Source organism: Pseudophryne corroboree, unplaced genomic scaffold (genome assembly GCF_028390025.1).
Source record: "Pseudophryne corroboree isolate aPseCor3 unplaced genomic scaffold, aPseCor3.hap2 scaffold_1087, whole genome shotgun sequence".
Lineage (NCBI taxonomy): Eukaryota > Metazoa > Chordata > Amphibia > Anura > Myobatrachidae > Pseudophryne > Pseudophryne corroboree.
In genome coordinates, this window is record NW_026967713.1 from 64,763 (window position 1) to 191,430 (window position 126,668).

A 126,668-nucleotide genomic window follows, 5' to 3' on the forward strand; every position below is an offset into this window, starting at 1 on the left:
CTCTTCTGGTGACAATGTAGTTTGTTTTTGTCAATTACCATTTTAATAATCGGGTAAAGAAAATTAAGTGGATTTTTGAAAGAAAACAATACTGTCAATATACTATTAAAACAAATTAAAATGGTAAAAGTTATTGTACTTTAAGTAAAAATAAAAGAGCAAAAATATCAATCCCAGTTTTGGATTACTTTAATTAACAAAAAAAATGCATATAGCAGAGGATAGTTTCAATCTGCCTACCTCTGGGTTATGGACCCAGCATGCTTCCATTACAGTACTCTGCTGCACATGTAAGTGCAAGAGGTCCTGAAGCACTCACTTATCATGGGAAAGTACCAATGTGTTTCTTCATTGGTTGATGGAAGAAACATCTTACAAAAACTCTCCACATTATTGACTTTTTAAAATGTTTCTAGGAATCGTTCTAGATGAATGCTTATTAGCCTTTGTCAGTATGTACTTTTGCTAAGTGTAGCTGTGGCGCAATCAGTTAGTGTGTAAGGCTATTAACCAAAAGGTTGGTTGTTTAATCCCACCCAGGGATTTAATTGACCTTGTTATCAGATTTTGGTGATCTTTAAGTAGACAAGTCAAAATTTCAAACCCCCTGTTATGGTGTAGGGTACCTGGCCTTCTCTGATGTAATCAGAGTTAGATTTGATTCAGTGATTTTATAAAAACAGCTAGGAAGCACAATTTGGCAGTGGGTTGCAGAGAAAAAGAAATATGCTGGCAGAAAAATCCAATTGAGTGATTAAACAGCTCTTCATTTTCTGGCTTTATTTTTATGCTAACTAATTTGTTCTCTGAAAAGTGTCCACAAAGCCAAGTATCTGATTAACATATTTGTAGGGATGGTTTTTCACCTATTACTAAATTAAACTTGCTTCATTGGAAAGGCAGCAAGATGTATCCTCATTTCAATATCTACTGAAATAATACAGGTTGACACCAGGAAACATTAACGCCACTGCATCCTTGCTGCTTTCTCATGTGGAAGTCTGTTTAATGTGAAAACAAGGTGATATCTAATTAGCACACAGGTAAGGAATTAAGAAAATCTTTATTTAAGGGTGAAGATGTTTCTCACAAAATCGTTGCCCCAATGCATCATTGAAATTCAAGCTGGAAAGATGATTTTAATATATCACTTGTACATTTTGTATTGCTCTTATGGTGACAATGTAGTTTGTTTTTGTCAATTACCATTTTAATAATAGGGTAAAGAAAATTAAGTGGATTTTTGAAAGAAAACAATACTGTCAATATACTATTAAAACAAATTAAAATGGTAAAAGTTATTGTACTTTAAGTAAAAATAAAAGCTAAAATATCAATCCCAGTTTTGGATTACTTTAATGAACAAAAAAAAAATTCATATAGCAAAGGATAGTTTCAATCTGCCTACCTCTGGGTTATGGGCCCAGCATGCTTCCATTGCAGTACTCTGCTGCACATGTAAGTGCAAGAGATCCTGAAGCACTCACTCATCATGCGAAAGTACTAATGTGTTTCTTCATTGGTTGCTGGAAGAAACATCTTACAAAAACTCTCCAGATTATTGACTTTTTAAAGTTTTTCTAGGAAACGTTCTAGATGAATGCTTATTAGTCTTTGTCAGTATGTGCTTTTTGCAAAGTGTCTCTGTGGCGCAATCGGTTAGTGTGTTCAGCTATTTAACAAAAGGTTGGTGGTTCAATCCCACCCAGGGACGTAATTGACCTTGTGATCACATTTTGGTGATATTTAAGTAGACAAGTCAAAATTGCAAACCCCCTCTTATGGTATAGGGTACCTGGCCTTCTCTGATGTAATCAGAGTTAGATTTGATTAAGTGATTTTATAAAAAAAAACAGCTAGGAAGCACAATTTAGCAGTGGGTTGCAGAGAAAAAGAAAAATGCTGGCAGAAAAATCCAATTGAGTGATTAAACAGCTCTTCATTTTCTGGCTTTATTTTTATGATTACAAATTTGTTCTCTGAAAAGTGTCCACAAAGCCAAGTATCTGATTAACATCTTTGTAGGGATGGTTTTTCACCTATTACTAAATTAAACTTGCTTCATTGGAAAGGCAGCAAGATGCATCCTCATTTCAATATCTACGGAAATAATACAGGTTGACACCAGGAAACATTAACGCCACTGCATCTTTGCTGTTTTCTCATGTGGAAGTCTGTTTAATGTGAAAACAAGGTGATATCTAATTAGCACACAGGTAAGGAATTAAGAAAATCTTTATTTAAGGGTGAAGATGTTTCTCACAAAATCGTTGCCCCAATGCATCATTGAAATTCAAGCTGGAAAGATGATTTTAATATATCACTTGTACATTTTGTATTGCTCTTCTGGTGACAATGTAGTTTGTTTTTGTCAATTACCATTTTAATAATCGGGTAAAGAAAATTAATTGGATTTTTGAAAGAAAACAATACTGTCAATATACTATTAAAACAAATTAAAATGGTAAAAGTTATTGTACTTTAAGTAAAAATAAAAGAGCAAAAATATCAATCCCAGTTTTGGATTACTTTAATTAACAAAAAAAAATGCATATAGCAGAGGATAGTTTCAATATGCCTACCTCTGGGTTATGGACCCAGCATGCTTCCATTACAGTACTCTGCTGCACATGTAAGTGCAAAAGATCCTGAAGCACTCACTCATCATGGGAAAGTACCAATGTGTTTCTTCATTGGTTGATGGAAGAAACATCTTACAAAAACTCTCCACATTATTGACTTTTTAAAATGTTTCTAGGAATCGTTCTAGATGAATGCTTATTAGCCTTTGTCAGTATGTACTTTTGCAAAGTGTCGCTGTGGCGCAATCAGTTAGTGTGTAAGGCTATTAACCAAAAGGTTGGTGGTTCAATCCCACCCAGGGACTTAATTGACCTTGTTATCAGATTTTGGTGATCTTTAAGTAGACAAGTCAAAATTTCAAACCCCCTGTTATGGTGTAGGGTACCTGGCCTTCTCTGATGTAATCAGAGTTAGATTTGATTCAGTGATTTTATAAAAACAGCTAGGAAGCACAATTTAGCAGTGGGTTGCAGAGAAAAAGAAATATGCTGGCAGAAAAATCCAATTGAGTGATTAAACAGCTCTTCATTTTCTGGCTTTATTTTTATGCTAACAAATTTGTGCTCTGAAAAGTGTCCACAAAGCCAAGTATCTGATTAACACCTTTGTAGGGATGGTTTTTCACCTATTATTAAATTAAACTTGCTTCATTGGAAAGGCAGCAAGTGATGTCATCCAAGCATTGGGTCAAAGTTGGCTTCAAACCTCGTCTGCTTATGAAAAGAGAAAAGGGGTATGCAGGGCATGGCGGCCTTTTGCGGTGCTTGGATGACCCCTAGTTCGCATTAAATAATGCAGTCGAGTTTCCCACATTTGGGGAAATCACAGAGGTCAGCATACCCAGAATGCAATGAATGAACCGCACCCTGGGAGAACAGTCTTCATGACCATGGTATCTCCTATGCAAAATAAGTATGATTTGGGATAGGGCTGGGGAGGGCCGCTGCTCAGGCACATCTCTGTCAAGTAAAGGAGATTCAACTGAGGCAGCACAAGGGAACTCTCATCTGGGGACAACAACTGCAGGGAGAACACATATTTTCAGATGAACATGGGAGGGCAGAAGGCTGCCTAATACTGAAGCACCCCCAAACAACAAACCAAATGCAACAACTAGTGCAAGCATTCCTGGGGGAAGGCCTGCAGCAGATGGATTTGCATATGGCGATGTCATCCAAGCAGTGGGTCAAAGTTGGCTTCAACCCTCGTCTGCATATGAAAAGAGAAAAGGGGTGTGCAGGGCATGGCGGCCTTTTGCGGCACTTGGATGACCCCTAGTTCGCATTAAACACCTCCACCCTCCGTCGGTGTGGGGCTCATGTTGGCTATGCCCCAGCCCCTGAAGGATTCAAGCTGATTTCTTGCAGCAGCTGGGCACTGTAACAGCTCCAGAGCTGCTCTGTAAGGCAAGTAAAAGGGTGTGGGCCCTGCAGCACTACCTGTAGTTCGCATTGTGCGAGACCCCTAGTTCGCATTAAACACCCCCACCCTCCTTCGGTGTGGGGCTCATGTTGGCCATGCCCCAGCCCCTGAAGCATTCACGCTGATTTCTTGCAGCAGCTGGGCACTGTAACAGCTCAAGAGCTGCTCTGTAAGGCAAGTAAAAGGGTGTGGGCCCTGCAGCACTACCTGTAGTTTGCATTGTGCATTGGAAGGCACAAAGTAAGCAGACGGGAGGAGAAGTCAGGATAGTGCACAAGGGTATAGACGGGAGGGGCTCAAGAAAAAAGAAGTGGAAACAGACAGCAAACTAGGCCTCCAATGCACAATGCAAACTACAGGTACTGCTGCAGGGCCCACACCCTTTTACTTGCCTTACAGAGCAGCTCTGGAGCTGTTTAATCACTCAATTGGATTTTTCTGCCAGCATAATTTTTCTCTTACGTCCTAGAGGATGCTGGGGACTCCGTAAGGACCATGGGGGATAGACGGGCTCCGCAGGAGACATGGGCACTTTAAGAAAGACTTTAGATCTGGGTGTGCACTGGCTCATTCTGTCCAGTGCGTCAACAGTGCAGATTTCTTCTTGTTTTTTCTCCCAAATTCTATAACAATGACAGTAAATGTTGTTTCTTTTCAAACAGAACTTTCTTGACCATGCTTCTTTCTTGAAAGATCTGGGAGCACATGGAAAACAGTACAAACCATGCAGTATCACAAGAGCCTTTATTTGATCTTTCATGAAGATAGAGCAGAATTGAGGACACGTCAACAATTTCTGCCGAAGGTGGTTCATCTTTCCACATGGTGCCTTTGGCCACTGACACCTTCGTTGAGTCAAAGTCTCTGGCTGTGGTCAGAACTTTGAAAATTTATGTCACCAGAACGGTTCAGATTAGGAAAACAGAGGCTCTGTTTGTCCTGTATGCTCCCAACAGGATTGGGTGTCCTGCTTCCATGTAGACCATTATGCGCTGGATCTGTGGTAAGATTCAGCATGCTCATTCCACGGCAGGATTGCCGTTACTGAATTAGGTGAAGACACATTCTACTAGAAAGGTGGGTTCATCCTGGGCAGCTGGTCTGGGAGTCTCGGCATTGCAACTTTGCCGAGCAGCTATTTAGTAAACACTTTTGCTAAGTTTTAAAAGTTTTAGAGTAAAGGAGATTCAACTGAGGCAGAACAAGGGAACTCCCATCTGGGGACAACAACTGCAGTGAGAACACATATTTTCAGATGAATATGGGAGGGCAGAAGGCTGCCTAATACTGAAGCACCCCCAAACGACAAACCAAATGCAACAACTAGTACAAGCATTCCTGGGGGAAGGTCTGCAGAAGACGGATTTGCATACAGTGATGTCATCCAAGCAGTGGGCCAAAGTTGGCTGGAACCCTCATCTGCATATGAAAAGAGAAAAGGGGTATGCAGGGCATGGCGGCCTTTTGCGGCGCTTGGATGACCCTTAGTTCGCATTAAACACCCCCACCCTCCTTCGGTGTGGGGCTCATGTTGGCCATGCCCCAGCCCCTGAAGCATTCAAGCTGATTTCTTGCAGCAGCTTGGCACTGTAACAGCTCCAGAGCTGCTCTGTAAGGCAAGTAAAAGGGTGTGGGCCCTGCAGCACTACCTGTAGTTTGCATTGTGCATTGGAAGGCACAAAGTAAGCAGACAGGAGGAGAAGTCAGGATAGTCCACAAGGGTATAGAAGGGAGGGGCTCAAGAAAAAAGAAGTGGAAACAGACAGCAAACTAGGCTGGAAAGAGACCTGAGACAAAGAGATCTGAATTATATGAGAGCCGACCAGGGGAAACACAAATTATGCAGTCAAGTTTCCCACATTTGGGGAAATCGCAGGGGCAGCACACCCAGGTGAGATACTATAATCAGGACGGTGCTTCTCCCAGGGCAAAGCTCACCCATTGCACTCTGGGTGTGCTGCTCCTACGATTTCCCCAAATGTGGGACACTTGACTGCATAATTTGTGTTTCCTCTGGTCGGCTCTCGTATAATTCAGATCTCTTTGTCTCAGGTCTCTCTCCAGCCTAGTTTGCTGTCTGTTTCCACTTCTTTTTTCTTGAGCCCCTCTCTTCTATACCCTTGTGCACTATCCTGACTTCTCCTCCCGTCTGCTTACTTTGTGCCTTCCAATGCACAATGCAAACTACAGGTAGTGCTGCAGGGCCCACACCCTTTTACTTGCCTTACAGAGCAGCTCTGGAGCTGTTACAGTGCCCAGCTGCTGCAAGAAATCAGCTTGAATGCTTCATGGGATGGGGCATGGCCAACATGAGCCCCACACCAAAGGAGGGTGGGGGTGTTTAATGCGATCTAGGGGTCATCCAAGCACCGCAAAAGGCTGCCATGCCCTGCACGCCCCTTTTCTCTTTTCATATGCAGATGAGAGTTGAAGCCAACTTTGACCCACTGCTTGGATAACATCACCATATGCAAATCCATCTGCTGCAGGCCTTCCCCCAGGAATGCTTGCACTAGTTGTTGCATTTGGTTTGTTGTTTGGGGGTGCTTCAGTATTAGGCAGCCTTCTGCCCTCCCATGTTCATCTGAAAATATGTGTTCTCCCTGCAGTTGTTGTCCCCAGATGAGAGTTCCCTTGTGCTGCCTCAGTTGAATCTCCTTTACTTGACAGAGATGTGCCTGAGCAGCGGCCCTCCCCAGCCCTATCCCAAATCATACTTATTTTGCATAGGAGACACCATGGTCATGAAAATTGTTCACCCAGGGTGAGGTTCATTCATTGCATTCTGGGTATGCTGACCCCTGTGATTTCCCCAAATGTGGGAAACTCGCCTGCATTATTTGTGGTAGTGGGGGACTGTGTTTGTGTTTTCCGCTGGTCAGCTCTGGTAAAAGTCAGATTTCTTTGTCTCAGATCTTCCTCTAGCCTTGTTCTTCTTTCGAGAGTTCCATTGTGCTGCCTCAGTTGGATCTCCTTCACTTGACAGGGGGGTGCCCGAGCAGCGACCCTCCCCAGCTCTAGCCCAACTCCTACTTACCTGCCAGGTGAGATACTATGATCTTGAAGGTGCTTCTCCCAGGGCAAGGCTCACCCATTGCACTCTGGGTGTGCTGCCCCTGCGATTTCCCCAAATGTGGGAAACTTGACTGCATAATTTGTGTTTCCCCTGGTCGACTCTCGTATAATTCAGATCTCTTTGTCTCAGGTCTCTCTCCAGCCTAGTTTGCTGTCTGTTTCCACTTCTCTTTTCTTGAGCCGCTCCCTTCTATGCCCTTGCGCACTATCCTGACTTCTCCCGTCTGCTTACTTTGTGCCTTCCAACGCACAATGCGAACTACAGGTAGTGCTGCAGGGCCCACACCCTTTTATTTGCCTTACAGAGCAGCTCTGGAGCTGTTACAGTGCCCAGCTGCTGCAAGAAATCAGCTTGAATGCTTCAGGGGCTGGGGCATAGCCAACATGAGCCCCACACCGAAGGAGGGTGGAGGTGTTTAATGCGAACTAGGGGTCATCCAAGCGCCGCAAAATGCCGCCATGCCCTGCATAACCCTTTTCTCTTTTCATATGCAGATGAGGGTTCCAGCCAACTTTGGCCCACTGCTTGGATGACATCACCGTATGCAAATTCGTCTCCTGCAGACCTTCCCCCAGGAATGCTTGTACTAGTTATTGCATATGGTTTGATATTTGATGGTGCTTCAGTATTAGGCAGCCTTCCGCCCTCCCATGTTCATCTGAAAAGATGTGGTCTCCCTGCAGTTGTTGTCCCCAGACGAGAGTTCCCTTGTGCCTCCTCAGTTGAATCTCCTTAACTTGACGGGGGAGGGGCTTGCCCGAGCAGCCACCCTCCCCAGCCCTATCCCAACTCATACTTATTTTGCATATGAGATCTCTATATCATGAAGATTGTTCTCACAGGGTGAGGTTCATCCATTATATTTTAAAATAGGAAGGTTCAAATTACATATTTGAATTGCATCTATGTGCTGGATTCAAATGTCCCCCCCCCCCTTCCTTTCTCAATTGTGCCCGTCAGCAGCTATTCTAAGGTTGCTGCCAATGGGTGTGACACATTAATTTCTTCTGTGGGGTACACTGGACTCCACAAGGATTCACATTGGGGTGTAGAGTAGGATCTTGATCTGAGGCACCAACCGGCTCAAAGCTTTTGACTGTTCCCAAGATGCTCAGCGCATTCTCCTCTATAACCCCGCTTCCATGAACAGGGAGCTCAGTTTGTAGTTGGTGCCTTCAGTAGCAGGCCACTTAACAGGGGCCTGCCTCAGGCAGCCTATTCTTAGCTATTAATTTTGACAAGAAAAGAAGAACTTGTTTTATGAGAATCTACAAGGGCTAGGTCTAATAGACATCTTTACTGCAGCTTCATCACTCCCAGCGGCGCTGTATACTCCCGTGCCCTGGTTGCTGGATCACTGCAGCGGAGGCTCCGGTTTCTTCCTAAGGTCAGTCACACACACACTGCCCTTCCGGATCACGAGGCCGCTGATGAAGGGGAGCGTGGCCGTAGGGGGTGGACCGTGTGCGCACTGGCGTGGACACTGATTACTGGGCAGCCGCTCCACAAGCCACCAGGTACAGTTAAGGAGCACAGGTCTGGGGGTTTTTCTCCCATATTAAACCAATTTTGTACTGCCCGCAGCGCATTGTGATAGGTAATAGGGCCTGATTCAGGTTGGGTTGCAATCACAATAAGCGATCCAACTGCAAAAATTGCTAAGAGCATACGCATGTGCCTGCATTTTCTGCGGCACCCCGCAGAGAATGCGATCGCCTCTGCCTGTCAATCGGGGCAGGGGGGGAGAGGGGGGTCAGCAACACTCCATTTCCAAGTCAGGGATGGAGCGGTGCGGGGGCAAGGCTTCAAAATGGGGTCTGCAACGGAGGAGACACAGGGGGCGTGGTCACAGCGGCTGTATGACATCACATTCAGCCGCTGTGATCACAAAAATGGTGGCGGCTTCCTGCGCGCACATACAGTCTGCACCAGCAGAAGGCTACACCATTTTTTATGATCACGCTGAACTGCAGTGCGACTGCAATTACAGCATGGTCAAGAAGGGAGGCGTCATGCTGGGTGGCCATGTCCTGTCACTGTGCAGGAGCCAGCACCGCTCACACACTAGTCCCCGGGTGCAGCCCCCAACCCCCGGGACACCCGGAGCAACAAAATGTAGATTCAGGCCACCAGGCCACGCCCCTACCTATGAAACCATGCCTCCTTTTTACCATTGCGCTGCTTATCTGCGCGCACTGCATTACAATCTCCTTCGCCACCTCTCTGGGTGTCACCAGTGATAGTGACAGCTCTGCCATGCTTGTAGCAGCTGGTCCTAAGATCTACGCCTCAAGCCCTGAGTGTTTGCCCTTGTGACTTGTTGATCATCATAGCGAAGCAGATGCTTACAGAAAACTGCAGGGGCTTAGATTGAAAATAAAAAAAATGATGGGTATAAGGTAGAGAGGAGCGGGTTCGGTTCTCCGAGAACCGAATTCCCCACGAACTCCACGTGGTTTACACTGGTCCGAGGCAGGCTCGGTTGTTCCCGCCTGACTCGGAAAACCTGAACAAGGGAAAATGTCATCATCCCGCTGTCGGATTCTCGCGAGATTCGGATTTCATATAAAGAGCTGCGCGTTGCCGCCATTTTTACTCGTGCATTGAAGAGAGAGTGGAGAGGACGTGGCTATGTTCTCTCAGTGGAAATCTCAATATCAGTGCTCAGTATCAGTGGTTACTTATTGCTGCTCAGTAATACTAGTAGTGTGTCTCTCCTGCTCAGTGTCAGTTCTCAGTAGTATCCTCATCAGTGCTCAGTATCACTGCTCATTGTCTTGTGCTGCATTGTGGTGCTCAGCATACTACAGTACATTACTAATAGTCCAGTGCTGCATCTTGCTGCTCAGTGTCAGTTCTAGTATCCTCATCAGTGCTCACTATCACTGCTCATTACATTGTGGTGTTCTGTATACTACAGTAACATAGTAATATAGTAACATATAGTAATATAGTTTTTGAGGTTGAAAAGAGGCAAATTGCCCATCGTGTTCAACCTGTTTTAAGTTGTGATGATTCTACATACTTGCTGAATAATGTTTTATGACTAGTTAACTACTACAACTCATGTTACCCCCGGATTAACCATGTTGATATTTTAAGTATTATAACCTTGGATAGCTTTTTCATTCAGAAATGTATCCATTCCTTTTTTAAATCCAATTACAGAGTCCACCATTACCACCTTCCCTGGCAGGGAATTCCACATCCTGATTGCCCTAACAGTGAAGATCATAGTATCTCACCTGGCAGGTAAGTAGGAGTTGGGCTAGAGCTGTGGAGGATTGCTGCTTGGATACCCCCTGTCAAGTGAAGGAGATCCAACTGAGGCAGCACAAGGGAACTCTCGAAAGAAGAACAAGGCTAGAGGAAGATCTGAGACAAAGAAATCTGACTTTTACCAGAGCTGACCAGAGGAAAGCACAAACACAGTCCCCCACTACCACAAATAATGCAGTCGAGTTTCCCACATTTGGGGAAATCACAGGGGTCAGCATACCCAGAATGCAATGAATGAACCTCACCCTGGGAGAACAATCTTCATGACCATGGTATCTCCTATGCAAAATAAGTATGATTTGGGATAGGGCTGGGGAGGGCCGCTGCTCAGGCACATCTCTGTCAAGTAAAGGAGATTCAACTGAGGCAGCACAAGGGAACTCTCATCTGGGGACAACAACTGCAGGGAGAACACATATTTTCAGATGAACATGGGAGGGCAGAAGGCTGCCTAAAACTGAAGCACCCCCAAACAACAAACCAAATGCAACTACTAGTGCAAGCATTCCTGGGGGAAGGCCTGCAGCAGATGGATTTGCATATGGTGATGTCATCCAAGCAGTGGGTCAAAGTTGGCTTCAACCCTCGTCTGCATATGAAAAGAAAAAAGGGGTGTGCAGGGCATGGCGGTCTTTTGCGGCGCTTGGATGACCCCTAGTTCGCATTAAACACCTCCACCCTCCTTCGGTGTGGGGCTCATGTTGGCTATGCCCCAGCCCCTGAAGCATTCAAGCTGATTTCTTGCAGCAGCTGGGCACTGTAACAGCTCCAGAGCTGCTCTGTAAAGCAAGTAAAAGGGTGTGGGCCCTGCAGCACTACCTGTAGTTTGCATTGTGCGTTGGAAGGCACAAAGTAAGCAGACGGGAGAAGTCAGGATAGTGCACAAGGGTATAGATGGAGGGGCTCAAGAAAAAAGAAGTGGAAACAGACAGCAAACTAGGCTGGAGAGAGACCTGAGACAAAGAAATCTGAATTATATGAGAGCCGACCAGGGGAAACACAAATTATGCAGTCAAGTTTCCCACATTTGGGGAAATCGCAGGGGCAGCACACCCAGAGTGCAATGGGTGAGCCTTGCCCTGGGAGAAGCATCTTCATGATCATAGTATCTCACCTGGCAGGTAAGTAGGAGTTGGGCTAGAGCTGGGGAGGGTCGCTGCTCGGGCACCCCCCTGTCAAGTGAAGGAGATCCAACTGAGGCAGCACAAGGGAACTCTCGAAAGAAGAACAAGGCTAGAGGAAGATCTGAGACAAAGAAATCTGACTTTTACCCGAGCTGACCAGAGGAAAGCACAAACACAGTCCCCCACTACCACAAATAATGCAGTTGAGTTTCCCACATTTGGGGAAATCACAGGGGTCAGCATACCCAGAATGCAATGAATGAACCTAACCCTGGGAGAACAATCTTCATGACCATGGTATCTCCTATGCAAAATAAGTATGATTTGGGATAGGGCTGGGGAGGGCCGCTGCTCAGGCACATCTCTCTCAAGTAAAGGAGATTCAACTGAGGCAGCACAAGGGAACTCTCATCTGGGGACAACAACTGCAGGGAGAACGCATATTTTCAGATGAACATGGGAGGGCAGAAGGCTGCCTAATACTGAAGCACCCCCAAACAACAAACCAAATGCAACAACTAGTGCAAGCATTCCTGGGGGAAGGCCTGCAGCAGATGGATTTGAATATGGTGATGTCATCCAAGCAGTGGGTCAAAGTTGGCTTCAACCCTCGTCTGCATATGAAAAGAATAAAGGGGTGTGCAGGGCATGGCGGCCTTTTGCGGTGCTTGGATGACCCCTAGTTCGCATTAAACACCTCCACCCTCCTTCGGTGTGGGGCTCATGTTGGCTATGCCCCAGCCCCTGAAGCATTCAAGCTGATTTCTTGCAGCAGCTGGGCACTGTAACAGCTCCAGAGCTGCTCTGTAAAGCAAGTAAAAGGGTATGGGCCCTGCAGCACTACCTGTAGTTTGCATTGTGCGTTGGAAGGCACAAAGTAAGCAGACGGGAGAAGTCAGGATAGTGCACAAGGGTATAGAAGGGAGGGGCTCAAGAAAAAAGAAGTGGAAACAGACAGCAAACTAGGCTGGAGAGAGACCTGAGACAAAGAGATCTGAATTATACGAGAGCCGACGAGGGGAAACACAAATTATGCAAAGGTACAATACAGCTTTTCCTTGCCGATATCTCTCTTTTGCAAAGAGATAGGCATTGGAAAATGCAATGAATGAACCTCACCCTGGGCTTTAAAATTTTCATTCTAGTGTCTTTCGTTTGGGAGAAAAATGCAAAGGTACAATACAGCTTTTCCTTGCCGATGTTGAATCTCCTTTACTTGACAGAGATGTGCCTGAGCAGCGGCCCTCCCCAGCCCTATCCCAAATCATACTTATTTTGCATAGGCGATACCATGGTCATGAAGATTTTTCTCCCAGGGTGAGGTTCATGCATTGCATTCTGGGTATGCTGACCCCTGTGATTTCCCCAAATGTGGGAAACTCGACTGCATTATTTGTGGTAGTGGGGGACTGTGTTTGTGCTTTCCTCTGGTCAGCTCTGGAAAAAGTCAGATTTCTTTGTCTCAGATCTTCCTCTAGCCTTGTTCTTCTTTCGAGAGTTCCCTTGTGCTGCCTCAGTTGGATCTCTTTCACTTGACAGGGGGGTGCCCGAACAGCGACCCTCCCCAGCTCTAGCCCAACTCCTACTTACCTGCCAGGTGAGATACTATGATCATGAAGGTGCTTCTCCCAGGGCAAGGCTCACCCATTGCACTCTGGGTGTGCTGCCCCTGCGATTTCCCCAAATGTGGGAAACTTGACTGCATAATTTGTGTTTCCCCTGGTCGGCTCTCGTATAATTCAGATCTCTTTGTCTCAGGTCTCTCTCCAGCCTAGTTTGCTGTCTGTTTCCACTTCTCTTTTCTTCAGCCGCTCCCTTCTATACCCTTGTGCACTATCCTGACTTCTCCTCCCGTCTGCTTCCTTTGTGCCTTCCAATGCACAATGCAAACTACAGGTAGTGCTGCAGGGCCCACACCCTTTTACTTGCCTTACAGAGCAGCTCTGGAGCTGTTACAGTGCCCAGCTGCTGCAAGAAATCAGCTTGAATGCTTCAGGGGATGGGGCATGGCCAACATGAGCCCCACACCAAAGGAGGGTGGAGGTGTTTAATGCGAACTAGGGGTCATCCAAGCACCGCAAAAGGCCGCCATGCCCTGCACGCCCCTTTTCTCTTTTCATATGCAGATGAGGGTTGAAGCCAACTTTGACCCACTGCTTGGATGACATCACCGTATGCAAATCCGTCTTCTGCAGAACTTCCCCCAGGAATGCTTGCACTAGTTGTTGCATTTGGTTTGTTGTTTGGGGGTGCTTCAGTATTAGGCAGCCTTCTGCCCTCCCATGTTCATCTGAAAATATGTGTTCTCCCTGCAGTTGTTGTCCCCAGATGAGAGTTCCCTTGTGCTGCCTCAGTTGAATCTCCTTTACTTGACAGAGATGTGCATGAGCAGCGGCCCTCCCCAGCCCTATTCCAAATCATACTTATTTTGCATAGGAGATACCATGGTCATGAAGATTGTTCTCCCAGGGTGAGGTTCATTCATTGCATTCTGGGTATGCTGACCCCTGTGATTTTCCCAAATGTGGGAAACTCGACTGCATTATTTGTGGTAGTGGGGGACTGTGTTTGTGCTTTCCTCTGGTCAGCTCTGGTAAAAGTCAGATTTCTTTGTCTCAGATCTTCCTCTAGCCTTGTTCTTCTTTCGAGAGTTCCCTGGTGCTGCCTCAGTTGGATCTCCTTCACTTCACAGGGGGGAACCCGAGCAGCGACCCTCCCCAGCTCTAGCCCAACTCCTACTTACCTGCCAGGTGAGATACTATGATCATGAAGGTGCTTCTCCCAGGGCAAGGCTCAACCATTGCACTCTGGGTGTGCTGCTCCTGCGATTTCCCCAAATGTGGGAAACTTGACTGCATAATTTGTGTTTCCCCTCGTCGGCTCTCGTATAATTCAGATCTCTTTGTCTCAGGTCTCTCTCCAGCCTAGTTTGCTGTCTGTTTCCACTTCTCTTTTCTTCAGCCGCTCCCTTCTATACCCTTGTGCACTATCCTGACTTCTCCTCCCCTCTGCTTACTTTGTGCCTTCCAATGCACAATGCACACTACAGGTAGTGCTGCAGGGCCCACACCCTTTTACTTGCCTTACAGAGCAGCTCTGGAGCTGTTACAGTGCCCAGCTGCTGCAAGAAATCAGCTTGAATGCTTCAGGGGCTGGGGCATAGCCAACATGAGCCCCACACCAAAGGAGTGTTGAGGTGTTTAATGCAAACTAGGGGTCAGCCAAGCGCCGCAAAAGGCCACCATGCCCTGCACGCCCCTTTTCTCTTTTCATATGCAGACGAGGGTTGAAGCCAACTTTGACCCACTGCTTGGATGACATCACCATATGCAAATCCATCTGCGGCAGGCCTTCCCCCAGGAATGCTTGCACTAGTTGTTGCATTTGGTTTGTTGTTTGGGGGTGCTTCAGTATTAGGCAGCCTTCTGCCCTCCCATGTTCATCTGAAAATATATGTTCTCCCTGCAGTTGTTGTCCCAAGATGAGAGTTCCCTTGTGCTGCCTCAGTTGAATCTCCTTTACTTGACAGAGATGTGCATGAGCAGCGGCCCTCCCCAGCCCTATTCCAAATCATACTTATTTTGCATAGGAGATACCATGGTCATGAAGATTTTTCTCCCAGGGTGAGGTTCATTCATTGCATTTTGGGTATGCTGACCCCTGTGATTTCCCCAAATGTGGGAAACTTGACTGCATTATTTGTGGTAGTGGGAGACTGTGTTTGTGCTTTCCTCTGGTCAGCTCTGGTAAAAGTCACATTTCTTTGTCTCAGATTTTCCTTTAGCCTTGTTCTTCTTTCGAGAGTTCCCTTGTGCTGCCTCAGTTGGATCTCCTTCACTTGACAGGGGGGTACCCGAGCAGCGACCCTCCCCAGCTCTAGCCCAACTCCTACTTACCTGCCAGGTGAGATACTATGATCATGAAGGTGCTTCTCCCAGGGCAAGGCTCACCCATTGTACTCTGGGTGTGCTGCTCCTGCGATTTCCCCAAATGTGGGAAACTTGACTGTATAATTTGTGTTTCCCCTGGTCGGCTCTCGTATAATTCAGATCTCTTTGTCTCAGGTCTCTCTCCAGCCTAGTTTGCTGTCTGTTTCCACTTCTCTTTTCTTGAGCCGCTCCCTTCTATGCCCTTGCGCACTATCCTGACTTCTCCTCCTGTCTGCTTACTTTGTGCCTTCCAACGCACAATGCGAACTACAGGTAGTGCTGCAGGGCCCACACCCTTTTACTTGCCTTACAGAGCAGCTCTGGAGCTGTTACAGTGCCCAGCTGCTGCAAGAAATCAGCTTGAATGCTTCAGGGGCTGGGGCATAGCCAACATGAGCCCCACACCGAAGGAGGGTGGAGGTGTTTAATGCAAACTAGGGGTCAGACAAGCGCCGCAAAAGGCCACCATGCCCTGCACGCCCCTTTTCTGTTTTCATATGCAGACGAGGGTTGAAGCCAACTTTGACCCCCTGCTTGGATGACATCACCATATGCAAATCCGTCTTCTGCAGAACTTCCCCCAGGAATGCTTGCACTAGTTGTTGCATTTGGTTTGTTGTTTGGGGGTGCTTCAGTATTAGGCAGCCTTCTGCCCTCCCATGTTCATCTGAAAATATGTGTTCTCCCTGCAGTTGTTGTCCCCAGATGAGAGTTCCCTTGTGCTGCCTCAGTTGAATCTCCTTAACTTGACATAGATGTGCCTGAGCAGCGGCCCTCCCCAGCTCTATCCCAAATCATACTTATTTTGCATAGGAGATACCATGGTCATGAAGATTATTCTCCCAGGGTGAGGTTCATTCATTGCATTCTGGGTATGCTGACCCCTGTGATTTCCCCAAATGTGGGAAACTCGACTGCATAATTTGTGTTTCCCCTGGTCGGCTCTCGTATAATTCAGATCTCTTTGTCTCAGGTCTCTCTCCAGCCTAGTTTGCTGTCTGTTTCCACTTCTCTTTTCTTCAGCCGCTCCCTTCTATACCCTTGTGCACTATCCTGACTTCTCCTCCCGTCTGCTTACTTTGTGCCTTCCAATGCACAATGCAAACTACAGGTAGTGCTGCAGGGCCCACACCCTTTTACTTTCCTTACAGAGCAGCTCTGGAGCTGTTACAGTGCCCAGCTGCTGCAAGAAATCTGCTTGAATGCTTCAGGGGATGGGACATGGCCAACATGAGCCCCACACCAAAGGAGGGTGGAGCAGAAGGCTGACTAATACTGAAGCACCCCCAAACAACAAACCAAATGCAACAACTAGTGCAAGCATTCCTGGGGGAAGGCCTGCCGCAGATGGATTTGCATATGGTGATGTCATCCAAGCAGTGGGTCAAAGTTGGCTTCAACCCTCGTCTGCATATGAAAACAGAAAAGGGGCGTGCAGTGCATGGTGGCCTTTTGCGGCGCTTGACCGACCCCTAGTTTGCATTAAACACCTCCACCCTCCTTCGGTGTGGGGCTCATGTTGGCTATGCCCCAGCCCCTGAAGCATTCAAGCTGATTTCTTGCAGCAGCTGGGCACTGTAACAGCTCCAGAGCTGCTCTGTAAGGCAAGTAAAAGGGTGTGGGCCCTGCAGCACTACCTGTAGTTTGCATTGTGCATTGGAAGGCACAAAGTAAGCAGACGGGAGGAGAAGTCAGGATAGTGCACAAGGGTATAGAAGGGAGCGGCTGAAGAAAAGAGAAGTGGAAACAGACAGCAAACTAGGCTGGAGAGAGACCTGAGACAAAGAGATCTGAATTATACGAGAGCCGACCAGGGGAAACACAAATTATGCAGTCAAGTTTCCCACATTTGGGGAAATCGCAGGAGCAGCACACCCAGAGTACAATGGGTGAGCCTTGCCCTGGGAGAAGCACCTTCATGATCATAGTATCTCACCTGGCAGGTAAGTAGGAGTTGGGCTAGAGCTGGGGAGGGTCGCTGCTCGGGTACCCCCCTGTAAAGTGAAGGAGATCCAACTGAGGCAGCACAAGGGAACTCTCGAAAGAAGAACAAGGCTAAAGGAAAATCTGAGACAAAGAAATCTGACTTTTACCAGAGCTGACCAGAGGAAAGCACAAACACAGTCTCCCACTACCACAAATAATGCAGTCAAGTTTCCCACATTTGGGGAAATCACAGGGGTCAGCATACCCAAAATGCAATGAATGAACCTCACCCTGGGAGAAAAATCTTCATGACCATGGTATCTCCTATGCAAAATAAGTATGATTTGGAATAGGGCTGGGGAGGGCCGCTGCTCATGCACATCTCTGTCAAGTAAAGGAGATTCAACTGAGGCAGCAAAAGGGAACTCTCATCTGGGGACAACAACTGCAGGGAGAACATATATTTTCAGATGAACATGGGAGGGCAGAAGGCTGCCTAATACTGAAGCACCCCCAAACAACAAACCAAATGCAACAACTAGTGCAAGCATTCCTGGGGGAAGGCCTGCCGCAGATGGATTTGCATATGGTGATGTCATCCAAGCAGTGGGTCAAAGTTGGCTTCAACCCTCGTCTGCATATGAAAACAGAAAAGGGGCGTGCAGTGCATGGTGGCCTTTTGCGGCGCTTGACCGACCCCTAGTTTGCATTAAACACCTCCACCCTCCTTCGGTGTGGGGCTCATGTTGGCTATGCCCCAGCCCCTGAAGCATTCAAGCTGATTTCTTGCAGCAGCTGGGCACTGTAACAGCTCCAGAGCTGCTCTGTAAGGCAAGTAAAAGGGTGTGGGCCCTGCAGCACTACCTGTAGTTCGCATTGTGCGTTGGAAGGCACAAAGTAAGCAGACAGGAGGAGAAGTCAGGATAGTGCGCAAGGGCATAGAAGGTAGCGGCTCAAGAAAAGAGAAGTGGAAACAGACAGCAAACTAGGCTGGAGAGAGACCTGAGACAAAGAGATCTGAATTATACGAGAGCCGACCAGGGGAAACACAAATTATGCAGTCAAGTTTCCCACATTTGCGGAAATCGCAGGAGCAGCACACCCAGAGTGCAATGGGTGAGCCTTGCCCTGGGAGAAGCACCTTCATGATCATAGTATCTCACCTGGCAGGTAAGTAGGAGTTGGGCTAGAGCTGGGGAGGGTCGCTGCTCGGGTACCCCCCTGTAAAGTGAAGGAGATCCAACTGAGGCAGCACAAGGGAACTCTCGAAAGAAGAACAAGGCTAAAGGAAAATCTGAGACAAAGAAATCTGACTTTTACCAGAGCTGACCAGAGGAAAGCACAAACACAGTCCCCCACTACCACAAATAATGCAGTTGAGTTTCCCACATTTGGGGAAATCACAGGGGTCAGCATACCCAAAATGCAATGAATGAACCTCACCCTGGGAGAACAATCTTCATGACCATGGTATCTCCTATGCAAAATAAGTATGATTTGGAATAGGGCTGGGGAGGGCCGCTGCTCATGCACATCTCTGTCAAGTAAAGGAGATTCAACTGAGGCAGCACAAGGGAACTCTCATCTGGGGACAACAACTGCAGGGAGAACACATATTTTCAGATGAACATGGGAGGGCAGAAGGCTGCCTAATACTGAAGCACCCCCAAACAACAAACCAAATGCAACAACTAGTGCAAGCATTCCTGGGGGAAGTTCTGCAGAAGACGGATTTGCATACGGTGATGTCATCCAAGCAGTGGGTCAAAGTTGGCTTCAACCCTCATCTGCATATGAAAAGAGAAAAGGGGCGTGCAGGGCATGGCGGCCTTTTGCGGTGCTTGGATGACCCCTAGTTCGCATTAAACACCTCCACCCTCCTTTGGTGTGGGGCTCATGTTGGCCATGCCCCATCCCCTGAAGCATTCAAGCAGATTTCTTGCAGCAGCTGGGCACTGTAACAGCTCCAGAGCTGCTCTGTAAGGCAAGTAAAAGGGTGTGGGCCCTGCAGCACTACCTGTAGTTTGCATTGTGCATTGGAAGGCACAAAGTAAGCAGACGGGAGGAGAAGTCAGGATAGTGCACAAGGGTATAGAAGGGAGCGGCTGAAGAAAAGAGAAGTGGAAACAGACAGCAAACTAGGCTGGAGAGAGACCTGAGACAAAGAGATCTGAATTATACGAGAGCCGACCAGGGGAAACACAAATTATGCAGTCAAGTTTCCCACATTTGGGGAAATCGCAGGGGCAGCACACCCAGAGTGCAATGGGTGAGCCTTGCCCTGGGAGAAGCACCTTCATGATCATAGTATCTCACCTGGCAGGTAAGTAGGAGTTGGGCTAGAGCTGGGGAGGGTCTCTGCTCGGGCACCCCCCTGTCAAGTGAAGGAGATCCAACTGAGGCAGCACAAGGGAACTCTCAAAAGAAGAACAAGGCTCTGAAACAAAGAAATCTGACTTTTACCAGAGCTGACCAGAGGAAAACACAAACACAGTCCCCCACTACCACAAATAAAGCAGTCGAGTTTCCCACATTTGGGGAAATCACAGGGGTCAGCATACCCAGAATGCAATGAATGAACCTCACCCTGGGAGAAAAATCTTCATGACCATGGTATCTCCTATGCAAAATAAGTATGATTTGGAATAGGGCTGGGGAGGGCCGCTGCTCATGCACATCTCTGTCAAGTAAAGGAGATTCAACTGAGGCAGCACAAGGGAACTCTCATCTTGGGACAACAACTGCAGGGAGAACATATATTTTCAGATGAACATGGGAGGGCAGAAGGCTGCCTAATACTGAAGCACCCCCAAACAACAAACCAAATGCAACAACTAGTGCAAGCATTCCTGGGGGAAGGCCTGCCGCAGATGGATTTGCATATGGTGATGTCATCCAAGCAGTGGGTCAAAGTTGGCTTCAACCCTCGTCTGCATATGAAAAGAGAAAAGGGGCGTGCAGGGCATGGTGGCCTTTTGCGGCGCTTGGCTGACCCCTAGTTTGCATTAAACACCTCCACCCTCCTTTGGTGTGGGGCTCATGTTGGCTATGCCCCAGCCCCTGAAGCATTCAAGCTGATTTCTTGCAGCAGCTGTGCACTGTAACAGCTCCAGAGCTGCTCTGTAAGGCAAGTAAAAGGGTGTGGGCCCTGCAGCACTACCTGTAGTTCGCATTGTGCGTTGGAAGGCACAAAGTAAGCAGACAGGAGGAGAAGTCAGGATAGTGCGCAAGGGCATAGTAGGGAGCGGCTCAAGAAAAGAGAAGTGGAAACAGACAGCAAACTAGGCTGGAGAGAGACCTGAGACAAAGAGATCTGAATTATACGAGAGCCGACCAGGGGAAACACAAATTATACAGTCAAGTTTCCCACATTTGGGGAAATCGCAGGAGCAGCACACCCAGAGTGCAATGGGTGAGCCTTGCCCTGGGAGAAGCACCTTCATGATCATAGTATCTCACCTGGCAGGTAAGTAGGAGTTGGGCTAGAGCTGGGGAGGGTCGCTGCTCGGGTACCCCCCTGTAAAGTGAAGGAGATCCAACTAAGGCAGCACAAGGGAACTCTCGAAAGAAGAACAAGGCTAGAGGAAAATCTGAGACAAAGAAATCTGACTTTTACCAGAGCTGACCAGAGGAAAGCACAAACACAGTCCCCCACTACCACAAATAATGCAGTTGAGTTTCCCACATTTGGGGAAATCACAGAGGTCAGCATACCCAAAATGCAATGAATGAACCTCACCCTGGGAGAAAAATCTTCATGACCATGGTATCTCCTATGCAAAATAAGTATGATTTGGAATAGGGATGAGGAGGGCCGCAGCTCATGCACATCTCTGTCAAGTAAAGGAGATTTAACTGAGGCAGCACAAGGGAACTCTCATCTGGGGACAACAACTGCAGGGAGAACATATATTTTCAGATGAACATGGGAGGGCAGAAGGCTGCCTAATACTGAAGCACCCCCAAACAACAAACCAAATGCAACAACTAGTGCAAGCATTCCTGGGGGAAGGCCTGCCGCAGATGGATTTGCATATGGTGATGTCATCCAAGCAGTGGGTCAAAGTTGGCTTCAACCCTCGTCTGCATATGAAAAGAGAAAAGGGGCGTGCAGGGCATGGTGGCCTTTTGCAGCGCTTGGCTGACCCCTAGTTTGCATTAAACACCTCCACCCTCCTTTGGTGTGGGGCTCATGTTGGCTATGCCCCAGCCCCTGAAGCATTCAAGCTGATTTCTTGCAGCAGCTGGGCACTGTAACAGCTCCAGAGCTGCTCTGTAAGGCAAGTAAAAGGGTGTGGGCCCTGCAGCACTACCTGTAGTTCGCATTGTGCGTTGGAAGGCACAAAGTAAGCAGACAGGAGGAGAAGTCAGGATAGTGCACAAGGGCATAGAAGGTAGCGGCTCAAGAAAAGAGAAGTGGAAACAGACAGCAAACTAGGCTGGAGAGAGACCTGAGACAAAGAGATCTGAATTATACGAGAGCCGACCAGGGGAAACACAAATTATGCAGTCAAGTTTCCCACATTTGCGGAAATCGCAGGAGCAGCACACCCAGAGTGCAATGGGTGAGCCTTGCCCTGGGAGAAGCACCTTCATGATCATAGTATCTCACCTGGCAGGTAAGTAGGAGTTGGGCTAGAGCCGGGGAGGGTCGCTGCTCGGGTACCCCCCTGTAAAGTGAAGGAGATCCAACTGAGGCAGCACAAGGGAACTCTCGAAAGAAGAACAAGGCAAGAGGAAAATCTGAGACAAAGAAATCTGACTTTTACCAGAGCTGACCAGAGGAAAGCACAAACACAGTCCCCCACTACCACAAATAATGCAGTTGAGTTTCCCACATTTGGGGAAATCACAGGGGTCAGCATACCCAGAATGCAATGAATGAACCTAACCCTGGGAGAACAATCTTCATGACCATGGTATTTCCTATGCAAAATAAGTATGATTTGGGATATAGCTGGGGAGGGCCGCTGCTCAGGCACATCTCTGTCAAGTTAAGGAGATTCAACTGAGGCAGCACAAGGGAACTCTCATCTTGGGACAACAACTGCAGGGAGAACACATATTTTCAGATGAACATGGGAGGGCAGAAGGCTGCCTAATACTGAAGCACCCCCAAACAACAAACCAAATGCAACAACTAGTGCAAGCATTCCTGGGGGAAGGCCTGCCGCAGATGGATTTGCATATGGTGATGTCATCCAAGCAGTGGGTCAAAGTTGGCTTCAACCCTCGTCTGCATATGAAAACAGAAAAGGGGCGTGCAGGGCATGGTGGCCTTTTGCGGCGCTTGTCTGACCCCTAGTTTGCATTAAACACCTCCACCCTCCTTCGGTGTGGGGCTCATGTTGGCTATGCCCCAGCCCCTGAAGCATTCAAGCTGATTTCTTGCAGCAGCTTGGCACTGTAACAGCTCCAGAGCTGCTCTGTAAGGCAAGTAAAAGGGTGTGGGCCCTGCAGCACTACCTGTAGTTTGCATTGTGCATTGGAAGGCACAAAGTAAGCAGACGGGAGGAGAAGTCAGGATAGTGCACAAGGGTATAGAAGGGAGCGGCTGAAGAAAAAAGAAGTGGAAACAGACAGCAAACTAGGCTGGAGAGAGACCTGAGACAAAGAGATCTGAATTATACGAGAGCCGACGAGGGGAAACACAAATTATGCAGTCAAGTTTCCCACATTTGGGGAAATCGCAGGAGCAGCACACCCAGAGTGCAATGGGTGAGCCTTGCCCTGGGAGAAGCACCTTCATGATCATAGTATCTCACCTGGCAGGTAAGTAGGAGTTGGGCTAGAGCTGGGGAGGGTCGCTGCTCGGGTACCCCCCTGTAAAGTGAAGGAGATCCAACTAAGGCAGCACAAGGGAACTCTCGAAAGAAGAACAAGGCTAGAGGAAAATCTGAGACAAAGAAATCTGACTTTTACCAGAGCTGACCAGAGGAAAGCACAAACACAGTCCCCCACTACCACAAATAATGCAGTTGAGTTTCCCACATTTGGGGAAATCACAGAGGTCAGCATACCCAAAATGCAATGAATGAACCTCACCCTGGGAGAAAAATCTTCATGACCATGGTATCTCCTATGCAAAATAAGTATGATTTGGAATAGGGATGAGGAGGGCCGCAGCTCATGCACATCTCTGTCAAGTAAAGGAGATTTAACTGAGGCAGCACAAGGGAACTCTCATCTGGGGACAACAACTGCAGGGAGAACATATATTTTCAGATGAACATGGGAGGGCAGAAGGCTGCCTAATACTGAAGCACCCCCAAACAACAAACCAAATGCAACAACTAGTGCAAGCATTCCTGGGGGAAGGCCTGCCGCAGATGGATTTGCATATGGAGATGTCATCCAAGCAGTGGGTCAAAGTTGGCTTCAACCCTCGTCTGCATATGAAAAGAGAAAAGGGGCGTGCAGGGCATGGTGGCCTTTTGCAGCGCTTGGCTGACCCCTAGTTTGCATTAAACACCTCCACCCTCCTTTGGTGTGGGGCTCATGTTGGCTATGCCCCAGCCCCTGAAGCATTCAAGCTGATTTCTTGCAGCAGCTGGGCACTGTAACAGCTCCAGAGCTGCTCTGTAAGGCAAGTAAAAGGGTGTGGGCCCTGCAGCACTACCTGTAGTTCGCATTGTGCGTTGGAAGGCACAAAGTAAGCAGACAGGAGGAGAAGTCAGGATAGTGCACAAGGGCATAGAAGGTAGCGGCTCAAGAAAAGAGAAGTGGAAACAGACAGCAAACTAGGCTGGAGAGAGACCTGAGACAAAGAGATCTGAATTATACGAGAGCCGACCAGGGGAAACACAAATTATGCAGTCAAGTTTCCCACATTTGCGGAAATCGCAGGAGCAGCACACCCAGAGTGCAATGGGTGAGCCTTGCCCTGGGAGAAGCACCTTCATGATCATAGTATCTCACCTGGCAGGTAAGTAGGAGTTGGGCTAGAGCCGGGGAGGGTCGCTGCTCGGGTACCCCCCTGTAAAGTGAAGGAGATCCAACTGAGGCAGCACAAGGGAACTCTCGAAAGAAGAACAAGGCAAGAGGAAAATCTGAGACAAAGAAATCTGACTTTTACCAGAGCTGACCAGAGGAAAGCACAAACACAGTCCCCCACTACCACAAATAATGCAGTTGAGTTTCCCACATTTGGGGAAATCACAGGGGTCAGCATACCCAGAATGCAATGAATGAACCTAACCCTGGGAGAACAATCTTCATGACCATGGTATTTCCTATGCAAAATAAGTATGATTTGGGATATAGCTGGGGAGGGCCGCTGCTCAGGCACATCTCTGTCAAGTTAAGGAGATTCAACTGAGGCAGCACAAGGGAACTCTCATCTTGGGACAACAACTGCAGGGAGAACACATATTTTCAGATGAACATGGGAGGGCAGAAGGCTGCCTAATACTGAAGCACCCCCAAACAACAAACCAAATGCAACAACTAGTGCAAGCATTCCTGGGGGAAGGCCTGCCGCAGATGGATTTGCATATGGTGATGTCATCCAAGCAGTGGGTCAAAGTTGGCTTCAACCCTCGTCTGCATATGAAAACAGAAAAGGGGCGTGCAGGGCATGGTGGCCTTTTGCGGCGCTTGTCTGACCCCTAGTTTGCATTAAACACCTCCACCCTCCTTCGGTGTGGGGCTCATGTTGGCTATGCCCCAGCCCCTGAAGCATTCAAGCTGATTTCTTGCAGCAGCTTGGCACTGTAACAGCTCCAGAGCTGCTCTGTAAGGCAAGTAAAAGGGTGTGGGCCCTGCAGCACTACCTGTAGTTTGCATTGTGCATTGGAAGGCACAAAGTAAGCAGACGGGAGGAGAAGTCAGGATAGTGCACAAGGGTATAGAAGGGAGCGGCTGAAGAAAAGAGAAGTGGAAACAGACAGCAAACTAGGCTGGAGAGAGACCTGAGACAAAGAGATCTGAATTATACGAGAGCCGACCAGGGGAAACACAAATTATGCAGTCAAGTTTCCCACATTTGGGGAAATCGCAGGAGCAGCACACCCAGAGTACAATGGGTGAGCCTTGCCCAGGGAGAAGCACCTTCATGATCATAGTATCTCACCTGGCAGGTAAGTAGGAGTTGGGCTAGAGCTGGGGAGGGTCGCTGCTCGGGTACCCCCCTGTAAAGTGAAGGAGATCCAACTGAGGCAGCACAAGGGAACTCTCGAAAGAAGAACAAGGCTAAAGGAAAATCTGAGACAAAGAAATCTGACTTTTATCAGAGCTGACCAGAGGAAAGCACAAACACAGTCTCCCACTACCACAAATAATGCAGTCAAGTTTCCCACATTTGGGGAAATCACAGGGGTCAGCATACCCAAAATGCAATGAATGAACCTCACCCTGGGAGAAAAATCTTCATGACCATGGTATCTCCTATGCAAAATAAGTATGATTTGGAATAGGGCTGGGGAGGGCCGCTGCTCATGCACATCTCTGTCAAGTAAAGGAGATTCAACTGAGGCAGCACAAGGGAACTCTCATCTTGGGACAACAACTGCAGGGAGAACATATATTTTCAGATGAACATGGGAGGGCAGAAGGCTGCCTAATACTGAAGCACCCCCAAACAACAAACCAAATGCAACAACTAGTGCAAGCATTCCCTGGGGGAAAGCCTGCCGCAGATGGATTTGCATATGGTGATGTCATCCAAGCAGTGGGTCAAAGTTGGCTTCAACCCTCGTCTGCATATGAAAAGAGAAAAGGGGCGTGCAGGGCATGGTGGCCTTTTGCGGCGCTTGGCTGACCCCTAGTTTGCATTAAACACCTCCACCCTCCTTTGGTGTGGGGCTCATGTTGGCTATGCCCCAGCCCCTGAAGCATTCAAGCTGATTTCTTGCAGCAGCTGGGCACTGTAACAGCTCCAGAGCTGCTCTGTAAGGCAAGTAAAAGGGTGTGGGCCCTGCAGCACTACCTGTAGTTCGCATTGTGCGTTGGAAGGCACAAAGTAAGCAGACAGGAGGAGAAGTCAGGATAGTGCGCAAGGGCATAGAAGGGAGCGGCTCAAGAAAAGAGAAGTGGAAACAGACAGCAAACTAGGCTGGAGAGAGACCTGAGACAAAGAGATCTGAATTATACGAGAGCCGACCAGGGGAAACACAAATTATACAGTCAAGTTTCCCACATTTGGGGAAATCGCAGGAGCAGCACACCCAGAGTGCAATGGGTGAGCCTTGCCCTGGGAGAAGCACCTTCATGATCATAGTATCTCACCTGGCAGGTAAGTAGGAGTTGGGCTAGAGCTGGGGAGGGTCGCTGCTCGGGTACCCCCCTGTAAAGTGAAGGAGATCCAACTAAGGCAGCACAAGGGAACTCTCGAAAAAAGAACAAGGCTAGAGGAAAATCTGAGACAAAGAAATCTGACTTTTACCAGAGCTGACCAGAGGAAAGCACAAACACAGTCCCCCACTACCACAAATAATGCAGTTGAGTTTCCCACATTTGGGGAAATCACAGAGGTCAGCATACCCAGAATGCAATGAATGAACCTCACCCTGGGAGAAAAATCTTCATGACCATGGTATCTCCTATGCAAAATAAGTATGATTTGGAATAGGGATGGGGAGGGCCGCTGCTCATGCACATCTCTGTCAAGTAAAGGAGATTTAACTGAGGCAGCACAAGGGAACTCTCATCTGGGGACAACAACTGCAGGGAGAACACATATTTTCAGATGAACATGGGAGGGCAGAAGGCTGCCTAATACTGAAGCACCCCCAAACAACAAACCAAATGCAACAACTAGTGCAAGCATTCCTGGGGGAAGTTCTGCAGAAGACGGATTTGCATACGGTGATGTCATCCAAGCAGTGGGTCAAAGTTGGCTTCAACCCTCATCTGCATATGAAAAGAGAAAAGGGGCGTGCAGGGCATGGCGGCCTTTTGCGGTGCTTGGATGACCCCTAGTTCGCATTAAACACCTCCACCCTCCTTTGGTGTGGGGCTCATGTTGGCCATGCCCCATCCCCTGAAGCATTCAAGCTGATTTCTTGCAGCAGCTGGGCACTGTAACAGCTCCAGAGCTGCTCTGTAAGGCAAGTAAAAGGGTGTGGGCATTGCAGCACTACCTGTAGTTTGCATTGTGCATTGGAAGGCACAAAGTAAGCAGACGGGAGGAGAAGTCAGGATAGTGCACAAGGGTATCGAAGGGAGCGGCTGAAGAAAAGAGAAGTGGAAACAGACAGCAAACTAGGCTGGAGAGAGACCTGAGACAAAGAGATCTGAATTATACGAGAGCCGACCAGGGGAAACACAAATTATGCAGTCAAGTTTCCCACATTTGTGGAAATCGCAGGGGCAGCACACCCAGAGTGCAATGGGTGAGCCTTGCCCTGGGAGAAGCACCTTCATGATCATAGTATCTCACCTGGCAGGTGAGTAGGAGTTGGGCTAGAGCTGGGGAGGGTCGCTGTTCGGGCACCCCCCTGTCAAGTGAAAGAGATCCAACTGAGGCAGCACAAGGGAACTCTCGAAAGAAGAACAAGGCTAGAGGAAGATCTGAGACAAAGAAATCTGACTTTTTCCAGAGCTGACCAGAGGAAAGCACAAACACAGTCCCCCACTACCACAAATAATGCAGTCGAGTTTCCCACATTTGGGGAAATCACAGGGGTCAGCATACCCAGAATGCAATGAATGAACCTCACCTTGGGAGAACAATCTTCATGACCATGGTATCGCCTATGCAAAATAAGTATGATTTGGGATAGGGCTGGGGAGGGCCGCTGCTCAGGCACATCTCTGTCAAGTAAAGGAGATTCAACTGAGGCAGCACAAGGGAACTCTCATCTGGGGACAACAACTGCAGGGAGAACACATATTTTCAGATGAACATGTGAGGGCAGAAGGCTGCCTAATACTGAAGCACCCCCAAACAACAAACCAAATGCAACAACTAGTGCAAGCATTCCTGGGGGAAGGCCTGCAGCAGATGGATTTGCATATGGTGATGTCATCCAAGCAGTGGGTCAAAGTTGGCTTCAACCCTCGTCTGCATATGAAAAGAGAAAAGGGGCGTGCAGGGCATGGCGGCCTTTTGCAGCGCTTGGATGACCCCTAGTTCGCATTACACACCTCCACCCTCCTTCGGTGTGGGGCTCATGTTGGCTATGCCCCAGCCCCTGAAGCATTCAAGCTGATTTCTTGCAGCAGCTGGGCACTGTAACTGCTCCAGAGCTACTCTGTAAGGCAAGTAAAAGGGTGTGGGCCCTGCAGCACTACCTGTAGTTCGCATTGTGCGTTGGAAGGCACGAAGTAAGCAGACGGGAGAAGTCAGGATAGTAGTGCGCAAGGGCATAGAAGGGAGTGGCTCAAGAAAAGAGAAGTGGAAACAGACAGCAAACTAGGCTGGAGAGAGACCTGAGACAAAGAGATCTGAATTATACGAGAGCCGACGAGGGGAAACACAAATTATGCAGTCAAGTTTCCCACATTTGGGGAAATCGCAGGAGCAGCACACCCAGAGTGCAATGGTTGAGACTTGCCCTGGGAGAAGCACCTTCATGATCATAGTATCTCACCTGGCAGGCAAGTAGGAGTTGGGCTAGAGCTGGGGAGGGTCGCTGCTCGGGTTCCCCCCTGTGAAGTGAAGGAGATCCAACTGAGGCAGCACCAGGGAACTCTCGAAAGAAGAACAAGGCTAGAGGAAGATCTGAGACAAAGAAATCTGACTTTTACCAGAGCTGACCAGAGGAAAGCACAAACACAGTCTCCCACTACCACAAATAATGCAGTCAAGTTTCCCACATTTGGGGAAATCACAGGGGTCAGCATACCCAAAATGCAATGAATGAACCTCACCCTGGGAGAAAAATCTTCATGACCATGGTATCTCCTATGCAAAATAAGTATGATTTGGAATAGGGCTGGGGAGGGCCGCTGCTCATGCACATCTCTGTCAAGTAAAGGAGATTCAACTGAGGCAGCACAAGGGAACTCTCATCTTGGGACAACAACTGCAGGGAGAACATATATTTTCAGATGAACATGGGAGGGCAGAAGACTGCCTAATACTGAAGCACCCCCAAACAACAAACCAAATGCAACAACTAGTGCAAGCATTCCTGGGGGAAGGCCTGCCGCAGATGGATTTGCATATGGTGATGTCATCCAAGCAGTGGGTCAAAGTTGGCTTCAACCCTCGTCTGCATATGAAAAGAGAAAAGGGGCGTGCAGGGCATGGTGGCCTTTTGCGGCGCTTGGCTGACCCCTAGTTTGCATTAAACACCTCCACCCTCCTTTGGTGTGGGGCTCATGTTGGCTATGCCCCAGCCCCTGAAGCATTCAAGCTGATTTCTTGCAGCAGCTGGGCACTGTAACAGCTCCAGAGCTGCTCTGTAAGGCAAGTAAAAGGGTGTGGGCCCTGCAGCACTACCTGTAGTTCGCATTGTGCGTTGGAAGGCACAAAGTAAGCAGACAGGAGGAGAAGTCAGGATAGTGCGCAAGGGCATAGAAGGGAGCGGCTCAAGAAAAGAGAAGTGGAAACAGACAGCAAACTAGGCTGGAGAGAGACCTGAGACAAAGAGTTCTGAATTATACGAGAGCCGACCAGGGGAAACACAAATTATACAGTCAAGTTTCCCACATTTGGGGAAATCGCAGGAGCAGCACACCCAGAGTGCAATGGGTGAGCCTTGCCCTGGGAGAAGCACCTTCATGATCATAGTATCTCACCTGGCAGGTAAGTAGGAGTTGGGCTAGAGCTGGGGAGGGTCGCTGCTCGGGTACCCCCCTGTAAAGTGAAGGAGATCCAACTAAGGCAGCACAAGGGAACTCTCGAAAGAAGAACAAGGCTAGAGGAAAATCTGAGACAAAGAAATCTGACTTTTACCAGAGCTGACCAGAGGAAAGCACAAACACAGTCCCCCACTACCACAAATAATGCAGTTGAGTTTCCCACATTTGGGGAAATCACAGGGGTCAGCATACCCAAAATGCAATGAATGAACCTCACCCTGGGAGAAAAATCTTCATGACCATGGTATCTCCTATGCAAAATAAGTATGATTTGGAATAGGGCTGGGGAGGGCCGCTGCTCATGCACATCTCTGTCAAGTAAAGGAGATTTAACTGAGGCAGCACAAGGGAACTCTCATCTGGGGACAACAACTGCAGGGAGAACACATATTTTCAGATGAACATGTGAGGGCAGAAGGCTGCCTAATACTGAAGCACCCCCAAACAACAAACCAAATGCAACAACTAGTGCAAGCATTCCTGGGGGAAGGCCTGCAGCAGATGGATTTGCATATGGTGATGTCATCCAAGCAGTGGGTCAAAGTTGGCTTCAACCCTCGTCTGCATATGAAAAGAGAAAAGGGGCGTGCAGGGCATGGCGGCCTTTTGCAGCGCTTGGATGACCCCTAGTTTGCATTACACACCTCCTCCCTCCTTCGGTGTGGGGCTCATGTTGGCTATGCCCCAGCCCCTGAAGCATTCAAGCTGATTTCTTGCAGCAGCTGGGCTCTGTAACTGCTCCAGAGCTACTCTGTAAGGCAAGTAAAAGGGTGTGGGCCCTGCAGCACTACCTGTAGTTCGCATTGTGCGTTGGAAGGCACGAAGTAAGCAGACGGGAGAAGTCAGGATAGTGCGCAAGGGCATAGAAGGGAGCGGCTCAAGAAAAGAGAAGTGGAAACAGACAGCAAACTAGGCTGGAGAGAGACCTGAGACAAAGAGATCTGAATTATACGAGAGCCGACGAGGGGAAACACAAATTATGCAGTCAAGTTTCCCACATTTGGGGAAATCGCAGGAGCAGCACACCCAGAGTGCAATGGTTGAGCCTTGCCCTGGGAGAAGCACCTTCATGATCATAGTATCTCACCTGGCAGGTAAGTAGGAGTTGGGCTAGAGCTGGGGAGGGTCGCTGCTCGGGTTCCCCCCTGTGAAGTGAAGGAGATCCAACTGAAGCAGCACCAGGGAACTCTCGAAAGAAGAACAAGGCTAGAGGAAGATCTGAGACAAAGAAATCTGACTTTTACCAGAGCTGACCAGAGGAAAGCACAAACACAGTCCCCCGCTACCACAAATAATGCAGTCGAGTTTCCCACATTTGGGAAAATCACAGGGGTCAGCATACCCAGAATGCAATGAATGAACCTCACCCTGGGAGAACAATCTTCATGACCATGGTATCTCCTATGCAAAATAAGTATGATTTGGGATAGGGCTGGTGAGGGCCGCTGCTCAGGCACATCTCTGTCAAGTAAAGGAGATTCAACTGAGGCAGCACAAGGGAACTCTCATCTGGGGACAACAACTGCAGGGAGACCACATCTTTTCAGATGAACATGGGAGGGCGGAAGGCTGCCTAATACTGAAGCACCATCAAATATCAAACCATGGCCCTCATTCCGAGTTGATCGCTCGCAAGGCGATTTTAGCAGAGTTACACACGCTAAGCCGCCGCCTACTGGGAGTGAATCTTAGCTTCTTAAAATTGCGACCGATGTATTCGCAATATTGCGATTACAAACTACTTAGCAGTTTCAGAGTAGCTTCAGACTTACTCGGCATCTGCGATCAGTTCAGTGCTTGTCGTTCCTGGTTTGACGTCACAAACACTCCCAGCGTTCGCCCAGACACTCCCCCGTTTCTCCGGCCACTCCTGCGTTTTTTCCGGAAACGGTAGCGTTTTTTCCCACACGCCCATAAAACGGCCTGTTTCCGCCCAGTAACACCCATTTCCTGTCAATCACATTACGATCGCCGGAGCGAAGAAAAAGCCGTGAGTAAAAATACTTTCTTCATTGTAAAATTACTTGGCGCAGTCGCAGTGCGAATATTGCGCATGCGTACTAAGCAGAATTTCACTGCGATGCGATGAAATTTACAGAGCGAATGACTCGGAATGAGGGCCCATATGCAACAACTAGTACAAGCACTCCTGGGGGAAGGTCTGCAGCAGACGGATTTGCATACGGTGATGTTATCCAAGCAGTGGGCCAAAGTTGACTGGAACCCTCATCTGCATATGAAAAGAGAAAAGGGGCATGCAGGGCATGGCGGCCTTTTGCAGTGCTTGGATGACCCCTAGTTCGCATTAAACACCCCCACCCTCCTTTGGTGTGGGGCTCATGTTGGCCATGCCCCATCCCCTGATGCATTCAAGCTGATTTCTTGCAGCAGCTGGGCACTGTAACAGCTCCAGAGCTGTTCTGTAAGGCAAGTAAAAGGGTGTGGGCCCTGCAGCACCACCTGTTGTTCGCATTGTGCGTTGGAAGGCACAAATTAAGCAGACGGGAGGAGAAGTCAGGATAGTGCGCAAGGGCATTCTTTTCTCTTAGTCCGGGGGCAAGGCTTCAAAATGGGGTCTGCAACGGAGGAGACACAGGGGGCGTGGTCACAGCAGCTTTTCTCTACAGTCTGCACCAGCAGGAGCCTACAACATTTTTTATGATCACGCTGAACTGCAGTGCGACTGCAATTACAGCATGGTCAAGAAGGGAGGCGTCATGCTGGGTGGCCATGCCCTGTCACTGTGCAGGAGCCAGCACCGCTCACACACTAGTCCCCGGGTGCAGCCCCCAACCCCCGGGACACCCGGAGCAACAAAATGTAGATTCAGGCCACCAGGCCACGCCCCTACCTATGAAACCATGCCTCCTTTTTACCATTGCGCTGTTTATCTGCGCGCACTGCATTACAATCTCCCTCGCCACCTCTCTGGGTGTCACCAGTGATAGTGACACCTCTGCCATGCTTGTAGCAGCTGGTCCAAAGATCTATGCCTCAAGCCCTGAGTGTTTGCCCTTGTGACTTGTTGATCATCATAGCGAAGCAGATGCTTACAGAAAACTGCAGGGGCTTAGATTGAAAATAAAAAAAATTGATGGGTATAAGGTAGAGAGGAGCGGGTTCGGTTCTCCGAGAACCGAATTCCCCACGAACTCCACGTGGTTTACACTGGTCCGAGGCAGGCTCGGTTGTTCCCGCCTGACTCGGAAAACCTGAACAAGGGAAAATGTCATCATCCCGCTGTCGGATTCTCGCGAGATTTGGATATTATATAAAGAGCTGCGCGTTGCTGCCATTTTTACTCGTGCATTGAAGAGAGAGCGGAGAGGACGTGGCTATGTTCTCTCAGTGGAAATCTCAATATCAGTGCTCAGTATCAGTGGTTACTTATTGCTGCTCAGTAATACTAGTAGTGTGTCTCTCTTGCTCAGTGTCAGTTCTCAGTAGTATCCTCATCAGTGCTCAGTATCACTGCTCATTGTCTTGTGCTGCATTGTGGTGCTCAGCATACTACAGTACATTACTAATAGTCCAGTGCTGCATCTTGCTGCTCAGTGTCAGTTCTAGTATCCTCATCAGTGCTCACTATCACTGCTCATTACATTGTGGTGTTCTGTATACTACAGTAACATAGTAATATAGTAACATATAGTAACATAGTTTTTGAGGTTGAATAGAGGCAAATTGCCCATCGTGTTCAACCTGTTTTAAGTTGTGATGATTCTACATACTTGCTGAATAATGTTTTATGACTAGTTAGCTACTATAACTCATGTTACCCCCGGATTAACCATGTTGATATTTTAAGTATTATAACCTTGGATAGCTTTTTCATTCAGAAATGTATCCATTCCTTTTTTAAATCCAATTACAGAGTCCGCCATTACCACCTTCCCTGGCAGGGAATTCCACATCCTGATTGCCCTAACAGTGAAGATCATAGTATCTCACCTGGCAGGTAAGTAGGAGTTGGGCTAGAGCTGTGGAGGATTGCTGCTTGGGCACCCCCTGTCAAGTGAAGGAGATCCAACTGAGGCAGCACAAGGGAACTCTCGAAAGAAGAACAAGGCTAGAGGAAGATCTGAGACAAAGAAATCTGACTTTTACCAGAGCTGACCAGAGGAAAGCACAAACACAGTCCCCCACTACCACAAATAATGCAGTCGAGTTTCCCACATTTGGGGAAATCACAGGGGTCAGCATACCCAGAGTGCAATGAATGAACCTCACCCTGGGAGAACAATCTTCATGACCATGGTATCTCCTATGCAAAATAAGTATGATTTGGGATAGGGCTGGGGAGGGCCGCTGCTCAGGCACATCTCTGTCAAGTAAAGGAGATTCAACTGAGGCAGCACAAGGGAACTCTCATCTGGGGACAACAACTGCAGGGAGAACACATATTTTCAGATGAACATGGGAGGGCAGAAGGCTGCCTAATACTGAAGCACCCCCAAACAACAAACCAAATGCAACTACTAGTGCAAGCATTCCTGGGGGAAGGCCGGCAGCAGACAGATTTGCATATGGTGATGTCATCCAAGCAGTGGGTCAAAGTTGGCTTCAACCCTCGTCTGCATATGAAAATAAAAAAGGGGTGTGCAGGGCATGGCGGCCTTTTGCGGCGCTTGGATGACCCCTAGTTCGCATTAAACACCTCCACCCTCCTTCGGTGTGGGGCTCATGTTGGCTATGCCCCAGCCCCTGAAGCATTCAAGCTGATTTCTTGCAGCAGCTGGGCACTGTAACAGCTCCAGAGCTGCTCTGTAAAGCAAGTAAAAGGGTGTGGGCCCTGCAGCACTACCTGTAGTTTGCATTGTGCGTTGGAAGGCACAAAGTAAGCAGACGGGGAAGTCAGGATAGTGCACAAGGGCATAGAAGGGAGCGGCTCAAGAAAAGAGAAGTGGAAACAGACAGCAAACTAGGCTGGAGAGAGACCTGAGACAAAGAGATCTGAATTATACGAGAGCCGACCAGAGGAAACACAAATTATGTAATCAAGTGTCCCACATTTGGGGAAATCGTAGGAGCAGCACACCCAGAGTGCATTGGGTGAGCCTTGCCCTGGGAGAAGCACCTTCCTGATCATAGTATCTCACCTGGCAGGTAAGTAGGAGTTGGGCTAGAGCTGGGGAGGGTCGCTGTACGGGCACCCCCCTGTCAAGTGAAGGAGATCCAACTGAGGCAGCACAAGGAAACTCTCGAAAAAAGAACAAGGCTAGATGAAGATCTGAGACATAGAAATCTGACTTTTACCAGAGCTGACCAGAGGAAAGCACAAACACAGTCCCCCACTACAACAAATAATGCAGTCGAGTTTCCCACATTTGGGGAAATCACAGGGGTCAGCATACCCAGAATGCAATGAATGAACCTCACCCTGGGAGAACAATCTTCATGATAATGGTATCTCCTATGCAAAATAAGTATGATTTGGGATAGGGCTGGGGAGGGCCGCTGCTCAGGCACATCTCTGTCAAGTAAAGGAGATTCAACTGAGGCAGCACAAGGGAACTCTCATCTGGGGACAACAACTGCAGGGAGAACACATATTTTCAGATGAAAATGGGAGAGCAGAAGGCTGCCTAATACTGAAGCACCCCCAAACAACAAACCAAATGCAACAACTAGTACAAGCATTCCTGGGAAAAGGTCTGCAGAAGACGGATTTGCATACGGTGATGTCATCCAAGCAGTGGGCCAAAGTTGGCTGGAACCCTCATCTGCATATGAAAAGAGTAAAGGGGTATGCAGGGCATGGCGGCCTTTTGCGGTGCTTGGATGACCCTTAGTTTGCATTAAACACCTCCACCCTCCGTCGGTGTGGGGCTCATGTTGGCTATGCCCCAGCCCCTGAAGCATTCAAGCTGATTTCTTGCAGCAGCTGGGCACTGTAACAGCTCCAGAGCTGCTCTGTAAGGCAAGTAAAAGGGTTTGGGCCCTGCAGCACTACCTGTAGTTTGCATTGGGCATTGGAAGGCACAAAGTAAGCAGACAGGAGGAGATGTCAGGATAGTCCACAAGGGTATAGAAGGGAGGGGCTCAAGAAAAAAGAAGTGGAAACAGACAGCAAACTAGGCTGGAGAGAGACCTGAGACAAAGAGATCTGAATTATATGAGAGCCGACCAGGGGAAACACAAATTATGCAGTCAAGTTTCCCACATTTGGGGAAATCGCAGGGGCAGCACACCCAGAGTGCATTGGGTGAGCCTTGCCCTATGAGAAGCACCTACATGATCATAGTATCTCACCTGGCAGGTGAGTAGGAGTTGGGCTAGAGCTGGGGAGGGTCGCTGCTCGGGCACCCCCCTGTCAAGTGAAGGAGATCCAACTGAGGCAGCACAAGGGAACTCTCGAAAGAAGAACAAGGCTAGAGGAAGATCTGAGACAAAGAAATCTGACTTTTACTAGAGCTGACCAGAGGAAAGCACAAACACAGTCCCCCACTACCACAAATAATGCAGTTGAGTTTCCCACATTTGGGGAAATCACAGGGGTCAGCATACCCAGAATGCAATGAATGAACCTAACCCTGGGAGAACAATCTTCATGACCATGGTATCTCCTATGCAAAATAAGTATGATTTGGGATAGGGCTGGGGAGGGCCGCTGCTCAGGCACATCTCTGTCAAGTAAAGGAGATTCAACTGAGGCAGCACAAGGGAACTCTCATCTGGGGACAACAACTGCAGGGAGAACACATATTTTCAGATGAACATGGGAGGGCAGAAGGCTGCCTAATACTGACGCACCCCCAAACAACAAACCAAATGCAACAACTAGTAAAAGCATTCCTGGGAGAAGGTCTGCAGAAGACGGATTTGCATACGGTGATGTCATCCAAGCAGTGGGCCAAAGTTGGCTGGAACCCTCATCTGCATATGAAAAGAGAAAAGGGTTATGCAGGGCATGGCGGCCTTTTGCGGCGCTTGGATGACCCCTAGTTCGCATTAAACACCTCCATTCTCCTTCGGTGTGGGGCTCATGTTGGCTATGCCCCAGCCCCTGAAGTATTCAAGCTGATTTCTTGCAGCAGCTGGGCACTGTAACAGCTCCAGAGCTGCTCTGTAAGGCAAGTAAAAGGGTGTGGGCCCTGCAGCACTACCTGTAGTTCGCATTGTGCGTTGGAAGGCACAAAGTAAGCAGACGGGAGAAGTCAGGATAGTGCGCAAGGGCATAGAAGGGAGCGGCTCAAGAAAAGAGAAGTGGAAACAGGCAGCAAACTAGGCTGGAGAGAGACCTGAGACAAAGAGATCTAAATTATACGAGAGCCGACCAGGGGAAACACAAATTATGCAGTCAAGTGTCCCACATTTGGGGAAATCGCAGGAGCAGCACACCCAGAGTGCAATGGGTGAGCCTTGCCCTTGGAGAAGCACCTTCATGATCATAGTATCTCACCTGGCAGGTAAGTAGGAGTTGGGCTAGAGCTGGGGAGGGTTGCTGCTCGGGTACCCCCCTGTCAAGTGAAGGAGATCCAACTGAGGCAGCACAAGGGAACTCTCGAAAGAAGAACAAGGCTAGAGGAAAATCTGAGACAAAGAAATCTGACTTTTACTAGAGCTGACCAGAGGAAAGCACAAACACAGTCCCCCACTACCACAAATAATGCAGTCGAGTTTCCCACATTTGGGGAAATCACAGGGGTCAGCATACCCAAAATGCAATGAATGAACCTCACCCTCGGAGAACAATCTTCATGACCATGGTATCTCCTATGCAAAATAAGTATGATTTGGGATAGGGCTGGGGAGGGCCGCTGCTCAGGCACATCTCTGTCAAGTAAAGGAGATTCAACTGAGGCAGCACAAGGGAACTCCCATCTGGGGACAACAACTGCAGGGAGAACACATATTTTCAGATGAACATGGGAGGGCAGAAGGCTGCCTAATACTGAAGCACCCCCAAACAACAAACCAAATGCAACAACTAGTACAAGCATTCCTGGGGGAAGTTCTGCAGAAGACGGATTTGCATACGGTGATATCATCCAAGCAGTGGGCCAAAGTTGGCTGGAACCCTCATCTGCATATGAAAAGAGAAAAGGGGTATGCAGGGCATGGCGGCCTTTTGCGGCGCTTAGATGACCCTTAGTTCGCATTAAACACCCCCACCCTCCTTCGGTGTGGGGCTCATGTTGGCTATGCCCCAGCCCCTGAAGCATTCAAGCTGATTTCTTGCAGCAGCTGGGCACTGTAACAGCTCCAGAGCTGCTCTGTACGGCAAGTAAAAGGGTGTGGGCCCTGCAGCATTGTGCATTGGAAGGCACTGAAGAATAGAGAAGAGGAAACAGACAGCAAACTAGGCTGGAGAGAGACCTGAGACAAAGAGATCTGAATTATACGAGAGCCGACCAGGGGAAACACAAATTATGCAGTCAAGTTTCCCACATTTGGGGAAATCGCAGGAGCAGCACACCCAGAGTGCAATGGGTGAGCCTTGCCCTGGGAGAAGCACCTACGTGACATTTTCATTCTAGTGTCTTTCGTTTGGGAGAAAAATGCAAAGGTACAATACAGCTTTTCCTTGCCGATATCTCTCTTTTGCAAAGAGATAGGCATTGGAAATTTCAGGGCTATAACGTGTAGATGAAGCACTAACAGGAGGCTTTAAAATGTTCATTCTAGTGTCTTTCGTTTGGGAGAAAAATGCAAAAGTACAATGCAGCTTTTCCTTGCCGATATCTCTCTTTTGCAAAGAGATAGGCATTGGAAAATGCAGGGCTATAACGTGTAGATGAAGCACTAACAGGAGGCTTTAAAATTTTCATTCTAGTGTCTTTCGTTTGGGAGAAAAATGCAAAAGTACAATACACTTTTCCTTGCCGATATCTCTCTTTTGCAAAGAGATAGGCATTGGAAAATTCTGGGCTATAACGTCTAGATGAAGCACTAATAGGAGGCTTTAAAATTTTCATTCTAGTGTCCTTCGTTTGGGAGAAAAATGCAAAGGTACAATACAGCTTTTCCTTGCCGATATCTCTCTTTTGCAAAGAGATAGGCATTGGAAAATTCAGGGCTATAACGTGTAGATGAAGCACTAACAGGAGGCTTTAAAATTTTAATTCTAGTGTCTTTCGTTTGGGAGAAAAATGCAAAGGTACAATACAGCTTTTCCTTGCCGATATCTCTCTTTTGCAAAGAGCTAGGCATTGGAAAATTCAGGGCTATAACGTGTAGATGAAGCACTAACAGGAGGCTTTAAAATTTTCATTCTAGTGTCTTTCGTTTGGGAGAAAAATGCAAAGGTACAATACAGCATTTCCTTGCCGATATCTCTCTTTTGCAAAGAGATAGGCATTGGAAAATTCAGGGCTATAACGTGTAGATGAAGCACTAACAGGAGGCTTTAAAATTTTCATTCTAGTGTCTTTCGTTTGGGAGAAAAATGCAAAAGTACAATGCAGCTTTTCCTTGCCGATATCTCTCTTTTGCAAAGAGATAGGCATTGGAAAATGCAGGGCTATAACGTGTAGATGAAGCACTAACAGGAGGCTTTAAAATTTTCATTCTAGAGTCTTTCGTTTGGGAGAAAAATGCAAAAGTACAATGCAGCTTTTCCTTGCCGATATCTCTCTTTTGCAAAGAGATAGGCATTGGAAAATTCAGGGCTATAACGTGTAGATGAAGCACTAACAGGAGGCTTTAAAATTTTCATTCTAGTGTCTTTCGTTTGGGAGAAAAATGCAAAGGTACAATACAGCATTTCCTTGCCGATATCTCTCTTTTGCAAAGAGATAGGCAATGGAAAATTCAGGGCTATTACGTGTAGATGAAGCACTAACAGGAGGCTTTAAAATTTTCATTCTAGTGTCTTTCGTTTGGGAGAAAAATGCAAAAGTACAATGCAGCTTTTCCTTGCCGATATCTCTCTTTTGCAAAGAGATAGGCATTGGAAAATGTAGGGCTATAACGTGTAGATGAAGCACTAACAGGAGGCTTTAAAATTTTCATTCTAGTGTCTTTCGTTTGGGAGAAAAATGCAAAGGTACAATACAGCTTTTCCTTGCCGATATCTCTCTTTTGCAAAGAGATAGGCATTGGAAAATTCAGGGCTATAACGTGTAGATGAAGCACTAACAGGAGGCTTTAAAATTTTCATTCTAGTGTCTTTCGTTTGGGAGAAAAATGCAAAGGTACAATACAGCTTTTCCTTGCCGATATCTCTCTTTTGCAAAGAGGCATTGGAAAATTCAGGGCTATAACGTGTAGATGAAGCACTAACAGGAGGCTTTAAAATTTTCATTCTAGTGTCTTTCGTTTGCTAGAAATATGCAAAAGTACAATGCAGCTTTTCCTTGCCGATATCTCTCTTTTGCAAAGAGATAGGCATTGGAAAATGCAGGGCTATAACGTGTAGATGAAGCACTAACAGGAGGCTTTAACATTTTCATTCTAGTGTCTTTCGTTTGGGAGAAAAATGCAAAGGTACAATACAGCATTTCCTTGCCGATATCTCTCTTTTGCAAAGAGATAGGCATTGGAAAATTCAGGGCTATTACGTGTAGATGAAGCACTAACAGGAGGCTTTAAAATTTTCATTCTAGTGTCCTTCGTTTGGGAGAAAAATGCAAAGGTACAATACAGCTTTTCCTTGCCGATATCTCTCTTTTGCAAAGAGATAGGCATTGGAAAATTCAGGGCTATAACGTGTAGATGAAGCACTAACAGGAGGCTTTAAAATTTTCATTCTAGTGTCTTTCGTTTGGGAGAAAAATGCAAAGGTACAATACAGCTTTTCCTTGCCGATATCTCTCTTTTGCAAAGAGCTAGGCATTGGAAAATTCAGGGCTATAACGTGTAGATGAAGCACTAACAGTAGGCTTTAAAATTTTCATTCTAGTGTCTTTCGTTTGGGAGAAAAATGCAAAGGTACAATACAGCTTTTCCTTGCCGATATCTCTCTTTTGCAAAGAGATAGGCATTGGAAAATTCAGGGCTATAACGTGTAGATGAAGCACTAACAGGAGGCTTTAAAATTTTCATTCTAGTGTCTTTCGTTTGGGAGAAAAATGCAAAAGTACAATGCAGCTTTTCCTTGCCGATATCTCTCTTTTGCAAAGAGATAGGCATTGGAAAATGCAGGGCTATAACGTGTAGATGAAGCACTAACAGGAGGCTTTAAAATTTTCATTCTAGTGTCTTTCGTTTGGGAGAAAAATGCAAAAGTACAATACACTTTTCCTTGCCGATATCTCTCTTTTGCAAAGAGATAGGCATTGGAAAATTCAGGGCTATAACGTGTAGATGAAGCACTAACAGGAGGCTTTAAAATTTTCATTCTAGTGTCCTTCGTTTGGGAGAAAAATGCAAAGGTACAATACAGCTTTTCCTTGCCGATATCTCTCTTTTGCAAAGAGCTAGGCATTGGAAAATTCAGGGCTATAACGTGTAGATGAAGCACTAACAGTAGGCTTTAACATTTTCATTCTAGTGTCTTTCGTTTGGGAGAAAAATGCAAAGGTACAATACAGCTTTTCCTTGCCGATATCTCTCTTTTGCAAAGAGATAGGCATTGGAAATTTCAGGGCTATAACGTGTAGATGAAGCACTAACAGGAGGCTTTAAAATTTTCATTCTAGTGTCTTTCGTTTGGGAGAAAAATGCAAAAGTACAATGCAGCTTTTCCTTGCCGATATCTCTCTTTTGCAAAGAGATAGGCATTGGAAAATGCAGGGCTATAACGTGTAGATGAAGCACTATCAGGAGGCTTTAAAATTTTCATTCTAGTGTCTTTCGTTTGGGAGAAAAATGCAAAAGTACAATACACTTTTCCTTGCCGATATCTCTCTTTTGCAAAGAGATAGGCATTGGAAAATTCAGGGCTATAACGTGTAGATGAAGCACTAATAGGAGGCTTTAAAATTTTCATTCTAGTGTCCTTCGTTTGGGAGAAAAATGCAAAGGTACAATACAGCTTTTCCTTGCCGATATCTCTCTTTTGCAAAGAGATAGGCATTGAAAAATTCAGGGCTATAACGTGTAGATGAAGCACTAACAGGAGGCTTTAAAATTTTCATTCTAGTGTCTTTCGTTTGGGAGAAAAATGCAAAGGTACAATACAGCTTTTCCTTGCCGATATCTCTCTTTTGCAAAGAGCTAGGCATTGGAAAATTCAGGGCTATAACGTGTAGATGAAGCACTAACAGGAGGCTTTAAAATTTTCATTCTAGTGTCTTTCGTTTGGGAGAAAAATGCAAAGGTACAATACAGCATTTCCTTGCCGATATCTCTCTTTTGCAAAGAGATAGGCATTGGAAAATTCAGGGCTATAACGTGTAGATGAAGCACTAACAGGAGGCTTTAAAATTTTCATTCTAGTGTCTTTCGTTTGGGAGAAAAATGCAAAGGTACAATACAGTTTTTCCTTGCCGATATCTCTCTTTTGCAAAGAGCTAGGCATTGGAAAATTCAGGGCTATACCGTGTAGATGAAGCACTAACAGGAGGCTTTTAAATCTTCATTCTAGTGTCCTTCGTTTGGGAGAAAAATGCAAAAGTACAATACACTTTTCCTTGCCGATATCTCTCTTTTGCAAGGAGATAGGCATTGGAAAATTCAGGGCTATAACGTGTAGATGAAGCACTAATAGGAGGCTTTAAAATTTTCATTCTAGTGTCCTTCGTTTGGGAGAAAAATGCAAAGGTACAATACAGCTTTTCCTTGCCGATATCTCTCTTTTGCAAAGAGATAGGCATTGGAAAATTCAGGGCTATAACGTGTAGATGAAGCACTAACAGGAGGCTTTAAAATTTTCATTCTAGTGTCTTTCGTTTGGGAGAAAAATGCAAAGGTACAATACAGCTTTTCCTTGCCGATATCTCTCTTTTGCATAGAGCTAGGCATTGGAAAATTCAGGGCTATAACGTGTAGATGAAGCACTAACAGTAGGCTTTAAAATTTTCATTCTAGTGTCTTTCGTTTGGGAGAAAAATGCAAAGGTACAATACAGTTTTTCCTTGCCGATATCTCTCTTTTGCAAAGAGATAGGCATTGGAAAATTCAGGGCTATAACGTGTAGATGAAGCACTAATAGGAGGCTTTAAAATTTTCATTCTAGTGTCCTTCGTTTGGGAGAAAAATGCAAAGGTACAATACAGCTTTTCCTTGCCGATATCTCTCTTTTGCAAAGAGCTAGGCATTGGAAAATTCAGGGCTATAACGTGTAGATGAAGCACTAACAGGAGGCTTTAAAATTTTCATTCTAGTGTCTTTCGTTTGGGAGAAAAATGCAAAGGTACAATACAGCTTTTCCTTGCCGATATCTCTCTTTTGCAAAGAGCTAGGCATTGGAAAATTCAGGGCTATAACGTGTAGATGAAGCACTAACAGTAGGCTTTAACATTTTCATTCTAGTGTCTTTCGTTTGGGAGAAAAATGCAAAGGTACAATACAGCTTTTCCTTGCCGATATCTCTCTTTTGCAAAGAGATAGGCATTGGAAAATTCAGGGCTATAACGTGTAGATGAAGCACTAACAGGAGGCTTTAAAATTTTCATTCTAGTGTCCTTCGTTTGGGAGAAAAATGCAAAGGTACAATACAGCTTTTCCTTGCCGATATCTCTCTTTTGCAAAGAGATAGGCATTGGAAAATTCAGGGCTATAACGTGTAGATGAAGCACTAACAGGAGGCTTTAAAATTTTCATTCTAGTGTCTTTCGTTTGGGAGAAAAATGCAAAGGTACAATACAGCTTTTCCTTGCCGATATCTCTCTTTTGCAAAGAGCTAGGCATTGGAAAATTCAGGGCTATAACGTGTAGATGAAGCACTAACAGGAGGATTTAAAATTTTCATTCTAGTGTCTTTCGTTTGGGAGAAAAATGCAAAGGTACAATACAGCTTTTCCTTGCCGATATCTCTCTTTTGCAAAGAGATAGGCATTGGAAAATTCAGGGCTATAACGTGTAGATGCAGCACTAACAGGAGGCTTTAAAATTTTCATTCTAGTGTCTTTCGTTTGGGAGAAAAATGCAAAAGTACAATGCAGCTTTTCCTTGCCGATATCTCTCTTTTGCAAAGAGATAGGCATTGGAAAATGCAGGGCTATAACGTGTAGATGAAGCACTAACAGGAGGCTTTAAAATTTTCATTCTAGTGTCTTTCGTTTGGGAGAAAAATGCAAAAGTACAATGCAGCTTTTCCTTGCCGATATCTCTCTTTTGCAAAGAGATAGGCATTGGAAAATGTAGGGCTATAACGTGTAGATGAAGCACTAACAGGAGGCTTTAAAATTTTCATTCTAGTGTCTTTCGTTTGGGAGAAAAATGCAAAGGTACAATACAGCATTTCCTTGCCGATATCTCTCTTTTGCAAAGAGATAGGCATTGGAAAATTCAGGGCTATTACGTGTAGATGAAGCACTAACAGGAGGCTTTAAAATTTTCATTCTAGTGTCTTTCGTTTGGGAGAAAAATGCAAAAGTACAATGCAGCTTTTCCTTGCCTATATCTCTCTTTTGCAAAGAGATAGGCATTGGAAAATGCAGGGCTATAATGTGTAGATGAAGCACTAACAGCAGGCTTTAAAATTTTCATTCTAGTGTCTTTCGTTTGGGAGAAAAATGCAAAGGTACAATACATCATTTCCTTGCCGATATCTCTCTTTTGCAAAGAGATAGGCATTGGAAAATTCAGGGCTATAACGTGTAGATGAAGCACTAACAGGAGGCTTTAAAATTTTCATTCTAGTGTCTTTCGTTTGGGAGAAAAATGCAAAAGTACAATGCAGCTTTTCCTTGCCGATATCTCTCTTTTGCAAAGAGATAGGCATTGGAAAATGCAGGGCTATAACGTGTAGATGAAGCACTAACAGAAGGCTTTAAAATTTTCATTCTAGTGTCTTTCGTTTGGGAGAAAAATGCAAAGGTACAATACAGCATTTCCTTGCCGATATCTCTCTTTTGCAAAGAGATAGGCATTGGAAAATTCAGGGCTATAACGTGTAGATGAAGCACTAACAGGAGGCTTTAAAATTTTCATTCTAGTGTCTTTCGTTTGGGAGAAAAATGCAAAGGTACAATACAGTTTTTCCTTGCCGATATCTCTCTTTTGCAAAGAGATAGGCATTGGAAAATTCAGGGCTATAACGTGTAGATGAAGCACTAATAGGAGGCTTTAAAATTTTCATTCTATTGTCCTTCGTTTGGGAGAAAAATGCAAAGGTACAATACAGCTTTTCCTTGCCGATATCTCTCTTTTGCAAAGAGATAGGCATTGGAAAATTCAGGGCTATAACGTGTAGATGAAGCACTAACAGGAGGCTTTAAAATTTTCATTCTAGTGTCTTTCGTTTGGGAGAAAAATTCAAAGGTACAATACAGCTTTTCCTTGCCGATATCTCTCTTTTGCAAAGAGATAGGCATTGGAAAATTCAGGGCTATAACGTGTAGATGCAGCACTAACAGGAGGCTTTAAAATTTTCATTCTAGTGTTTTTCGTTTGGGAGAAAAATGCAAAAGTACAATGCAGCTTTTCCTTGCCGATATCTCTCTTTTGCAAAGAGATAGGCATTGGAAAATGCAGGGCTATAACGTGTAGATGAAGCACTAACAGGAGGCTTTAAAATTTTCATTCTAGTGTCTTTCGTTTGGGAGAAAAATGCAAAAGTACAATGCAGCTTTTCCTTGCCGATATCTCTCTTTTGCAAAGAGATAGGCATTGGAAAATGCAGGGCTATAACGTGTAGATGAAGCACTAACAGGAGGCTTTAAAATTTTCATTCTAGTGTCTTTCGTTTGGGAGAAAAATGCAAAGGTACAATACAGCATTTCCTTGCCGATATCTCTCTTTTGCAAAGAGATAGGCATTGGAAAATTCAGGGCTATTACGTGTAGATGAAGCACTAACAGGAGGCTTTAAAATTTTCATTCTAGTGTCTTTCGTTTGGGAGAAAAATGCAAAAGTACAATGCAGCTTTTCCTTGCCGATATCTCTCTTTTGCAAAGAGATAGGCATTGGAAAATGCAGGGCTATAACGTGTAGATGAAGCACTAACAGGAGGCTTTAAAATTTTCATTCTAGTGTCTTTCGTTTGGGAGAAAAATGCAAAAGTACAATGCAGGTTTTCCTTGCCGATATCTCTCTTTTGCAAAAAGATAGGCATTGGAAAATGCAGGGCTATAACGTGTAGATGAAGCACTAACAGGAGGCTTTAAAATTTTCATTCTAGTGTCTTTCGTTTGGGAGAAAAATGCAAAGGTACAATACAGCATTTCCTTGCCGATATCTCTCTTTTGCAAAGAGATAGGCATTGGAAAATTCAGGGCTATAACGTGTAGATGAAGCACTAACAGGAGGCTTTAAAATTTTCATTCTAGTGTCTTTCGTTTGGGAGAAAAATGCAAAGGTACAATACAGTTTTTCCTTGCCGATATCTCTCTTTTGCAAAGAGATAGGCATTGGAAAATTCAGGGCTATAACGTGTAGATGAAGCACTAACAGGAGGCTTTAAAATTTTCATTCTAGTGTCCTTCGTTTGGGAGAAAAATGCAAAGGTACAATACAGCTTTTCCTTGCCAATATCTCTCTTTTGCAAAGAGCTAGGCATTGGAAAATTCAGGGCTATACCGTGTAGATGAAGCACTAACAGGAGGCTTTTAAATCTTCATTCTAGTGTCCTTCGTTTGGGAGAAAAATGCAAAGGTACAATACAGCTTTTCCTTGCCGATATCTCTCTTTTGCAAAGAGATAGGCATTGGAAAATTCAGGGCTATAACGTGTAGATGAAGCACTAACAGGAGGCTTTAAAATTTTCATTCTAGTGTCTTTCGTTTGGGAGAAAAATGCAAAGGTACAATACAGTTTTTCCTTGCCGATATCTCTCTTTTGCAAAGAGATAGGCATTGGAAAAATCAGGGCTATAACATGTAGATGAAGCACTAATAGGAGGCTTTAAAATTTTCATTCTATTGTCCTTCGTTTGGGAGAAAAATGCAAAGGTACAATACAGCTTTTCCTTGCCGATATCTCTCTTTTGCAAAGAGATAGGCATTGGAAAATTCAGGGCTATAACGTGTAGATGAAGCACTAACAGGAGGCTTTAAAATTTTCATTCTAGTGTCTTTCGTTTGGGAGAAAAATGCAAAGGTACAATACAGCTTTTCCTTGCCGATATCTCTCTTTTGCAAAGAGCTAGGCATTGGAAAATTCAGGGCTATAACGTGTAGATGAAGCACTAACAGTAGGCTTTAACATTTTCATTCTAGTGTCTTTCGTTTGGGAGAAAAATGCAAAGGCACAATACAGCTTTTCCTTGCCGATATCTCTCTTTTGCAAAGAGATAGGCATTGGAAAATTCAGGGCTATAACGTGTAGATGAAGCACTAACAGGAGGCTTTAAAATTTTCATTCTAGTGTCTTTCGTTTGGGAGAAAAATGCAAAAGTACAATGCAGCTTTTCCTTGCCGATATCTCTCTTTTGCAAAGAGATAGGCATTGGAAAATGCAGGGCTATAACGTGTAGATGAAGCACTAACAGGAGGCTTTAAAATTTCCATTCTAGTGTCTTTCGTTTGGGTGAAAAATGCAAAAGTACAATACACTTTTCCTTGCCGATATCTCTCTTTTGCAAAGAGATAGGCATTGGAAAATTCAGGGCTATAACGTGTAGATGAAGCACTAACAGGAGGCTTTAAAATTTTAATTCTAGTGTCCTTCGTTTGGGAGAAAAATGCAAAGGTACAATACAGCTTTTCGATGCCAATATCTCTCTTTTGCAAAGAGCTAGGCATTGGAAAATTCAGGGCTATACCGTGTAGATGAAGCACTAACAGGAGGCTTTTAAATTTTCATTCTATGCCCCAGCCCCTGAAGCATTCAAGCTGATTTCTTGCAGCAGCTGGGCACTGTAACAGCTCCAGAGCTGCTCTGTAAGGCAAGTAAAAGGGTGTGGGCCCTGCAGCACTACCTGTAGTTTGCATTGTGCATTGGAAGGCACAAAGTAAGCAGACGGGAGGAGAAGTCAGGATAGTGCACAAGGGTATAGAAGGGAGCGGCTGAAGAAAAGAGAAGTGGAAACAGACAGCAAACTAGGCTGGAGAGAGACCTGAGACAAAGAGATCTGAATTATACGAGAGCCGACCAGGGGAAACACAAATAATGCAGTCAAGTTTCCCACATTTGGGGAAATCGCAGGAGCAGCACACCCAGAGTACAATGGGTGAGCCTTGCCCTGGGAGAAGCACCTTCATGATCATAGTATCTCACCTGGCAGGTAAGTAGGAGTTGGGCTAGAGCTGGGGAGGGTCGCTGCTCGGGTACCCCCCTGTAAAGTGAAGGAGATCCAACTGAGGCAGCACAAGGGAACTCTCGAAAGAAGAACAAGGCTAAAGGAAAATCTGAGACAAAGAAATCTGACTTTTACCAGAGCTGACCAGAGAAAAGCACAAACACAGTCTCCCACTACCACAAATAATGCAGTCAAGTTTCCCACATTTGGGGAAATCACAGGGGTCAGCATACCCAAAATGCAATGAATGAACCTCACCCTGGGAGAAAAATCTTCATGACCATGGTATCTCCTATGCAAAATAAGTATGATTTGGAATAGGGCTGGGGAGGGCCGCTGCTCATGCACATCTCTGTCAAGTAAAGGAGATTCAACTGAGGCAGCAAAAGGGAACTCTCATCTGGGGACAACAACTGCAGGGAGAACATATATTTTCAGATGAACATGGGAGGGCAGAAGGCTGCCTAATACTGAAGCACCCCCAAACAACAAACCAAATGCAACAACTAGTGCAAGCATTCCTGGGGGAAGGCCTGCCGCAGATGGATTTGCATATGGTGATGTCATCCAAGCAGTGGATCAAAGTTGGCTTCAACCCTCGTCTGCATATGAAAAGAGAAAAGGGGCGTGCAGGGCATGGTGGCCTTTTGCGGCGCTTGGCTGACCCCTAGTTTGCATTAAACACCTCCACCCTCCTTTGGTGTGGGGCTCATGTTGGCTATGCCCCAGCCCCTGAAGCATTCAAGCTGATTTCTTGCAGCAGCTGGGCACTGTAACAGCTCCAGAGCAATGTAATGAGCAGTGATAGTGAGCACTGATGAGGATACTAGAACTGACACTGAGCAGCAAGATGCAGCACTGGACTATTAGTAATGTACTGTAGTATGCTGAGCACCACAATGCAGCACAAGACAATGAGCAGTGATACTGAGCACTGATGAGGATACTACTGAGAACTGACACTGAGCAGGAGAGACACACTACTAGTATTACTGAGCAGCAATAAGTAACCACTGATACTGAGCACTGATATTGAGATTTCCACTGAGAGAACATAGCCACGTCCTCTCCGCTCTCTCTTCAATGCACGAGTAAAAATGGCGGCAACGCGCAGCTCTTTATATGGAATCCGAATCTCGCGAGAATCCGACAGCGGGATGATGACATTTTCCCTTGTTCAGGTTTTCCGAGTCAGGCGGGAACAACCGAGCCTGCCTCGGACCAGTGTAAACCACGTGGAGTTCGTCGGGAATTCGGTTCTCGGAGAACCGAACCCGCTCCTCTATATATACTATATTACTATGTTACTGTAGTATACAGAACACCACAATGCAATGAGCAGTGATAGTGAGCACTGATGAGGATACTAGAACTGACACTGAGCAGCAAGATGCAGCACTGGACTATTAGTAATGTACTGTAGTATGCTGAGCACCACAATGCAGCACAATACAATGAGCAGTGATACTGAGCACTGATGAGGATACTACTGAGAACTGACACTGAGCAGGAGAGACACACTACTAGTATTACTGAGCAGCAATAAGTAACCACTGATACTGAGCACTGATATTGAGATTTCCACTGAGAGAACATAGCCACGTCCTCTCCGCTCTCTCTTCAATGCACGAGTAAAAATGGCAGCAACGCGCAGCTCTTTATATGGAATCCGAATCTCACGAGAATCTGACAGCGGGATGATGACATTTTCCCTTGTTCAGGTTTTCCGAGTCAGGCGGGAACAACCGAGCCTGCCTCGGACCAGTGTAAACCACGTGGAGTTCGTGGGGAATTCGGTTCTCGGAGAACCGAACCCGCTCCTCTCTACCTTATACCCATCAATTTTTTTTATTTTCAATCTAAGCCCCTGCAGTTTTCTGTAAGCATCTGCTTCGCTATGATGATCAACAAGTCACAAGGGCAAACACTCAGGGCTTGAGGCGTAGATCTTAGGACCAGCTGCTACAAGCATGGCAGAGGTGTCACTATCACTGGTGACACCAAGAGAGGTGGCGAGGGAGATTGTAATGCAGTGCGCGCAGATAAACAGCGCAATGGTAAAAAGGAGGCATGGTTTCATAGGTAGGGGCGTGGCCTGGTGGCCTGAATCTACATTTTGTTGCTCCGGGTGTCCCGGGGGTTGGGGGCTGCACCCGGGGACTAGTGTGTGAGCGGTGCTGGCTCCTGCACAGTGACAGGGCATGGCCACCCAGCATGACGCCTCCCTTCTTGACCATGCTGTAATTGCAGTCGCACTGCAGTTCAGCGTGATCATAAAAAATGGTGTAGGCTCCTGCTGGTGCAGACTGTAGAGAAAAGCTTCTGTGACCACGCCCCCTGTGTCTCCTCCGTTGCAGACCCCATTTTGAAGCCTTGCCCCCGGACTAAGAGAAAAGAATGCCCTTGCGCACTATCCTGACTTCTCCTCCCGTCTGCTTAATTTGTGCCTTCCAACGCACAATGCGAACAACAGGTGGTGCTGCAGGGCCCACACCCTTTTACTTGCCTTACAGAACAGCTCTGGAGCTGTTACAGTGCCCAGCTGCTGCAAGAAATCAGCTTGAATGCATCAGGGGATGGGGCATGGCCAACATGAGCCCCACACCAAAGGAGGGTGGGGGTGTTTAATGCGAACTAGGGGTCATCCAAGCACTGCAAAAGGCCGCCATGCCCTGCATGCCCCTTTTCTCTTTTCATATGCAGATGAGGGTTCCAGTCAACTTTGGCCCACTGCTTGGATAACATCACCGTATGCAAATCCGTCTGCTGCAGATCTTCCCCCAGGAGTGCTTGTACTAGTTGTTGCATATGGGCCCTCATTCCGAGTCGTTCGCTCTGTAAATTTCATCGCATCGCAGTGAAATTCTGCTTAGTACACATGCGCAATATTCGCACTGCGACTGCGCCAAGTAATTTTACAATGAAGAAAGTATTTTTACTCACGGCTTTTTCTTCGCTCCGGCGATCGTAATGTGATTGACAGGAAATGGGTGTTACTGGGCGGAAACAGGCCGTTTTATGGGCGTGTGGGAAAAAACGCTACAGTTTCCGGAAAAAACGCAGGAGTGGCCGGAGAAACGGGGGAGTGTCTGGGCGAACTCTGGGAGTGTTTGTGACGTCAAACCAGGAACGACAAGCACTGAACTGATCGCAGATGCCGAGTAAGTCTGAAGCTACTCTGAAACTGCTAAGTAGTTTGTAATCGCAATATTGCGAATACATCGGTCGCAATTTTAAGAAGCTAAGATTCACTCCCAGTAGGCGGCGGCTTAGCGTGTGTAACTCTGCCAAAATCGCCTTGCGAGCGATCAACTCGGAATGAGGGCCATGGTTTGATATTTGATGGTGCTTCAGTATTAGGCAGCCTTCCGCCCTCCCATGTTCATCTGAAAAGATGTGGTCTCCCTGCAGTTGTTGTCCCCAGATGAGAGTTCCCTTGTGCTGCCTCAGTTGAATCTCCTTTACTTGACAGAGATGTGCCTGAGCAGCGGCCCTCACCAGCCCTATCCCAAATCATACTTATTTTGCATAGGAGATACCATGGTCATGAAGATTGATCTCCCAGGGTGAGGTTCATTCATTGCATTCTGGGTATGCTGACCCCTGTGATTTTCCCAAATGTGGGAAACTCGACTGCATTATTTGTGGTAGTGGGGGACTGTGTTTGTGCTTTCCTCTGGTCAGCTCTGGTAAAAGTCAGATTTCTTTGTCTCAGATCTTCCTCTAGCCTTGTTCTTCTTTCGAGAGTTCCCTTGTGCTGCTTCAGTTGGATCTCCTTCACTTCACAGGGGGGAACCCGAGCAGCGACCCTCCCCAGCTCTAGCCCAACTCCTACTTACCTGCCAGGTGAGATACTATGATCATGAAGGTGCTTCTCCCAGGGCAAGGCTCAACCATTGCACTCTGGGTGTGCTGCTCCTGCGATTTCCCCAAATGTGGGAAACTTGACTGCATAATTTGTGTTTCCCCTCGTCGGCTCTCGTATAATTCAGATCTCTTTGTCTCAGGTCTCTCTCCAGCCTAGTTTGCTGTCTGTTTCCACTTCTCTTTTCTTGAGCCGCTCCCTTCTATGCCCTTGCGCACTATCCTGACTTCTCCCGTCTGCTTACTTCGTGCCTTCCAACGCACAATGCGAACTACAGGTAGTGCTGCAGGGCCCACACCCTTTTACTTGCCTTACAGAGTAGCTCTGGAGCAGTTACAGTGCCCAGCTGCTGCAAGAAATCAGCTTGAATGCTTCAGGGGCTGGGGCATAGCCAACATGAGCCCCACACCGAAGGAGGGAGGAGGTGTGTAATGCAAACTAGGGGTCATCCAAGCGCTGCAAAAGGCCGCCATGCCCTGCACGCCCCTTTTCTCTTTTCATATGCAGACGAGGGTTGAAGCCAACTTTGACCCACTGCTTGGATGACATCACCATATGCAAATCCATCTGCTGCAGGCCTTCCCCCAGGAATGCTTGCACTAGTTGTTGCATTTGGTTTGTTGTTTGGGGGTGCTTCAGTATTAGGCAGCCTTCTGCCCTCACATGTTCATCTGAAAATATGTGTTCTCCCTGCAGTTGTTGTCCCCAGATGAGAGTTCCCTTGTGCTGCCTCAGTTGAATCTCCTTTACTTGACAGAGATGTGCCTGAGCAGCGGCCCTCCCCAGCTCTATCCCAAATCATACTTATTTTGCATAGGAGATACCATGGTCATGAAGATTATTCTCCCAGGGTGAGGTTCATTCATTGCATTCTGGGTATGCTGACCCCTGTGATTTCCCCAAATGTGGGAAACTCGACTGCATTATTTGTGGTAGTGGGGGACTGTGTTTGTGCTTTCCTCTGGCCAGCTCTGGAAAAAGTCAGATTTCTTTGTCTCAGCTCTTCCTCTAGCCTTGTTCTTCTTTCGAGAGTTCCCTTGTGCTGCCTCAGTTGGATCTCTTTCACTTGACAGGGGGGTGCCCGAACAGCGACCCTCCCCAGCTCTAGCCCAACTCCTACTTACCTGCCAGGTGAGATACTATGATCATGAAGGTGCTTCTCCCAGGGCAAGGCTCACCCATTGCACTCTGGGTGTGCTGCCCCTGCAATTTCCCCAAATGTGGGAAACTTGACTGCATAATTTGTGTTTCCCTTGGTCGGCTCTCGTATAATTCAGATCTCTTTGTCTCTGGTCTCTCTCCAGCCTAGTTTGCTGTCTGTTTCCACTTCTCTTTTCTTCAGCCGCTCCCTTCTATACCCTTGTGCACTATCCTGACTTCTCCTCCCGTCTGCTTACTTTGTGCCTTCCAATGCACAATGCAAACTACAGGTAGTGCTGCAGGGCCCACACCCTTTTACTTGCCTTACAGAGCAGCTCTGGAGCTGTTACAGTGCCCAGCTGCTGCAAGAAATCAGCTTGAATGCTTCAGGGGATGGGGCATGGCCAACATGAGCCCCACACCAAAGGAGGGTGGAGGTGTTTAATGCGAACTAGGGGTCATCCAAGCACCGCAAAAGGCCGCCATGCCCTGCACGCCCCTTTTCTCTTTTCATATGCAGATGAGGGTTGAAGCCAACTTTGACCCACTGCTTGGATGACATTACCGTATGCAAATCCGTCTTCTGCAGAACTTCCCCCAGGAATGCTTGCACTAGTTGTTGCATTTGGTTTGTTGTTTGGGGGTGCTTCAGTATTAGGCAGCCTTCTGCCCTCCCATGTTCATCTGAAAATATGTGTTCTCCCTGCAGTTGTTGTCCCCAGATGAGAGTTCCCTTGTGCTGCCTCAGTTGAATCTCCTTTACTTGACAGAAATGTGCATGAGCAGCGGCCCTCCCCAGCCCTATTCCAAATCATACTTATTTTGCATAGGAGATACCATGGTCATGAAGATTTTTCTCCCAGGGTGAGGTTCATTCATTGCATTTTGGGTATGCTGACCCCTGTGATTTCCCCAAATGTGGGAAACTCAACTGCATTATTTGTGGTAGTGGGGGACTGTGTTTGTGCTTTCCTCTGGTCAGCTCTGGTAAAAGTCAGATTTCTTTGTCTCAGATTTTCCTCTAGCCTTGTTCTTCTTTCGAGAGTTCCCTTGTGCTGCCTTAGTTGGATCTCCTTCACTTTACAGGGGGGTACCCGAGCAGCGACCCTCCCCAGCTCTAGCCCAACTCCTACTTACCTGCCAGGTGAGATACTATGATCATGAAGGTGCTTCTCCCAGGGCAAGGCTCACCCATTGCACTCTGGGTGTGCTGCTCCTGCGATTTCCCCAAATGTGGGAAACTTGACTGTATAATTTGTGTTTCCCCTGGTCGGCTCTCGTATAATTCAGATCTCTTTGTCTCAGGTCTCTCTCCAGCCTAGTTTGCTGTCTGTTTCCACTTCTCTTTTCTTGAGCCGCTCCCTTCTATGCCCTTGCGCACTATCCTGACTTCTCCTCCTGTCTGCTAACTTTGTGCCTTCCAACGCACAATGCGAACTACAGGTAGTGCTGCAGGGCCCACACCCTTTTACTTGCCTTACAGAGCAGCTCTGGAGCTGTTACAGTGCCCAGCTGCTGCAAGAAATCAGCTTGAATGCTTCAGGGGCTGGGGCATAGCCAACATGAGCCCCACACCAAAGGAGGGTGGAGGTGTTTAATGCAAACTAGGGGTCAGCCAAGCGCCCCAAAAGGTCACCATGCCCTGCACGCCCCTTTTCTCTTTTCATATGCAGACGAGGGTTGAAGCCAACTTTGACCCACTGCTTGGATGACATCACCATATGCAAATCCATCTGCGGCAGGCCTTCCCCCAGGAATGCTTGCACTAGTTGTTGCATTTGGTTTGTTGTTTGGGGGTGCTTCAGTATTAGGCAGTCTTCTGCCCTCCCATGTTCATCTGAAAATATATGTTCTCCCTGCAGTTGTTGTCCCAAGATGAGAGTTCCCTTGTGCTGCCTCAGTTGAATCTCCTTTACTTGACAGAGATGTGCATGAGCAGCGGCCCTCCCCAGCCCTATTCCAAATCATACTTATTTTGCATAGGAGATACCATGGTCATGAAGATTTTTCTCCCAGGGTGAGGTTCATTCATTGCATTTTGGGTATGCTGACCCCTGTGATTTCCCCAAATGTGGGAAACTTGACTGCATTATTTGTGGTAGTGGGAGACTGTGTTTGTGCTTTCCTCTGGTCAGCTCTGGTAAAAGTCAGATTTCTTTGTCTCAGATCTTCCTCTAGCCTTGTTCTTCTTTCGAGAGTTCCCTGGTGCTGCCTCAGTTGGATCTCCTTCACTTCACAGGGGGGAACCCGAGCAGCGACCCTCCCCAGCTCTAGCCCAACTCCTACTTACCTGCCAGGTGAGATACTATGATCATGAAGGTGCTTCTCCCAGGGCAAGGCTCAACCATTGCACTCTGGGTGTGCTGCTCCTGCGATTTCCCCAAATGTGGGAAACTTGACTGCATAATTTGTGTTTCCCCTCGTCGGCTCTCGTATAATTCAGATCTCTTTGTCTCAGGTCTCTCTCCAGCCTAGTTTGCTGTCTGTTTCCACTTCTCTTTTCTTGAGCCGCTCCCTTCTATGCCCTTGCGCACTATCCTGACTTCTCCCGTCTGCTTACTTCGTGCCTTCCAACGCACAATGCGAACTACAGGTAGTGCTGCAGGGCCCACACCCTTTTACTTGCCTTACAGAGTAGCTCTGGAGCAGTTACAGTGCCCAGCTGCTGCAAGAAATCAGCTTGAATGCTTCAGGGGCTGGGGCATAGCCAACATGAGCCCCACACCGAAGGAGGGTGGAGGTGTGTAATGCGAACTAGGGGTCATCCAAGCGCTGCAAAAGGCCGCCATGCCCTGCACGCCCCTTTTCTCTTTTCATATGCAGACGAGGGTTGAAGCCAACTTTGACCCACTGCTTGGATGACATCACCATATGCAAATCCATCTGCTGCAGGCCTTCCCCCAGGAATGCTTGCATTAGTTGTTGCATTTGGTTTGTTGTTTGGGGGTGCTTCAGTATTAGGCAGCCTTCTGCCCTCACATGTTCATCTGAAAATATGTGTTCTCCCTGCAGTTGTTGTCCCCAGATGAGAGTTCCCTTGTGCTGCCTCAGTTGAATCTCCTTTACTTGACAGAGATGTGCCTGAGCAGCGGCCCTCCCTAGCCCTATCCCAAATCATACTTATTTTGCATAGGCGATACCATGGTCATGAAGATTGTTCTCCCAAGGTGAGGTTCATTCATTGCATTCTGGGTATGCTGACCCCTGTGATTTCCCCAAATGTGGGAAACTCGACTGCATTATTTGTGGTAGTGGGGGACTGTGTTTGTGCTTTCCTCTGGTCAGCTCTGGAAAAAGTCAGATTTCTTTGTCTCAGATCTTCCTCTAGCCTTGTTCTTCTTTCGAGAGTTCCCTTGTGCTGCCTCAGTTGGATCTCTTTCACTTGACAGGGGGGTGCCCGAACAGCGACCCTCCCCAGCTCTAGCCCAACTCCTACTTACCTGCCAGGTGAGATACTATGATCATGAAGGTGCTTCTCCCAGGGCAAGGCTCACCCATTGCACTCTGGGTGTGCTGCCCCTGCAATTTCCCCAAATGTGGGAAACTTGACTGCATAATTTGTGTTTCCCCTGGTCGGCTCTCGTATAATTCAGATCTCTTTGTCTCAGGTCTCTCTCCAGCCTAGTTTGCTGTCTGTTTCCACTTCTCTTTTCTTCAGCCGCTCCCTTCTATACCCTTGTGCACTATCCTGACTTCTCCTCCCGTCTGCTTACTTTGTGCCTTCCAATGCACAATGCGATCTACAGGTAGTGCTGCAGGGCCCAGACCCTTTTACTTGCCTTACAGAGCAGCTCTGGAGCTGTTACAGTGCCCAGCTGCTGCAAGAAATCAGCTTGAATGCTTCAGGGGCTGGGGCATAGCCAACATGAGCCCCACACCAAAGGAGGGTGGAGGTGTTTAATGCAAACTAGGGGTCAGCCAAGCGCCGCAAAAGGCCACCATGCCCTGCACGCCCCTTTTCTCTTTTCATATGCAGACGAGGGTTGAAGCCAACTTTGACCCACTGCTTGGATGACATCACCGTATGCAAATCCATCTGCGGCAGGCCTTCCCCCAGGAATGCTTGCACTAGTTGTTGCATTTGGTTTGTTGTTTGGGGGTGCTTCAGTATTAGGCAGCCTTCTGCCCTCCCATGTTCATCTGAAAATATATGTTCTCCCTGCAGATGTTGTCCCAAGATGAGAGTTCCCTTGTGCTGCCTCAGTTGAATCTCCTTTACTTGACAGAGATGTGCATGAGCAGCGGCCCTCCCCAGCCCTATTCCAAATCATACTTATTTTGCATAGGAGATACCATGGTCATGAAGATTTTTCTCCCAGGGTGAGGTTCATTCATTGCATTTTGGGTATGCTGACCCCTGTGATTTCCCCAAATGTGGGAAACTTGACTGCATTATTTGTGGTAGTGGGAGACTGTGTTTGTGCTTTCCTCTGGTCAGCTCTGGTAAAAGTCAGATTTCTTGTCTCAGATTTTCCTTTAGCCTTGTTCTTCTTTCGAGAGTTCACTTGTGCTGCCTCAGTTGGATCTCCTTCACTTTACAGGGGGGTACCCGAGCAGCGACCCTCCCCAGCTCTAGCCCAACTCCTACTTACCTGCCAGGTGAGATACTATGATCATGAAGGTGCTTCTCCCAGGGCAAGGCTCACCCATTGTACTCTGGGTGTGCTGCTCCTGCGATTTCCCCAAATGTGGGAAACTTGACTGCATAATTTGTGTTTCCCCTGGTCGGCTCTCGTATAATTCAGATCTCTTTGTCTCAGGTCTCTCTCCAGCCTAGTTTGCTGTCTGTTTCCACTTCTCTTTTCTTCAGCCGCTCCCTTCTATACCCTTGTGCACTATCCTGACTTCTCCTCCCGTCTGCTTACTTTGTGCCTTCCAATGCACAATGCAAACTACAGGTAGTGCTGCAGGGCCCACACCCTTTTACTTGCCTTACAGAGCAGCTCTGGAGCTGTTACAGTGCCAAGCTGCTGCAAGAAATCAGCTTGAATGCTTCAGGGGCTGGGGCATAGCCAACATGAGCCCCACACCGAAGGAGGGTGGAGGTGTTTAATGCAAACTAGGGGTCAGACAAGCGCCGCAAAAGGCCACCATGCCCTGCATGCCCCTTTTCTGTTTTCATATGCAGACGAGGGTTGAAGCCAACTTTGACCCACTGCTTGGATGACATCACCATATGCAAATCCATCTGCGGCAGGCCTTCCCCCAGGAATGCTTGCACGAGTTGTTGCATTTGGTTTGTTGTTTGGGGGTGCTTCAGTATTAGGCAGCCTTCTGCCCTCCCATGTTCATCTGAAAATATGTGTTCTCCCTGCAGTTGTTGTCCCCAGATGAGAGTTCCCTTGTGCTGCCTCAGTTGAATCTCCTTAACTTGACAGAGATGTGCCTGAGCAGCGGCCCTCCCCAGCTCTATCCCAAATCATACTTATTTTGCATAGGAGATACCATGGTCATGAAGATTATTCTCCCAGGGTGAGGTTCATTCATTGCATTCTGGGTATGCTGACCCCTGTGATTTCCCCAAATGTGGGAAACTCGACTGCTTTATTTGTGGTAGTGGGGGACTGTGTTTGTGTTTTCCTCTGGTCAGCTCTGGTAAAAGTCAGATTTCTTTGTTTCAGAGCCTTGTTCTTCTTTTGAGAGTTCCCTTGTGCTGCCTCAGTTGGATCTCCTTCACTTGGCAGGGGGGTGCCCGAGCAGAGACCCTCCCCAGCTCTAGCCCAACTCCTACTTACCTGCCAGGTGAGATACTATGATCATGAAGGTGCTTCTCCCAAGGCAAGGCTCACCCATTGCACTCTGGGTGTGCTGCCCCTGCGATTTCCCCAAATGTGGGAAACTTGACTGCATAATTTGTGTTTCCCCTGGTCGGCTCTCGTATAATTCAGATCTCTTTGTCTCAGGTCTCTCTCCAGCCTAGTTTGCTGTCTGTTTCCACTTCTGTTTTCTTCAGCCGCTCCCTTCTATACCCTTGTGCACTATCCTGACTTCTCCTCCCGTCTGCTTACTTTGTGCCTTCCAATGCACAATGCAAACTACAGGTAGTGCTGCAGGGCCCACACCCTTTTACTTGCCTTACAGAGCAGCTCTGGAGCTGTTACAGTGCCCAGCTGCTGCAAGAAATCTGCTTGAATGCTTCAGGGGCTGGGGCATAGCCAACATGAGCCCCACACCAAAGGAGGGTGGAGGTGTTTAATGCAAACTAGGGGTCAGCCAAGCGCCGCAAAAGGCCACCATGCCCTGCACGCCCCTTTTCTCTTTTCATATGCAGACGAGGGTTGAAGCCAACTTTGACCCACTGCTTGGATGACATCACCGTATGCAAATCCATCTGCGGCAGGCCTTCCCCCAGGAATGCTTGCACTAGTTGTTGCATTTGGTTTGTTGTTTGGGGGTGCTTCAGTATTAGGCAGCCTTCTGCCCTCCCATGTTCATCTGAAAATATATGTTCTCCCTGCAGATGTTGTCCCAAGATGAGAGTTCCCTTGTGCTGCCTCAGTTGAATCTCCTTTACTTGACAGAGATGTGCATGAGCAGCGGCCCTCCCCAGCCCTATTCCAAATCATACTTATTTTGCATAGGAGATACCATGGTCATGAAGATTTTTCTCCCAGGGTGAGGTTCATTCATTGCATTTTGGGTATGCTGACCCCTGTGATTTCCCCAAATGTGGGAAACTTGACTGCATTATTTGTGGTAGTGGGAGACTGTGTTTGTGCTTTCCTCTGGTCAGCTCTGGTAAAAGTCAGATTTCTTGTCTCAGATTTTCCTTTAGCCTTGTTCTTCTTTCGAGAGTTCACTTGTGCTGCCTCAGTTGGATCTCCTTCACTTTACAGGGGGGTACCCGAGCAGCGACCCTCCCCAGCTCTAGCCCAACTCCTACTTACCTGCCAGGTGAGATACTATGATCATGAAGGTGCTTCTCCCAGGGCAAGGCTCACCCATTGTACTCTGGGTGTGCTGCTCCTGCGATTTCCCCAAATGTGGGAAACTTGACTGCATAATTTGTGTTTCCCCTGGTCGGCTCTCGTATAATTCAGATCTCTTTGTCTCAGGTCTCTCTCCAGCCTAGTTTGCTGTCTGTTTCCACTTCTCTTTTCTTCAGCCGCTCCCTTCTATACCCTTGTGCACTATCCTGACTTCTCCTCCCGTCTGCTTACTTTGTGCCTTCCAATGCACAATGCAAACTACAGGTAGTGCTGCAGGGCCCACACCCTTTTACTTGCCTTACAGAGCAGCTCTGGAGCTGTTACAGTGCCAAGCTGCTGCAAGAAATCAGCTTGAATGCTTCAGGGGCTGGGGCATAGCCAACATGAGCCCCACACCGAAGGAGGGTGGAGGTGTTTAATGCAAACTAGGGGTCAGACAAGCGCCGCAAAAGGCCACCATGCCCTGCATGCCCCTTTTCTGTTTTCATATGCAGACGAGGGTTGAAGCCAACTTTGACCCACTGCTTGGATGACATCACCATATGCAAATCCATCTGCGGCAGGCCTTCCCCCAGGAATGCTTGCACGAGTTGTTGCATTTGGTTTGTTGTTTGGGGGTGCTTCAGTATTAGGCAGCCTTCTGCCCTCCCATGTTCATCTGAAAATATGTGTTCTCCCTGCAGTTGTTGTCCCCAGATGAGAGTTCCCTTGTGCTGCCTCAGTTGAATCTCCTTAACTTGACAGAGATGTGCCTGAGCAGCGGCCCTCCCCAGCTCTATCCCAAATCATACTTATTTTGCATAGGAGATACCATGGTCATGAAGATTATTCTCCCAGGGTGAGGTTCATTCATTGCATTCTGGGTATGCTGACCCCTGTGATTTCCCCAAATGTGGGAAACTCGACTGCTTTATTTGTGGTAGTGGGGGACTGTGTTTGTGTTTTCCTCTGGTCAGCTCTGGTAAAAGTCAGATTTCTTTGTTTCAGAGCCTTGTTCTTCTTTTGAGAGTTCCCTTGTGCTGCCTCAGTTGGATCTCCTTCACTTGGCAGGGGGGTGCCCGAGCAGAGACCCTCCCCAGCTCTAGCCCAACTCCTACTTACCTGCCAGGTGAGATACTATGATCATGAAGGTGCTTCTCCCAGGGCAAGGCTCACCCATTGCACTCTGGGTGTGCTGCCCCTGCGATTTCCCCAAATGTGGGAAACTTGACTGCATAATTTGTGTTTCCCCTGGTCGGCTCTCGTATAATTCAGATCTCTTTGTCTCAGGTCTCTCTCCAGCCTAGTTTGCTGTCTGTTTCCACTTCTGTTTTCTTCAGCCGCTCCCTTCTATACCCTTGTGCACTATCCTGACTTCTCCTCCCGTCTGCTTACTTTGTGCCTTCCAATGCACAATGCAAACTACAGGTAGTGCTGCAGGGCCCACACCCTTTTACTTGCCTTACAGAGCAGCTCTGGAGCTGTTACAGTGCCCAGCTGCTGCAAGAAATCTGCTTGAATGCTTCAGGGGATGGGGCATGGCCAACATGAGCCCCACACCAAAGGAGGGTGGAGGTGTTTAATGCGAACTAGGGGTCATCCAAGCACCGCAAAAGGCCGCCATGCCCTGCACGCCCCTTTTCTCTTTTCATATGCAGATGAGGGTTGAAGCCAACTTTGACCCACTGCTTGGATGACATCACCGTATGCAAATCCGTCTTCTGCAGAACTTCCCCCAGGAATGCTTGCACTAGTTGTTGCATTTGGTTTGTTGTTTGGGGGTGCTTCAGTATTAGGCAGCCTTCTGCCCTCCCATGTTTTATCTGAAAATATGTGTTCTCCCTGCAGTTGTTGTCCCCAGATGAGAGTTCCTTTGTGCTGCCTCAGTTGAATCTCCTTTACTTGACAGAGATGTGCATGAGCAGCGGCCCTCCCCAGCCCTATTCCAAATCATACTTATTTTGCATAGGAGATACCATGGTCATGAAAATTGTTCTCCCAGGGTGAGGTTCATTCATTGCATTTTGGGTATGCTGACCCCTGTGATTTCCCCAAATGTGGGAAACTCAACTGCATTATTTGTGGTAGTGGGGGACTGTGTTTGTGCTTTCCTCTGGTCAGCTCTGGTAAAAGTCAGATTTCTTTGTCTCAGATTTTCCTATTGCCTTGTTCTTCTTTTGAGAGTTCCCTTGTGCTGCCTCAGTTGGATCTCCTTCACTTTACAGGGGGGTACCCGAGCAGCGACCCTCCCCAGCTCTAGCCCAACTCCTACTTACCTGCCAGGTGAGATACTATGATCATGAAGGTGCTTCTCCCAGGGCAAGGCTCACCCATTGCACTCTGGGTGTGCTGCTCCTGCGATTTCCCCAAATGTGGGAAACTTGACTGCATAATTTGTGTTTCCCCTGGTCGGCTCTCGTATAATTCAGATCTCTTTGTCTCAGGTCTCTCTCCAGCCTAGTTTGCTTTCTGTTTCCACTTCTCTTTTCTTGAGCCGCTCCCTTCTATGCCCTTGCGCACTATCCTGACTTCTCCTCCTGTCTGCTTACTTTGTGCCTTCCAACGCACAATGCGAACTACAGGTAGTGCTGCAGGGCCCACACCCTTTTACTTGCCTTACAGAGCAGCTCTGGAGCTGTTACAGTGCCCAGCTGCTGCAAGAAATCAGCTTGAATGCTTCAGGGGCTGGGGCATAGCCAACATGAGCCCCACACCAAAGGAGGGTGGAGGTGTTTAATGCAAACTAGGGGTCAGCCAAGCACCGCAAAAGGCCACCATGCCCTGCACGCCCCTTTTCTCTTTTCATATGCAGACGAGGGTTGAAGCCAACTTTGACCCACTGCTTGGATGACATCACCATATGCAAATCCATCTGCGGCAGGCCTTCCCCCAGGAATGCTTGCACTAGTTGTTGCATTTGGTTTGTTGTTTGGGGGTGCTTCAGTATTAGGCAGCCTTCTGCCCTCCCATGTTCATCTGAAAATATATGTTCTCCCTGCAGTTGTTGTCCCCAGATGAGAGTTCCCTTTTGCTGCCTCAGTTGAATCTCCTTTACTTGACAGAGATGTGCATGAGCAGCGGCCCTCCCCAGCCCTATTCCAAATCATACTTATTTTGCATAGGAGATACCATGGTCATGAAGATTTTTCTCCCAGGGTGAGGTTCATTCATTGCATTTTGGGTATGCTGACCCCTGTGATTTCCCCAAATGTGGGAAACTTGACTGCATTATTTGTGGTAGTGGGAGACTGTGTTTGTGCTTTTCTCTGGTCAGCTCTGGTAAAAGTCAGATTTCTTTGTTTCAGAGCCTTGTTCTTCTTTTGAGAGTTCCCTTGTGCTGCCTCAGTTGGATCTCCTTCACTTGACAGGGGGGTGCCCGAGCAGAGACCCTCCCCAGCTCGAGCCCAACTCCTACTTACCTGCCAGGTGAGATACTATGATCATGAAGGTGCTTCTCCCAGGGCAAGGCTCACCCATTGCACTCTGGGTGTGCTGCCCCTGCGATTTCCCCAAATGTGGGAAACTTGACTGCATAATTTGTGTTTCCCCTGGTCGGCTCTCGTATAATTCAGATCTCTTTGTCTCAGGTCTCTCTCCAGCCTAGTTTGCTTTCTGTTTCCACTTCTCTTTTCTTGAGCCGCTCCCTTCTATGCCCTTGCGCACTATCCTGACTTCTCCTCCTGTCTGCTCAGGTAGTGCTGCAGGGCCCACACAGCGGCTGAATGTGATGTCATACAGCCGCTGTGACCACGCCCCCTGTGTCTCCTCCGTTGCAGACCCCATTTTGAAGCCTTGCCCCCGCACCGCTCCATCCCTGACTTGGAAATGGAGTGTTGCTGACCCACCTCTCCCCCCCTTCCCCGCCCCGATTGACAGGCAGAGGCGATCACATTCTCTGCGGGGTGCCGCAGAAAATGCAGGCACATGCGTATGCTCTTAGCAATTTTTGCTGTTGGATCACTTATTGTGATTGCAATCCAACCTGAATCAGGCCCTATTACCTATCACAATGCGCTGCGGGCAGTACAAAATTGGGTTAATATAGGAGAAAAACCCCCAGACCTGTGCTCCTTAACTGTACCTGGTGGCTAGTGGAGCGGCTGCCCAGTAATCAGTGTCCACCGCAGTGCGCACACGGCCCACCCCCTACGGCCTCGCTCCCCTTCATCAGCGGCCTCGTGATCCGGAAGGGTGGTGTGTGTGTGACTGACCTTAGGATGAAACCGGAGCCTCCGCTGCAGTGACCCAGCAACCAGGGCACGGGAGTATACAGCGCCGCTGGGAGTGATGAAGCTGCAGTAAAGATGTCTATTAGACCTAGCCTGCTGCAGCCCTTGTAGATTCTCATAAAACAAGTTCTTCTTTTCTTGTCAAAATTAATAGCTAAGAATAGGCTGCCTGAGGCAGGCCCCTGTTAATTGGCCTGCTACTGAAGGCACCAACTACAAACTGAGCTCCCTGTTCATGGAAGCGGGGTTATAGAGGAGAATGCACTGAGCTTCTTGGGAACAGTCAAAAGCTTTGAGCCGGTTGGTGCCTCAGATCAAGATCCTACTCTACACCCCAATGTGAATCCTTGTGGAGTCCAGTGTACCCCACAGAAGAAATTAATGTGTCACACCCATTGGCAGCAACCTTAGAATAGCTGCTGACGGGCACAATTGAGAAAGGAAGGGGGGGGGGGACATTTGAATCCAGCACATAGATGCAATTCAAATATGTAATTTGTACCTTCCTATTTTAAAATATAATGGATGAACCTCACCCTGTGAGAACAATCTTCATGATCAAGAGATCTAATATGTAAAATAAGTATGAGTTGGGATAGGGCTGGGGAGGGTGGCAGCTCGGGCAGCCCCTCCCCCGTCAAGTTAAGGAGATTCAACTGAGGAAGCACAAGGGAACTCTCGTCTGGGGACAACAACTGCAGGGAGACCACATCTTTTCAGATGAACATGGGAGGGCGGAAGGCTGCCTAATACTGAAGCACCATCAAATATCAAACCATATCCAACAACTAGTACAAGCATTCCTGGGGGAAGGTCTGCAGCAGACGGATGTGCATACGGTGATGTCATCCAAGCAGTGGGCCAAAGTTGGCTGGAACCCTCATCTGCATATAAAAAGAGAAAAGGGGCATGCAGGGCATGGCGGCCTTTTGCAGTGCTTGGATGACCCCTAGTTCGCATTAAACACCCCCACCCTCCTTTGGTGTGGGGCTCATGTTGGCCATGCCCCATCCCCTGAAGCATTCATGCTTATTTCTTGCAGCAGCTGGGCACTGTAACAGCTCCAGAGCTGCTCTGTAAGGCAAGTAAAAGGGTGTGGGCCCTGCAGCACCACCTGTAGTTCGCATTGTGCGTTGGAAGGCACAAAGTAAGCAGACGGGAGGAGAAGTCAGGATAGTACACAAGGGCATCCTTTTCTCTTAGTCCGTAGAGGATGCTGGGGTCACATTAAGAACCATGGGGTATAGACGGGATCCGCAAGAGACATGGGCACTTTAAGACTTTCAAAGGGTGTGAACTGGCTCCTCCCTCTATGCCCCTCCTCCAGACTCCAGTTATAGGAACTGTGCCCAGGGAGACGGACATTTCGAGGAAAGGATTTATTGTTAAACTAAGGTGAGCATCTTACCAGCTCACACCTTAAGCATGCCGCAGAACGTGGCATTCAACAGAACACAAGCCAACGGCATGAACAATTGCAGCAAAAAGCTGACCAGAACCGTAACACAACATGTGTATAACCACAAGTAATAACTGCAGACACAGTATGGACTGGGACGGGTGCCCAGCATCCTCTACGTACTAAGAGAAAAGGATTTACCGGTAGGTATTAAAATCCTATTTTCTCATACGACCTAGAGGATGCTGGGGTCACATTAAGAACCATGGGGTTATACCAAAGCTCTTGAACGGGTGGGAGAGTGCGTACGACTCTGCAGCACCGAATGACCTAACTTGAGGTTATCATCAGCCAAGGTATCAAACTTGTAAAACTTAGCAAAAGTGTTTACTAAATAGCTGCTCGGCAAAGTTGCAATGCCGAGACTCCCCGACCAGCTGCCCAGGATGAACCCACCTTTCTAGTAGAATGGGTCTTCACCTAATTCAGTAACGGCAATCCTGCCGTGGAATGAGCATGCTGAATCTTACCACAGATCCAGCGCATAATGGTCTGCATGGAAGCAGGACACCCAATCCTGTTGGGAGCATACAGGACAAACAGAGCCTCTGTTTTCCTAATCTGAACCGTTCTGGTGACATAAATTTTCAAAGTTCTGACCACAGCCAGAGACTTTGACTCAACGAAGGTGTCAGTGGCCAAAGGCACCATGTGGAAAGATGAACCACCTTCGGCAGAAATTGTTGACGTGTCCTCAATTCTGCTCTATCTTCATGAAAGATCAAATAAAGGCTCTTGTGATACTGCATGGTTTGTACTGTTTTCCATGTGCTCCCAGATCTTTCAAGCAAGTAGCATGGTCAAGAAAGTTCTGTTTGAAAAGAAACAAACATTTACTGTCATTGTTATGCAAATAAACTTACATTAAAGCTAACAAGAAAGCACACTCGTTCTGTCTTTAAACTGATAAAAGAAACCCCAATAATATGGGGCATGCAAAAATTGAGATAAAACTCAGTTTTGCTCCTCTCCACGGAAATCTTTAATAAAAGGCGAAATATTTGTTAGTTCTGAAGAGAAACCAGAGCATGACCAAGATTCCACCTGTCGCCTGAGTGCCATGCCAGCAGTTCTCATTCAGCTCAAAGTGAGCACCCAATTTGAATGAAAGAAAGCAGATTTCTCACCAGGCTTCCCCTTGCTATAAACATGGTTTGTACTCTTTTCCATGTGCTCCCAGATCTTTCAAACAATTAGCATGGTCAAGAAAGTTCTGTTTGAAAGGAAACAAACATTTACTGTCATTTCTATGCAAATGAGCTTACATTAAAGCACACTCGTTCTATCTTTAAACCAATAAAATAAAACCCCAATAAGATGGGGCATGCAAAAATTGAGATAAAACTCAGTTTTGCTCCTCTCCACGGAAATCTTTAGTAAAAGGCGAAAGATTTGTTCGTTCTGAAGAGAAACCACAGCATGACCAAGATTCTACCTGTCGCCTGAGTGCCATGCCAGCAGTCCTCATTCAGCTCAAAGTGAGCACCCAATTTGAAAGAAAGAAAGAAAGCAGATTTCTCACCAGGCTTCCCCTTGCTATAAACATGGTTTGTACTCTTTTCCATGTGCTCCCAGATCTTTCAAGCAATTAGTATAGTCAAGAAAGTTCTGTTTGAAAAGAAACAAACATTTACTGTCATTTCTACGCAAATGAGCTTACATTAAAGCACACTCGTTCTATCTTTAAACTGATAAAAGAAACCCCAATAAGACGGGGCATGCAAAAATTGAGATAAAACTCAGTTTTGCTCCTCTCCACGGAAATCTTTAGTAAAAGGCGAAAGATTTGTTCGTTCTGAAGAGAAACCAGAGCATGACCAAGATTCCACCTGTCGCCTGAGTGCCATGCCAGCAGTCCTCATTCAGCTCAAAGTGAGCACCCAATTTGAAAGAAAGAAAGCAGATTTCTCACCAGGCTTCCCCTTGCTATAAGCATGGTTTGTACTCTTTTCCATGTGCTCCCAGATCTTTCAAGCAATTAGTATGGTCAAGAAAGTTCTGCTTGAAAAGAAACAGACATTTATTGTCATTGTTATGCAAATAAACTTACATTAAAGCTAACAAGAAAGCACACTCGTTCTGTCTTTAATCCGATAAAAGAAACCCCAATAATATGGGGCATGCAAAAATTGAGATAAAACTCAGTTTTGCTCCTCTCCACGGAAATCTTTAGTAAAAGGCGAAAGATTTGTTCGTTCTGAAGAGAAACCAGAGCATGACCAAGATTCCACCTGTCGCCTGAGTGCCGTGCCAGCAGTCCTCATTCAGATCAAAGTGAGCGCCCAATTTGAAAGAAAGCAGATTTCTCACCTGTCTTCTCCTTGCTATAAGCATGGTTTGTACTGTATTCCATGTGCTCCCAGATCTTTCAAGCAAGTAGCATGGTCAAGAAAGTTCTGTTTGAAAAGAAACAAACATTTACTGTCATTTCTATGCAAATGAGCTTACATTAAAGCACACTCATTCTATCTTTAAACCGATAAAAGAAACCCCAAAAAGATGGGGCATGCAAAAATTGAGATAAAACTCGGTTTTGCTCCTCTCCACAGAAATCTTTAGTAAAAGGCGAAAGATTTGTTCGTTCTGAAGAGAAACCAGAGCATGACCAAGATTTTTATCTGAAAATATGTGTTCTCCCTGCAGTTGTTGTCCCCAGATGAGAGTTCCCTTGTGCTGCCTCAGTTGAATCTCCTTTACTTGACAGGGGGATGCTCGAGCAGCGACCCTCCCCAGCTCTAGCCCAACTCCTACTTACCTGCCAGGTGAGATACTATGATCATGAAGGTGCTTCTCCCAGGGCAAGGCTCACCCATTGCACTCTGGGTGTGCTGCTTCTGCGATTTCCCCAAATGTGGGAAACTTGACTGCATAATTTGTGTTTCCCCTGGTCGGCTCTCGTATAATTCAGATCTCTTTGTCTCAGGTCTCTCTCCAGCCTAGTTTGCTGTCTGTTTCTACTTCTCTTTTCTTGAGCCGCTCCCTTCTATGCCCTTGCGCACTATCCTGACTTCTCCCGTCTGCTTACTTCGTGCCTTCCAACGCACAATGCAAACTACAGGTAGTGCTGCAGGACCCACACCCTTTTACTTGCCTTACAGAGCGTCTCTGGAGCAGTTACAGTGCCCAGCTGCTGCAAGAAATCAGCTTGAATGCTTCAGGGGCTGGGGCATAGCCAACATGAGCCCCACACCGAAGGAGGGTGGGGGTGTTTAATGCGAACTAAGGGTCATCCAAGCGCCGCAAAAGGCCGCCATGCCCTGCATACCCCTTTTCTCTTTTCATATGCAGATGAGGGTTCCAGCCAACTTTGGCCCACTGCTTGGATGACATCACCGTATGCAAATCCGTCTTCTGCAGAACTTCCCCCAGGAATGCTTGTACTAGTTGTTGCATTTGGTTTGTTGTTTGGGGGTGCTTCAGTATTAGGCAGCCTTCTGCCCTCCCATGTTCATCTGAAAATATGTGTTCTCCCTGCAGTTGTTGTCCCCAGATGGGAGTTCCCTTGTGCTGCCTCAGTTGAATCTCCTTTACTTGACAGAGATGTGCCTGAGCAGCGGCCCTCCCCAGCCCTATCCCAAATCATACTTATTTTGCATAGGAGATACCATGGTCATGAAGATTGTTCTCCGAGGGTGAGGTTCATTCATTGCATTTTGGGTATGCTGACCCCTGTGATTTCCCCAAATGTGGGAAACTCGACTGCATTATTTGTGGTAGTGGGGGACTGTGTTTGTGCTTTCCTCTGGTCAGCTCTGGTAAAAGTCAGATTTCTTTGTCTCAGATTTTCCTCTAGCCTTGTTCTTCTTTCGAGAGTTCCCTTGTGCTGCCTCAGTTGGATCTCCTTCACTTGACAGGGGGGTACCCGAGCAGCAACCCTCCCCAGCTCTAGCCCAACTCCTACTTACCTGCCAGGTGAGATACTATGATCATGAAGGTGCTTCTCCCAGGGCAAGGCTCACCCATTGCACTCTGGGTGTGCTGCTCCTGCGATTTCCCCAAATGTGGGACACTTGACTGCATAATTTGTGTTTCCCCTGGTCGGCTCTCGTATAATTTAGATCTCTTTGTCTCAGGTCTCTCTCCAGCCTAGTTTGCTGCCTGTTTCCACTTCTCTTTTCTTGAGCCGCTCCCTTCTATACCCTTGTGGACTATCCTGACATCTCCTCCTGTCTGCTTACTTTGTGCCTTCCAATGCACAATGCAAACTACAGGTAGTGCTGCAGGGCCCACACCCTTTTACTTGCCTTACAGGCCAGCTCTGGAGCTGTTACAGTGCCCAGCTGCTGCAAGAAATCAGCTTGAATGCTTCAGGGGCTGGGGCATAGCCAACATGAGCCCCACACCGACTGAGGGTGGAGGTGTTTAATGCAAACTAAGGGTCATCCAAGCACCGCAAAAGGCCGCCATGCCCTGCATACCCCTTTTCTCTTTTCATATGCAGATGAGGGTTCCAGCCAACTTTGGCCCACTGCTTGGATGACATCACCGTATGCAAATCCGTCTTCTGCAGACTTTTTCCCAGGAATGCTTGTACTAGTTGTTGCATTTGGTTTGTTGTTTGGGGGTGCTTCAGTATTAGGCAGCCTTCTGCTCTCCCATTTTCATCTGAAAATATGTGTTCTCCCTGCAGTTGTTGTCCCCAGATGAGAGTTCCCTTGTGCTGCCTCAGTTGAATCTCCTTTACTTGACAGAGATGTGCCTGAGCAGCGGCCCTCCCCAGCCCTATCCCAAATCATACTTATTTTGCATAGGAGATACCATTATCATGAAGATTGTTCTCCCAGGGTGAGGTTCATTCATTGCATTCTGGGTATGCTGACCCCTGTGATTTCCCCAAATGTGGGAAACTCGACTGCATTATTTGTTGTAGTGGGGGACTGTGTTTGTGCTTTCCTCTGGTCAGCTCTGGTAAAAGTCAGATTTCTATGTCTCAGATCTTCATCTAGCCTTGTTCTTTTTTCGAGAGTTTCCTTGTGCTGCCTCAGTTGGATCTCCTTCACTTGACAGGGGGGTACCCGAGCAGCGACCCTCCCCAGCTCTAGCCCAACTCCTACTTACCTGCCAGGTGAGATACTATGATCATGAAGGTGCTTCTCCCAGGGCAAGGCTCACCCAATGCACTCTGGGTGTGCTGCTCCTACGATTTCCCCAAATGTGGGACACTTGATTACATAATTTGTGTTTCCTCTGGTCGGCTCTCGTATAATTCAGATCTCTTTGTCTCAGGTCTCTCTCCAGCCTAGTTTGCTGTCTGTTTCCACTTCTCTTTTCTTGAGCCGCTCCCTTCTATGCCCTTGTGCACTATCCTGACTTCCCCGTCTGCTTACTTTGTGCCTTCCAATGCACAATGCAAACTACAGGTAGTGCTGCAGGGCCCACACCCTTTTACTTGCTTTACAGAGCAGCTCTGGAGCTGTTACAGTGCCCAGCTGCTGCAAGAAATCAGCTTGAATGCTTCAGGGGCTGGGGCATAGCCAACATGAGCCCCACACCGAAGGAGGGTGGAGGTGTTTAATGCGAACTAGGGGTCATCCAAGCGCCGCAAAAGGCCGCCATGCCCTGCACACCCCTTTTTTATTTTCATATGCAGACGAGGGTTGAAGCCAACTTTGACCCACTGCTTGGATGACATTACCATTTGCAAATCCGTCTGCTGCAGGCCTTCCCCCAGGAATGCTTGCACTAGTAGTTGCATTTGGTTTGTTGTTTGGGGGTGCTTCAGTATTAGGCAGCCTTCTGCCCTCCCATGTTCATCTGAAAATATGTGTTCTCCCTGCAGTTGTTGTCCCCAGATGAGAGTTCCCTTGTGCTGCCTCAGTTGAATCTCCTTTACTTGACAGAGATGTGCCTGAGCAGCGGCCCTCCCCAGCCCTATCCCAAATCATACTTATTTTGCATAGGAGATACCATGGTCATGAAGATTGTTCTCCCAGGGTGAGGTTCATTCATTGCACTCTGGGTATGCTGACCCCTGTGATTTCCCCAAATGTGGGAAACTTGACTGCATTATTTGTGGTAGTGGGGGACTGTGTTTGTGCTTTCCTCTGGTCAGCTCTGGTAAAAGTCAGATTTCTTTGTCTCAGATCTTCCTCTAGCCTTGTTCTTCTTTCGAGAGTTCCCTTGTGCTGCCTCAGTTGGATCTCCTTCACTTGACAGGGGGTGCCCGAGCAGCAATCCTCCACAGCTCTAGCCCAACTCCTACTTACCTGCCAGGTGAGATACTATGATCTTCACTGTTAGGGCAATCAGGATGTGGAATTCCCTGCCAGGGAAGGTGGTAATGGCGGACTCTGTAATTGGATTTAAAAAAGGAATGGATACATTTCTGAATGAAAAAGCTATCCAAGGTTATAATACTTAAAATATCAACATGGTTAATCCGGGGGTAACATGAGTTATAGTAGCTAACTAGTCATAAAACATTATTCAGCAAGTATGTAGAATCATCACAACTTAAAACAGGTTGAACACGATGGGCAATTTGCCTCTATTCAACCTCAAAAACTATGTTACCATATGTTACTATATTACTATGTTACTGTAGTATACAGAACACCACAATGTAATGAGCAGTGATAGTGAGCACTGATGAGGATACTAGAACTGACACTGAGCAGCAAGATGCAGCACTGGACTATTAGTAATGTACTGTAGTATGCTGAGCACCACAATGCAGCACAAGACAATGAGCAGTGATACTGAGCACTGATGAGGATAGTACTGAGAACTGACACTGAGCAGGAGAGACACACTACTAGTATTACTGAGCAGCAATAAGTAACCACTGATACTGAGCACTGATATTGAGATTTCCACTGAGAGAACATAGCCACGTCCTCTCCGCTCTCTCTTCAATGCACGAGTAAAAATGGCGGCAACGCGCAGCTCTTTATATGGAATCCGAATCTCGCGAGAATCCGACAGCGGGATGATGACATTTTCCCTTGTTCAGGTTTTCCGAGTCAGGCGGGAACAACCGAGCCTGCCTCGGACCAGTGTAAACCACGTGGAGTTCGTCGGGAATTCGGTTCTCAGAGAACCGAACCCGCTCCTCTATATATACTATATTACTATGTTACTGTAGTATACAGAACACCACAATGCAATGAGCAGTGATAGTGAGCACTGATGAGGATACTAGAACTGACACTGAGCAGCAAGATGCAGCACTGGACTATTAGTAATGTACTGTAGTATGCTGAGCACCACAATGCAGCACAATACAATGAGCAGTGATACTGAGCACTGATGAGGATACTACTGAGAACTGACACTGAGCAGGAGAGACACACTACTAGTATTACTGAGCAGCAATAAGTAACCACTGATACTGAGCACTGATATTGAGATTTCCACTGAGAGAACATAGCCACGTCCTCTCCGCTCTCTCTTCAATGCACGAGTAAAAATGGCAGCAACGCGCAGCTCTTTATATGGAATCCGAATCTCACGAGAATCTGACAGCGGGATGATGACATTTTCCCTTGTTCAGGTTTTCCGAGTCAGGCGGGAACAACCGAGCCTGCCTCGGACCAGTGTAAACCACGTGGAGTTCGTTGGGAATTCGGTTCTCGGAGAACCGAACCCGCTCCTCTCTACCTTATACCCATCAATTTTTTTTATTTTCAATCTAAGCCCCTGCAGTTTTCTGTAAGCATCTGCTTCGCTATGATGATCAACAAGTCACAAGGGCAAACACTCAGGGCTTGAGGCGTAGATCTTAGGACCAGCTGCTACAAGCATGGCAGAGGTGTCACTATCACTGGTGACACCCAGAGAGGTGGCGAGGGAGATTGTAATGCAGTGCGCGCAGATAAACAGCGCAATGGTAAAAAGGAGGCATGGTTTCATAGGTAGGGGCGTGGCCTGGTGGCCTGAATCTACATTTTGTTGCTCCGGGTGTCCCGGGGGTTGGGGGCTGCACCCGGGGACTAGTGTGTGAGCGGTGCTGGCTCCTGCACAGTGACAGGGCATGGCCACCCAGCATGACGCCTCCCTTCTTGACCATGCTGTAATTGCAGTCGCACTGCAGTTCAGCGTGATCATAAAAAATGGTGTAGGCTCCTGCTGGTGCAGACTGTAGAGAAAAGCTGCTGTGACCACGCCCCCTGTGTCTCCTCCGTTGCAGACCCCATTTTGAAGCCTTGCCCCCGGACTAAGAGAAAAGAATGCCCTTGCGCACTATCCTGACTTCTCCTCCCGTCTGCTTAATTTGTGCCTTCCAACGCACAATGCGAACAACAGGTGGTGCTGCAGGGCCCACACCCTTTTACTTGCCTTACAGAACAGCTCTGGAGCTGTTACAGTGCCCAGCTGCTGCAAGAAATCAGCTTGAATGCATCAGGGGATGGGGCATGGCCAACATGAGCCCCACACCAAAGGAGGGTGGGGGTGTTTAATGCGAACTAGGGGTCATCCAAGCACTGCAAAAGGCCGCCATGCCCTGCATGCCCCTTTTCTCTTTTCATATGCAGATGAGGGTTCCAGTCAACTTTGGCCCACTGCTTGGATAACATCACCGTATGCAAATCCGTCTGCTGCAGACCTTCCCCCAGGAGTGCTTGTACTAGTTGTTGCATATGGGCCCTCATTCCGAGTCGTTCGCTCTGTAAATTTCATCGCATCGCAGTGAAATTCTGCTTAGTACGCATGCGCAATATTCGCACTGCGACTGCGCCAAGTAATTTTACAATGAAGAAAGTATTTTTACTCACGGCTTTTTCTTCGCTCCGGCGATCGTAATGTGATTGACAGGAAATGGGTGTTACTGGGCGGAAACAGGCCGTTTTATGGGCGTGTGGGAAAAAACGCTACAGTTTCCGGAAAAAACGCAGGAGTGGCCGGAGAAACGGGGGAGTGTCTGGGCGAACTCTGGGAGTGTTTGTGACGTCAAACCAGGAACGACAAGCACTGAACTGATCGCAGATGCCGAGTAAGTCTGAAGCTACTCTGAAACTGCTAAGTAGTTTGTAATCGCAATATTGCGAATACATCGGTCGCAATTTTAAGAAGCTAAGATTCACTCCCAGTAGGCGGCGGCTTAGCGTGTGTAACTCTGCTAAAATCGCCTTGCGAGCGATCAACTCGGAATGAGGGCCATGGTTTGATATTTGATGGTGCTTCAGTATTAGGCAGCCTTCCGCCCTCCCATGTTCATCTGAAAAGATGTGGTCTCCCTGCAGTTGTTGTCCCCAGATGAGAGTTCCCTTGTGCTGCCTCAGTTGAATCTCCTTTACTTGACAGAGATGTGCCTGAGCAGCGGCCCTCCCCAGCCCTATCCCAAATCATACTTATTTTGCATAGGCGATACCATGGTCATGAAGATTGTTCTCCCAGGGTGAGGTTCATTCATTGCATTCTGGGTATGCTGACCCCTGTGATTTCCCCAAATGTGGGACACTCGACTGCATTATTTGTGGTAGTGGGGGACTGTGTTTGTGCTTTCCTCTGGCCAGCTCTGGAAAAAGTCAGATTTCTTTGTCTCAGCTCTTCCTCTAGCCTTGTTCTTCTTTCGAGAGTTCCCTTGTGCTGCCTCAGTTGGATCTCTTTCACTTGACAGGGGGGTGCCCGAACAGCGACCCTCCCCAGCTCTAGCCCAACTCCTACTTACCTGCCAGGTGAGATACTATGATCATGAAGGTGCTTCTCCCAGGGCAAGGCTCACCCATTGCACTCTGGGTGTGCTGCCCCTGCAATTTCCCCAAATGTGGGAAACTTGACTGCATAATTTGTGTTTCCCTTGGTCGGCTCTCGTATAATTCAGATCTCTTTGTCTCAGGTCTCTCTCCAGCCTAGTTTGCTGTCTGTTTCCACTTCTCTTTTCTTCAGCCGCTCCCTTCTATACCCTTGTGCACTATCCTGACTTCTCCTCCCGTCTGCTTACTTTGTGCCTTCCAATGCACAATGCAAACTACAGGTAGTGCTGCAGGGCCCACACCCTTTTACTTGCCTTACAGAGCAGCTCTGGAGCTGTTACAGTGCCCAGCTGCTGCAAGAAATCAGCTTGAATGCTTCAGGGGATGGGGCATGGCCAACATGAGCCCCACACCAAAGGAGGGTGGAGGTGTTTAATGCGAACTAGGGGTCATCCAAGCACCGCAAAAGGCCGCCATGCCCTGCACGCCCCTTTTCTTTTTTCATATGCAGATGAGGGTTGAAGCCAACTTTGACCCACTGCTTGGATGACATCACCGTATGCAAATCCGTCTTCTGCAGAACTTCCCCCAGGAATGCTTGCACTAGTTGTTGCATTTGGTTTGTTGTTTGGGGGTGCTTCAGTATTAGGCAGCCTTCTGCCCTCCCATGTTCATCTGAAAATATGTGTTCTCCCTGCAGTTGTTGTCCCCAGATGAGAGTTCCCTTGTGCTGCCTCAGTTAAATCTCCTTTACTTGACAGAAATGTGCATGAGCAGCGGCCCTCCCCAGCCCTATTCCAAATCATACTTATTTTGCATAGGAGATACCATGGTCATGAAGATTTTTCTCCCAGGGTGAGGTTCATTCATTGCATTTTGGGTATGCTGACCCCTGTGATTTCCCCAAATGTGGGAAACTCAACTGCATTATTTGTGGTAGTGGGGGACTGTGTTTGTGCTTTCCTCTGGTCAGCTCTGGTAAAAGTCAGATTTCTTTGTCTCAGATTTTCCTCTAGCCTTGTTCTTCTTTCGAGAGTTCCCTTGTGCTGCCTTAGTTGGATCTCCTTCACTTTACAGGGGGGTACCCGAGTAGCGACCCTCCCCAGCTCTAGCCCAACTCCTACTTACCTGCCAGGTGAGATACTATGATCATGAAGGTGCTTCTCCCAGGGCAAGGCTCACCCATTGCACTCTGGGTGTGCTGCTCCTGCGATTTCCCCAAATGTGGGAAACTTGACTGTATAATTTGTGTTTCCCCTGGTCGGCTCTCGTATAATTCAGATCTCTTTGTCTCAGGTCTCTCTCCAGCCTAGTTTGCTGTCTGTTTCCACTTCTCTTTTCTTGAGCCGCTCCCTTCTGTGCCCTTGCGCACTATCCTGACTTCTCCTCCTGTCTGCTAACTTTGTGCCTTCCAACGCACAATGCGAACTACAGGTAGTGCTGCAGGGCCCACACCCTTTTACTTGCCTTACAGAGCAGCTCTGGAGCTGTTACAGTGCCCAGCTGCTGCAAGAAATCAGCTTGAATGCTTCAGGGGCTGGGGCATAGCCAACATGAGCCCCACACCAAAGGAGGGTGGAGGTGTTTAATGCAAACTAGGGGTCAGCCAAGCGCCCCAAAAGGTCACCATGCCCTGCACGCCCCTTTTCTCTTTTCATATGCAGACGAGGGTTGAAGCCAACTTTGACCCACTGCTTGGATGACATCACCATATGCAAATCCATCTGCGGCAGGCCTTCCCCCAGGAATGCTTGCACTAGTTGTTGCATTTGGTTTGTTGTTTGGGGGTGCTTCAGTATTAGGCAGTCTTCTGCCCTCCCATGTTCATCTGAAAATATATGTTCTCCCTGCAGTTGTTGTCCCAAGATGAGAGTTCCCTTGTGCTGCCTCAGTTGAATCTCCTTTACTTGACAGAGATGTGCATGAGCAGCGGCCCTCCCCAGCCCTATTCCAAATCATACTTATTTTGCATAGGAGATACCATGGTCATGAAGATTTTTCTCCCAGGGTGAGGTTCATTCATTGCATTTTGGGTATGCTGACCCCTGTGATTTCCCCAAATGTGGGAAACTTGACTGCATTATTTGTGGTAGTGGGAGACTGTGTTTGTGCTTTCCTCTGGTCAGCTCTGGTAAAAGTCAGATTTCTTTGTCTCAGATCTTCCTCTAGCCTTGTTCTTCTTTCGAGAGTTCCCTGGTGCTGCCTCAGTTGGATCTCCTTCACTTCACAGGGGGGAACCCGAGCAGCGACCCTCCCCAGCTCTAGCCCAACTCCTACTTACCTGCCAGGTGAGATACTATGATCATGAAGGTGCTTCTCCCAGGGCATGGCTCAACCATTGCACTCTGGGTGTGCTGCTCCTGCGATTTCCCCAAATGTGGGAAACTTGACTGCATAATTTGTGTTTCCCCTCGTCGGCTCTCGTATAATTCAGATCTCTTTGTCTCAGGTCTCTCTCCAGCCTAGTTTGCTGTCTGTTTCCACTTCTCTTTTCTTGAGCCGCTCCCTTCTATGCCCTTGCGCACTATCCTGACTTCTCCCGTCTGCTTACTTCGTGCCTTCCAACGCACAATGCGAACTACAGGTAGTGCTGCAGGGCCCACACCCTTTTACTTGCCTTACAGAGTAGCTCTGGAGCAGTTACAGTGCCCAGCTGCTGCAAGAAATCAGCTTGAATGCTTCAGGGGCTGGGGCATAGCCAACATGAGCCCCACACCGAAGGAGGGTGGAGGTGTGTAATGCGAACTAGGGGTCATCCAAGCGCTGCAAAAAGCCGCCATGCCCTGCACGCCCCTTTTCTCTTTTCATATGCAGACGAGGGTTGAAGCCAACTTTGACCCACTGCTTGGATGACATCACCATATGCAAATCCATCTGCTGCAGGCCTTCCCCCAGGAATGCTTGCATTAGTTGTTGCATTTGGTTTGTTGTTTGGGGGTGCTTCAGTATTAGGCAGCCTTCTGCCCTCACATGTTCATCTGAAAATATGTGTTCTCCCTGCAGTTGTTGTCCCCAGATGAGAGTTCCCTTGTGCTGCCTCAGTTGAATCTCCTTTACTTGTCAGAGATGTGTCTGAGCAGCGGCCCTCCCTAGCCCTATCCCAAATCATACTTATTTTGCATAGGCGATACCATGGTCATGAAGATTGTTCTCCCAAGGTGAGGTTCATTCATTGCATTCTGGGTATGCTGACCCCTGTGATTTCCCCAAATGTGGGAAACTCGACTGCATTATTTGTGGTAGTGGGGGACTGTGTTTGTGCTTTCCTCTGGTCAGCTCTGGAAAAAGTCAGATTTCTTTGTCTCAGATCTTCCTCTAGCCTTGTTCTTCTTTCGAGAGTTCCCTTGTGCTGCCTCAGTTGGATCTCTTTCACTTGACAGGGGGGTGCCCGAACAGCGACCCTCCCCAGCTCTAGCCCAACTCCTACTTACCTGCCAGGTGAGATACTATGATCATGAAGGTGCTTCTCCCAGGGCAAGGCTCACCCATTGCACTCTGGGTGTGCTGCCCCTGCAATTTCCCCAAATGTGGGAAACTTGACTGCATAATTTGTGTTTCCCCTGGTCGGCTCTCGTATAATTCAGATCTCTTTGTCTCAGGTCTCTCTCCAGCCTAGTTTGCTGTCTGTTTCCACTTCTCTTTTCTTCAGCCGCTCCCTTCTATACCCTTGTGCACTATCCTGACTTCTCCTCCCGTCTGCTTACTTTGTGCCTTCCAATGCACAATGCAAACTACAGGTAGTGCTGCAGGGCCCACACCCTTTTACTTGCCTTACAGAGCAGCTCTGGAGCTGTTACAGTGCCCAGCTGCTGCAAAAAATCAGCTTGAATGCTTCAGGGGATGGGGCATGGCCAACATGAGCCCCACACCAAAGGAGGGTGGAGGTGTTTAATGCGAACTAGGGGTCATCCAAGCACCGCAAAAGGCCGCCATGCCCTGCACGCCCCTTTTCTCTTTTCATATGCAGATGAGGGTTGAAGCCAACTTTGACCCACTGCTTGGATGACATCACCGTATGCAAATCCGTCTTCTGCAGAACTTCCCCCAGGAATGCTTGCACTAGTTGTTGCATTTGGTTTGTTGTTTGGGGGTGCTTCAGTATTAGGCAGCCTTCTGCCCTCCCATGTTCATCTGAAAATATGTGTTCTCCCTGCAGTTGTTGTCCCCAGATGAGAGTTCCCTTGTGCTGCCTCAGTTAAATCTCCTTTACTTGACAGAGATGTGCATGAGCAGCGGCCCTCCCCATCCCTATTCCAAATCATACTTATTTTGCATAGGAGATACCATGGTCATGAAGATTTTTCTCCCAGGGTGAGGTTCATTCATTGCATTTTGGGTATGCTGACCCCTGTGATTTCCCCAAATGTGGGAAACTCAACTGCATTATTTGTGGTAGTGGGGGACTGTGTTTGTGCTTTCCTCTGGTCAGCTCTGGTAAAAGTCAGATTTCTTTGTCTCAGATTTTCCTCTAGCCTTGTTCTTCTTTCGAGAGTTCCCTTGTGCTGCCTTAGTTGGATCTCCTTCACTTTACAGGGGGGTACCCGAGCAGCGACCCTCCCCAGCTCTAGCCCAACTCCTACTTACCTGCCAGGTGAGATACTATGATCATGAAGGTGCTTCTCCCAGGGCAAGGCTCACCCATTGCACTCTGGGTGTGCTGCTACTGCGATTTCCCCAAATGTGGGAAACTTGACTGTATAATTTGTGTTTCCCCTGGTCGGCTCTCGTATAATTCAGATCTCTTTGTCTCAGGTCTCTCTCCAGCCTAGTTTGCTGTTTGTTTCCACTTCTCTTTTCTTGAGCCGCTCCCTTCTATGCCCTTGCGCACTATCCTGACTTCTCCTCCTGTCTGCTTACTTTGTGCCTTCCAACGCACAATGCGAACTACAGGTAGTGCTGCAGGGCCCAGACCCTTTTACTTGCCTTACAGAGCAGCTCTGGAGCTGTTACAGTGCCCAGCTGCTGCAAGAAATCAGCTTGAATGCTTCAGGGGCTGGGGCATAGCCAACATGAGCCCCACACCAAAGGAGGGTGGAGGTGTTTAATGCAAACTAGGGGTCAGCCAAGCGCCGCAAAAGGCCACCATGCCCTGCATGCCCCTTTTCTCTTTTCATATGCAGACGAGGGTTGAAGCCAACTTTGACCCACTGCTTGGATGACATCACCATATGCAAATCCATCTGCGGCAGGCCTTCCCCCAGGAATGCTTGCACTAGTTGTTGCATTTGGTTTGTTGTTTGGGGGTGCTTCAGTATTAGGCAGCCTTCTGCCCTCCCATGTTCATCTGAAAATATATGTTCTCCCTGCAGTTGTTGTCCCAAGATGAGAGTTCCCTTGTGCTGCCTCAGTTGAATCTCCTTTACTTGACAGAGATGTGCATGAGCAGCGGCCCTCCCCAGCCCTATTCCAAATCATACTTATTTTGCATAGGAGATACCATGGTCATGAAGATTTTTCTCCCAGGGTGAGGTTCATTCATTGCATTTTGGGTATGCTGACCCCTGTGATTTCCCCAAATGTGGGAAACTTGACTGCATTATTTGTGGTAGTGGGAGACTGTGTTTGTGCTTTCCTCTGGTCAGCTCTGGTAAAAGTCAGATTTCTTGTCTCAGATTTTCCTTTAGCCTTGTTCTTCTTTCGAGAGTTCACTTGTGCTGCCTCAGTTGGATCTCCTTCACTTTACAGGGGGGTACCCGAGCAGCGACCCTCCCCAGCTCTAGCCCAACTCCTACTTACCTGCCAGGTGAGATACTATGATCATGAAGGTGCTTCTCCCAGGGCAAGGCTCACCCATTGTACTCTGGGTGTGCTGCTCCTGCGATTTCCCCAAATGTGGGAAACTTGACTGCATAATTTGTGTTTCCCCTGGTCGGCTCTCGTATAATTCAGATCTCTTTGTCTCAGGTCTCTCTCCAGCCTAGTTTGCTGTCTGTTTCCACTTCTCTTTTCTTCAGCCGCTCCCTTCTATACCCTTGTGCACTATCCTGACTTCTCCTCCCGTCTGCTTACTTTGTGCCTTCCAATGCACAATGAAAACTACAGGTAGTGCTGCAGGGCCCACACCCTTTTACTTGCCTTACAGAGCAGCTCTGGAGCTGTTACAGTGCCAAGCTGCTGCAAGAAATCAGCTTGAATGCTTCAGGGGCTGGGGCATAGCCAACATGAGCCCCACACCGAAGGAGGGTGGAGGTGTTTAATGCAAACTAGGGGTCAGACAAGCGCCGCAAAAGGCCACCATGCCCTGCATGCCCCTTTTCTGTTTTCATATGCAGACGAGGGTTGAAGCCAACTTTGACCCACTGCTTGGATGACATCACCATATGCAAATCCATCTGCGGCAGGCCTTCCCCCAGGAATGCTTGCACGAGTTGTTGCATTTGGTTTGTTGTTTGGGGGTGCTTCAGTATTAGGCAGCCTTCTGCCCTCCCATGTTCATCTGAAAATATGTGTTCTCCCTGCAGTTGTTGTCCCCAGATGAGAGTTCCCTTGTGCTGCCTCAGTTGAATCTCCTTAACTTGACAGAGATGTGCCTGAGCAGCGGCCCTCCCCAGCTCTATCCCAAATCATACTTATTTTGCATAGGAGATACCATGGTCATGAAGATTATTCTCCCAGGGTGAGGTTCATTCATTGCATTCTGGGTATGCTGACCCCTGTGATTTCCCCAAATGTGGGAAACTCGACTGCTTTATTTGTGGTAGTGGGGGACTGTGTTTGTGTTTTCCTCTGGTCAGCTCTGGTAAAAGTCAGATTTCTTTGTTTCAGAGCCTTGTTCTTCTTTTGAGAGTTCCCTTGTGCTGCCTCAGTTGGATCTCCTTCACTTGACAGGGGGGTGCCCGAGCAGAGACCCTCCCCAGCTCTAGCCCAACTCCTACTTACCTGCCAGGTGAGATACTATGATCATGAAGGTGCTTCTCCCAGGGCAAGGCTCACCCATTGCACTCTGGGTGTGCTGCCCCTGCGATTTCCCCAAATGTGGGAAACTTGACTGCATAATTTGTGTTTCCCCTGGTCGGCTCTCGTATAATTCAGATCTCTTTGTCTCAGGTCTCTCTCCAGCCTAGTTTGCTGTCTGTTTCCACTTCTCTTTTCTTCAGCCGCTCCCTTCTATACCCTTGTGCACTATCCTGACTTCTCCTCCCGTCTGCTTACTTTGTGCCTTCCAATGCACAATGCAAACTACAGGTAGTGCTGCAGGGCCCACACCCTTTTACTTGCCTTACAGAGCAGCTCTGGAGCTGTTACAGTGCCCAGCTGCTGCAAGAAATCTGCTTGAATGCTTCAGGGGATGGGGCATGGCCAACATGAGCCCCACACCAAAGGAGGGTGGAGGTGTTTAATGCGAACTAGGGGTCATCCAAGCACCGCAAAAGGCCGCCATGCCCTGCACGCCCCTTTTCTCTTTTCATATGCAGATGAGGGTTGAAGCCAACTTTGACCCACTGCTTGGATGACATCACCGTATGCAAATCCGTCTTCTGCAGAACTTCCCCCAGGAATGCTTGCACTAGTTGTTGCATTTGGTTTGTTGTTTGGGGGTGCTTCAGTATTAGGCAGCCTTCTGCCCTCCCATGTTCATCTGAAAATATGTGTTCTCCCTGCAGTTGTTGTCCCCAGATGAGAGTTCCCTTGTGCTGCCTCAGTTGAATCTCCTTTACTTGACAGAGATGTGCCTGAGCAGCGGCCCTCCCCAGCCCTATCCCAAATCATACTTATTTTGCATAGGCGATACCATGGTCATGAAGATTGTTCTCCCAGGGTGAGGTTCATTCATTGCATTCTGGGTATGCTGACCCCTGTGATTTCCCCAAATGTGGGAAACTCGACTGCATTATTTGTGGTAGTGGGGGACTGTGTTTGTGCTTTCCTCTGGTCAGCTCTGGTAAAAATCAGATTTCTTTATCTCAGATCTTCCTCTAGCCTTGTTCTTCTTTCGAGAGTTCCCTTGTGCTGCCTCAGTTGGATCTCTTTCACTTGACAGGGGGGTGCCCGAGCAGCGACCCTCCCCAGCTCTAGCCCAACTCCTACTTACCTGCCAGGTGAGATACTATGATCATGAAGGTGCTTCTCCCAGGGCAAGGCTCACCCATTGCACTCTGGTTGTGCTGCCCCTGTGATTTCCCCAAATGTGGGAAACTTGACTGCATAATTTGTGTTTCCCTTGGTCGGCTCTCGTATAATTCAGATCTCTTTGTCTCAGGTCTCTCTCCAGCCTAGTTTGCTGTCTGTTTCCACTTCTCTTTTCTTGAGCCGCTCCCTTCTATGCCCTTGCGCACTATCCTGACTTCTCCCGTCTGCTTACTTCGTGCCTTCCAACGCACAATGCAAACTACAGGTAGTGCTGCAGGGCCCACACCCTTTTACTTGCCTTACAGAGCAGCTCTGGAGCAGTTACAGTGCCCAGCTGCTGCAAGAAATCAGCTTGAATGCTTCAGGGGCTGGGGCATAGCCAACATGAGCCCCACACCGAAGGAGGGTGGAGGTGTGTAATGCGAACTAGGGGTCATCCAAGCGCCGCAAAAGGCCGCCATGCCCTGCACGCCCCTTTTCTCTTTTCATATGCAGACGAGGGTTGAAGCCAACTTTGACCCACTGCTTGGATGGCATCACCATATGCAAATCCATCTGCTGCAGGCCTTCCCTCAGGAATGCTTGCACTAGTTGTTGCATTTGGTTTGTTGTTTGGGGGTGCTTCAGTATTAGGCAGCCTTCTGCCCTCCCATGTTCATCTGAAAATATGTGTTCTCCCTGCAGTTGTTGTCCCCAGATGAGAGTTCCCTTGTGCTGCCTCAGTTGAATCTCCTTTACTTGACAGAGATGTGCCTGAGCAGCGGCCCTGCCCAGCCCTATCCCAAATCATACTTATTTTGCATAGGAGAGACCATGGTCTTGAAGATTGTTCTCCCAGGGTGAGGTTCATTCATTGCATTCTGGGTATGCTGACCCCTGTGATTTCCCCAAATGTGGGAAACTCAACTGCATTATTTGTGGTAGTGGGGGACTGTGTTTGTGCTTTCCTCTGGTCATCTCTGGTAAAAGTCAGATTTCTTTGTTTCAGTTCTTCCTCTAGCCTTGTTCTACTTTCGAGAGTTCCCTTGTGCTGCCTCAGTTGGATCTCCTTCACTTGACAGGGGGGTGCCCGAGCAGCGACCCTCCCCAGCTCTAGCCCAACTTCTACTTACCTGCCAGGTGAGATACTATAATCATGAAGGTGCTTCTCCCAGGGCAAGGCTCACCCATTGCACTCTGGATGTGCTGCCCCTGCGATTTCCCCAAATGTGGGAAACTTGACTGCATAATTTGTGTTTCCCCTGGTCGGCTCTCGTATAATTCAGATCTCTTTGTCTCAGGTCTCTCTCCAGCCTAGTTTGCTGTCTGTTTCCACTTCTCTTTTCTTAAGCCGCTCCATTCTATGGCCTTGCGCACTATCCTTACTTCTCCCGTCTGCTTACTTTGTGCCTTCCAATGCACAATGCAAACTACAGGTAGTGCTGCAGGGCCCACACCCTTTTACTTGCCGTACAGAGCAGCTCTGGAGCTGTTACAGTGCCCAGCTACTGCAAGAAATCAGCTTGAATGCTTCAGGGGCTGGGGCATAGCCAACATGAGCCCCACACCAAAGGAGGGTGGAGGTGTTTAATGCGAACTAGGGGTCATCCAAGCGCCGCAAAAGGCCGCCATGCCCTGCACGCCCCTTTTCTCTTTTCATATGCAGACGAGGGTTGAAGCCAACTTTGACCCACTGCTTGGATGACATCACCATATGCAAATCCATCTGCTGCAGGCCTTCCCCCAGGAATGCTTGCACTAGTTGTGCCATTTGGTTTGTTGTTTGGGGGTGCTTCAGTATTAGGCAGCCTTCTGCCCTCCCATGTTCATCTGAAAATATGTGTTCTCCCTGCAGTTGTTGTCCCCAGATGAGAGTTCCCTTATGCTGCCTCAGTTGAATCTCCTTTACTTGACAGAGATGTGCCTGAGCAGCTGCCCTCTCCAGCCCTATCCCAAATCATACTTATTTTGCATAGGAGATACCATGGTCATGAAGATTATTCTCCCAGTGTGAGGTTCATTCATTGCATTCTGGGTATGCTGACCCCTGTGATTTCCCCAAATGTGTGAAACTCGACAGCATTATTTGTGGTAGTGGGGGACTGTGTTTGTGTTTTCCTCTGGTCAGCTCAGGTAAAAGTCAGATTTCTTTGTCTCAGATCTTCCTCTAGCCTTGTTCTTCTTTCGAGAATTCCCTTGTGCTGCCTCAGTTGGATCTCCTTCACTTGACAGGGGGGTACCCGAGCAGCGACCCTCCCCAGCTCTAGCCCAACTCCTACTTACCTGCCAGGTGAGATACTATGATCACGTAGGTGCTTATCCCAGGGCAAGGCTCACCCATTGCACTCTGGGTGTGCTGCTCCTGCGATTTCCCCAAATGTTGGAAACTTGACTGCATAATTTGTGTTTCCCCTGGTCGGCTCTCGTATAATTCAGATCTCCTTGTCTCAGGTCTCTCTCCAGCCTAGTTTGCTGTCTGTTTCCACTTCTCTATTCTTAAGTGCCTTCCAATGCACAATGCAAACTACAGGTAGTGCTGCAGGGCCCACACCCTTTTACTTGCCGTACAGAGCAGCTCTGGAGCTGTTACAGTGCCCAGCTGCTGCAAGAAATCAGCTTGAATGCTTCAGGGGCTGGGGCATAGCCAACATGAGCCCCACACCGAAGGAGGGTGGGGGTGTTTAATGCGAACTAAGGGTCATCCAAGCGCCGCAAAAGGCCGCCATGCCCTGCATACCCCTTTTCTCTTTTCATATGCAGATGAGGGTTCCAGCCAACTTTGGCCCACTGCTTGGATGACATCACCGTATGCAAATCCGTCTTCTGCAGAACTTCCCCCAGGAATGCTTGTACTAGTTGTTGCATTTGGTTTGTTGTTTGGGGGTGCTTCAGTATTAGGCAGCCTTCTGCCCTCCCATGTTCATCTGAAAATATGTGTTCTCCCTGCAGTTGTTGTCCCCAGATGGGAGTTCCCTTGTGCTGCCTCAGTTGAATCTCCTTTACTTGACAGAGATGTGCCTGAGCAGCGGCCCTCCCCAGCCCTATCCCAAATCATACTTATTTTGCATAGGAGATACCATGGTCATGAAGATTGTTCTCCGAGGGTGAGGTTCATTCATTGCATTTTGGGTATGCTGACCCCTGTGATTTCCCCAAATGTGGGAAACTCGACTGCATTATTTGTGGTAGTGGGGGACTGTGTTTGTGCTTTCCTCTGGTCAGCTCTGGTAAAAGTCAGATTTCTTTGTCTCAGATTTTCCTCTAGCCTTGTTCTTCTTTTGAGAGTTCCCTTGTGCTGCCTCAGTTGGATCTCCTTCACTTGACAGGGGGGTACCCGAGCAGCAACCCTCCCCAGCTCTAGCCCAACTCCTACTTACCTGCCAGGTGAGATACTATGATCATGAAGGTGCTTCTCCCAGGGCAAGGCTCACCCATTGCACTCTGGGTGTGCTGCTCCTGCGATTTCCCCAAATGTGGGACACTTGACTGCATAATTTGTGTTTCCCCTGGTCGGCTCTCGTATAATTTAGATCTCTTTGTCTCAGGTCTCTCTCCAGCCTAGTTTGCTGCCTGTTTCCACTTCTCTTTTCTTGAGCCGCTCCCTTCTATACCCTTGTGGACTATCCTGACATCTCCTCCTGTCTGCTTACTTTGTGCCTTCCAATGCACAATGCAAACTACAGGTAGTGCTGCAGGGCCCACACCCTTTTACTTGCCTTACAGAGCAGCTCTGGAGCTGTTACAGTGCCCAGCTGCTGCAAGAAATCAGCTTGAATGCTTCAGGGGCTGGGGCATAGCCAACATGAGCCCCACACCGACTGAGGGTGGAGGTGTTTAATGCAAACTAAGGGTCACCTAAGCACCGCAAAAGGCCGCCATGCCCTGCATACCCCTTTTCTCTTTTCATATGCAGATGAGGGTTCCAGCCAACTTTGGCCCACTGCTTGGATGACATCACCGTATGCAAATCCGTCTTCTGCAGACTTTTTCCCAGGAATGCTTGTACTAGTTGTTGCATTTGGTTTGTTGTTTGGGGGTGCTTCAGTATTAGGCAGCCTTCTGCTCTCCCATTTTCATCTGAAAATATGTGTTCTCCCTGCAGTTGTTGTCCCCAGATGAGAGTTCCCTTGTGCTGCCTCAGTTGAATCTCCTTTACTTGACAGAGATGTGCCTGAGCAGCGGCCCTCCCCAGCCCTATCCCAAATCATACTTATTTTGCATAGGAGATACCATTATCATGAAGATTGTTCTCCCAGGGTGAGGTTCATTCATTGCATTCTGGGTATGCTGACCCCTGTGATTTCCCCAAATGTGGGAAACTCGACTGCATTATTTGTTGTAGTGGGGGACTGTATTTGTGCTTTCCTCTGGTCAGCTCTGGTAAAAGTCAGATTTCTATGTCTCAGATCTTCATCTAGCCTTGTTCTTTTTTTGAGAGTTTCCTTGTGCTGCCTCAGTTGGATCTCCTTCACTTGACAGGGGGGTACCCGAGCAGCGACCCTCCCCAGCTCTAGCCCAACTCCTACTTACCTGCCAGGTGAGATACTATGATCATGAAGGTGCTTCTCCCAGGGCAAGGCTTACCCAATGCACTCTGGGTGTGCTGCTCCTACGATTTCCCCAAATGTGGGACACTTGATTACATAATTTGTGTTTCCTCTGGTCGGCTCTCGTATAATTCAGATCTCTTTGTCTCAGGTCTCTCTCCAGCCTAGTTTGCTGTCTGTTTCCACTTCTCTTTTCTTGAGCCGCTCCCTTCTATGCCCTTGTGCACTATCCTGACTTCCCCGTCTGCTTACTTTGTGCCTTCCAACGCACAATGCAAACTACAGGTAGTGCTGCAGGGCCCACACCCTTTTACTTGCTTTACAGAGCAGCTCTGGAGCTGTTACAGTGCCCAGCTGCTGCAAGAAATCAGCTTGAATGCTTCAGGGGCTGGGGCATAGCCAACATGAGCCCCACACCGAAGGAGGGTGGAGGTGTTTAATGCGAACTAGGGGTCATCCAAGCGCCGCAAAAGGCCGCCATGCCCTGCACACCCCTTTTTTATTTTCATATGCAGACGAGGGTGGAAGCCAACTTTGACCCACTGCTTGGATGACATCACCATTTGCAAATCCGTCTGCTGCAGGCCTTCCCCCAGGAATGCTTGCACTAGTAGTTGCATTTGGTTTGTTGTTTGGGGGTGCTTCAGTATTAGGCAGCCTTCTGCCCTCCCATGTTCATCTGAAAATATGTGTTCTCCCTGCAGTTGTTGTCCCCAGATGAGAGTTCCCTTGTGCTGCCTCAGTTGAATCTCCTTTACTTGACAGAGATGTGCCTGAGCAGCGGCCCTCCCCAGCCCTATCCCAAATCATACTTATTTTGCATAGGAGATACCATGGTCATGAAGATTGTTCTCCCAGGGTGAGGTTCATTCATTGCACTCTGGGTATGCTGACCCCTGTGATTTCCCCAAATGTGGGAAACTTGACTGCATTATTTGTGGTAGTGGGGGACTGTGTTTGTGCTTTCCTCTGGTCAGCTCTGGTAAAAGTCAGATTTCTTTGTCTCAGATCTTCCTCTAGCCTTGTTCTTCTTTCGAGAGTTCCCTTGTGCTGCCTCAGTTGGATCTCCTTCACTTGACAGGGGGTGCCCGAGCAGCAATCCTCCACAGCTCTAGCCCAACTCCTACTTACCTGCCAGGTGAGATACTATGATCTTCACTGTTAGGGCAATCAGGATGTGGAATTCCCTGCCAGGGAAGGTGGTAATGGCGGACTCTGTAATTGGATTTAAAAAAGGAATGGATACATTTCTGAATGAAAAAGCTATCCAAGGTTATAATACTTAAAATATCAACATGGTTAATCCGGGGGTAACATGAGTTATAGTAGCTAACTAGTCATAAAACATTATTCAGCAAGTATGTAGAATCATCACAACTTAAAACAGGTTGAACACGATGGGCAATTTGCCTCTATTCAACCTCAAAAACTATGTTACCATATGTTACTATATTACTATGTTACTGTAGTATACAGAACACCACAATGTAATGAGCAGTGATAGTGAGCACTGATGAGGATACTAGAACTGACACTGAGCAGCAAGATGCAGCACTGGACTATTAGTAATGTACTGTAGTATGCTGAGCACCACAATGCAGCACAAGACAATGAGCAGTGATACTGAGCACTGATGAGGATACTACTGAGAACTGACACTGAGCAGGAGAGACACACTACTAGTATTACTGAGCAGCAATAAGTAACCACTGATACTGAGCACTGATATTGAGATTTCCACTGAGAGAACATAGCCACGTCCTCTCCGCTCTCTCTTCAATGCACGAGTAAAAATGGCGGCAACGCGTAGCTCTTTATATGGAATCCGAATCTCGCGAGAATCCGACAGCGGGATGATGACATTTTCCCTTGTTCAGGTTTTCCGAGTCAGGCGGGAACAACCGAGCCTGCCTCGGACCAGTGTAAACCACGTGGAGTTCGTCGGGAATTCGTTTCTCGGAGAACCGAACCCGCTCCTCTATATATACTATATTACTATGTTACTGTAGTATACAGAACACCACAATGCATTGAGCAGTGATAGTGAGCACTGTTGAGGATACTAGAACTGACACTGAGCAGCAAGATGCAGCACTGGACTATTAGTAATGTACTGTAGTATGCTGAGCACCACAATGCAGCACAATACAATGAGCAGTGATACTGAGCACTGATGAGGATACTACTGAGAACTGACACTGAGCAGGAGAGACACACTACTAGTATTACTGAGCAGCAATAAGTAACCACTGATACTGAGCACTGATATTGAGATTTCCACTGAGAGAACATAGCCACGTCCTCTCCGCTCTCTCTTCAATGCACGAGTAAAAATGGCAGCAACGCGCAGCTCTTTATATGGAATCCGAATCTCACGAGAATCTGACAGCGGGATGATGACATTTTCCCTTGTTCAGGTTTTCCGAGTCAGGCGGGAACAACCGAGCCTGCCTCGGACCAGTGTAAACCACGTGGAGTTCGTGGGGAATTCGGTTCTCGGAGAACCGAACCCGCTCCTCTCTACCTTATACCCATCAATTTTTTTTATTTTCAATCTAAGCCCCTGCAGTTTTCTGTAAGCATCTGCTTCGCTATGATGATCAACAAGTCACAAGGGCAAACACTCAGGGCTTGAGGCGTAGATCTTAGGACCAGCTGCTACAAGCATGGCAGAGGTGTCACTATCACTGGTGACACCCAGAGAGGTGGCGAGGGAGATTGTAATGCAGTGCGCGCAGATAAACAGCGCAATGGTAAAAAGGAGGCATGGTTTCATAGGTAGGGGCGTGGCCTGGTGGCCTGAATCTACATTTTGTTGCTCCGGGTGTCCCGGGGGTTGGGGGCTGCACCCGGGGACTAGTGTGTGAGCGGTGCTGGCTCCTGCACAGTGACAGGGCATGGCCACCCAGCATGACGCCTCCCTTCTTGACCATGCTGTAATTGCAGTCGCACTGCAGTTCAGCGTGATCATAAAAAATGGTGTAGGCTCCTGCTGGTGCAGACTGTAGAGAAAAGCTGCTGTGACCACGCCCCCTGTGTCTCCTCCGTTGCAGACCCCATTTTGAAGCCTTGCCCCCGGACTAAGAGAAAAGAATGCCCTTGCGCACTATCCTGACTTCTCCTCCCGTCTGCTTAATTTGTGCCTTCCAACGCACAATGCGAACAACAGGTGGTGCTGCAGGGCCCACACCCTTTTACTTGCCTTACAGAACAGCTCTGGAGCTGTTACAGTGCCCAGCTGCTGCAAGAAATCAGCTTGAATGCATCAGGGGATGGGGCATGGCCAACATGAGCCCCACACCAAAGGAGGGTGGGGGTGTTTAATGCGAACTAGGGGTCATCCAAGCACTGCAAAAGGCCGCCATGCCCTGCATGCCCCTTTTCTCTTTTCATATGCAGATGAGGGTTCCAGTCAACTTTGGCCCACTGCTTGGATAACATCACCGTATGCAAATCCGTCTGCTGCAGACCTTCCCCCAGGAGTGCTTGTACTAGTTGTTGCATATGGGCCCTCATTCCGAGTCGTTCGCTCTGTAAATTTCATCGCATCGCAGTGAAATTCTGCTTAGTACGCATGCGCAATATTCGCACTGCGACTGCGCCAAGTAATTTTACAATGAAGAAAGTATTTTTACTCACGGCTTTTTCTTCGCTCCGGCGATCGTAATGTGATTGACAGGAAATGGGTGTTACTGGGCGGAAACAGGCCGTTTTATGGGCGTGTGGGAAAAAACGCTACAGTTTCCGGAAAAAACGCAGGAGTGGCCGGAGAAACGGGGGAGTGTCTGGGCGAACTCTGGGAGTGTTTGTGACGTCAAACCAGGAACGACAAGCACTGAACTGATCGCAGATGCCGAGTAAGTCTGAAGCTACTCTGAAACTGCTAAGTAGTTTGTAATCGCAATATTGCGAATACATCGGTCGCAATTTTAAGAAGCTAAGATTCACTCCCAGTAGGCGGCGGCTTAGCGTGTGTAACTCTGCTAAAATCGCCTTGCGAGCGATCAACTCGGAATGAGGGCCATGGTTTGATATTTGATGGTGCTTCAGTATTAGGCAGCCTTCCGCCCTCCCATGTTCATCTGAAAAGATGTGGTCTCCCTGCAGTTGTTGTCCCCAGATGAGAGTTCCCTTGTGCTGCCTCAGTTGAATCTCCTTTACTTGACAGAGATGTGCCTGAGCAGCGGCCCTCACCAGCCCTATCCCAAATCATACTTATTTTGCATAGGAGATACCATGGTCATGAAGATTGTTCTCCCAGGGTGAGGTTCATTCATTGCATTCTGGGTATGCTGACCCCTGTGATTTTCCCAAATGTGGGAAATTCGACTGCATTATTTGTGGTAGTGGGGGACTGTGTTTGTGCTTTCCTCTGGTCAGCTCTGGTAAAAGTCAGATTTCTTTGTCTCAGATCTTCCTCTAGCCTTGTTCTTCTTTCGAGAGTTCCCTTGTGCTGCTTCAGTTGGATCTCCTTCACTTCACAGGGGGGAACCCGAGCAGCGACCCTCCCCAGCTCTAGCCCAACTCCTACTTACCTGCCAGGTGAGATACTATGATCATGAAGGTGCTTCTCCCAGGGCAAGGCTCAACCATTGCACTCTGGGTGTGCTGCTCCTGCGATTTCCCCAAATGTGGGAAACTTGACTGCATAATTTGTGTTTCCCCTCGTCGGCTCTCGTATAATTCAGATCTCTTTGTCTCAGGTCTCTCTCCAGCCTAGTTTGCTGTCTGTTTCCACTTCTCTTTTCTTGAGCCGCTCCCTTCTATGCCCTTGCGCACTATCCTGACTTCTCCCGTCTGCTTACTTCGTGCCTTCCAACGCACAATGCGAACTACAGGTAGTGCTGCAGGGCCCACACCCTTTTACTTGCCTTACAGAGTAGCTCTGGAGCAGTTACAGTGCCCAGCTGCTGCAAGAAATCAGCTTGAATGCTTCAGGGGCTGGGGCATAGCCAACATGAGCCCCACACCGAAGGAGGGAGGAGGTGTGTAATGCAAACTAGGGGTCATCCAAGCGCTGCAAAAGGCCGCCATGCCCTGCACGCCCCTTTTCTCTTTTCATATGCAGACGAGGGTTGAAGCCAACTTTGACCCACTGCTTGGATGACATCACCATATGCAAATCCATCTGCTGCAGGCCTTCCCCCAGGAATGCTTGCACTAGTTGTTGCATTTGGTTTGTTGTTTGGGGGTGCTTCAGTATTAGGCAGCCTTCTGCCCTCACATGTTCATCTGAAAATATGTGTTCTCCCTGCTGTTGTTGTCCCCAGATGAGAGTTCCCTTGTGCTGCCTCAGTTGAATCTCCTTTACTTGACAGAGATGTGCCTGAGCAGCGGCCCTCCCCAGCCCTATCCCAAATCATACTTATTTTGCATAGGCGATACCATGGTCATGAAGATTGTTCTCCCAGGGTGAGGTTCATTCATTGCATTCTGGGTATGCTGACCCCTGTGATTTCCCCAAATGTGGGAAACTTGACTGCATTATTTGTGGTAGTGGGGGACTGTGTTTGTGCTTTCCTCTGGCCAGCTCTGGAAAAAGTCAGATTTCTTTGTCTCAGCTCTTCCTCTAGCCTTGTTCTTCTTTCGAGAGTTCCCTTGTGCTGCCTCAGTTGGATCTCTTTCACTTGACAGGGGGGTGCCCGAACAGCGACCCTCCCCAGCTCTAGCCCAACTCCTACTTACTTGCCAGGTGAGATACTATGATCATGAAGGTGCTTCTCCCAGGGCAAGGCTCACCCATTGCACTCTGGGTGTGCTGCCCCTGCAATTTCCCCAAATGTGGGAAACTTGACTGCATAATTTGTGTTTCCCTTGGTCGGCTCTCGTATAATTCAGATCTCTTTGTCTCAGGTCTCTCTCCAGCCTAGTTTGCTGTCTGTTTCCACTTCTCTTTTCTTCAGCCGCTCCCTTCTATACCCTTGTGCACTATCCTGACTTCTCCTCCCGTCTGCTTACTTTGTGCCTTCCAATGCACAATGCAAACTACAGGTAGTGCTGCAGGGCCCACACCCTTTTACTTGCCTTACAGAGCAGCTCTGGAGCTGTTACAGTGCCCAGCTGCTGCAAGAAATCAGCTTGAATGCTTCAGGGGATGGGGCATGGCCAACATGAGCCCCACACCAAAGGAGGGTGGAGGTGTTTAATGCGAACTAGGGGTCATCCAAGCACCGCAAAAGGCCACCATGCCCTGCACGCCCCTTTTCTCTTTTCATATGCAGATGAGGGTTGAAGCCAACTTTGACCCACTGCTTGGATGACATCACCGTATGCAAATCCGTCTTCTGCAGAACTTCCCCCAGGAATGCTTGCACTAGTTGTTGCATTTGGTTTGTTGTTTGGGGGTGCTTCAGTATTAGGCAGCCTTCTGCCCTCCCATGTTCATCTGAAAATATGTGTTCTCCCTGCAGTTGTTGTCCCCAGATGAGAGTTCCCTTGTGCTGCCTCAGTTAAATCTCCTTTACTTGACAGAAATGTGCATGAGCAGCGGCCCTCCCCAGCCCTATTCCAAATCATACTTATTTTGCATAGGAGATACCATGGTCATGAAGATTTTTCTCCCAGGGTGAGGTTCATTCATTGCATTTTGGGTATGCTGACCCCTGTGATTTCCCCAAATGTGGGAAACTCAACTGCATTATTTGTGGTAGTGGGGGACTGTGTTTGTGCTTTCCTCTGGTCAGCTCTGGTAAAAGTCAGATTTCTTTGTCTCAGATTTTCCTCTAGCCTTGTTCTTCTTTCGAGAGTTCCCTTGTGCTGCCTTAGTTGGATCTCCTTCACTTTACAGGGGGGTACCCGAGCAGCGACCCTCCCCAGCTCTAGCCCAACTCCTACTTACCTGCCAGGTGAGATACTATGATCATGAAGGTGCTTCTCCCAGGGCAATGCTCACCCATTGCACTCTGGGTGTGCTGCTCCTGCAATTTCCCCAAATGTGGGAAACTTGACTGTATAATTTGTGTTTCCCCTGGTCGGCTCTCGTATAATTCAGATCTCTTTGTCTCAGGTCTCTCTCCAGCCTAGTTTGCTGTCTGTTTCCACTTCTCTTTTCTTGAGCCGCTCCCTTCTATGCCCTTGCGCACTATCCTGACTTCTCCTCCTGTCTGCTTACTTTGTGCCTTCCAACGCACAATGCGAACTACAGGTAGTGCTGCAGGGCCCACACCCTTTTACTTGCCTTACAGAGCAGCTCTGGAGCTGTTACAGTGCCCAGCTGCTGCAAGAAATCAGCTTGAATGCTTCAGGGGCTGGGGCATAGCCAACATGAGCCCCACACCAAAGGAGGGTGGAGGTGTTTAATGCAAACTAGGGGTCAGCCAAGCGCCCCAAAAGGTCACCATGCCCTGCACGCCCCTTTTCTCTTTTCATATGCAGACGAGGGTTGAAGCCAACTTTGACCCACTGCTTGGATGACATCACCATATGCAAATCCATCTGCGGCAGGCCTTCCCCCAGGAATGCTTGCACTAGTTGTTGCATTTGGTTTGTTGTTTGGGGGTGCTTCAGTATTAGGCAGTCTTCTGCCCTCCCATGTTCATCTGAAAATATATGTTCTCCCTGCAGTTGTTGTCCCAAGATGAGAGTTCCCTTGTGCTGCCTCAGTTGAATCTCCTTTACTTGACAGAGATGTGCATGAGCAGCGGCCCTCCCCAGCCCTATTCCAAATCATACTTATTTTGCATAGGAGATACCATGGTCATGAAGATTTTTCTCCCAGGGTGAGGTTCATTCATTGCATTTTGGGTATGCTGACCCCTGTGATTTCCCCAAATGTGGGAAACTTGACTGCATTATTTGTGGTAGTGGGAGACTGTGTTTGTGCTTTCCTCTGGTCAGCTCTGGTAAAAGTCAGATTTCTTTGTCTCAGATCTTCCTCTAGCCTTGTTCTTCTTTCGAGAGTTCCCTTGTGCTGCCTCAGTTGGATCTCCTTCACTTCACAGGGGGGAACCCGAGCAGCGACCCTCCCCAGCTCTAGCCCAACTCCTACTTACCTGCCAGGTGAGATACTATGATCATGAAGGTGCTTCTCCCAGGGCAAGGCTCAACCATTGCACTCTGGGTGTGCTGCTCCTGCGATTTCCCCAAATGTGGGAAACTTGACTGCATAATTTGTGTTTCCCCTCGTCGGCTCTCGTATAATTCAGATCTCTTTGTCTCAGGTCTCTCTCCAGCCTAGTTTGCTGTCTGTTTCCACTTCTCTTTTCTTGAGCCGCTCCCTTCTATGCCCTTGCGCACTATCCTGACTTCTCCCGTCTGCTTACTTCGTGCCTTCCAACGCACAATGCGAACTACAGGTAGTGCTGCAGGGCCCACACCCTTTTACTTGCCTTACAGAGTAGCTCTGGAGCAGTTACAGTGCCCAGCTGCTGCAAGAAATCAGCTTGAATGCTTCAGGGGCTGGGGCATAGCCAACATGAGCCCCACACCGAAGGAGGGTGGAGGTGTGTAATGCGAACTAGGGGTCATCCAAGCGCTGCAAAAGGCCGCCATGCCCTGCACGCCCCTTTTCTCTTTTCATATGCAGACGAGGGTTGAAGCCAACTTTGACCCACTGCTTGGATGACATCACCATATGCAAATCCATCTGCTGCAGGCCTTCCCCCAGGAATGCTTGCATTAGTTGTTGCATTTGGTTTGTTGTTTGGGGGTGCTTCAGTATTAGGCAGCCTTCTGCCCTCACATGTTCATCTGAAAATATGTGTTCTCCCTGCAGTTGTTGTCCCCAGATGAGAGTTCCCTTGTGCTGCCTCAGTTGAATCTCCTTTACTTGACAGAGATGTGCCTGAGCAGCGGCCCTCCCTAGCCCTATCCCAAATCATACTTATTTTGCATAGGCGATACCATGGTCATGAAGATTGTTCTCCCAAGGTGAGGTTCATTCATTGCATTCTGGGTATGCTGACCCCTGTGATTTCCCCAAATGTGGGAAACTCGACTGCATTATTTGTGGTAGTGGGGGACTGTGTTTGTGCTTTCCTCTGGTCAGCTCTGGTAAAAGTCAGATTTCTTTGTCTCAGATCTTCCTCTAGCCTTGTTCTTCTTTCGAGAGTTCCCAGGTGCTGCCTCAGTTGGATCTCCTTCACTTCACAGGGGGGAACCCGAGCAGCGACCCTCCCCAGCTCTAGCCCAACTCCTACTTACCTGCCAGGTGAGATACTATGATCATGAAGGTGCTTCTCCCAGGGCAAGGCTCAACCATTGCACTCTGGGTGTGCTGCTCCTGCGATTTCCCCAAATGTGGGAAACTTGACTGCATAATTTGTGTTTCCCCTCGTCGGCTCTCGTATAATTCAGATCTCTTTGTCTCAGGTCTCTCTCCAGCCTAGTTTGCTGTCTGTTTCCACTTCTCTTTTCTTGAGCCGCTCCCTTCTATGCCCTTGCGCACTATCCTGACTTCTCCCGTCTGCTTACTTCGTGCCTTCCAACGCACAATGCGAACTACAGGTAGTGCTGCAGGGCCCACACCCTTTTACTTGCCTTACAGAGTAGCTCTGGAGCAGTTACAGTGCCCAGCTGCTGCAAGAAATCAGCTTGAATGCTTCAGGGGCTGGGGCATAGCCAACATGAGCCCCACACCGAAGGAGGGTGGAGGTGTGTAATGCGAACTAGGGGTCATCCAAGCGCTGCAAAAGGCCGCCATGCCCTGCACGCCCCTTTTCTCTTTTCATATGCAGACGAGGGTTGAAGCCAACTTTGACCCACTGCTTGGATGACATCACCATATGCAAATCCATCTGCTGCAGGCCTTCCCCCAGGAATGCTTGCATTAGTTGTTGCATTTGGTTTGTTGTTTGGGGGTGCTTCAGTATTAGGCAGCCTTCTGCCCTCACATGTTCATCTGAAAATATGTGTTCTCCCTGCAGTTGTTGTCCCCAGATGAGAGTTCCCTTGTGCTGCCTCAGTTGAATCTCCTTTACTTGACAGAGATGTGCCTGAGCAGCGGCCCTCCATAGCCCTATCCCAAATCATACTTATTTTGCATAGGCGATACCATGGTCATGAAGATTGTTCTCCCAAGGTGAGGTTCATTCATTGCATTCTGGGTATGCTGACCCCTGTGATTTCCCCAAATGTGGGAAACTCGACTGCATTATTTGTGGTAGTGGGGGACTGTGTTTGTGCTTTCCTCTGGTCAGCTCTGGAAAAAGTCAGATTTCTTTGTCTCAGATCTTCCTCTAGCCTTGTTCTTCTTTCGAGAGTTCCCTTGTGCTGCCTCAGTTGGATCTCTTTCACTTGACAGGGGGGTGCCCGAACAGCGACCCTCCCCAGCTCTAGCCCAACTCCTACTTACCTGCCAGGTGAGATACTATGATCATGAAGGTGCTTCTCCCAGGGCAAGGCTCACCCATTGCACTCTGGGTGTGCTGCCCCTGCAATTTCCCCAAATGTGGGAAACTTGACTGCATAATTTGTGTTTCCCCTGGTCGGCTCTCGTATAATTCAGATCTCTTTGTCTCAGGTCTCTCTCCAGCCTAGTTTGCTGTCTGTTTCCACTTCTCTTTTCTTCAGCCGCTCCCTTCTATACCCTTGTGCACTATCCTGACTTCTCCTCCCGTCTGCTTACTTTGTGCCTTCCAAGGCACAATGCAAACTACAGGTAGTGCTGCAGGGCCCACACCCTTTTACTTGCCTTACAGAGCAGCTCTGGAGCTGTTACAGTGCCCAGCTGCTGCAAGAAATCAGCTTGAATGCTTCAGGGGATGGGGCATGGCCAACATGAGCCCCACACCAAAGGAGGGTGGAGGTGTTTAATGCGAACTAGGGGTCATCCAAGCACCGCAAAAGGCCGCCATGCCCTGCACGCCCCTTTTCTCTTTTCATATGCAGATGAGGGTTGAAGCCAACTTTGACCCACTGCTTGGATGACATCACCGTATGCAAATCCGTCTTCTGCAGAACTTCCCCCAGGAATGCTTGCACTAGTTGTTGCATTTGGTTTGTTGTTTGGGGGTGCTTCAGTATTATTCAGCCTTCTGCCCTCCCATGTTCATCTGAAAATATGTGTTCTCCCTGCAGTTGTTGTCCCCAGATGAGAGTTCCCTTGTGCTTCCTCAGTTGAATCTCCTTAACTTGACGGGGGAGGGGCTTCCCGAGCTGCCACCCTCCCCAGCCCTATCCCAACTCATACTTATTTTACATATTAGATCTCTTGATCATGAAGATTGTTCTCACAGGGTGAGGTTCATCCATTATATTTTAAAATAGGAAGGTACAAATTACATATTTGAATTGCATCTATGTGCTGGATTCAAATGTCCCCCCCCCCCCTTCCTTTCTCAATTGTGCCCGTCAGCAGCTATTCTAAGGTTGCTGCCAATGGGTGTGACACATTAATTTCTTCTGTGGGGTACACTGGACTCCACAAGGATTCACATTGGGGTGTAGAGTAGGATCTTGATCTGAGGCACCAACCGGCTCAAAGCTTTTGACTGTTCCCAAGAAGCTCAGTGCATTCTCCTCTATAACCCCGCTTCCATGAACAGGGAGCTCAGTTTGTAGTTGGTGCCTTCAGTAGCAGGCCAATTAACAGGGGCCTGCCTCAGGCAGCCTATTCTTAGCTATTAATTTTGACAAGAAAAGAAGAACTTGTTTTATGAGAATCTACAAGGGCTGCAGCAGGCTAGGTCTAATAGACATCTTTACTGCAGCTTCATCACTCCCAGCGGCGCTGTATACTCCCGTGCCCTGGTTGCTGGGTCACTGCAGCGGAGGCTCCGGTTTCATCCTAAGGTCAGTCACACACACACCACCCTTCCGGATCACGAGGCCGCTGATGAAGGGGAGCGAGGCCGTAGGGGGTGGGCCGTGTGCGCACTGCGGTGGACACTGATTACTGGGCAGCCGCTCCACTAGCCACCAGGTACAGTTAAGGAGCACAGGTCTGGGGGTTTTTCTCCTATATTAACCCAATTTTGTACTGCCCGCAGCGCATTGTGATAGGTAATAGGGCCTGATTCAGGTTGGATTGCAATCACAATAAGCGATCCAACAGCAAAAATTGCTAAGAGCATACGCATGTGCCTGCATTTTCTGCGGCACCCCGCAGAGAATGTGATCGCCTCTGCCTGTCAATCGGGGCGGGGAAGGGGGGGAGAGGTGGGTCAGCAACACTCCATTTCCAAGTCAGGGATGGAGCGGTGCGGGGGCAAGGCTTCAAAATGGGGTCTGCAACGGAGGAGACACAGGGGGCGTGGTCACAGCGGCTGTATGACATCACATTCAGCCGCTGTGATCACAAAAATGGTGGCGGCTTCCTGCGCGCACATACAGTCTGCACCAGCAGGAGGCTACACCATTTTTTATGATCACGCTGAACTGCAGTGCGACTGCAATTACAGCATGGTCAAGAAGGGAGGCGTCATGCTGGGTGGCCATGCCCTGTCACTGTGCAGGAGCCAGCACCGCTCACACACTAGTCCCCGGGTGCAGCCCCCAACCCCCGGGACACCCGGAGCAACAAAATGTAGATTTAGGCCACCAGGCCACGCCCCTACCTATGAAACCATGCCTCCTTTTTACCATTGCGGTGCTTATCTGCGCGCACTGCATTACAATCTCCCTCGCCACCTCTCTGGGTGTCACCAGTGATAGTGACACCTCTGCCATGCTTGTAGCAGCTGGTCCTAAGTAGTGATGAGCGAGGTTCGGTTTTACTCGGTTTTACTCGGTTTTACTCGGTTCTCAAAACGGCATCTTATTGGCTATCCAAAACACGTGACATCCGTGAGCCAATAAGATGCCGTTTTGAGAACCGAGTAAAACCGAGTAAAACCGAGTAAAACCGAATCCGCTCATCACTAGTCCTAAGATCTACGCCTCAAACCCTGAGTGTTTGCCCTTGTGACTTGTTGATCATCATAGCGAAGCAGATGCTTACAGAAAACTGCAGGGGTTTAGATTGAAAATAAAAAAAATGATGGGTATAAGGTAGAGAGGAGCGGGTTCGGTTCTCCGAGAACCGAATTCCCCACGAACTCCACGTGGTTTACACTGGTCCGAGGCAGGCTCGGTTGTTCCCGCCTGACTCGGAAAACCTGAACAAGGGAAAATGTCATCATCCCGCTGTCGGATTCTCGCGAGATTCGGATTCCATATAAAGAGCTGCGCGTTGCTGCCATTTTTACTCGTGCATTGAAGAGAGAGCGGAGAGGACGTGGCTATGTTCTCTCAGTGGAAATCTCAATATCAGTGCTCAGTATCAGTGGTTACTTATTGCTGCTCAGTAATACTAGTAGTGTGTCTCTCCTGCTCAGTGTCAGTTCTCAGTAGTATCCTCATCAGTGCTCAGTATCACTGCTCATTGTCTTGTGCTGCATTGTGGTGCTCAGCATACTACAGTACATTACTAATAGTCCAGTGCTGCATCTTGCTGCTCAGTGTCAGTTCTAGTATCCTCATCAGTGCTCACTATCACTGCTCATTGCATTGTGGTGTTCTGTATACTACAATAACATAGTAATATAGTAACATAGTTTTTGAGGTTGAATAGAGGCAAATTGCCCATCGTGTTCAACCTGTTTTAAGTTGTGATGATTCTACATACTTGCTGAATAATGTTTTATGACTAGTTAGCTACTATAACTCATGTTACCCCCGGATTAACCATGTTGATATTTTAAGTATTATAACCTTGGATAGCTTTTTCATTCAGAAATGTATCCATTCCTTTTTTAAATCCAATTACAGAGTCCGCCATTACCACCTTCCCTGGCAGGGAATTCCACATCCTGATTGCCCTAACAGTGAAGAAACCTTTCCTCCATTGCGTTCTGAACTTTCCTCCAGTCGCAGCGAGTGACCACGTGTTCTTTTAATAAATAATTCCTCTGATAACTCTTTGTTATGTATCTTTACATATTTGAAGATATTAATAATATCTCCTCTTAGGCACCTCTTTTCTAGTGTATAAATATTCAGCCTAGTAAGTCTTTCCTTATAGTCCAGTACTTTTAGGCCTTTAATCAATTTAGTCTTCAGGATCTCTTACACTTCCATGAGCAGCAGAGTAGTGCAATGGAAGCATGCTGGGCCCATAACCCAGAGGTTGATTGATCGAAACTATCCTCTGCTATGTGCATTTTTTTTTTATAATTAAAGTAATCAAAAACTGGGATTGATATTTTGGCTCTTTTATTTTTACTTAAAGTACAATAACTTTTATCATTTTAATTTGTTTTAATAGTATATTGACAGCATTGTTTTCTTTAAAAAATCCACTTAATTTTCTTTACCCTATTACTGAAATGGTAATTGACAAAAACAAACTACATTGTCACCAGAAGAGCAATGCAAAATGTACAAGTGATATATGAAAATCATCTTCCATCTTGAATTTCAATGATGCATTGGGACAACAATTTGTGAGAAACATCTTCACCCATAAAGAAAGATTTTCTTAATTCCTTACCTGTGTGCTGATTAGATATCACCTTGTTTTCACATTAAACAGACTTCCCCATGAGGAAGCAGCAAGGATGCAGTGACGTTTCCTGGTGTCAACCTGTATTATTTCAGTAGACATTGAAATGAGGATGCATCTTTGATGCCTTTCCAATGAAGCAAGTTTATTTCAGTAATAGGTGAAAAACCATTCCTACAAAGGTGTTAATCAGAGACTTGGCTTTGTGGACACTTTTCAGAGAGCAAATTTGTTAGCATAAACATAAAATCAGAAAATGAAGAGCTGTTTAATCACTCAATTGGACTTTTCTGCCAGCATATTTTTTTTTCTCTGCAACCCACTGCTAAATTGTGCTTCCTAACTGTTTTTTTATAAAATCACTTAATCAAATCTAACTCTGATTACATCAGAGAAGGCCAGGTACCCTACACCATAAGGGTTTTTTTTGAAATTTTGACTTGTCTACTTAAAGATCACCAAAATCTGATTACAAGGTCAATTACATCCCTGGGTGGGATTGAACCACCAACCTTTTGGTTAATAGCCAAACATGCTAACCGATTGCGCCACAGAGACACCTTGCAAAAGTCAATACTGACAAAGGCTAATAATCATTCATCTAGAACGTTTCCTAGAAAAACTTTAAAAAGTCAATAATCTGGAGAATTTTTGTAAGAAACACATTGGTACTTTCCCATGATGAGTGAGTGCTTCAGGATTTCTTGCACTTACATGGGCTATTAACCAAAAGGTTGGTGGTTCAATCCCACCCAGGGATGTAATTGACCTTGTCATCAGATTTTGGTGATCTTTAAGTAGACAAGTCAAAATTTCAAACCCCCTCTTATGGTGTAGGGTACCTGGCCTTCTCTGACGTAATCAGAGTTAGATTTAATTAAGTGATTTTATAAAAAACAGCTAGGAAGCACAATTTAGCAGTGGGTTGCAGAGAAAAAAATAACATTTTAAACCTACCGGTAATTTTTTTTTCTCGTAGTCCGTAGAGGATGATGGGGACTCCGTAAGGACCATGGGGGATAGACGGGCTCCGCAGCAGACATGGGCACTTTAAGAAAGACTTTAGATCTGGGTGTGCACTGGCTCCTCCCTCTATGCCCCTCCTCCATACCTCAGTTAGAGAAACTGTGCCCAGAGGAGACGGACAGTACGAGGAAAGGATTTTTGTTAATCCAAGGTCAAGATTCATACCAGCCACACCAATCACACCGTATAACTTGTGATATACTACCCAGTTAACAGTATGAAAACAACATAGCATCAGTCCAAGACCGATGAAAACTAACATATAACCCTTATGTAAGCAATAACTATATACAAGTCTTGCAGAAGTAGACCGCACTTGGGACGGGCACCCAGCATCCTCTACGGACTACGAGAAAAAGATTTACCGGTAGGTTTAAAATCTTATTTTCTCTTACGTCCTAGAGGATGCTGGGGACTCCGTAAGGACCATGGGGATTATACCAAAGCTCCCAAACGGGCAGGAGAGTGCGGATGACTCTGCAGCACCGATTGAGCAAACAGGAGGTCCTCCTCAGCCAGGGTATCAAACTTATAGAACTTTGCAAAGGTGTTTGAACCAACTTTGACCCACTGCTTGGATGACATCACCATATGCAAATCCATCTGCGGCAGGCCTTCCCCCAGGAATGCTTGCACTAGTTGTTGCATTTGGTTTGTTGTTTGGGGGTGCTTCAGTATTAGGCAGCCTTCTGCCCTCCCATGTTCATCTGAAAATATGTGTTCTCCCTGCAGTTGTTGTCCCCAGATGAGAGTTCCCTTGTGCTGCCTCAGTTGAATCTCCTTTACTTGACAGAGATGTGCCTGAGCAGCGGCCCTCCCCAGCCCTATCCCAAATCATACTTATTTTGCATAGGAGATACCATGGTCATGAAGATTGTTCTCCCAGGGTTAGGTTCATTCATTGCATTCTGGGTATGCTGACCCCTGTGATTTCCCCAAATGTGGGAAACTCAACTGCATTATTTGTGGTAGTGGGGGACTGTGTTTGTGCTTTCCTCTGGTCAGCTCTGGTAAAAGTCAGATTTCTTTGTCTCAGATCTTCCTCTAGCCTTGTTCTTCTTTCGAGAGTTCCCTTGTGCTGCCTCAGTTGGATCTCCTTCACTTGACAGGGGGGTGCCCGAGCAGCGACCCTCCCCAGCTCTAGCCCAACTCCTACTTACCTGCCAGGTGAGATACTATGATCATGAAGATGCTTCTCCCAGGGCAAGGCTCACCCATTGCACTCTGGGTGTGCTGCCCCTGCGATTTCCCCAAATGTGGGAAACTTGACTGCATAATTTGTGTTTCCCCTGGTCGGCTCTCATATAATTCAGATCTCTTTGTCTCAGGTCGCTCTCCAGCCTAGTTTGCTGTCTGTTTCCACTACTTTTTCTTGAGCCCCTCCCTTCTATACCCTTGTGCACTATCCTGACTTCTCCCGTCTGCTTACTTTGTGCCTTCCAACGCACAATGCAAACTACAGGTAGTGCTGCAGGGCCCACACCCTTTTACTTGCTTTACAGAGCAGCTCTGGAGCTGTTACAGTGCCCAGCTGCTGCAAGAAATCAGCTTGAATGCTCCAGGGGCTGGGGCATAGCCAACATGAGCCCCACACCGAAGGAGGGTGGAGGTGTTTAATGCGAACTAGGGGTCATCCAAGCGCCGCAAAAGGCCGCCATGCCCTGCACACCCCTTTATTCTTTTCATATGCAGACGAGGGTTGAAGCCAACTTTGACCCACTGCTTGGATGACATCACCATATTCAAATCCATCTGCTGCAGGCCTTCCCCCAGGAATGCTTGCACTAGTTGTTGCATTTGGTTTGTTGTTTGCGGGTGCTTCAGTATTAGGCAGCCTTCTGCCCTCCCATGTTCATCTGAAAATATGTGTTCTCCCTGCAGTTGTTGTCCCCAGATGAGAGTTCCCTTGTGCTGCCTCAGTTGAATCTCCTTTACTTGACAGAGATGTGCCTGAGCAGCGGCCCTCCCCAGCCCTATCCCAAATCATACTTATTTTGCATAGGAGATACCATGGTCATGAAGATTGTTCTCCCAGGGTTAGGTTCATTCATTGCATTCTGGGTATGCTGACCCCTGTGATTTCCCCAAATGTGGGAAACTCAACTGCATTATTTGTGGTAGTGGGGGACTGTGTTTGTGCTTTCCTCTGGTCAGCTCTGGTAAAAGTCAGATTTCTTTGTCTCAGATCTTCCTCTAGCCTTGTTCTTCTTTCGAGAGTTCCCTTGTGCTGCCTCAGTTGGATCTCCTTCACTTGACAGGGGGGTGCCCGAGCAGCGACCCTCCCCAGCTCTAGCCCAACTCCTACTTACCTGCCAGGTGAGATACTATGATCATGAAGATGCTTCTCCCAGGGCAAGGCTCACCCATTGCACTCTGGGTGTGCTGCCCCTGCGATTTCCCCAAATGTGGGAAACTTGACTGCATAATTTGTGTTTCCCCTGGTCGGCTCTCATATAATTCAGATCTCTTTGTCTCAGGTCTCTCTCCAGCCTAGTTTGCTGTCTGTTTCCACTTCTTTTTTCTTGAGCCCCTCCCTTCTATACCCTTGTGCACTATCCTGACTTCTCCCGTCTGCTTACTTTGTGCCTTCCAACGCACAATGCAAACTACAGGTAGTGCTGCAGGGCCCACACCCTTTTACTTGCTTTACAGAGCAGCTCTGGAGCTGTTACAGTGCCCAGCTGCTGCAAGAAATCAGCTTGAATGCTTCAGGGGCTGGGGCATAGCCAACATGAGCCCCACACCGAAGGAGGGTGGAGGTGTTTAATGCGAACTAGGGGTCATCCAAGCGCCGCAAAAGGCCGCCATGCCCTGCACACCCCTTTTTTCTTTTCATATGCAGACGAGGGTTGAAGCCAACTTTGACCCACTGCTTGGATGACATCACCATATGCAAATCCATCTGCTGCAGGCCTTCCCCCAGGAATGCTTGCACTAGTAGTTGCATTTGGTTTGTTGTTTGGGGGTGCTTCAGTTTTAGGCAGCCTTCTGCCCTCCCATGTTCATCTGAAAATATGTGTTCTCCCTGCAGTTGTTGTCCCCAGATGAGAGTTCCCTTGTGCTGCCTCAGTTGAATCTCTTTTACTTGACAGAGATGTGCCTGAGCAGCGGCCCTCCCCAGCCCTATCCCAAATCATACTTATTTTGCATAGGAGATACCATGGTCATGAAGATTGTTCTCCCAGGGTTAGGTTCATTCATTGCATTCTGGGTATGCTGACCCCTGTGATTTCCCCAAATGTGGGAAACTCAACTGCATTATTTGTGGTAGTGGGGGACTGTGTTTGTGCTTTCCTCTGGTCAGCTCTGGTAAAAGTCAGATTTCTTTGTCTCAGATCTTCCTCTAGCCTTGTTCTTCTTTCGAGAGTTCCCTTGTGCTGCCTCAGTTGGATCTCCTTCACTTGACAGGGGGGTGCCCGAGCAGCGACCCTCCCCAGCTCTAGCCCAACTCCTACTTACCTGCCAGGTGAGATACTATGATCATGAAGATGCTTCTCCCAGGGCAAGGCTCACCCATTGCACTCTGGGTGTGCTGCCCCTGCGATTTCCCCAAATGTGGGAAACTTGACTGCATAATTTGTGTTTCCCCTGGTCGGCTCTCATATAATTCAGATTTCTTTGTCTCAGGTCTCTCTCCAGCCTAGTTTGCTGTCTGTTTCAACTTCTTTTTTCTTGAGCCCCTCCATCTATACCCTTGTGCACTATCCTGACTTCTCCCGTCTGCTTACTTTGTGCCTTCCAACGCACAATGCAAACTACAGGTAGTGCTGCAGGGCCCACACCCTTTTACTTGCTTTACAGAGCAGCTCTGGAGCTGTTACAGTGCCCAGCTGCTGCAAGAAATCAGCTTGAATGCTTCAGGGGCTGGGGCATAGCCAACATGAGCCCCACACCGAAGGAGGGTGGAGGTGTTTAATGCGAACTAGGGGTCATCCAAGCGCCGCAAAAGACCGCCATGCCCTGCACACCCCTTTTTTCTTTTCATATGCAGACGAGGGTTGAAGCCAACTTTGACCCACTGCTTGGATGACATCACCATATGCAAATCCATCTGCTGCAGGCCTTCCCCCAGGAATGCTTGCACTAGTAGTTGCATTTGGTTTGTTGTTTGGGGGTGCTTCAGTTTTAGGCAGCCTTCTGCCCTCCCATGTTCATCTGAAAATATGTGTTCTCCCTGCAGTTGTTGTCCCCAGATGAGAGTTCCCTTGTGCTGCCTCAGTTGAATCTCCTTTACTTGACAGAGATGTGCCTGAGCAGCGGCCCTCCCCAGCCCTATCCCAAATCATACTTATTTTGCATAGGAGATACCATGGTCATGAAGATTGTTCTCCCAGGGTGAGGTTCATTCATTGCATTCTGGGTATGCTGACCCCTGTGATTTCCCCAAATGTGGGAAACTCGACTGCATTATTTGTGGTAGTGGGGGACTGTGTTTGTGCTTTCCTCTGGTCAGCTCTGGTAAAAGTCAGATTTCTTTGTCTCAGATCTTCCTCTAGCCTTGTTCTTCTTTCGAGAGTTCCCTTGTGCTGCCTCAGTTGGATCTCCTTCACTTGACAGGGGGTGTCCAAGCAGCAATCCTCCACAGCTCTAGCCCAACTCCTACTTACCTGCCAGGTGAGATACTATGATCTTCACTGTTAGGGCAATCAGGATGTGGAATTCCCTGCCAGGGAAGGTGGTAATGGTGGACTCTGTAATTGGATTTAAAAAAGGAATGGATACATTTCTGAATGAAAAAGCTATCCAAGGTTATAATACTTAAAATATCAACATGGTTAATCCGGGGGTAACATGAGTTGTAGTAGTTAACTAGTCATAAAACATTATTCAGCAAGTATGTAGAATCATCACAACTTAAAACAGGTTGAACACGATGGGCAATTTGCCTCTTTTCAACCTCAAAAACTATATTACTATATGTTACTATATTACTATGTTACTGTAGTATACAGAACACCACAATGTAATGAGCAGTGATAGTGAGCACTGATGAGGATACTAGAACTGACACTGAGCAGCAAGATGCAGCACTGGACTATTAGTAATGTACTGTAGTATGCTGAGCACCACAATGCAGCACAAGACAATGAGCAGTGATACTGAGCACTGATGAGGATACTACTGAGAACTGACACTGAGCAGGAGAGACACACTACTAGTATTACTGAGCAGCAATAAGTAACCACTGATACTGAGCACTGATATTGAGATTTCCACTGAGAGAACATAGCCACGTCCTCTCCACTCTCTCTTCAATGCACGAGTAAAAATGGCGGCAACGCGCAGCTCTTTATATGAAATCCGAATCTCGCGAGAATCCGACAGCGGGATGATGACATTTTCCCTTGTTCAGGTTTTCCGAGTCAGGCGGGAACAACCGAGCCTGCCTCGGACCAGTGTAAACCACGTGGAGTTCGTGGGGAATTCGGTTCTCGGAGAACCGAACCCGCTCCTCTCTACCTTATACCCATCATTTTTTTTATTTTCAATCTAAGCCCCTGCAGTTTTCTGTAAGCATCTGCTTCGCTATGATGATCAACAAGTCACAAGGGCAAACACTCAGGGCTTGAGGCGTAGATCTTAGGACCAGCTGCTACAAGCATGGCAGAGCTGTCACTATCACTGGTGACACCCAGAGAGGTGGCGAAGGAGATTGTAATGCAGTGCGCGCAGATAAGCAGCGCAATGGTAAAAAGGAGGCATGGTTTCATAGGTAGGGGCGTGGCCTGGTGGCCTGAATCTACATTTTGTTGCTCCGGGTGTCCCGGGGGTTGGGGGCTGCACCCGGGGACTAGTGTGTGAGCGGTGCTGGCTCCTGCACAGTGACAGGACATGGCCACCCAGCATGACGCCTCCCTTCTTGACCATGCTGTAATTGCAGTCGCACTGCAGTTCAGCGTGATCATAAAAAATGGTGTAGCCTTCTGCTGGTGCAGACTGTATGTGCGCGCAGGAAGCCGCCACCATTTTTGTGATCACAGCGGCTGAATGTGATGTCATACAGCCGCTGTGACCACGACCCCTGTGTCTCCTCCGTTGCAGACCCCATTTTGAAGCCTTACCCCCGCACCGCTCCATCCCTGACTTGGAAATGGAGTGTTGCTGACCCACCTCTCCCCCCCTGCCCCGATTGACAGGCAGAGGCGATCGCATTCTCTGCGGGGTGCCGCAGAAAATGCAGGCACATGCGTATGCTCTTAGCAATTTTTGCAGTTGGATCGCTTATTGTGATTGCAACCCAACCTGAATCAGGCCCTATTACCTATCACAATGCGCTGTGGGCAGTACAAAATTGGTTTAATATGGGAGAAAAACCCCCAGACCTGTGCTCCTTAACTGTACCTGGTGGCTTGTGGAGCGGCTGCCCAGTAATCAGTGTCCACGCCAGTGCGCACACGGTCCACCCCCTACGGCCACGCTCCCCTTCATCAGCGGCCTCGTGATCCGGAAGGGCGGTGTGTGTGTGACTGACCTTAGGAAGAAACCGGAGCCTCCGCTGCAGTGATCCAGCAACCAGGGCACGGGAGTATACAGCGCCGCTGGGAGTGATGAAGCTGCAGTAAAGATGTCTATTAGACCTAGCCTGCTGCAGCCCTTGTAGATTCTCATAAAACAAGTTCTTCTTTTCTTGTCAAAATTAATAGCTAAGAATAGGCTGCCTGAGGCAGGCCCCTGTTAAGTGGCCTGCTACTGAAGGCACCAACTACAAACTGAGCTCCCTGTTCATGGAAGCGGGGTTATAGAGGAGAATGCGCTGAGCATCTTGGGAACAGTCAAAAGCTTTGAGCCGGTTGGTGCCTCAGATCAAGATCCTACTCTACACCCCAATGTGAATCCTTGTGGAGTCCAGTGTACCCCACAGAAGAAATTAATGTGTCACACCCATTGGCAGCAACCTTAGAATAGCTGCTGACGGGCACAATTGAGAAAGGAAGGGGGGGGGGACATTTGAATCCAGCACATAGATGCAATTCAAATATGTAATTTGAACCTTCCTATTTTAAAATATAATGGATGAACCTCACCCTGTGAGAACAATCTTCATGATATAGAGATCTCATATGCAAAATAAGTATGAGTTGGGATAGGGCTGGGGAGGGTGGCTGCTCGGGCAAGCCCCTCCCCCGTCAAGTTAAGGAGATTCAACTGAGGAGGCACAAGGGAACTCTCGTCTGGGGACAACAACTGCAGGGAGACCACATCTTTTCAGATGAACATGGGAGGGCGGAAGGCTGCCTAATACTGAAGCACCATCAAATATCAAACCATATGCAATAACTAGTACAAGCATTCCTGGGGGAAGGTCTGCAGGAGACGAATTTGCATACGGTGATGTCATCCAAGCAGTGGGCCAAAGTTGGCTGGAACCCTCATCTGCATATGAAAAGAGAAAAGGGTTATGCAGGGCATGGCGGCCTTTTGCGGCGCTTGGATGACCCCTAGTTCGCATTAAACACCTCCACCCTCCTTCGGTGTGGGGCTCATGTTGGCTATGCCCCAGCCCCTGAAGCATTCAAGCTGATTTCTTGCAGCAGCTGGGCACTGTAACAGCTCCAGAGCTGCTCTGTAAGGCAAATAAAAGGGTGTGGGCCCTGCAGCACTACCTGTAGTTCGCATTGTGCGTTGGAAGGCACAAAGTAAGCAGACGGGAGAAGTCAGGATAGTGCGCAAGGGCATAGAAGGGAGCGGCTCAAGAAAAGAGAAGTGGAAACAGACAGCAAACTAGGCTGGAGAGAGACCTGAGACAAAGAGATCTGAATTATACGAGAGTCGACCAGGGGAAACACAAATTATGCAGTCAAGTTTCCCACATTTGGGGAAATCGCAGGGGCAGCACACCCAGAGTGCAATGGGTGAGCCTTGCCCTGGGAGAAGCACCTTCAAGATCATAGTATCTCACCTGGCAGGTAAGTAGGAGTTGGGCTAGAGCTGGGGAGGGTCGCTGCTCGGGCACCCCCCTGTCAAGTGAAGGAGATCCAACTGAGGCAGCACAATGGAACTCTCGAAAGAAGAACAAGGCTAGAGGAAGATCTGAGACAAAGAAATCTGACTTTTACCAGAGCTGACCAGCGGAAAACACAAACACAGTCCCCCACTACCACAAATAATGCAGGCGAGTTTCCCACATTTGGGGAAATCACAGGGGTCAGCATACCCAGAATGCAATGAATGAACCTCACCCTGGGTGAACAATTTTCATGACCATGGTGTCTCCTATGCAAAATAAGTATGATTTGGGATAGGGCTGGGGAGGGCCGCTGCTCAGGCACATCTCTGTCAAGTAAAGGAGATTCAACTGAGGCAGCACAAGGGAACTCTCATCTGGGGACAACAACTGCAGGGAGAACACATATTTTCAGATGAACATGGGAGGGCAGAAGGCTGCCTAATACTGAAGCACCCCCAAACAACAAACCAAATGCAACAACTAGTGCAAGCATTCCTGGGGGAAGGCCTGCAGCAGATGGATTTGCATATGGTGATGTTATCCAAGCAGTGGGTCAAAGTTGGCTTCAACTCTCATCTGCATATGAAAAGAGAAAAGGGGCGTGCAGGGCATGGCAGCCTTTTGCGGTGCTTGGATGACCCCTAGATCGCATTAAACACCCCCACCCTCCTTTGGTGTGGGGCTCATGTTGGCCATGCCCCATCCCATGAAGCATTCAAGCTGATTTCTTGCAGCAGCTGGGCACTGTAACAGCTCCAGAGCTGCTCTGTAAGGCAAGTAAAAGGGTGTGGGCCCTGCAGCACTACCTGTAGTTTGCATTGTGCATTGGAAGGCACAAAGTAAGCAGACGGGAGGAGAAGTCAGGATAGTGCACAAGGGTATAGAAGAGAGGGGCTCAAGAAAAAAGAAGTGGAAACAGACAGCAAACTAGGCTGGAGAGAGACCTGAGACAAAGAGATCTGAATTATACGAGAGCCGACCAGAGGAAACACAAATTATGCAGTCAAGTGTCCCACATTTGGGGAAATCGTAGGAGCAGCACACCCAGAGTGCAATGGGTGAGCTTTGCCCTGGGAGAAGCACCGTCCTGATTATAGTATCTCACCTGGGTGTGCTGCCCCTGCGATTTCCCCAAATGTGGGAAACTTGACTGCATAATTTGTGTTTCCCCTGGTCGGCTCTCATATAATTCAGATCTCTTTGTCTCAGGTCTCTTTCCAGCCTAGTTTGCTGTCTGTTTCCACTTCTTTTTTCTTGAGCCCCTCCCTTCTATACCCTTGTGGACTATCCTGACTTCTCCTCCTGTCTGCTTACTTTGTGCCTTCCAATGCACAATGCAAACTACAGGTAGTGCTGCAGGGCCCACACCCTTTTACTTGCCTTACAGAGCAGCTCTGGAGCTGTTACAGTGCCAAGCTGCTGCAAGAAATCAGCTTGAATGCTTCAGGGGCTGGGGCATGGCCAACATGAGCCCCACACCGAAGGAGGGTGGGGGTGTTTAATGCGAACTAAGGGTCATCCAAGCGCCGCAAAAGGCCGCCATGCCCTGCATACCCCTTTTCTCTTTTCATATGCAGATGAGGGTTCCAGCCAACTTTGGCCCACTGCTTGGATGACATCACTGTATGCAAATCCGTCTTCTGCAGACCTTCCCCCAGGAATGCTTGTACTAGTTGTTGCATTTGGTTTGTCGTTTGGGGGTGCTTCAGTATTAGGCAGCCTTCTGCCCTCCCATATTCATCTGAAAATATGTGTTCTCACTGCAGTTGTTGTCCCCAGATGGGAGTTCCCTTGTTCTGCCTCAGTTGAATCTCCTTTACTCTAAAACTTTTAAAACTTAGCAAAAGTGTTTACTAAATAGCTGCTCGGCAAAGTTGCAATGCCGAGACTCCCTGACCAGCTGCCCAGGATGAACCCACCTTTCTAGTAGAATGGGTCTTCACCTAATTCAGTAACGGCAATCCTGCCGTGGAATGAGCATGCTGAATCTTACCACAGATCCAGCGCATAATGGTCTACATGGAAGCAGGACACCCAATCCTGTTGGGAGCATACAGGACAAACAGAGCCTCTGTTTTCCTAATCTGAACCGTTCTGGTGACATAAATTTTCAAAGTTCTGACCACAGCCAGAGACTTTGACTCAACGAAGGTGTCAGTGGCCAAAGGCACCATGTGGAAAGATGAACCACCTTCGGCAGAAATTGTTGACGTGTCCTCAATTCTGCTCTATCTTCATGAAAGATCAAATAAAGGCTCTTGTGATACTGCATGGTTTGTACTGTTTTCCATGTGCTCCCAGATCTTTCAAGAAAGAAGCATGGTCAAGAAAGTTCTGTTTGAAAAGAAACAACATTTACTGTCATTGTTATAGAATTTGGGAGAAAAAACAAGAAGAAATCTGCACTGTTGACGCACTGGACAGAATGAGCCAGTGCACACCCAGATCTAAAGTCTTTCTTAAAGTGCCCATGTCTCCTGCGGAGCCCGTCTATCCCCCATGGTCCTTACGGAGTCCCCAGCATCCTCTAGGACGTAAGAGAAAAATTATGCTCGCAGAAAAATCCAATTGAGTGATTAAACAGCTCCAGAGCTGCTCTGTAAGGCAAGTAAAAGGGTGTGGGCCCTGCAGCACTACCTGTAGTTTGCATTGTGCATTGGAAGCCTAGTTTGCTGTCTGTTTCCACTTCTTTTTTCTTGAGCCCCTCCCGTCTATACCCTTGTGCACTATCCTGACTTCTCCTCCCGTCTGCTTACTTTGTGCCTTCCAATGCACAATGCAAACTACAGGTAGTGCTGCAGGGCCCACACCCTTTTACTTGCCTTACAGAGCAGCTCTTGAGCTGTTACAGTGCCCAGCTGCTGCAAGAAATCAGCGTGAATGCTTCAGGGGCTGGGGCATGGCCAACATGAGCCCCACACCGAAGGAGGGTGGGGGTGTTTAATGCGAACTAGGGGTCTCGCACAATGCGAACTACAGGTAGTGCTGCAGGGCCCACACCCTTTTACTTGCCTTACAGAGCAGCTCTGGAGCTGTTACAGTGCCCAGCTGCTGCAAGAAATCAGCTTGAATCCTTCAGGGGCTGGGGCATAGCCAACATGAGCCCCACACCGACGGAGGGTGGAGGTGTTTAATGCGAACTAGGGGTCATCCAAGTGCCGCAAAAGGCCGCCATGCCCTGCACACCCCTTTTCTCTTTTCATATGCAGACGAGGGTTGAAGCCAACTTTGACCCACTGCTTGGATGACATCGCCATATGCAAATCCATCTGCTGCAGGCCTTCCCCCAGGAATGCTTGCACTAGTTGTTGCATTTGGTTTGTTGTTTGGGGGTGCTTCAGTATTAGGCAGCCTTCTGCCCTCCCATGTTCATCTGAAAATATGTGTTCTCCCTGCAGTTGTTGTCCCCAGATGAGAGTTCCCTTGTGCTGCCTCAGTTGAATCTCCTTTACTTGACAGAGATGTGCCTGAGCAGCGGCCCTCCCCAGCCCTATCCCAAATCATACTTATTTTGCATAGGAGATACCATGGTCATGAAGACTGTTCTCCCAGGGTGCGGTTCATTCATTGCATTCTGGGTATGCTGACCTCTGTGATTTCCCCAAATGTGGGAAACTCGACTGCATTATTTAATGCGAACTAGGGGTCATCCAAGCACCGCAAAAGGCCGCCATGCCCTGCATACCCCTTTTCTCTTTTCATAAGCAGACGAGGTTTGAAGCCAACTTTGACCCAATGCTTGGATGACATCACTTGCTGCCTTTCCAATGAAGCAAGTTTAATTTAATAATAGGTGAAAAACCATCCCTACAAAGGTGTTAATCAGATACTTGGCTTTGTGGACACTTTTCAGAGCACAAATTTGTTAGCATAAAAATAAAGCCAGAAAATGAAGAGCTGTTTAATCACTCAATTGGATTTTTCTGCCAGCATATTTCTTTTTCTCTGCAACCCACTGCTAAATTGTGCTTCCTAGCTGTTTTTATAAAATCACTGAATCAAATCTAACTCTGATTACATCAGAGAAGGCCAGGTACCCTACACCATAACAGGGGGTTTGAAATTTTGACTTGTCTACTTAAAGATCACCAAAATCTGATAACAAGGTCAATTAAGTCCCTGGGTGGGATTGAACCACCAACCTTTTGGTTAATAGCCTTACACACTAACTGATTGCGCCACAGCGACACTTTGCAAAAGTACATACTGACAAAGGCTAATAAGCATTCATCTAGAACGATTCCTAGAAACATTTTAAAAAGTCAATAATGTGGAGAGTTTTTGTAAGATGTTTCTTCCATCAACCAATGAAGAAACACATTGGTACTTTCCCATGATGAGTGAGTGCTTCAGGATCTTTTGCACTTACATGTGCAGCAGAGTACTGTAATGGAAGCATGCTGGGTCCATAACCCAGAGGTAGGCATATTGAAACTATCCTCTGCTATATGCATTTTTTTTTGTTAATTAAAGTAATCCAAAACTGGGATTGATATTTTTGCTCTTTTATTTTTACTTAAAGTACAATAACTTTTACCATTTTAATTTGTTTTAATAGTATATTGACAGTATTGTTTTCTTTCAAAAATCCAATTAATTTTCTTTACCCGATTATTAAAATGGTAATTGACAAAAACAAACTACATTGTCACCAGAAGAGCAATACAAAATGTACAAGTGATATATTAAAATCATCTTTCCAGCTTGAATTTCAATGATGCATTGGGGCAACGATTTTGTGAGAAACATCTTCACCCTTAAATAAAGATTTTCTTAATTCCTTACCTGTGTGCTAATTAGATATCACCTTGTTTTCACATTAAACAGACTTCCACATGAGAAAACAGCAAAGATGCAGTGGCGTTAATGTTTCCTGGTGTCAACCTGTATTATTTCCGTAGATATTGAAATGAGGATGCATCTTGCTGCCTTTCCAATGAAGCAAGTTTAATTTAGTAATAGGTGAAAAACCATCCCTACAAAGATGTTAATCAGATACTTGGCTTTGTGGACACTTTTCAGAGAACAAATTTGTAATCATAAAAATAAAGCCAGAAAATGAAGAGCTGTTTAATCACTCAATTGGATTTTTCTGCCAGCATTTTTCTTTTCTCTGCAACCCACTGCTAAATTGTGCTTCCTAGCTGTTTTTTTTATAAAATCACTTAATCAAATCTAACTCTGATTACATCAGAGAAGGCCAGGTACCCTATACCATAAGAGGGGGTTTGCAATTTTGACTTGTCTACTTAAATATCACCAAAATGTGATCACAAGGTCAATTACGTCCCTGGGTGGGATTGAACCACCAACCTTTTGATAAATAGCTGAACACACTAACCAATTGCGCCACAGAGACACTTTGCAAAAAGCACATACTGACAAAGACTAATAAGCATTCATCTAGAACGTTTCCTAGAAAAACTTTAAAAAGTCAATAATCTGGAGAGTTTTTGTAAGATGTTTCTTCCAGCAACCAATGAAGAAACACATTAGTACTTTCGCATGATGAGTGAGTGCTTCAGGATCTCTTGCACTTACATGTGCAGCAGAGTACTGCAATGGAAGCATGCTGGGCCCATAACCCAGAGGTAGGCAGATTGAAACTATCCTTTGCTATATGAATTTTTTTTTTGTTCATTAAAGTAATCCAAAACTGGGATTGATATTTTAGCTTTTATTTTTACTTAAAGTACAATAACTTTTACCATTTTAATTTGTTTTAATAGTATATTGACAGTATTGTTTTCTTTCAAAAATCCACTTAATTTTCTTTACCCTATTATTAAAATGGTAATTGACAAAAACAAACTACATTGTCACCATAAGAGCAATACAAAATGTACAAGTGATATATTAAAATCATCTTTCCAGCTTGAATTTCAATGATGCATTGGGGCAACGATTTTGTGAGAAACATCTTCACCCTTAAATAAAGATTTTCTTAATTCCTTACCTGTGTGCTAATTAGATATCACCTTGTTTTCACATTAAACAGACTTCCACATGAGAAAGCAGCAAGGATGCAGTGGCGTTAATGTTTCCTGGTGTCAACCTGTATTATTTCAGTAGATATTGAAATGAGGATGCATCTTGCTGCCTTTCCAATGAAGCAAGTTTAATTTAGTAATAGGTGAAAAACCATCCCTACAAATATGTTAATCAGATACTTGGCTTTGTGGACACTTTTCAGAGAACAAATTAGTTAGCATAAAAATAAAGCCAGAAAATGAAGAGCTGTTTAATCACTCAATTGGATTTTTCTGCCAGCATATTTCTTTTTCTCTGCAACCCACTGCCAAATTGTGCTTCCTAGCTGTTTTTATAAAATCACTGAATCAAATCTAACTCTGATTACATCAGAGAAGGCCAGATACCCTACACCATAACAGGGGGTTTGAAATTTTGACTTGTCTACTTAAAGATCACCAAAATCTGATAACAAGGTCAATTAAATCCCTGGGTGGGATTAAACAACCAACCTTTTGGTTAATAGCCTTACACACTAACTGATTGCGCCACAGCTACACTTAGCAAAAGTACATACTGACAAAGGCTAATAAGCATTCATCTAGAACGTTTCCTAGAAACATTTTAAAAAGTCAATTATGTGGAGAGTTTTTGTAAGATGTTTCTTCCATCAACCAATGAAGAAACACATTGGTACTTTCCCATGATAAGTGAGTGCTTCAGGACCTCTTGCACTTACATGTGCAGCAGAGTACTGTAATGGAAGCATGCTGGGTCCATAACCCAGAGGTAGGCAGATTGAAACTATCCTCTGCTATATGCATTTTTTTTTGTTAATTAAAGTAATCCAAAACTGGGATTGATATTTTTGCTCTTTTATTTTTACTTAAAGTACAATAACTTTTACCATTTTAATTTGTTTTAATAGTATATTGACAGTATTGTTTTCTTTCAAAAATCCACTTAATTTTCTTTACCCGATTATTAAAATGGTAATTGACAAAAACAAACTACATTGTCACCAGAAGAGCAATACAAAATGTACAAGTGATATATTAAAATCATCTTTCCAGCTTGAATTTCAATGATGCATTGGGGCAACGATTTTGTGAGAAACATCTTCACCCTTAAATAAAGATTTTCTTAATTCCTTACCTGTGTGCTAATTAGATATCACCTTGTTTTCACATTAAACAGACTTCCACATGCGAAAGCAGCAAGGATGCAGTGGCGTTAATGTTTCCTGGTGTCAACCTGTATTATTTCAGTAGACATTGAAATGAAGATGCATCTTGCTGCCTTTCCAATGAAGCAAGTTTAATTTAGTAATAGGTGAAAAACCATCCCTACAAAGGTGTTAATCAGAGACTTGGCTTTGTGGACACTTTTCAGTGAACACATTTGTTAGTATAAAAATAAAGCCAGAAAATGAAGAGCTGTTTAATCACTCAATTGGATTTTTCTGCCAGCATATTTCTTTTTCTCTGCAACCCACTGCTAAATTGTTCTTCCTAGCTGTTTTTATAAAATCACTGAATCAAATCTAACTCTGATTACATTAGAGAAGGCCAGGTACCCTACACCATAACAGGGGGTTTGAAATTTTGACTTGTCTACTTAAAGATCACCAAAATCTGATAACAAGGTCAATTAAGTCCCTGGGTGGGATTGAACCACCAACCTTTTGGTTAATAGCCTTACACACTAACTGATTGCGCCAAAACGACACTTTGCAAAAGAACATACTGACAAAGGCTAATAAGCATTCATCTAGAACGATTCCTAGAAACATTTTAAAAAGTCAATAATGTGGAGAGTTTTTGTAAGATGTTTCTTCCATCAACCAATGAAGAAACACATTGGTACTTTCCCATGATGAGTGAGTGCTTCAGGATCTCTTGCACTTACATGTGCAGCAGAGTACTGTAATGGAAGCATGCTGGGTCCATAACCCAGAGGTAGGCAGATTGAAACTATCCTCTGCTATATGCATTTTTTTTTGTTAATTAAAGTAATCCAAAACTGGGATTGATATTTTTGCTCTTTTATTTTTACTTAAAGTACAATAACTTTTACCATTTTAATTTGTTTTAATAGTATATTGACAGTATTGTTTTCTTTCAAAAATCCAATTAATTTTCTTTACCCGATTATTAAAATGGTAATTGACAAAAACAAACTACATTGTCACCAGAAGAGCAATACAAAATGTACAAGTGATATATTAAAATCATCTTTCCAGCTTGAATTTCAATGATGCATTGGGGCAACGATTTTGTGAGAAAGATCTTCACCCTTAAATAAAGATTTTCTTAATTCCTTACCTGTGTGCTAATTAGATATCACCTTGTTTTCACATTAAACAGACTTCCACATGCGAAAGCAGCAAGGATGCAGTGGCGTTAATGTTTCCTGGTGTCAACCTGTATTATTTCAGTAGACATTGAAATGAGGATGCATCTTGCTGCCTTTCCAATGAAGCAAGTTTAATTTAGTAATAGGTGAAAAACCATCCCTACAAAGGTGTTAATCAGAGACTTGGCTTTGTGGACACTTTTCAGAGAACAAATTTGTTAGTATAAAAATAAAGCCAGAAAATGAAGAGCTGTTTAATCACTCAATTGGATTTTTCTGCCAGCATATTTCTTTTTCTCTGCAACCCACTGCTAAATTGTGCTTCCTAGCTGTTTTTATAAAATCACTGAATCAAATCTAAACATCAGAGAAGGCCAGGTACCCTACACCATAACAGTGGGTTTGAAATTTTGACTTGTCTACTTAAAGATCACCAAAATCTGATAACAAGGTCAATTAAGTCCCTGGGTGGGATTGATCCACCAACCTTTTGGTTAATAGCCTTACACACTAACTGATTGCGCCACAGCGACACTTTGCAAAAGTACTTACTGACAAAGGCTAATAAGCATTCATCTAGAATGATTCCTAGAAACATTTTAAAAAGTCAATAATGTGGAGAGTTTTTGTAAGATGTTTCTTCCATCAACCAATGAAGAAACACATTGGTACTTTCCCATGATGAGTGAGTGCTTCAGGATCTCTTGCACTTACATGTGCAGCAGAGTACTGTAATGGAAGCATGCTGGGTCCATAACCCAGAGGTAGGCAGATTGAAACTATCCTCTGCTATATGCATTTTTTTTGTTAATTAAAGTAATCCAAAACTGGGATTGATATTTTTGCTCTTTTATTTTTACTTAAAGTACAATAACTTTTACCATTTTAATTTGTTTTAATAGTATTGTTTTCTTTCAAAAATCCTATTAATTTTCTTTACCCGATTATTAAAATGGTAATTGACAAAAACAAACTACATTGTCACCAGAAGAGCAATACAAAATGTACAAGTGATATATTAAAATCATCTTTCCAGCTTGAATTTCAATGATGCATTGGGGCAACGATTTTGTGAGAAACATCTTCACCCTTAAATAAAGATGTTCTTAATTCCTTACCTGTGTGCTAATTAGATATCACCTTGTTTTCACATTAAACAGACTTCCACATGAGAAAACAGCAAAGATGCAGTGGCGTTAATGTTTCCTGGTGTCAACCTGTATTATTTCCGTAGATATTGAAATGAGGATGCATCTTGCTGCCTTTCCAATGAAGCAAGTTTAATTTAGTAATAGGTGAAAAACCATCCCTACAAAGATGTTAATCAGATACTTGGCTTTGTGGACACTTTTCAGAGAACAAATTCGTTATCATAAAAATAAAGCCAGAAAATGAAGAGCTGTTTAATCACTCAATTGGATTTTTCTGCCAGCATTTTTCTTTTTCTTTGCAACCCACTGCTAAATTGTGCTTCCTAGCTGTTTTTTTTATAAAATCACTTAATCAAATCTAACTCTGATTACATCAGAGAAGGCCAGGTACCCTACACCATAAGAGAGGGTTTGCAATTTTGACTTGTCTACTTAAATATTACCAAAATCTGATCACAAGGTCAATTACGTCCCTGGATGGGATTGAACCACCAACCTTTTGATTAATAGCTGAACACACTAACCGATTGCGCCACAGAGACACTTTGCGAAAAGTGCACACTGACAAAGACTAATAAGCATTCATCTAGAACGTTTCCTAGAAAAACTTTAAAAAGTCAATAATCTGGAGAGTTTTTGTAAGATGTTTCTTCCAGCAACCAATGAAGAAACACATTGTTACTTTCGCATGATCAGTGAGTGCTTCAGGATCTCTTGCACTTACATGTGCATCAGAGTACTGCAATGGAAGCATGGTGGGCCCATAACCCAGAGGTAGGCAGATTGAAACTATCCTTTGCTATATGCATTTTTTTTTTGTTCATTAAAGTAATCCAAAACTGGGATTGATATTTTAGCTTTTATTTTTACTTAAAGTACAATAACTTTTACCATTTTAATTTGTTTTAATAGTATATTGACAGTATTGTTTTCTTTCAAAAATCCAATTAATTTTCTTTACCCGATTATTAAAATGGTAATTGACAAAAACAAACTACATTGTCACCAGAAGAGCAATACAAAATGTACAAGTGATATATTAAAATCATCTTTCCAGCTTGAATTTCAATGATGCATTGGGGCAACGATTTTGTGAGAAACATCTTCACCTTTAAATAAAGATTTTCTTAATTCCTTACCTGTGTGCTAATTAGATATCACCTTGTTTTCACATTAAACAGACTTCCACATGAGAAAGCAGCAAGGATGCAGTGGCGTTAATGTTTCCTGGTGTCAACCTGTATTATTTCAGTAGATATTGAAATGAGGATGCATCTTGCTGCCTTTCCAATGAAGCAAGTTTAATTTAGTAATAGGTGAAAAACCATCCCTACAAATATGTTAATCAGATACTTGGCTTTGTGGACACTTTTCAGAGAACAAATTCGTTAGCATAAAAATAAAGCCAGAAAATGAAGAGCTGTTTAATCACTCAATTGGATTTTTCTGCCAGCATATTTCTTTTTCTCTGCAACCCACTGCTAAATTGTGCTTCCTAGCTGTTTTTTTTATAAAATCACTGATTCAAATCTAACTCTGATTACATCAGAGTAGGCCAGGTACCCTACACCATAAGAAGGGGGTTTGAAATTTTGACTTGTCTACTTAAAGATCACCAAAATCTGATAACAAGGTCAATTACATCCCTGGGTGGGATTGAACCACCAACCCTTTGATTAATAACCAAACACACTAACAGATTGCGCCACAGAGACACTTTACAAATGTACATACTGACAAAGGCTAATAAGCATTCATCTAGAACGTTTCCTAGAAAAACTTTAAAAAGTCAATAATCTGGAGAGTTTTTGTAAGATGTTTCTTCCATCAACCAACGAAGAAACACATTGGTACTTTCCCATGATGAGTGAGTGCTTCAGGATCTCTTGCACTTACATGTGCAGCAGAGTACTGCAATGGAAAAATGCTGGGCCCATAACCCAGAGGTAGGCAGATTGAAACTATCCTCTGCTATATGCATTTTTTTTGTTAATTAAAGTAATCCAGAACTGGGATTGATATTTTTGCTCTTTTATTTTTACTTAAAGTACAATAACTTTTACCATTTTAATTTGTTTTAATAGTATATTGACAGTATTGTTTTCTTTCAAAAATCCACTTAATTTTCTTTACCCTATTATTAAAATGGTAATTGACAAAAACAAACTACATTGTCACCAGAAGAGCAATACAAAATGTACAAGTGATATATTAAAATCATCTTTCCAGCTTGAATTTCAATGATGCATTGGGGCAACGATTTTGTGAGAAACACCTTCACTCTTAAATAAAGATTTTCTTAATTCCTTACCTGTGTGCTAATTAGATATCACCTTGTTTTCACATTAAACAGACTTCCACATGCGAAAGCAGCAAGGATGCAGTGGCGTTAATGTTTCCTGGTGTCAACCTGTATTATTTCAGTAGACATTAAAATGAGGATGCATCTTGCTGCCTTTCCAATGAAGCAAGTTTAATTTAGTAATAGGTGAAAAACCATCCCTACAAAGGTGTTAATCAGAGACTTGGCTTTGTGGACACTTTTCAGAGAACAAATTTGTTAGCATAAAAATAAAGCCAGAAAATGAAGAGCTGTTTAATCACTCAATTGGATTTTTTTGCCAGCATATTTCTTTTTCTCTGCAACCCACTGCTAAATTGTGCTTCCTAGCTGTTTTTATAAAATCACTGAATCAAATCTAACTCTGATTACATCAGAGAAGGCCAGGTACCCTACACCATAACAGGGGGTTTGAAATTTTGACTTGTCTACTTAAAGATCACCAAAATCTGATAACAAGGTCAATTACGTCCCTGGGTGGGATTGAACCACCAACCTTTTGGTTAATAACCATACACACTAACTGATTGCGCCACAGCGACACTTTGCAAAAAGCACATACTGACAAAGACTAATAAGCATTCATCTAGAACGTTTCCTAGAAAAACTTTAAAAAGTCAATAATCTGGAGAGTTTTTGTAAGATGTTTCTTCCAGCAACCAATGAAGAAACACATTAGTACTTTCGCATGATGAGTGAGTGCTTCAGGATCTCTTGCACTTACATGTGCAGCAGAGTACTGCAATGGAAGCATGCTGGGCCCATAACCCAGAGGTAGGCAGATTGAAACTATCCTTTGCTATATGAATTTTTTTTTTTGTTCATTAAAGTAATCCAAAACTGGGATTGATATTTTCGCTTTTATTTTTACTTAAAGTACAATAACTTTTACCATTTTAATTTGTTTTAATAGTATATTGACAGTATTGTTTTCTTTCAAAAATCCACTTAATTTTCTTTACCCTATTATTAAAATGGTAATTGACAAAAACAAACTACATTGTCACCATAAGAGCAATACAAAATGTACAAGTGATATATTAAAATCATCTTTCCAGCTTGAATTTCAATGATGCATTGGGGCAACGATTTTGTGAGAAACATCTTCACCCTTAAATAAAGATTTTCTTAATTCCTTACCTGTGTGCTAATTAGATATCACCTTGTTTTCACATTAAACAGACTTCCACATGAGAAAGCAGCAAGGATGCAGTGGCGTTAATGTTTCCTGGTGTCAACCTGTATTATTTCAGTAGATATTGAAATGAGGATACATCTTGCTGCCTTTCCAATGAAGCAAGTTTAATTTAGTAATAGGTGAAAAACCATCCCTACAAATATGTTAATCAGATACTTGGCTTTGTGGACACTTTTCAGAGAACAAATTAGTTAGCATAAAAATAAAGCCAGAAAATGAAGAGCTGTTTAAACACTCAATTGGATTTTTCTGCCAGCATATTTCTTTTTCTCTGCAACCCACTGCCAAATTGTGCTTCCTAGCTGTTTTTATAAAATCACTGAATCAAATCTAACTCTGATTACATCAGAGAAGGCCAGGTACCCTACACCATAACAGGGGGTTTGAAATTTTGACTTGTCTACTTAAAGATCACCAAAATCTGATAACAAGGTCAATTAAATCCCTGGGTGGGATTGAACAACCAACCTTTTGGTTAATAGCCTTACACACTAACTGATTGCACCACAGCTACACTTAGCAAAAGTACATACTGACAAAGGCTAATAAGCATTCATCTAGAACGATTCCTAGAAACATTTTAAAAAGTCAATAATGTGGAGAGTTTTTGTAAGATGTTTCTTCCATCAACCAATGAAGAAACACATTGGTACTTTCCCATGATAAGTGAGTGCTTCAGGACCTCTTGCACTTACATGTGCAGCAGAGTACTGTAATGGAAGCATGCTGGGTCCATAACCCAGAGGTAGGCAGATTGAAACTATCCTCTGCTATATGCATTTTTTTTTGTTAATTAAAGTAATCCAAAACTGGGATTGATATTTTTGCTCTTTTATTTTTACTTAAAGTACAATAACTTTTACCATTTTAATTTGTTTTAATAGTATATTGACAGTATTGTTTTCTTTCAAAAATCCACTTAATTTTCTTTACCCGATTATTAAAATGGTAATTGACAAAAACAAACTACATTGTCACCAGAAGAGCAATACAAAATGTACAAGTGATATATTAAAATCATCTTTCCAGCTTGAATTTCAATGATGCATTGGGGCAACGATTTTGTGAGAAACATCTTCACCCTTAAATAAAGATTTTCTTAATTCCTTACCTGTGTGCTAATTAGATATCACCTTGTTTTCACATTAAACAGACTTCCACATGCGAAAGCAGCAAGGATGCAGTGGCGTTAATGTTTCCTGGTGTCAACCTGTATTATTTCAGTAGACATTGAAATGAAGATGCATCTTGCTGCCTTTCCAATGAAGCAAGTTTAATTTAGTAATAGGTGAAAAACCATCCCTACAAAGGTGTTAATCAGAGACTTGGCTTTGTGGACACTTTTCAGAGAACAAATTTGTTAGTATAAAAATAAAGCCAGAAAATGAAGAGCTGTTTAATCACTCAATTGGATTTTTCTGCCAGCATATTTCTTTTTCTCTGCAACCCACTGCTAAATTGTTCTTCCTAGCTGTTTTTATAAAATCACTGAATCAAATCTAACTCTGATTACATTAGAGAAGGCCAGGTACCCTACACCATAACAGGGGGTTTGAAATTTTGACTTGTCTACTTAAAGATCACCAAAATCTGATAACAAGGTCAATTAAGTCCCTGGGTGGGATTGAACCACCAACCTTTTGGTTAATAGCCTTACACACTAACTGATTGCGCCAAAACGACACTTTGCAAAAGAACATACTGACAAAGGCTAATAAGCATTCATCTAGAACGATTCCTAGAAACATTTTAAAAAGTCAATAATGTGGAGAGTTTTTGTAAGATGTTTCTTCCATCAACCAATGAAGAAACACATTGGTACTTTCCCATGATAAGTGAGTGCTTCAGGACCTCTTGCACTTACATGTGCAACAGAGTACTGTAATGGAAGCATGCTGGGTCCATAACCCAGAGGTAGGCAGATTGAAACTATCCTCTGCTATATGCATTTTTTTTTGTTAATTAAAGTAATCCAAAACTGGGATTGATATTTTTGCTCTTTTATTTTTACTTAAAGTACAATAACTTTTACCATTTTAATTTGTTTTAATAGTATATTGACAGTATTGTTTTCTTTCAAAAATCCAATTAATTTTCTTTACCCGATTATTAAAAT

The 126,668-nt window shown here is 46.7% G+C and overlaps 110 non-coding genes and 20 pseudogenes across 110 annotated transcripts; 83 read left to right on the forward strand and 47 right to left on the reverse strand.

Annotated features, from left to right (window-relative positions):
- Positions 1-3,320: 3,320 nt before the first annotated feature.
- LOC134988897 (U1 spliceosomal RNA) lies at positions 3,321-3,499 on the reverse strand (annotated as a pseudogene).
- Positions 3,500-5,888: 2,389 nt separating this feature from the next.
- Positions 5,889-6,044, forward strand: LOC134988900 (U1 spliceosomal RNA). Its single transcript, XR_010194242.1, has one exon. It is a non-coding gene; the product is annotated as a U1 spliceosomal RNA (small nuclear RNA).
- Positions 6,045-6,718: 674 nt separating this feature from the next.
- On the forward strand, positions 6,719-6,882 carry LOC134988822 (U1 spliceosomal RNA). The gene has a single exon (XR_010194191.1). It is a non-coding gene; the product is annotated as a U1 spliceosomal RNA (small nuclear RNA).
- Positions 6,883-7,034: 152 nt separating this feature from the next.
- On the forward strand, positions 7,035-7,197 carry LOC134988847 (U1 spliceosomal RNA). The gene has a single exon (XR_010194214.1). It is a non-coding gene; the product is annotated as a U1 spliceosomal RNA (small nuclear RNA).
- Positions 7,198-10,492: 3,295 nt separating this feature from the next.
- LOC134988932 (U1 spliceosomal RNA) lies at positions 10,493-10,656 on the reverse strand. Its single transcript, XR_010194274.1, has one exon. It is a non-coding gene; the product is annotated as a U1 spliceosomal RNA (small nuclear RNA).
- A 691-nt stretch (positions 10,657-11,347) lies between these two features.
- Positions 11,348-11,489, reverse strand: LOC134988849 (U1 spliceosomal RNA; annotated as a pseudogene).
- A 152-nt stretch (positions 11,490-11,641) lies between these two features.
- Positions 11,642-11,805, reverse strand: LOC134988907 (U1 spliceosomal RNA). Its single transcript, XR_010194250.1, has one exon. It is a non-coding gene; the product is annotated as a U1 spliceosomal RNA (small nuclear RNA).
- Positions 11,806-12,750: 945 nt separating this feature from the next.
- On the forward strand, positions 12,751-12,914 carry LOC134988948 (U1 spliceosomal RNA). The gene has a single exon (XR_010194289.1). It is a non-coding gene; the product is annotated as a U1 spliceosomal RNA (small nuclear RNA).
- A 152-nt stretch (positions 12,915-13,066) lies between these two features.
- On the forward strand, positions 13,067-13,229 carry LOC134988832 (U1 spliceosomal RNA). Its single transcript, XR_010194200.1, has one exon. It is a non-coding gene; the product is annotated as a U1 spliceosomal RNA (small nuclear RNA).
- Positions 13,230-13,903: 674 nt separating this feature from the next.
- LOC134988817 (U1 spliceosomal RNA) lies at positions 13,904-14,067 on the forward strand. The gene has a single exon (XR_010194186.1). It is a non-coding gene; the product is annotated as a U1 spliceosomal RNA (small nuclear RNA).
- A 152-nt stretch (positions 14,068-14,219) lies between these two features.
- On the forward strand, positions 14,220-14,355 carry LOC134988871 (U1 spliceosomal RNA; annotated as a pseudogene).
- Positions 14,356-15,056: 701 nt separating this feature from the next.
- LOC134988949 (U1 spliceosomal RNA) lies at positions 15,057-15,220 on the forward strand. The gene has a single exon (XR_010194290.1). It is a non-coding gene; the product is annotated as a U1 spliceosomal RNA (small nuclear RNA).
- A 152-nt stretch (positions 15,221-15,372) lies between these two features.
- LOC134988860 (U1 spliceosomal RNA) lies at positions 15,373-15,535 on the forward strand. The gene has a single exon (XR_010194219.1). It is a non-coding gene; the product is annotated as a U1 spliceosomal RNA (small nuclear RNA).
- Positions 15,536-16,209: 674 nt separating this feature from the next.
- Positions 16,210-16,373, forward strand: LOC134988870 (U1 spliceosomal RNA). Its single transcript, XR_010194227.1, has one exon. It is a non-coding gene; the product is annotated as a U1 spliceosomal RNA (small nuclear RNA).
- An 828-nt stretch (positions 16,374-17,201) lies between these two features.
- Positions 17,202-17,364, reverse strand: LOC134988861 (U1 spliceosomal RNA). The gene has a single exon (XR_010194220.1). It is a non-coding gene; the product is annotated as a U1 spliceosomal RNA (small nuclear RNA).
- A 152-nt stretch (positions 17,365-17,516) lies between these two features.
- Positions 17,517-17,680, reverse strand: LOC134988812 (U1 spliceosomal RNA). The gene has a single exon (XR_010194181.1). It is a non-coding gene; the product is annotated as a U1 spliceosomal RNA (small nuclear RNA).
- Positions 17,681-18,354: 674 nt separating this feature from the next.
- LOC134988884 (U1 spliceosomal RNA) lies at positions 18,355-18,517 on the reverse strand. The gene has a single exon (XR_010194232.1). It is a non-coding gene; the product is annotated as a U1 spliceosomal RNA (small nuclear RNA).
- A 152-nt stretch (positions 18,518-18,669) lies between these two features.
- On the reverse strand, positions 18,670-18,833 carry LOC134988909 (U1 spliceosomal RNA). Its single transcript, XR_010194252.1, has one exon. It is a non-coding gene; the product is annotated as a U1 spliceosomal RNA (small nuclear RNA).
- A 674-nt stretch (positions 18,834-19,507) lies between these two features.
- On the reverse strand, positions 19,508-19,670 carry LOC134988833 (U1 spliceosomal RNA). The gene has a single exon (XR_010194201.1). It is a non-coding gene; the product is annotated as a U1 spliceosomal RNA (small nuclear RNA).
- Positions 19,671-19,812: 142 nt separating this feature from the next.
- On the reverse strand, positions 19,813-19,976 carry LOC134988936 (U1 spliceosomal RNA). Its single transcript, XR_010194277.1, has one exon. It is a non-coding gene; the product is annotated as a U1 spliceosomal RNA (small nuclear RNA).
- A 674-nt stretch (positions 19,977-20,650) lies between these two features.
- Positions 20,651-20,813, reverse strand: LOC134988837 (U1 spliceosomal RNA). The gene has a single exon (XR_010194205.1). It is a non-coding gene; the product is annotated as a U1 spliceosomal RNA (small nuclear RNA).
- A 152-nt stretch (positions 20,814-20,965) lies between these two features.
- Positions 20,966-21,129, reverse strand: LOC134988923 (U1 spliceosomal RNA). Its single transcript, XR_010194265.1, has one exon. It is a non-coding gene; the product is annotated as a U1 spliceosomal RNA (small nuclear RNA).
- Positions 21,130-21,803: 674 nt separating this feature from the next.
- LOC134988885 (U1 spliceosomal RNA) lies at positions 21,804-21,966 on the reverse strand. Its single transcript, XR_010194233.1, has one exon. It is a non-coding gene; the product is annotated as a U1 spliceosomal RNA (small nuclear RNA).
- Positions 21,967-22,118: 152 nt separating this feature from the next.
- On the reverse strand, positions 22,119-22,282 carry LOC134988929 (U1 spliceosomal RNA). Its single transcript, XR_010194271.1, has one exon. It is a non-coding gene; the product is annotated as a U1 spliceosomal RNA (small nuclear RNA).
- A 701-nt stretch (positions 22,283-22,983) lies between these two features.
- Positions 22,984-23,119, reverse strand: LOC134988858 (U1 spliceosomal RNA; annotated as a pseudogene).
- Positions 23,120-23,271: 152 nt separating this feature from the next.
- Positions 23,272-23,435, reverse strand: LOC134988924 (U1 spliceosomal RNA). Its single transcript, XR_010194266.1, has one exon. It is a non-coding gene; the product is annotated as a U1 spliceosomal RNA (small nuclear RNA).
- A 674-nt stretch (positions 23,436-24,109) lies between these two features.
- LOC134988886 (U1 spliceosomal RNA) lies at positions 24,110-24,272 on the reverse strand. The gene has a single exon (XR_010194234.1). It is a non-coding gene; the product is annotated as a U1 spliceosomal RNA (small nuclear RNA).
- Positions 24,273-24,424: 152 nt separating this feature from the next.
- Positions 24,425-24,588, reverse strand: LOC134988930 (U1 spliceosomal RNA). The gene has a single exon (XR_010194272.1). It is a non-coding gene; the product is annotated as a U1 spliceosomal RNA (small nuclear RNA).
- A 674-nt stretch (positions 24,589-25,262) lies between these two features.
- LOC134988845 (U1 spliceosomal RNA) lies at positions 25,263-25,425 on the reverse strand. The gene has a single exon (XR_010194212.1). It is a non-coding gene; the product is annotated as a U1 spliceosomal RNA (small nuclear RNA).
- Positions 25,426-25,577: 152 nt separating this feature from the next.
- On the reverse strand, positions 25,578-25,741 carry LOC134988813 (U1 spliceosomal RNA). Its single transcript, XR_010194182.1, has one exon. It is a non-coding gene; the product is annotated as a U1 spliceosomal RNA (small nuclear RNA).
- Positions 25,742-26,416: 675 nt separating this feature from the next.
- On the reverse strand, positions 26,417-26,579 carry LOC134988838 (U1 spliceosomal RNA). Its single transcript, XR_010194206.1, has one exon. It is a non-coding gene; the product is annotated as a U1 spliceosomal RNA (small nuclear RNA).
- A 152-nt stretch (positions 26,580-26,731) lies between these two features.
- Positions 26,732-26,895, reverse strand: LOC134988931 (U1 spliceosomal RNA). Its single transcript, XR_010194273.1, has one exon. It is a non-coding gene; the product is annotated as a U1 spliceosomal RNA (small nuclear RNA).
- Positions 26,896-27,569: 674 nt separating this feature from the next.
- On the reverse strand, positions 27,570-27,732 carry LOC134988889 (U1 spliceosomal RNA). Its single transcript, XR_010194236.1, has one exon. It is a non-coding gene; the product is annotated as a U1 spliceosomal RNA (small nuclear RNA).
- A 152-nt stretch (positions 27,733-27,884) lies between these two features.
- Positions 27,885-28,048, reverse strand: LOC134988940 (U1 spliceosomal RNA). Its single transcript, XR_010194281.1, has one exon. It is a non-coding gene; the product is annotated as a U1 spliceosomal RNA (small nuclear RNA).
- A 701-nt stretch (positions 28,049-28,749) lies between these two features.
- Positions 28,750-28,885, reverse strand: LOC134988896 (U1 spliceosomal RNA; annotated as a pseudogene).
- A 152-nt stretch (positions 28,886-29,037) lies between these two features.
- On the reverse strand, positions 29,038-29,201 carry LOC134988814 (U1 spliceosomal RNA). The gene has a single exon (XR_010194183.1). It is a non-coding gene; the product is annotated as a U1 spliceosomal RNA (small nuclear RNA).
- A 674-nt stretch (positions 29,202-29,875) lies between these two features.
- Positions 29,876-30,038, reverse strand: LOC134988844 (U1 spliceosomal RNA). Its single transcript, XR_010194211.1, has one exon. It is a non-coding gene; the product is annotated as a U1 spliceosomal RNA (small nuclear RNA).
- A 152-nt stretch (positions 30,039-30,190) lies between these two features.
- LOC134988853 (U1 spliceosomal RNA) lies at positions 30,191-30,354 on the reverse strand. Its single transcript, XR_010194216.1, has one exon. It is a non-coding gene; the product is annotated as a U1 spliceosomal RNA (small nuclear RNA).
- Positions 30,355-31,052: 698 nt separating this feature from the next.
- Positions 31,053-31,188, reverse strand: LOC134988872 (U1 spliceosomal RNA; annotated as a pseudogene).
- A 152-nt stretch (positions 31,189-31,340) lies between these two features.
- Positions 31,341-31,504, reverse strand: LOC134988914 (U1 spliceosomal RNA). Its single transcript, XR_010194257.1, has one exon. It is a non-coding gene; the product is annotated as a U1 spliceosomal RNA (small nuclear RNA).
- A 2,699-nt stretch (positions 31,505-34,203) lies between these two features.
- Positions 34,204-34,367, reverse strand: LOC134988811 (U1 spliceosomal RNA). Its single transcript, XR_010194180.1, has one exon. It is a non-coding gene; the product is annotated as a U1 spliceosomal RNA (small nuclear RNA).
- Positions 34,368-35,037: 670 nt separating this feature from the next.
- LOC134988893 (U1 spliceosomal RNA) lies at positions 35,038-35,200 on the reverse strand. The gene has a single exon (XR_010194239.1). It is a non-coding gene; the product is annotated as a U1 spliceosomal RNA (small nuclear RNA).
- Positions 35,201-35,352: 152 nt separating this feature from the next.
- On the reverse strand, positions 35,353-35,516 carry LOC134988926 (U1 spliceosomal RNA). The gene has a single exon (XR_010194268.1). It is a non-coding gene; the product is annotated as a U1 spliceosomal RNA (small nuclear RNA).
- A 695-nt stretch (positions 35,517-36,211) lies between these two features.
- LOC134988890 (U1 spliceosomal RNA) lies at positions 36,212-36,353 on the reverse strand (annotated as a pseudogene).
- Positions 36,354-36,505: 152 nt separating this feature from the next.
- LOC134988908 (U1 spliceosomal RNA) lies at positions 36,506-36,669 on the reverse strand. Its single transcript, XR_010194251.1, has one exon. It is a non-coding gene; the product is annotated as a U1 spliceosomal RNA (small nuclear RNA).
- A 692-nt stretch (positions 36,670-37,361) lies between these two features.
- On the reverse strand, positions 37,362-37,503 carry LOC134988887 (U1 spliceosomal RNA; annotated as a pseudogene).
- Positions 37,504-37,655: 152 nt separating this feature from the next.
- LOC134988915 (U1 spliceosomal RNA) lies at positions 37,656-37,819 on the reverse strand. Its single transcript, XR_010194258.1, has one exon. It is a non-coding gene; the product is annotated as a U1 spliceosomal RNA (small nuclear RNA).
- A 10,323-nt stretch (positions 37,820-48,142) lies between these two features.
- LOC134988880 (U1 spliceosomal RNA) lies at positions 48,143-48,305 on the reverse strand. Its single transcript, XR_010194229.1, has one exon. It is a non-coding gene; the product is annotated as a U1 spliceosomal RNA (small nuclear RNA).
- A 152-nt stretch (positions 48,306-48,457) lies between these two features.
- On the reverse strand, positions 48,458-48,621 carry LOC134988946 (U1 spliceosomal RNA). The gene has a single exon (XR_010194287.1). It is a non-coding gene; the product is annotated as a U1 spliceosomal RNA (small nuclear RNA).
- A 3,206-nt stretch (positions 48,622-51,827) lies between these two features.
- On the forward strand, positions 51,828-51,991 carry LOC134988922 (U1 spliceosomal RNA). Its single transcript, XR_010194264.1, has one exon. It is a non-coding gene; the product is annotated as a U1 spliceosomal RNA (small nuclear RNA).
- A 152-nt stretch (positions 51,992-52,143) lies between these two features.
- Positions 52,144-52,279, forward strand: LOC134988874 (U1 spliceosomal RNA; annotated as a pseudogene).
- A 698-nt stretch (positions 52,280-52,977) lies between these two features.
- Positions 52,978-53,141, forward strand: LOC134988925 (U1 spliceosomal RNA). Its single transcript, XR_010194267.1, has one exon. It is a non-coding gene; the product is annotated as a U1 spliceosomal RNA (small nuclear RNA).
- A 152-nt stretch (positions 53,142-53,293) lies between these two features.
- Positions 53,294-53,456, forward strand: LOC134988830 (U1 spliceosomal RNA). The gene has a single exon (XR_010194198.1). It is a non-coding gene; the product is annotated as a U1 spliceosomal RNA (small nuclear RNA).
- Positions 53,457-54,130: 674 nt separating this feature from the next.
- On the forward strand, positions 54,131-54,294 carry LOC134988865 (U1 spliceosomal RNA). The gene has a single exon (XR_010194224.1). It is a non-coding gene; the product is annotated as a U1 spliceosomal RNA (small nuclear RNA).
- Positions 54,295-54,446: 152 nt separating this feature from the next.
- On the forward strand, positions 54,447-54,609 carry LOC134988839 (U1 spliceosomal RNA). Its single transcript, XR_010194207.1, has one exon. It is a non-coding gene; the product is annotated as a U1 spliceosomal RNA (small nuclear RNA).
- A 674-nt stretch (positions 54,610-55,283) lies between these two features.
- On the forward strand, positions 55,284-55,447 carry LOC134988815 (U1 spliceosomal RNA). The gene has a single exon (XR_010194184.1). It is a non-coding gene; the product is annotated as a U1 spliceosomal RNA (small nuclear RNA).
- Positions 55,448-55,599: 152 nt separating this feature from the next.
- LOC134988875 (U1 spliceosomal RNA) lies at positions 55,600-55,735 on the forward strand (annotated as a pseudogene).
- Positions 55,736-56,433: 698 nt separating this feature from the next.
- On the forward strand, positions 56,434-56,597 carry LOC134988941 (U1 spliceosomal RNA). The gene has a single exon (XR_010194282.1). It is a non-coding gene; the product is annotated as a U1 spliceosomal RNA (small nuclear RNA).
- A 152-nt stretch (positions 56,598-56,749) lies between these two features.
- On the forward strand, positions 56,750-56,912 carry LOC134988825 (U1 spliceosomal RNA). The gene has a single exon (XR_010194193.1). It is a non-coding gene; the product is annotated as a U1 spliceosomal RNA (small nuclear RNA).
- Positions 56,913-57,586: 674 nt separating this feature from the next.
- Positions 57,587-57,750, forward strand: LOC134988816 (U1 spliceosomal RNA). The gene has a single exon (XR_010194185.1). It is a non-coding gene; the product is annotated as a U1 spliceosomal RNA (small nuclear RNA).
- A 151-nt stretch (positions 57,751-57,901) lies between these two features.
- LOC134988862 (U1 spliceosomal RNA) lies at positions 57,902-58,064 on the forward strand. Its single transcript, XR_010194221.1, has one exon. It is a non-coding gene; the product is annotated as a U1 spliceosomal RNA (small nuclear RNA).
- A 674-nt stretch (positions 58,065-58,738) lies between these two features.
- On the forward strand, positions 58,739-58,902 carry LOC134988937 (U1 spliceosomal RNA). The gene has a single exon (XR_010194278.1). It is a non-coding gene; the product is annotated as a U1 spliceosomal RNA (small nuclear RNA).
- A 142-nt stretch (positions 58,903-59,044) lies between these two features.
- Positions 59,045-59,207, forward strand: LOC134988846 (U1 spliceosomal RNA). The gene has a single exon (XR_010194213.1). It is a non-coding gene; the product is annotated as a U1 spliceosomal RNA (small nuclear RNA).
- Positions 59,208-59,881: 674 nt separating this feature from the next.
- On the forward strand, positions 59,882-60,045 carry LOC134988818 (U1 spliceosomal RNA). Its single transcript, XR_010194187.1, has one exon. It is a non-coding gene; the product is annotated as a U1 spliceosomal RNA (small nuclear RNA).
- A 151-nt stretch (positions 60,046-60,196) lies between these two features.
- Positions 60,197-60,359, forward strand: LOC134988863 (U1 spliceosomal RNA). The gene has a single exon (XR_010194222.1). It is a non-coding gene; the product is annotated as a U1 spliceosomal RNA (small nuclear RNA).
- A 674-nt stretch (positions 60,360-61,033) lies between these two features.
- On the forward strand, positions 61,034-61,197 carry LOC134988938 (U1 spliceosomal RNA). The gene has a single exon (XR_010194279.1). It is a non-coding gene; the product is annotated as a U1 spliceosomal RNA (small nuclear RNA).
- A 142-nt stretch (positions 61,198-61,339) lies between these two features.
- Positions 61,340-61,502, forward strand: LOC134988834 (U1 spliceosomal RNA). Its single transcript, XR_010194202.1, has one exon. It is a non-coding gene; the product is annotated as a U1 spliceosomal RNA (small nuclear RNA).
- A 675-nt stretch (positions 61,503-62,177) lies between these two features.
- On the forward strand, positions 62,178-62,341 carry LOC134988921 (U1 spliceosomal RNA). The gene has a single exon (XR_010194263.1). It is a non-coding gene; the product is annotated as a U1 spliceosomal RNA (small nuclear RNA).
- A 152-nt stretch (positions 62,342-62,493) lies between these two features.
- Positions 62,494-62,656, forward strand: LOC134988843 (U1 spliceosomal RNA). Its single transcript, XR_010194210.1, has one exon. It is a non-coding gene; the product is annotated as a U1 spliceosomal RNA (small nuclear RNA).
- Positions 62,657-63,330: 674 nt separating this feature from the next.
- Positions 63,331-63,494, forward strand: LOC134988947 (U1 spliceosomal RNA). Its single transcript, XR_010194288.1, has one exon. It is a non-coding gene; the product is annotated as a U1 spliceosomal RNA (small nuclear RNA).
- A 142-nt stretch (positions 63,495-63,636) lies between these two features.
- On the forward strand, positions 63,637-63,799 carry LOC134988835 (U1 spliceosomal RNA). Its single transcript, XR_010194203.1, has one exon. It is a non-coding gene; the product is annotated as a U1 spliceosomal RNA (small nuclear RNA).
- A 3,028-nt stretch (positions 63,800-66,827) lies between these two features.
- LOC134988906 (U5 spliceosomal RNA) lies at positions 66,828-66,943 on the reverse strand. The gene has a single exon (XR_010194249.1). It is a non-coding gene; the product is annotated as a U5 spliceosomal RNA (small nuclear RNA).
- A 275-nt stretch (positions 66,944-67,218) lies between these two features.
- On the reverse strand, positions 67,219-67,334 carry LOC134988905 (U5 spliceosomal RNA). Its single transcript, XR_010194248.1, has one exon. It is a non-coding gene; the product is annotated as a U5 spliceosomal RNA (small nuclear RNA).
- A 278-nt stretch (positions 67,335-67,612) lies between these two features.
- On the reverse strand, positions 67,613-67,728 carry LOC134988903 (U5 spliceosomal RNA). The gene has a single exon (XR_010194245.1). It is a non-coding gene; the product is annotated as a U5 spliceosomal RNA (small nuclear RNA).
- Positions 67,729-68,014: 286 nt separating this feature from the next.
- On the reverse strand, positions 68,015-68,130 carry LOC134988902 (U5 spliceosomal RNA). Its single transcript, XR_010194244.1, has one exon. It is a non-coding gene; the product is annotated as a U5 spliceosomal RNA (small nuclear RNA).
- A 270-nt stretch (positions 68,131-68,400) lies between these two features.
- Positions 68,401-68,516, reverse strand: LOC134988904 (U5 spliceosomal RNA). Its single transcript, XR_010194247.1, has one exon. It is a non-coding gene; the product is annotated as a U5 spliceosomal RNA (small nuclear RNA).
- Positions 68,517-68,660: 144 nt separating this feature from the next.
- LOC134988866 (U1 spliceosomal RNA) lies at positions 68,661-68,823 on the forward strand. Its single transcript, XR_010194225.1, has one exon. It is a non-coding gene; the product is annotated as a U1 spliceosomal RNA (small nuclear RNA).
- Positions 68,824-69,494: 671 nt separating this feature from the next.
- Positions 69,495-69,658, forward strand: LOC134988916 (U1 spliceosomal RNA). Its single transcript, XR_010194259.1, has one exon. It is a non-coding gene; the product is annotated as a U1 spliceosomal RNA (small nuclear RNA).
- A 152-nt stretch (positions 69,659-69,810) lies between these two features.
- On the forward strand, positions 69,811-69,952 carry LOC134988867 (U1 spliceosomal RNA; annotated as a pseudogene).
- Positions 69,953-70,647: 695 nt separating this feature from the next.
- On the forward strand, positions 70,648-70,811 carry LOC134988927 (U1 spliceosomal RNA). Its single transcript, XR_010194269.1, has one exon. It is a non-coding gene; the product is annotated as a U1 spliceosomal RNA (small nuclear RNA).
- A 152-nt stretch (positions 70,812-70,963) lies between these two features.
- Positions 70,964-71,126, forward strand: LOC134988891 (U1 spliceosomal RNA). Its single transcript, XR_010194237.1, has one exon. It is a non-coding gene; the product is annotated as a U1 spliceosomal RNA (small nuclear RNA).
- Positions 71,127-71,796: 670 nt separating this feature from the next.
- On the forward strand, positions 71,797-71,960 carry LOC134988829 (U1 spliceosomal RNA). The gene has a single exon (XR_010194197.1). It is a non-coding gene; the product is annotated as a U1 spliceosomal RNA (small nuclear RNA).
- A 3,239-nt stretch (positions 71,961-75,199) lies between these two features.
- LOC134988933 (U1 spliceosomal RNA) lies at positions 75,200-75,363 on the forward strand. The gene has a single exon (XR_010194275.1). It is a non-coding gene; the product is annotated as a U1 spliceosomal RNA (small nuclear RNA).
- Positions 75,364-75,515: 152 nt separating this feature from the next.
- Positions 75,516-75,678, forward strand: LOC134988831 (U1 spliceosomal RNA). Its single transcript, XR_010194199.1, has one exon. It is a non-coding gene; the product is annotated as a U1 spliceosomal RNA (small nuclear RNA).
- A 674-nt stretch (positions 75,679-76,352) lies between these two features.
- On the forward strand, positions 76,353-76,516 carry LOC134988877 (U1 spliceosomal RNA). The gene has a single exon (XR_010194228.1). It is a non-coding gene; the product is annotated as a U1 spliceosomal RNA (small nuclear RNA).
- A 152-nt stretch (positions 76,517-76,668) lies between these two features.
- LOC134988842 (U1 spliceosomal RNA) lies at positions 76,669-76,831 on the forward strand. The gene has a single exon (XR_010194209.1). It is a non-coding gene; the product is annotated as a U1 spliceosomal RNA (small nuclear RNA).
- A 674-nt stretch (positions 76,832-77,505) lies between these two features.
- On the forward strand, positions 77,506-77,669 carry LOC134988819 (U1 spliceosomal RNA). Its single transcript, XR_010194188.1, has one exon. It is a non-coding gene; the product is annotated as a U1 spliceosomal RNA (small nuclear RNA).
- Positions 77,670-77,821: 152 nt separating this feature from the next.
- Positions 77,822-77,957, forward strand: LOC134988882 (U1 spliceosomal RNA; annotated as a pseudogene).
- Positions 77,958-78,655: 698 nt separating this feature from the next.
- LOC134988942 (U1 spliceosomal RNA) lies at positions 78,656-78,819 on the forward strand. The gene has a single exon (XR_010194283.1). It is a non-coding gene; the product is annotated as a U1 spliceosomal RNA (small nuclear RNA).
- Positions 78,820-78,971: 152 nt separating this feature from the next.
- On the forward strand, positions 78,972-79,134 carry LOC134988826 (U1 spliceosomal RNA). Its single transcript, XR_010194194.1, has one exon. It is a non-coding gene; the product is annotated as a U1 spliceosomal RNA (small nuclear RNA).
- A 674-nt stretch (positions 79,135-79,808) lies between these two features.
- LOC134988888 (U1 spliceosomal RNA) lies at positions 79,809-79,972 on the forward strand. Its single transcript, XR_010194235.1, has one exon. It is a non-coding gene; the product is annotated as a U1 spliceosomal RNA (small nuclear RNA).
- A 152-nt stretch (positions 79,973-80,124) lies between these two features.
- Positions 80,125-80,287, forward strand: LOC134988869 (U1 spliceosomal RNA). The gene has a single exon (XR_010194226.1). It is a non-coding gene; the product is annotated as a U1 spliceosomal RNA (small nuclear RNA).
- Positions 80,288-80,961: 674 nt separating this feature from the next.
- On the forward strand, positions 80,962-81,125 carry LOC134988820 (U1 spliceosomal RNA). Its single transcript, XR_010194189.1, has one exon. It is a non-coding gene; the product is annotated as a U1 spliceosomal RNA (small nuclear RNA).
- A 151-nt stretch (positions 81,126-81,276) lies between these two features.
- Positions 81,277-81,439, forward strand: LOC134988864 (U1 spliceosomal RNA). Its single transcript, XR_010194223.1, has one exon. It is a non-coding gene; the product is annotated as a U1 spliceosomal RNA (small nuclear RNA).
- Positions 81,440-82,113: 674 nt separating this feature from the next.
- On the forward strand, positions 82,114-82,277 carry LOC134988939 (U1 spliceosomal RNA). The gene has a single exon (XR_010194280.1). It is a non-coding gene; the product is annotated as a U1 spliceosomal RNA (small nuclear RNA).
- Positions 82,278-82,419: 142 nt separating this feature from the next.
- LOC134988836 (U1 spliceosomal RNA) lies at positions 82,420-82,582 on the forward strand. The gene has a single exon (XR_010194204.1). It is a non-coding gene; the product is annotated as a U1 spliceosomal RNA (small nuclear RNA).
- A 674-nt stretch (positions 82,583-83,256) lies between these two features.
- LOC134988928 (U1 spliceosomal RNA) lies at positions 83,257-83,420 on the forward strand. Its single transcript, XR_010194270.1, has one exon. It is a non-coding gene; the product is annotated as a U1 spliceosomal RNA (small nuclear RNA).
- A 152-nt stretch (positions 83,421-83,572) lies between these two features.
- On the forward strand, positions 83,573-83,735 carry LOC134988883 (U1 spliceosomal RNA). Its single transcript, XR_010194231.1, has one exon. It is a non-coding gene; the product is annotated as a U1 spliceosomal RNA (small nuclear RNA).
- Positions 83,736-84,406: 671 nt separating this feature from the next.
- On the forward strand, positions 84,407-84,570 carry LOC134988918 (U1 spliceosomal RNA). The gene has a single exon (XR_010194261.1). It is a non-coding gene; the product is annotated as a U1 spliceosomal RNA (small nuclear RNA).
- Positions 84,571-84,722: 152 nt separating this feature from the next.
- LOC134988881 (U1 spliceosomal RNA) lies at positions 84,723-84,885 on the forward strand. Its single transcript, XR_010194230.1, has one exon. It is a non-coding gene; the product is annotated as a U1 spliceosomal RNA (small nuclear RNA).
- Positions 84,886-85,556: 671 nt separating this feature from the next.
- LOC134988828 (U1 spliceosomal RNA) lies at positions 85,557-85,720 on the forward strand. The gene has a single exon (XR_010194196.1). It is a non-coding gene; the product is annotated as a U1 spliceosomal RNA (small nuclear RNA).
- A 152-nt stretch (positions 85,721-85,872) lies between these two features.
- On the forward strand, positions 85,873-86,035 carry LOC134988892 (U1 spliceosomal RNA). Its single transcript, XR_010194238.1, has one exon. It is a non-coding gene; the product is annotated as a U1 spliceosomal RNA (small nuclear RNA).
- Positions 86,036-86,650: 615 nt separating this feature from the next.
- On the forward strand, positions 86,651-86,814 carry LOC134988917 (U1 spliceosomal RNA). The gene has a single exon (XR_010194260.1). It is a non-coding gene; the product is annotated as a U1 spliceosomal RNA (small nuclear RNA).
- Positions 86,815-86,966: 152 nt separating this feature from the next.
- Positions 86,967-87,108, forward strand: LOC134988868 (U1 spliceosomal RNA; annotated as a pseudogene).
- Positions 87,109-87,803: 695 nt separating this feature from the next.
- LOC134988920 (U1 spliceosomal RNA) lies at positions 87,804-87,967 on the forward strand. Its single transcript, XR_010194262.1, has one exon. It is a non-coding gene; the product is annotated as a U1 spliceosomal RNA (small nuclear RNA).
- Positions 87,968-88,119: 152 nt separating this feature from the next.
- On the forward strand, positions 88,120-88,282 carry LOC134988894 (U1 spliceosomal RNA). Its single transcript, XR_010194240.1, has one exon. It is a non-coding gene; the product is annotated as a U1 spliceosomal RNA (small nuclear RNA).
- Positions 88,283-88,952: 670 nt separating this feature from the next.
- LOC134988841 (U1 spliceosomal RNA) lies at positions 88,953-89,116 on the forward strand. The gene has a single exon (XR_010194208.1). It is a non-coding gene; the product is annotated as a U1 spliceosomal RNA (small nuclear RNA).
- Positions 89,117-92,355: 3,239 nt separating this feature from the next.
- On the forward strand, positions 92,356-92,519 carry LOC134988913 (U1 spliceosomal RNA). Its single transcript, XR_010194256.1, has one exon. It is a non-coding gene; the product is annotated as a U1 spliceosomal RNA (small nuclear RNA).
- A 152-nt stretch (positions 92,520-92,671) lies between these two features.
- Positions 92,672-92,807, forward strand: LOC134988876 (U1 spliceosomal RNA; annotated as a pseudogene).
- A 698-nt stretch (positions 92,808-93,505) lies between these two features.
- LOC134988934 (U1 spliceosomal RNA) lies at positions 93,506-93,669 on the forward strand. The gene has a single exon (XR_010194276.1). It is a non-coding gene; the product is annotated as a U1 spliceosomal RNA (small nuclear RNA).
- A 152-nt stretch (positions 93,670-93,821) lies between these two features.
- Positions 93,822-93,984, forward strand: LOC134988855 (U1 spliceosomal RNA). Its single transcript, XR_010194217.1, has one exon. It is a non-coding gene; the product is annotated as a U1 spliceosomal RNA (small nuclear RNA).
- Positions 93,985-94,658: 674 nt separating this feature from the next.
- Positions 94,659-94,822, forward strand: LOC134988899 (U1 spliceosomal RNA). Its single transcript, XR_010194241.1, has one exon. It is a non-coding gene; the product is annotated as a U1 spliceosomal RNA (small nuclear RNA).
- Positions 94,823-94,974: 152 nt separating this feature from the next.
- LOC134988859 (U1 spliceosomal RNA) lies at positions 94,975-95,137 on the forward strand. The gene has a single exon (XR_010194218.1). It is a non-coding gene; the product is annotated as a U1 spliceosomal RNA (small nuclear RNA).
- Positions 95,138-95,811: 674 nt separating this feature from the next.
- Positions 95,812-95,975, forward strand: LOC134988821 (U1 spliceosomal RNA). The gene has a single exon (XR_010194190.1). It is a non-coding gene; the product is annotated as a U1 spliceosomal RNA (small nuclear RNA).
- Positions 95,976-96,127: 152 nt separating this feature from the next.
- LOC134988878 (U1 spliceosomal RNA) lies at positions 96,128-96,263 on the forward strand (annotated as a pseudogene).
- A 698-nt stretch (positions 96,264-96,961) lies between these two features.
- LOC134988943 (U1 spliceosomal RNA) lies at positions 96,962-97,125 on the forward strand. The gene has a single exon (XR_010194284.1). It is a non-coding gene; the product is annotated as a U1 spliceosomal RNA (small nuclear RNA).
- Positions 97,126-97,277: 152 nt separating this feature from the next.
- LOC134988879 (U1 spliceosomal RNA) lies at positions 97,278-97,413 on the forward strand (annotated as a pseudogene).
- A 698-nt stretch (positions 97,414-98,111) lies between these two features.
- On the forward strand, positions 98,112-98,275 carry LOC134988945 (U1 spliceosomal RNA). Its single transcript, XR_010194286.1, has one exon. It is a non-coding gene; the product is annotated as a U1 spliceosomal RNA (small nuclear RNA).
- Positions 98,276-98,427: 152 nt separating this feature from the next.
- Positions 98,428-98,590, forward strand: LOC134988827 (U1 spliceosomal RNA). The gene has a single exon (XR_010194195.1). It is a non-coding gene; the product is annotated as a U1 spliceosomal RNA (small nuclear RNA).
- A 5,835-nt stretch (positions 98,591-104,425) lies between these two features.
- On the forward strand, positions 104,426-104,589 carry LOC134988910 (U1 spliceosomal RNA). Its single transcript, XR_010194253.1, has one exon. It is a non-coding gene; the product is annotated as a U1 spliceosomal RNA (small nuclear RNA).
- A 152-nt stretch (positions 104,590-104,741) lies between these two features.
- LOC134988850 (U1 spliceosomal RNA) lies at positions 104,742-104,883 on the forward strand (annotated as a pseudogene).
- Positions 104,884-105,574: 691 nt separating this feature from the next.
- On the forward strand, positions 105,575-105,738 carry LOC134988911 (U1 spliceosomal RNA). Its single transcript, XR_010194254.1, has one exon. It is a non-coding gene; the product is annotated as a U1 spliceosomal RNA (small nuclear RNA).
- Positions 105,739-105,890: 152 nt separating this feature from the next.
- On the forward strand, positions 105,891-106,032 carry LOC134988852 (U1 spliceosomal RNA; annotated as a pseudogene).
- A 692-nt stretch (positions 106,033-106,724) lies between these two features.
- LOC134988912 (U1 spliceosomal RNA) lies at positions 106,725-106,888 on the forward strand. The gene has a single exon (XR_010194255.1). It is a non-coding gene; the product is annotated as a U1 spliceosomal RNA (small nuclear RNA).
- Positions 106,889-107,040: 152 nt separating this feature from the next.
- On the forward strand, positions 107,041-107,182 carry LOC134988854 (U1 spliceosomal RNA; annotated as a pseudogene).
- A 691-nt stretch (positions 107,183-107,873) lies between these two features.
- On the forward strand, positions 107,874-108,037 carry LOC134988944 (U1 spliceosomal RNA). Its single transcript, XR_010194285.1, has one exon. It is a non-coding gene; the product is annotated as a U1 spliceosomal RNA (small nuclear RNA).
- A 3,304-nt stretch (positions 108,038-111,341) lies between these two features.
- Positions 111,342-111,504, reverse strand: LOC134988848 (U1 spliceosomal RNA). Its single transcript, XR_010194215.1, has one exon. It is a non-coding gene; the product is annotated as a U1 spliceosomal RNA (small nuclear RNA).
- A 152-nt stretch (positions 111,505-111,656) lies between these two features.
- Positions 111,657-111,820, reverse strand: LOC134988823 (U1 spliceosomal RNA). Its single transcript, XR_010194192.1, has one exon. It is a non-coding gene; the product is annotated as a U1 spliceosomal RNA (small nuclear RNA).
- A 674-nt stretch (positions 111,821-112,494) lies between these two features.
- LOC134988901 (U1 spliceosomal RNA) lies at positions 112,495-112,650 on the reverse strand. Its single transcript, XR_010194243.1, has one exon. It is a non-coding gene; the product is annotated as a U1 spliceosomal RNA (small nuclear RNA).
- A 2,389-nt stretch (positions 112,651-115,039) lies between these two features.
- LOC134988898 (U1 spliceosomal RNA) lies at positions 115,040-115,218 on the forward strand (annotated as a pseudogene).
- The last annotated feature ends 11,450 nt before the right edge of the window (positions 115,219-126,668 follow it).